The 144,179-nt window shown below is 41.3% G+C and overlaps 1 protein-coding gene and 1 non-coding gene across 3 annotated transcripts; one reads left to right on the top strand and one right to left on the bottom strand.

Annotated features, from left to right (window-relative positions):
- Positions 1 to 57,415: 57,415 nt before the first annotated feature.
- Positions 57,416 to 128,634, bottom strand: SH3BGR (SH3 domain binding glutamate rich protein). 2 transcript variants are annotated; one of them, NM_001243326.1, is made up of 8 exons: positions 128,443 to 128,634; positions 120,647 to 120,832; positions 109,420 to 109,500; positions 86,219 to 86,293; positions 85,250 to 85,342; positions 65,716 to 65,745; positions 60,637 to 60,786; positions 57,418 to 57,846 (listed from the first exon to the last, which is right to left on the bottom strand). In NM_001243326.1, exons 1-7 carry the CDS (start codon positions 128,485 to 128,487, stop codon positions 60,670 to 60,672), a joined length of 627 nt encoding a protein of 208 aa, NP_001230255.1. In that variant the 5' UTR covers positions 128,488 to 128,634; the 3' UTR covers positions 57,418 to 57,846; positions 60,637 to 60,669. The 2 variants fall into 2 exon arrangements, with proteins under 2 accessions (XP_005202028.1, NP_001230255.1); XM_005201971.5 differs by lacking the exon at positions 109,420 to 109,500 and having other exon boundaries at positions 57,416 to 57,846; positions 128,443 to 128,544.
- LOC112448348 (U6 spliceosomal RNA) lies at positions 81,088 to 81,194 on the top strand. Its single transcript, XR_003036718.1, has one exon. It is a non-coding gene; the product is annotated as a U6 spliceosomal RNA (small nuclear RNA).
- Positions 128,635 to 144,179: the final 15,545 nt, after the last annotated feature.

Below are 144,179 nucleotides of genomic sequence, written 5' to 3'. Positions count from 1 at the left end.
GAATCGAAACATTCCAGAGCTTCCCCAAGTTCGCCGAAGGCCACAACCACTGCCCAGAGACAAACCACAGTGAACAATGCTGTAGGTCTCTTCCTAAGGCGTGAGGATTTCTTTGAGACAGGCTTTATTGAATCTGAAGATTCAAATGGAGTTTCATGGCACAAAGATCAGAAGCATCAGACTTGGTCATGCTTGGCAAACAGGATGTTCTAAACCAAACTTGACAGAATCCTTTCTAAGTAAGTCATTCAGCCTTCAGGGCACCCACCCAAGGTGAACTTCTAAAGCAGCCGCTCCTAACATTGCCTTAGAACCCCCGCTCCCTGGAGGACAGAGGCTGGAGCTGAGACCCCAGCCAAATACAGCTACTGAGGGACTTGTGTATTTTACCATTTAAAAGAATGCTCCATTCCTCTTACGTTAGTAAAATGAGACTATATAAATGTTTACATGTATATGTCTGCATATCTATTGCTGTTGTTGTTTAGTCCCTTTCAGTTCAGTTCAGTTCAGTCACTCAGTCGTGTCCGACTCTTTGCAACCCCATGAATTACAGCATGCCAGGCCTCCCTGTCCATCACCAACTCCCGGAGTTCACTCAAACTCACGTCCATCGAGTCAGTGATGCCATCCAGCCATCTCATCCTCTGTCGTCCCCTTCTCCTCCTGCCCCCCAATCCCTCCCAGCATCACAGTCTTTTCCAATGAGTCCACTCTTCGCATCAGGTGGCCAAAGTATTGGAGTTTCAGCTTTAGCATCAGTCCTTCCAAAGAACACCCAGGACTGATCTCCTTTAGAATGGACTGGTTGGATCTCCTTGCAGTCCATGGGACTCTCAAGAGTCTTCTCCAATACCACAGTTCAAAAGCATCAATTTTTCGGCACTCAGCTTTCTTCACTATCCAACTCTCACATCCATACATGACTACTGGAAAAACCATAGCTTTGACTAGATGGACCTTTGTTGGCAAAGTAATGTCTCTGCTTTTCAATATGCTATCTAGGTTGGTCATAACTTTCCTTCCAAGGAGTAAGCATCTTTTAATTTCATGGCTGCAATCACCATCTTCAGTGATTTTGGAGCCCCCAAAATAAAGTCTGACACTGTTTCCACTCTTTCCCCATCGATTAGACTCTGCCCACCAGGCTCCTTTGTCCATGGAATTTCCCAGGCAAGAATACCAGAGTGGGCTGTCATTTCTTTCTCCAGGGGATCTTCCCAAACCAGGGATTGCACTCCTGTCTCCTGCATTGTCAGGTAGATTCTTTACGAGTGTGCCACCTCGGAAGTCCCAAGTCTATATACTTGTATATATTATAGATATGTACGTATACATAAATATGTATATATATATTATACATATAAATGGGCTTCCCAGGTGGCTCTAGTGGTAAAGAACCTGCCTGCTACTGCAGGAGCCACAGGAGATACGGGTTCAGCCCCTGGGTTGGGAAGATCCCCTGGAGGAGGGCATTACAACCCACTCCAGTATTCTTGCATGAAGAATCCATTGAACACAGGAGCACATATACATACATAAATGAAAGTATGAAAGTGTTAGTCAGGCAAGATTACTGCAGTGGGTTGCCATTCCTTTCTCCCACGGATCTTCCTGATGCAGGGATCAAACCCGGGCTTCCTGCATTTCAAGTGAATTTTTTATGTCTGAGCCAAGATACATACGTACACATCCCTATTTCTTGCCATCATACTTGTTTTGACCACAAGGTTTCCTCACTAGTCCTGAATCTGTCAGTCCCCCTATTTCAATGTTCTTGGGCTGCTGTAACAAGGTACCCCAGACTGGGTGGCTTATCCAACAGAAATGTGTTGCCACATTCCTGGAGATGTGTTTGCTGGCAAGGCTGTTTCCCTCTGAGGGCTGTGAGGAAAAGATCTGTTCCAGGGCCTCTCCTTGGCTTGTCCACAGATCTGTTCATGCTTTCATTGTCCTATCCCCATCTGCAAGTCTGTCTCCAAATTTCCCCCTTTTATAAGGACTCCAGTCATATTGGATTTCAGTTCAGTTCAGTTGCTCAGTCGTGTCCAACTCTTTGCGACCCCATGAATCACAGCACACCAGGCCTCCCTGTCCATCACCAACTCCTGGAGTTCACTCAAACTCATGTCCATCGAGTCGGTGATGCCATCCAATCATCTCATCCTCTATCATCCCCTTCTCCTCCTGACCCCAATCCCTCCCAGCATCAGAGTCTTTTCCAATGAGTCAACTCCTCACATGAGGTGGCCAAAGTACTGGAGTTTCAGCTTTAGCATCAGTCCTTCCAAAGAACACCCAGGACTGATCTCCTTTAGAATAGACTGGTTGGATTTCCTTGCAGTCCAAGGGACTCTCAAGAGTCTTCTCCAACACCACAGTTCAAAAGCATCAATTCTTCAGCACTCAGATTTCTTCACAGTCTAACTCTCACAGCCATACATGACCACAGGAAAAACCATAGCCTTGACTAGACGGACCTTTGTTGACAAAGTAATGTCTCTGCTTTTGAATATGCTATCTAGGTTGGTCATAACTTTTCTTCCAAGGAGTAAGCATCTTTTAATTTCATGGATGCAATCACCATCTGCAGTGATTTTAGGGGCCACCATAATAACCTCATTTTAACTTGGTAAAAACTCATCTCCAAAAACAGCCTCTCTGAGGGATTAGGGATCAGGATATTACCATATGACTTGGGGGGTTACATAATTCACCCCATAATGCACCCCCACCTCCAGCCTCTGCCCCATAAGTCACTTTATTCTGAAAGAAGCAGCTCTTTAGCATCAAACAACAAAATCAGCTAAGAAACAAGGCTCCAACGTCTATGTACAGTTCTTGTAGAAATCTGTGTTCCAGCTGGTTGAGTATCAGTGGAAAAACAGCCTTTCCCAGGAGAGTAGGAAACACAGGAAGGGACTTCCCTGGTGGTCCAGTATTTCATAATCTGCCTTGCAATGCAGGGGACAATTCCTGGTCTGGGAATTAAGATCCCACAATCCACAACTACTGAGCCCCATGTACCACAACTAGAGAGTCCCTGCACCACAATGAAAGATCCCACATGATGCAAGGAGGATTCCCCCATATGCCACAACTAAGATTCAATGCAGCCAAATAAATAAATATTTAAAAAGAAAGAAACAAACACAGGAGTTATAAGAAGGAAAAAATAAAAAGAAAGGAAAAGCACAGCAAAGTCCCCTAAGCCAGGTGAAGGTTGCAGAGGGAGCTGTTGAGTGTCTGTTTGTTTAGCCCATCCACACAGTTCCACTCTGGAAAACAAAGTCTGTCATGCCCATGTTTGGAAGCCCAGGGCCCTGACAGCAGACAAGAGGAAGCCTGCACGTGGGCCAGTCAGATTTGTCCAGGCACCCAGGATGTTTAGGTTCCATGTTTCACACCTGCAAGGTCACCAATGTAACTTAACTACTAGATGGTTGTGTAGGTCATTCACTGTCACTGAGATCGCTTCTATACTATAGATGTGGGTGAGGGTGTCCCAGGATATAGGAATGAGGCTACATGGAACCCAAGGTTTTCCCACTGTGTGCCACTATATATTTATTGAGCTCCTACTCTGGGAGGGCACTGTGCTAAATATTGTACTTCAATGTAGCTGAGACTCTAAGTGGAGATTGAGTGCATATGGGGTGTAGGACTGTGGTTCCTTCCATTCTACTCAGGCATCCATTTTCATAAGCTTATAGGGGTGAGTGGGGAGTAGCATTGGAGTTAAAGGGGGAAACAGGAGATGGTGCTTGGGGACTGAGGAAGAGGTTTGGAGGGAACCAAGGAAATTTGTAAGAGGATATAGGGGACCCAGTCCCTCCCCAGAGTCTCCTTTGGTTGTAAGGCAAAGGCAAATGGAATGTTTTGATTAAGACTTTCTGACTTTGGGCTCAGGTACAAGTTTTTTCTGATTCCTGTGTGGACCTTGTAGCCTCATCCAGTGGCAGTTTTAGAAGGTCAGCAGATCAGCCCTGCTCTTCCCTTCAGTTCAGTTCATTTCAGCCACTCAGCCATGTCTGACTCTTTGTGACTCCATGAATCGCAGTACACCAGGCGTCCCTGTCTATCACCAACTCCTGGAGTTTACCCAAACTCATGTCCATCGAGTCGGTGATGCCATCCAGCCATCTCATCCTCTGTCGTCCCCTTCTCCTCCTGACCCCAATCCCTCCCAGCATCAGAGTCTTTTCCAATGAGTCAACTCTTCGCATGAGGTGGCCAGAGTACTGGAGTTTCAGTTTCAGCATCAGTGCTTCCAATGAACACCCAGGACTGATCTCCTTTAGGATGGACTGGTTGGATCTCCTTGCAGTCCAAGGGACTCACAAGAGTCTTCTCCAACACCACAGTTCAAAAGCATCGATTCTTCAGTGCTCAGCTTTCTTCACAGTCCAACTCTCACATCCATACGTAACCACTGGAAAAACCATAGCCTTGACTAGACAGACCTTTGTTGGCAAAGTAATGTCTCTTCTTTTGAATATGTTATCTAGGTTAGTCATAACTTTTCTTCCAAGGAGTAAGTGTCTTTTAATTTCATGGCTGCAGTCACCATCTGCAGTGATTTTGGAGCCCAAAAAAATAAAGTCTGACACTGTTTCCACTGTTTCCCCGTCTATTTCCCATAAAGTGATGGGACCAGATGCCATGATCTTAGTTTTCTGAATGTTGAGCTTTAAGCCAACTTTTTCACTGTCCTCTTTCACTATCATCAAGAGGCTTTTTAGTTCCTCCTCACTTTCTGCCATAAGGGTGGTGTCATCTGCATATCGCTCTTCCCTTAGGATCTTATAAAATCACAAATGCTCCCACACTTGGGTCAGTGATTTATTTTGCAGTATTTTCTGAACTAGTTTTTCTTTTCTATCCCCAAAGTATTTTGTTTCTGAGAACAGAGTTCTGAGACTTGTAAATAACTGCACATGTTTTGATTTAACAACCCGTGAATTATTGAATCACATCGGTCCTAAGTTACTGAGGTAGCCATTAACAGAAGAAGCATCTCCATGCTGAGTCAGGCCACTGGGAGAGTTTTTCAGTGACTCCAGTCGAAAGTGTATAACCGCATCTCCTTAGAAAGAAACCGCTAAATTATAAAAGAAAGCATATTAAATGCTGTTTGGTATTAATATTCACAATAATGTTTTAGAGTTTGCCTCACCACATTTTAAAAATCCATTTCCATCCCACTTAAATAGTCATGATCGACTCTGAGCTTGCAACCTGCAAGGGTATTTCAGAATTAAAAACACCCTATTGTCTTCTGTGCATTTTTCCAATAGGTTACTAATTGTTTAATTTTACTTTTTTCTCCAAGAAAAAGGCTATTTCACAAAGTATAATTTCTCAAACAGTAGTTTATGGTTCTCTTTATTCTGCCAGCATATAAAAGCTTCTGTTATGATTTGTATAAACTTGCCAAGTGAATTAAATCAATATACAAAATGCATATGTTACCATGCAAATGTAGAAACCTGTCTGAGTGTGAGGGAAACCCACCCACCCTCATGCCAACAAGAGCCAGGGAGCTGCCCAAATATAGAGAAGTTTGGCTCAGGGCACAAAACAGTCATTTTATAATTCATTTACTGGGTTCCAGAACTCTTCATAATTCAATTTCCTGTAGTTTCAACTCAGGGCTTTCTTTGTTAGTGGACTGATGCTCTGTGCAGATGGACCAGCCACTCAACCAAGGACTATTTCTATGTGCTTCAGCTAAGAACCCTGGAGAGTTCTTCTGACCTTCCATCCAGAAATTAAAGTAAACATGGCCATCAATTGGTTTTAAAACCTGTGTAGGAGGATCTCCCTGGTGGTCCAGTGGTTTAAGAATCCACCTGTCAATGCAGGGGACGTTGGTTCAACCTCTAGTCCAGAAGATTCCACATGCTGTGGGGTAACTAAGCCCACAGACCATAACTACTGAAGCCCAGATGCCCTAGAGCCCATGCTCCACAATATGAGAACCCCACACCACAAATAGAGAGTAACCCCACTGCTCATTGCAACTAGGGAAAGCCCACTCACAGTTAAAAAGATCCAGCAGAGTCAAAAATAAATAAATGTGTGTCATTGTTGTTCAGTTGCCAAGGCATGTCTGACCCTTTGCAACTCCATGGACTGCAGCACACCAGGCTTTCCTGTCCTTCACTATCTCCAGGAATTTGCTCAAACTCATGTCCATTGAGTCAGTGATGCCATCCAACCATCTTATCCTTTGCCACCTCTTTCTCCTCTTGCCCTCAATCTTTCCCAGCATCACAGTCTTTTCCTTTTTTATCCCTGATAGCTCAGTTGGTAAAGAATGCACCTGCAATGAAGGAGACCCCTGTTTGATTCCTGGGTCAGGAAGATCCACTGGAAAAGGGATAGGCTACCCTCTCCAGTATTCTTGGACTTCCCTTGTGGCTCAGCTGGTAAAGAATCCGCCTGCAATGTGGTGAGACCTGAGTTTGATCCCTGGGTTGGGAAGATCCCCTGGAGAAGGGAAAGGCTAGTATGCTGAAGGGAAAAGACAGTATTCTGGCCTGGATAATTCCAAGGACTGTATAGTCCATGGGGTTGCAAAGAGCCGGATGCAACTTTCACTCACTTTCACTCACTCACTCACAACTATATGAATAGTTTTTTAAGCCTGTACATATTTTTAGGGTATATTTAGAAACAATAAATATAAGCCATACTTCAAACATTTGTAAATTTAGCCAAAGTCACCATTCCTTTATTTTTCACAATATTAAGTTTCTTCTCCCCATCTGCTTCTCTCTCACTCCACCCTGCACCTCTCCATTGTCTCCACCTGGCCTGCAGCATTTCCAGGATAGAAATAGAGAGCAAAGAAGTGGTGCTGGGAGGAGAGGTAAGTTATCTGCTTTAGCTCCTCTCCCTACAGAGTGTGCACCTATGGTACCCAGCTTTGGAGGGACTCTGAAAGAATGAAATTGCTTGAAAGGAAATTGGAGCAATGCACTCAAAGAGCATTTTCCCCACTTATCTTCGTCTTTTGTCAAATTCCGAGTGCACTGTTTTTCTCTGAATCCCTAATTAGAGCTGTGAGAAGTTCTTTGTAAGGAGAATGCATTTATTTTTTCTATGTCTTCCTTAGCATTTTTTTTTCTCTTCCAGCTTTATGGAGATAACTTACATACAGCACTGTATAAATTTAAGATGTGTAACATAATGATTTGACTTGCATATATCATGAAATGATGATCACAGTAAGTTTAGTGAAGACTTATCCTCTCATATGGGTGCAAAATTAAAGAAACAGAATTTTTTTCCTTGTGTGAGAACTCTTGGGATTTACTCTCTAAACCACTTTTGTTTGTACGTGCAGCAGTGTTGGTCATATTTGTCATGTTGGACATTACACCCCTAGAACTCACCTATAGCTCTAGGTTTCTACCTTTTGAGCACCTTCAACCAATTCTCCCCACTCCAACCCATCCCTGCCTCTAACTGCTACAATCTGATCTCTTTTTCTATGCATTTGTTTGTTTTTAAAGTATAATTAAACTACAACACTATTTTAGTTCCTGTTATGCAACACAGTGATTTGATATTTCTATGCACATCTGGGGCTTCCCAGGTGGTAAAGAACCCACCCGTCAATGCACAAGACTTAAGAGATGCAGGTTTGATCCCTGGGTCAGGAAGATCACCTGGAGAAGGAAATGGCAACCCACTCCAGTTTTCTTTCCTGGAGAATTCCATGGACAGAGGAGGTTGGTGAGCTATGGCCCATAGGGTCACAAAAAATCAAACACAACTGATGTGACTTCATACACTTGCACACATACACATTTAAAAATGATTACCATAATAAGTCTAGTTATGATATATCACCATACAAAGATATTACACAGTGATTGACTGCATTCTCCACACTGTACATTTCATGCTTGTGACTCATTTATTTATTTAGTACCTCTTAATCTCCAGCACCTATTTCTCTTCTCACCTCACCCCTAGCTCTGGCAAGCACCTGTTTGTTCCCTGTATCTATAACTCTGTTTTATTACATTTGTTCACTTGTTTTGCTTGTTATGTTCATGTGTTATGTTTGTTCTTTTGTTTCTAGATTCCCAGTACAAGTGAAATCACACAGTATTTGTCCATCTCTGACTTATCTCACTTAGCATAATACACTCTAAATACATCCATGTTGTTCAAAATGTCAAGAGTTCATTTTTATGGCATATATATATATATATATATATATATATATCATATATCACATATCACATCTTTATCCATTCACTTACTGATGGGCATTTAGTTTGCTTCCATATCTTGCCAGTGTAAATTATATTGGCAATGAACATAGTGGTACATATATCTTTTTGAATGAGTGTTTTCATTTATTTTTTTGGATAAATACCCAAGAGTGGAATTGCTGGATCATATGAGAGTTTTATTTTTAATTTTTTGAAGAATTGATATACTGTTTTCCATAGTGGCTTCACCAATTTACATTACCATCAAAGTGCACAAGGATTCCCTTTTCTTTCCTTTTTTTTAAAAGATTTTTTGATGTGGACCATTTTTAAAGTCTTTCTTAAATGTGTTACAATAGCACTTCTGCTTTATGTTTTGGTTTCTCAGCCCTGAGGCATGTGGGATCTTAGTTCCCTGACCAGGGGTTGAACCCACACTCCCTGCATTGGAAGGCAAAGTCCTAACCACTGGACCACCAGGGAAGTCCCAACCAATCCCTTTTCTACACATCCTTGCTAACAATTGTTGTTGATAACATTGTTATTGATTTGTCTTCTTGATAATGGCCATTCTGGTCTTGATTTGCATTTCCCTGATAATTAGTGACATGGAGCATATTTTAATGTACCTATTATCAAAATCTGCAAATTATTTAGTTCCAAGGAGCAAAATCATATATACCGCTGTTGTAAAACGTGGGAGTGCTTAGGAAATTGAGTACTTAGGAAACTGAAACAGATTTAAGCAATGAAGGTCCATACAGCAAGAGGAATGAACTATCTACAACAACATGCAGAAATGTAGATGAAACCTCACAAACATAATGTTGAGAAAAGCCAGACAGCAAAGATGACCTACAGTAAGTTCTAATGACACAAAATTCAAAAACAGGCAATATTAATCTCCAGTGTTAGAGGTCAGGAGAGTGGTCATTCTGGCAGCATGGGAGTGAATGGAAGGGGTCTTAGGGGAATACCTGGGGTTCTGGTTATGTTCTGAATCTTAATCTGAGTTCTCATGCATAGGTGTGCTCTATGAAAATTTGTTGAGCTGGGTACACAGAAAAGTCTCTTTTCTGAAATACGTTCAGTTCAGTTCAGTCACTCAGTCGTGTCCAAATCTTTGTAACCCCGTGGACTGCAGCATGCCAGGCCTCCCTGTCCATCACCAACTTCCGAGTTTACTCAAACTCATGTCCACTGAGTTGGTGATGCCATCCAACCATCTCATCCTATATCGTCACCTTCTACTCCCACCTTCAATCTTTCCCACCATCAGGGTCTTTTCAAATGAGTCAGCTTTTTGCATAGGGTGGCCAGAGTACTGGAGTTTCAGCTTCAACATCAGTCCTTCCAATGAATATTCAGGACTGGTTTCCTTTAGGATGGATTGGTTGGATTTCCTTGTAATCCAAGGGACTCTCAAGAGTCTTCTCCAACACCACAATTCAAAAGCATCAATTCTTTGGTGTTCAGCTTTCTTTATAGTCCAACTCTCACATCTGTACATGACCACTGGAAAAACCAAAGCTTTGACTAGATGGACCTTTGCTGGCAAAGTAATGTTTTTTAATATGCTGTCTAGGTTGGCCGTAGCTTTTCTTCCAAGAAGCAAGCATCTTTTAATTTCATGGCTGCAGTCACCAACTGCAGTGATTTGGGAGCCTCCAAAAATAAAGTCTCTCACTGTTTCCATTGTTCCCCCATCTATTTCCCATGAAGTGATGGGACCAGATGCCATGATCTCAGTTTTTTGAATGTTGAGTTTTAAGCCAACTTTTCCACTCTCCTCTTTCACTTTCATCGAGAGGCTCTTTAGTTCCTCTTCACTTTCTGCCATAAGGGTGGTGTCTGATTTTATTGATATTTCTCCTGGCAATCTTGATTCCAGCTTGTGCTTCATCCAGCCCAGCATTTCTCATGATGTACTCTGCATATAAGTTAAATAAGCAGGGTGGTAATAATACAGCCTTGATGTACTCCTTTTTCTATTTGGAACCAATCTGTTGTTCCATGTCCAGTTCTAACTGTTGCTTCTTGACCTGCATACAGATTTCTCGGGAGGGAGATAAGGTGGTTTGAGATTCCCATCTCTTGAAGAATTTTCCACAGTTTGTTGTGATCCACACAGTCAAAGGCTTTGGCATAGTCAATAAAGCAGAAATCAATGCTTTTTTGGAACTCTCTTGCTTTTTCCATGATCCAACAGATGTTGGCAGTTTGATCTCTGGTTCCTCTGCCTTTTCTAAATCCAGCTTGAACATCTGAAAGTTCTTGATTCACGTACTGTTGAAGCCTGGCTTGTAGAATTTTGAGCATTACTTTGCTAGCGTGTGAGATGAGTGAAATTATGCAGTAGTTTGAGCATTCTTTGGCATTGCCTTTCTTTGGGGTTGGAATGAAAACCAACCTATATATGTCAATAAGTTTTTTAAATGTGTGCCTTGTTGGTACATTTCCTACTTTGGCCCTCACTACCACTTTTTCCCCTCACATTTGAACTACAGCACAGCACAGTATTCTTGCCTAGAGAATCCCATGGACAGAGGAGCTTTGTGGGCTGCAGTCCATAGGGTGGCACAGAATTGGACACACACACACATACACAGTTTTAGAGATAGAATCCTTGTATTCAGACAAGACCCACTCTACCATGAATATAGTTCAGTATTTGTGCAACTTCATTGACTGACTACTAAGTTGTATAGATGGAGAGGTGAGCCCTAGGAAGCTGGGCTTTAAAACAAAACCAAAAAAAAATTTTTTTTAAGGAAGGTATATTCAATAACAGCTGGATACCACAGGGCACGGGGACCAGGAGTTGATTTGCAGAGTTAGCCCAAATAAGTCATAAACAAAGAAACAAGGAAAAAAGACCAATAAAAACATTTAGGGAGAAAATCAGAATTCAGAGTTGATACAATATACAATCTCAGAAGTCAAGTTTTCAACACAAAATTACAAAAAGTAAATAAAACTGTGACCCATACTCCAGAAGAAAAATATTTAATAAAAGCTGTCACTGGGGATGGTGCTAGTCACTCAGTAGTGTCCAGCTCTTTGTGACCCAATGGACTGTAGCCCATCAGGCTCCTCTTTCCTTGGAATTCTCCAGGCAAGAATACTGGAGTGGGTAGCCATTCCCTTCTCCAGGGAATCTTCCTGACCCAGGGATAAAACCCAGGTCTCTGCATTGCAGGCAGATTCTTTACCATCTGAGCCACCAGGGATGCCCAAAGAATTAAATGTTCTATTACTCTTTTGTTTTTTGATTTCAAGGGACTTGATCTGTTGTCTTTTTTTGTCTTTTATAGCTACTCGTTAGTGGTGGTGGTGGCTGTGTTTAGCTGACAAAGACTCAAAAGTAGCCATTATAAATAAATCAAGGAACTAAAGAAAACCAGGTGTAAAATTTTAAAGGAAATTATGACAATGAATCAACAAATGGATATTTTCAATAAGAAGTAGAAATTATAAATAAAAAACAACAAAAAATTCTGGAGGTGAAAAATCCAATAACTGAAATGAAACTTTTGCCAAGAGGACTCAATAACAGATTTTAGAGGGAAGAAAAAGTTTCTGTGGACTTGAAGATAGAGGAATAGAAATTTCCAATCTGAAGAATAGAGAGAAAAAAGATTAAGTAAAAATTAACAGATCCTCAGAGACTTGTGAGTAACCATCAAGCATAACATCTACACTCAAGGAGAATCGCAAGAAAGGGTTTAAAAAAAAAAAGAGGAAAAAGAAGTAGAAAAAAATTGAAAGTAGAAAAAAATTGAAAGAACAATGACCAAAATTTCCCAGAATTTATGAGAAAAGCATTAATCTACCATCTTAATTCGGTGTGCTGAAGCAATTACTATGAACTGGGCAACTTATTATCATGAATTTATTTTTCACAGTTCTGGAACATGGCATCCAAATCAGGGTGCCAGCACCACTGGGTTCTGATGAGATAAAACTTTCTGTTGTATCCTCAGGTGGCAGAAAAAGGGAAAGCTAGTGCTCTGGCCTCTTCTAATGAAGGCACCAATCACCTAATTACCTCCCAAAAGCCCCACCTCCAAATACCATCACATAGGAAATTAGATTTCAATATATGAATTCAGTCAATATTCAACAAATATTCGATCAATAACATCTACATATCCAAGAAGTCTGATGAATACTAAGTAGGATAAATTCAAATACTGCATAGTTGAATTGTAGAAAGGCAACAAGAAAATCTTGGAAGTATCAAGAGAGGACATCTATGGTAGATGTATGATAGAAATCCACCTGCCAATGCAGGGGACACAGATTCGATCCCAGTTCTGGGAAGAATCTACATGCCACGGAGCAATTAAGTCCGTGTGCCACAACCACTGAGCCTGTATGCCACAACTACTGAAGCCCATGCACCCTAGAGCCACACAGCAAAACTACTGAGTTCCTAGGCTGCAATTTCTGAAGCCAGAGCACCTAGAAACTGTGCTCAGTAACAAGAGAAGCCCATGCACCACAACGAAGAGTAACTCCCACATGCTGCGACTAGAGAAAGCCCCAGCACAGCAAGGAAGACCCAGTGCAAGAATAATTTTTTTTTTTTTAAGAAAATAATTTAAAAAAGAGAAAAATAATTCATGAACAGAAGAGCATCAACATGATTGATGGGCATCTTCATCTAACAAGAGAAAGCCAGAAAGCTGGAGAATGACATATTCAATGTGCTTAAAATCAAAAAAAAAAAAACCTATCAATCAAGAATTCTAACTATTGCAGTAACCATTTTGCAATATATACACACATCAAATCAGCATGCACAACTAAAACTAATACAACTGTTAGATGTGAACTGTATCTCAGTAAAACTGGTGGGGGGTGGGGCAGAGAATTCTATATCCAACAAATCTCTTCTTCGAAAATGAAAGTAAAATAAAGATATTTCCAGATGAACAAAGAATAAAAGAATCCATTGCTAGCAGACTACATTACAGGAAATACTAAAGGAAGTTCTTCAGGCTGAAAGAAAATGGCACCAGCTGGTAAACAATCCAGGGAAAGAAATTAATAGCTCACAAAATGGTAAATACGGAGCTTAAAGTCTATAAACATATTTTTTCTCATTTAGCCTCTTAACTTCTTCAATAGACACAGATTCTACAAAACCATCACTCTAACATTGTATTGTTGGATTTCTATCATCTATAAATTTAATATATAAGACAACAACAGTACAATTGGAAGTGAAAGTAAAGTCACTCAGTCGTGTCTGACTCTTTGTGACCCCAGGGACTGTAGCCCACCTGGCTCCTCTGTTCATGGAAATTCCCAGGCAGAAATACTGGAGTGGGTTGCCATTTCCTTCTCCAGGGAATCTTCCCAACCCAGGGATCAAACCCAGGTCTCCTGAATTGCAGGCAGACGCTTTAGCATCTGAGACAATTGGAAGAAGGATTGAAAAAAAGAAGGCAGGGACACACATGGGGCCTGGGTTCAGCCTCTGGTCAGGAAACTAGACCCTGCATGAAGGACCTAAAGATTCCTGTGTGTGTGTGTTTGTGTGTGTGTGTGTCTGTGTGTGTGTGTGCGTGCTCAGTCATGTCCAACTCTTTGCGACCCCATGGACCATAGCCCTCCAGGCTCCTCTGTGCATGGGATTTCCCAGGCAAGAATACTGGAGTGGGTTGCCATTTTCTTCTTCAGGGTATCTTCCCAACCAAGGAATTAAGCCCACATCTCCTGTAGCTCCTGCATTGGCAGGCAGATTCTTTACCACTGAGCCACCTAGGAAGCCTCTACGAAGATCAAAGTCCCGCTTGCTACAACTAAGGCCCAGTGCAGACAAAAAAAAAATCTTTTTAAGGAGAAGGGGACAAATTTCTACATTTTACCAGAATTAAGTTAATATTAGTTTGAAGTGGCTTATGACAAATTAAGTCATATTATGATCCCTAACTCAACCAAAGAAAAAACTCAAAAGTGATACATCTTTTTAAATCAGCAGGAATGTATGTTTAAAAATACTTACCATAAAAGAAGTCAGCTTTTAAAAGGAATAGAACATTTACATTCATTATATGATTCTAAGCATTATAAACAGCATTTACTATTTTCAGAGTTGGTTTTTTTTTTTTTTTTTTTTTTTGCTTGTATCGGGCAGGACCAGTTTGGTTGGAAGGAACATCAAATCCAGTGAAAAAATGGATTAGGAATGTGACTGGGCGTCCCCGGAGATAAGGAGTTGTCAGGAGCCACTCCCTTTCTGTGGCCCCAGGGATTGTGGCCTGTGCTCCTTTCCTCACTTTGCTCCCCAGCCTCAGTGTTGGCTTACCACCACACACTGAGCTCCCAACAGTTACCAGCCCCGGGGCTACTCAACCTTACAGATATGGCCTCACCTCTGTCTGACCAAGTACGTTCTTTTTCTTCAGTCTCAAGAGAGGCTCTCATTGGTAGCCTGACAGTCACCTGTCATCTCTCCTGATCACCTTTCCCTTTTGGTATTGGGAGAGGCTGAGCAGAAGAACCTCAGCAAGGGCTGGGAGAGGCAAGCAAAGTGACTCAGGTGACTGCACTACTTTCTTTACTGGAAAAAGAACATCACTTTGCTTTTTTCCCTATACACTGGCATGTCTGGTGGACACATTTAGTACTGTACATTCATTTTTAGTCAGAAATCTTGACAAGTGCCCTGAATCTAAAGAGAATTTTTTTGGTCTCAGCAGTGGTCAGGGACCAGAACAGGGGCCTTCTCTGGGAGCAGTGGTTGAGCTAAGTGGGGCAGGCCCCCCAGGAACTGGGAAGAGGGGATACTCTGGCCTGAGATGCACAGCAGAAGCACCACGGGAGATGTTAGTACCAGGAGATGCTGGGGCTGCTGTCAAGAAGGACTGACTGGAAATCTCTGGGGTGGGGGTGGGGGTGGGGGGTCCCAGGGGACAGAAGTGTGGTCCTGACACTGAGAATCACTTACATAAAGGAAAATCTTGGCAAAATAGTGACATTCAGAAATTTTAAATAATCTCAGAAAAACTCAGGTGTTATGGGGAGGAGTGTGTGAAAATAGAGCCAAGGAAATAAACTCCAAAAGATTGTGTGTCAGGACTTCCCTAGTGGTCCAGTGGTTGAGAGTGTACCTTGCAATACAGCGGACAGACATGGGTTCAACCCTCAGTTAGAGAACGAAGATCTCACTTGCCAGAGTGCATCTAAGCCCAAGCACCACAACTATTGAGCCCAAGCACCTCAACAAGAGAGTCTATGAGCTGCAATGAAAGATCCTGCATGACGCGAGGACCCTGCTTGCCACAACTAAGATCTGATGCAGCCAAATAAATAAATATTCAAAACAAACAAAGGGCTGTGTACGATATCCTGGACATTGTTAGCCTTGTGTTTTGGAGACTGAGTCCTCTGATGGATGTGGATGGCTGTCTGTGGAGTAGGTAATTCATGTCTTTGGACACAGACTGCACTCTGTCTCCAGCAGGTGCTGATTTCCTCAGCTGATGTCCTTTCCCTTAGCTGGGCTCTATCCCTCTCTGCCTGGTTCAGGTATCAGGCAGGATGGTGAAGCTTCTGCTGAGAACTGGGGAAGCCCTCCCTCTGGTCCCTTCCTTCCTAAGATCACCCATCACTCTCCAGTGCCTGTGGTTTCACCTGCCTCTGTTCTCTGACCATTCAGGACAGAAAGAATCAAGGTTTTTACAGGAGTTTTGTCTTTTCCGTGGGTCTTGGCATGCTGCCAGGCTCAAGGCCATGAAAACAGTTAACTCTTTCCAGGCTATTCTCATTTTTCAAGGGTCATCACTGAATCACCTGCTTTTCCTCATTCTCCTGTGTTGTTTGTATGTTTTGGGTCCAGAGTTTTACTTGTCTTCTGTAGGGTGCTCAGAATGAGAGAGACAGGAATGACTTGGGGTTCCAAGGCACCTGGCGGTGACTGACATCAATGAGCTGAGAGACACATGGAGATGAATCTCAGGGAACACAAGCAGGTATGTGCTGAGGCTGAGGGTGTTGGAGGTGAAAGGTGAAAGAGGAACAGGATCCAAGTCCCCTCCACTTGAAACCAAGCAGGGTCCTGTGGGGCTCCCAGGCACGTAGGTCTCTTTTTTGTTCCCCATTTCCTTTGGCAAGACTCCAGCCTCCATGACCTTCCCTGAGTTCCAAAGGGCAGATTTAAACAGTTGAGGCTCCAATACTTTGGCTACCTGATGTGAAGAGCTGACTCACTGGAAAACACCCTGAGGCTGGGAAAGATTAAGGGCAGGAGGAGAAGAGGGCAACAGAAGATGAGATGGTTGGATAGCGTCACTGACTCACTGGACATAAATGTGTGCAAACTCCAGGAGGTAGTGAAGGACAGGGGAGCATGGCTTGCCATAGTCCATGGAGTTTCAGAGTCGGACATGACATAGTGACTGAACAGCAACAACAATCAAGGGAGGAGAAGCCAAGAAACCATCTGAGATGAGATTAAAGGAACCATAGAACTCATCAAGATTAGGAGACCAACCACCTGAGACCCTGTTCAAATCTTAGCGACCCCACATTTGAATCTTTGTTATAAAACCCTTCATCAGATAATCCCAGGTTGGGACACACAGTTTTTTGAGGCAGAAGCCCACTGTTTCCCTCTTGGTATGCCAAAGTAATCAGTTCAGTTCAGTTCAGTTGCTCAGTCGTGTCCAAGCATTAGGGTCTTTTCTAATGAGTCATCTTTTCATATCAGATGGCCAAAGTATTGGAGCTTCAGTTTCAGCATCAGTCCTTCCAATGAATATTCAGGACTGACCTCCTTTAGGACTGATTGAGTGCAAGGCACTCTCAAGAGTCTTCTCCAATACCACAGTTCAAAAGCATTAATTCATTGGCACTCAGTTTTCTTTATGATTCAGCTCTCACATCTACACACGACCACTGGAAAAACCGTAGCTTTGACTCAGTTCAGTTCAGTTCAGTCACTCAGTTGTGTCCAACTTTTTGCGGCCCCATGAATCGCAGCACGCCAGGCCTCCATGTCCATCACCAACTCCCGGAATTCACTCAGACTCATGTCCATCAAGTCAGTGATGCCATCCAACCATCTCATCCTCTGTCATCCCCTTCTCCTCCTGACCCCAATCCCTCCCAGCATCAGAGTCTTTTCGAATGAGTCAACTCTTCGCATGAGGTAGCCAAAGTACTGGAGTTTCAGCTTTAGCATCATTCCTTCCAAAGAAATCCCAGGGCTGATCTCCTTCAGAATGGACTGGTTGGATCTCCTTGCAGTCCAAGGGACTCTCAAGAGTCTTCCCCAACACCACAGTTCAAAAGCATCAATTCTTTGGTGCTCAGCTTTCTTCACAGTCCAACTCTCACAGCCATACATACTGGAAAAACCATAGCCTTGACTAGATGGACCTGTGATGGCAAAGTAATGTCTCTGCTTTTCAATATGCTATCTAGGTTGGTCATAACTTTCCTTCCAAGGAGTAAGTGTTTTTTAATTTCATGGCTGCAATCACCATCTGCAGTATTTTGCAGCCCCCCCAAAAAAAATAAAGTCTGGCACTGTTTCCACTGTTTCCGCATCTATTTCCCATGCAGTGATGGGACCAGATGCCATGATCTTTGTTTTCTGAATGTGGAGCTTTAAGCCAACTTTTTCACTCTCCTCTTTCACCTCCATCAAGAGGCTTTTTAGTTCCTCCTCACTTTCTGCCATAAGGGTGGTGTCATCTGCATATCTGAGGTTATTGATATTTCTCCCAGCAATCTTGATTGCAGCTTGTGCTTCTTCCAGCCCAGCATTTCTCATGATGTACTCTGCATATAAGTTAAATAAGCAGGGTGACAATATACAGTCTTGACGTACTCCTTTTCCTATTTGGAGCCAGTCTGTTGTTCCATGTCCAGTTCTAACTGTTATTTCCTGACCTGCATACAGATTTCTCAAGAGGCAGATCAGGTGGTCTGGTATTCCTATCTCTTTCAGAATTTTCCAGTTTATTGTGATCCACACAGCCAAAGGCTTTGGCATTGTCAATAAAGCAGAAATAGATGTTTTTCTGGAACTCTCTTGCTTTTTTGGTGATCCAGAGGATGTTGGCAATTTGATCTCTGGTTCCTCTGCCTTTTCTAAAACCAGCTTGAACATCAGGAAGTTCACGGTTCACATATTGCTGAAACCTGGCTTGGAGAATTTTTAGCATTACTTTACTAGCGTGTGAGATGAGTGCAGTTGTGTGGTAGTTTGAGCATTCTTTGGCATTGCCTTTCTTTGGGATTGGAATGAAAACTGACCTTTTCCAGTCCTGTGATCACTGCTGAGTTTTCCAAATTTGCTGGCATATTGAGGGCAGCACTTTCACAGCATCATCTTTCAGGATTTGAAATAGCTCAACTGGAATTCCATCACCTCCACTAGCTTTGTTCGTAGTGATGCTTTCTAAGGCCCACTTGACTTCACATTCCAGGATGTCTGGCTCTAGGTGAGTGATCACACCATCGTGATTATCTGGGTCGTGAAGATCTTTTTTGTACGGTTCTTCTGTGTATTCTTGCCACCTCTTCTTAATATCTTCTGCTTCTGTTAGGTCCATACCATTTCTGTCCTTTATCGAGCCCATCTTTGCATGAAATGTTCCCTTGGTATCTCTAATTTTCTTGAAGAGATCTCTACTCTTTCCCATTCTGTTGTTTTCCTCTATTTCTTTGCATCGATCACTAGACAGACCTTGGTCGGCACAGTAATGTCTCTTTTTTAAAATGCTGTCTAGATTCTCCTTTTCTACTACACCCAAAAGTCTGTCTCCAAGAATTTGATTCAACACTGATATACAGAGAAGCCGAGCTTTCTGTAACATACCTCCAACCCCCACCTCCCTCAGATGGAGACAGGGATCCTGGGAGAAAACAGCATCCAAATTTCCCTTTGGGGCCTCTGGAAACCCATTCTGATGGATTATTCAGACCAAGAGAGCCATGCCCCCTTCTGGGGCAGGAATGCCCTCAGGCTTCACTCTCTACTTTATCACTGGGTGTGAAGGGGTCAAGAAGCCATGAAAGATAACTCAGATAGGAAAACACTAGAGGGGGAAAGAAGTGTCTTTCTCCTTGCCTTAACCTGTAAATGCATGCAAAGTGAATGAAAACTCCAGCCAGGTGGAATCTCAACAACCATTTGAAGATTTATATGGAGGAATAAAGGTTTGTAAATGCTAAGTCAACTATGAAAAAGTCAGTAAAATAGTGGGCTTGGCCAAGTAGATACAAAGACATACCTCAAAGTTAGAGCAATAAAAAAGTGTGCCATAGGCACCCAAGATGGACGGGTCATGGTGGAGTGTTCTGACAAAATGTGGTCGGCCCACTGGAGAAGGGAATGGCAAATCACTTCAGTATTCTTGCCATTCCCTTGGGTTCTTGAGAACCCCATGAACAGTATGAAAACGCAAAAAGATAGGACACTGAAAGATGAACTCCTCTGGTCAGTAGGTGCCCAATAAGCTACTGGAGATCAGTGGAGAAATAACTCCAGAAAGAATGAAGAGGTGGAGCCAAAGCAAAAACAACACCCAGTTGTGGATATGACTGGTGATAGAAGTAAAGTCCAATGCTGTAAAGAACAATATTGCATATCAACCTGGAATGTTAGCTCCATGAATCAAGGTAAATTGGAAATGGTCAAACAGGAGAGGGCAAGAGTGAAATACACATTCTAGGAATCAGTGAACTAAAATGGAATGAAATGGGTGGATTTAACTCAGATGACCATTATATCCACTACTGTGGGCAAGAATCCTTTAGAAGAAATGGAGTAGCCATCATAGTCAATGAAAGAGTCTGAAATTCAGTACTTGGGTGCAGTCTCAAAAATGACAGAATGATCTCTGTTTGTTTCCAAGGCAAGCCATTCAATATCACAGTAATCCAAGTGTATGCCCCAACCACAAATGCCAAAGAAACTGAAGTTGAATGGTTCTATGACGACCTACAAGACCTTCTAGAACTAACACCATCATAGGGGACCAGAATGCAAAAGCAGGAAGTCAAGAGATACCTGGAGTAACAGGTAGGTTTGGTCTCAGAGTACAAAATAGTTTTACCAAGAGAACACACTGGTCATAGCAAACACCCTCTCCCAACAACACAAGAGACAACTCTATGCATGGACATCACCAGATGGGCAATACCAAAAGCAGATTGATTACATTCTTTGCAGCCAAAGATGGAGAAGATCCATACAGTCAGCAAAAACAAATCCAGAAGCTGACTGTGGCTCAGATAATGAACTCCTTATTGCCAAATTCAGACTTAAATTGAAGAAATTAGGGAAAACCACTATACCATTCAGGTATGACCTAAATCAAATCCCTTACATCATAAAGAGGAAGTGACAAATAGATTCAAAGGATTAGATCTGATAGAGTGCCTGAAGAACTATGGCCCAAGGTTCATCACATTGAGGTGCAGGAGGCAGTGATCCCCAAGAAAAAGCAATGCAAAAATGCAAAATGGTTGTCTGAGGAGGCCTTACAAACAGCTGAGAAAAGGAGAGAAGCGAAAGGCAAAAGAGAAAAGGAAAGATATACCTATCTGAATGCAGAGTGCCAAAGAATAGCAAGGAGAGATTTCATGCAAAGATAGGCACAATAATAGACAGAAACAGTATGGACCTAACAGAAGCAGAAGATATTAAGAAGAGGTGACAAGAATACACAGAAGAACTATACAAAAAAGATCTTAATGACCCAGATAATCACAATGGTGTGATCACTCACCTAGAGCCAGACATCCTAGAATGGGAAGTCAAGTGGGTCTTAGAAAGCATGACTAAGAACAAAGCTAGTGGAGGTGATGGAATTCCAGTTGAGATCTTTTTAAATCTTAAAAGATGATGCTTTGAAAGTGCTGCACCCAATATGCTAGCAAATTTGGAAAACTCAGTAGTGGCCACAGGACTGGAAAAGGTCAGTTTTCATTCCAATTCCAAAGAAAGACAATGCCAAAGAATGTTCAGACCACTACAAATTGCACTCATCTCACACACTAGCAAACTAATGCTCAAAATTCTCCAAGTAAGGCTTCAACAGTACCTGAACCAAGAACTTCCAGATGTTCAAGCTGGAAAGGCAGAGGAACCAGAGATCAAATAGCCAACATCTTCTGGATCATAGAAAAAGCAAGAGAGTTCCAGAAAAACATCGACTTCTGCTTTATTGACCATGCCAAAGCTGTTTGGATCACAACAAACTGTGGAAAATTCTTCCAGAGATGGGAATACCAAACACCTGACCTGCCTCCTGAGAAATCTGTATGCAGGTCAAGAAGCAACAGTTAGAACTGGACATGGAACAACAGACTGGTTCCAAATTGGGAAGGGAGTATGTCAAAGCTGTATATTGTCACCCTGCTTATTTAACTCATATGCAGAGTACATCATGAGAAATGCTGGGCTGGATGAAGCCCAAGCTGGAATCAAGATTGCCGGGAAAAATACCAATAACCTCAGATATGCAGATGACACCATCCTTATGGCAGAAAGTGAAGAGGAACTAAAGAGCCTCTCAAAGTGAAAAAGGAGAGTGGAAGACGTGGCTTAAAACTCAACATTCAAAAAACTGAGATAATAGCATCTGGTCCCATCACTTCATGGCAAATAAATGGGGAAACAATGGAAACAGTGACAGACTTTATTTTCCTGGTCTCCAAAAACACTGCAGATGGTGACTGCAGCCATGAAGTTAAAGGACACTTGTCTCTTTAAAAAAGCTATGACCAAAAAGCAAAGATATCACTTTGCTGATGTCAAAAGTAATGTTTTTCCAGTAGTCATGTATGGATGTGAGTGTTGGACCCTAAAGAAAGTTGAATGCCAAAGAACTGATGCTTTTGAACTATGGTGCTGGAGAAGACTCTTCAGAGTCCCTTGGATTGCAAGGAGATCAAATCAGTCAATCCTAAAGGAAATCAGTCCTGAATATTCATTGGAAGAACTGATGCTGAAGCTGAAGCTCCAATACTTTGGCCACCTGATGTGAAGAGCTGACATTCTTTTCTAGAAAAGACTGAGGGCAGGAGGAGAAGGGAAGAGCAGAGGATGGGATGGTTGGATGGCATCACCAACTTGATGGACATGAGTTTAAACAAGCTCCAGGAGTTGGTGATGGACAGGGAAGCATGCTACAGTCCATGGGGTTGCAAAGAGTCGGACACAACTGAGTGACTGAACTGAACTGAACTGAAGCACAAAAACAGAAAATGAATCAAGGGAGAAAAATCAAAACAATAAAATTAGAAATGAAAATGGAGAGATCACAACAGACAACACAGAAATACAAAGGATCATAAGAGACTACTATCAACAATTATATGCCAATAAAATGGACAACGTGGAAGAAATGGACAAATTCTTAGAAAACTACAACTTTCCAAAACTGGACCAGGAAGAAATAGAAAATCTTAACAGACCCATCACAAGCATGGAAATTGAAACTAATCAAAAATCTTCCAGCAAACAAAAGCCCAGGTCCAGATGGCTTCACAGCTGAATTCTACCAAAAATTTAGAGAAGAGCTAACACCCATCCTACTCAAACTCTTCCAGAAAATTGCAGAGGAAGGTAAACTTCCAAACTCATTCTATGAAGCCACCATCACCCTAATACCAAAACCTGACAAAGATCCCACAAAAAAAGAAAACTACAGGCCAATATCACTGATGAACATAGATGCAAAAATCCTTAACAAAATTCTAGCAATCAGAATCCAACAACACATTAAAAAGATCATACACCATGACCAGGTGGGCTTTATCTCAGGGATGCAAGGATTCTTCAATATCCACAAATCAATCAATGTAATACACCACATTAACAAATTGAAAAATAAAAACCATATGATTATCTCAATAGATGCAGAGAAAGCCTTTGACAAAATTCAACATCTATTTATGATAAAAACTCTCCAGAAAGCAGGAATAGAAGGAACATACCTCAACATAATAAAAGCTATATATGACAAACCCACAGCAAACATTATCCTCAATGGTGAAAAATTGAAAGCATTTCCCCTAAAGTCAGGAACAAGACAAGGGTGCCCACTCTCACCATTACTATTCAACATAGTTTGGAAGTTTTGGCCACAGCAATCAGAGCAGAAAAAGAAATAAAAGGAATCCAAATTGGAAAAGAAGAAGTAAAACTCTCACTATTTGCAGATGACATGATCCTCTACATAGAAAACCCTAAAGACTCCACCAGAAAATTACTAGAACTAATCAATGATTATAGTAAATTTGCAAGATATAAAATCAACGCACAGAAATCCCTTGCATTCCTATACACTAATAATGAGAAGACAGAAAGAGAAATTAAGGAAACAATTCCATTCACCATTGCAACGGAAAGAATAAAATACTTAGGAATATATCTACCTAAAGAAACTAAAGACCTATACATAGAAAACTATAAAACACTGGTGAAAGAAATCAAAGAGGACACTAATAGATGGAGAAATATACCATGTTCATGGATTGGAAGAATCAATATAGTGAAAATGAGTATATTACCCAAAGCAATTTATAGATTCAACGCAATCCCTATCAAGCTACCAACGGTATTCTTCACAGAGCTAGAACAAATAATTTCACAATTTGTATGGAAATACAAAAAACCTCGAATAGCCAAAGCTATCTTGAGAAAGAAGAATGGAACTGGAGGAATCAACCTACCTGACTTCAGGCTCTATTACAAAGCCACAGTTATCAAGACAGTACGGTACTGGCACAAAGACAGAAATATAGATCAATGGAACAAAACAGAAAGCCCAGAGATAAATCCACACACATATGGATACCTTGTCTTTGACAAAGGAGGCAAGAATATACAATGGATTAAAGACAATCTCTTTAACAAGTGGTGCTGGGAAATCTGGTCAACCACTTGTAAAAGAATGAAACTAGAACTCTTTCTAACACCATACACCAAAATAAACTCAAAATGGATTAAAGATCTAAATGTAAGACCAGAAACTATAAAACTGCTAGAGAAGAACATAGGCAAAACACTCTCTGACATACATCACAGCAGGACCCTCTATGACCCACCTCCCAGAATATTGGAAATAAAAGCAAAAATAAACAAATGGGACCTAATTAAACTTAAAAGCTTCTGCATATCAAAGGAAACTATTAGCAAGGTGAAAAGGCAGCCTTCAGAATGGGAGAAAATAATAGCAAATGAAGTAACTGACAAACAACTAATCTCAAAAATATACAAGCAACTTGTACAGCTCAACTCCAGAAAAATAAATGACCCAATCAAAAAATGGGCCAAAGAACTAAATAGATATTTCTCCAAAGAAGACATACAGATGGCTAACAAACACATGAAAAGATGCTCAACATCACTCATTATCAGAGAAATGCAAATCAAAACCACAATGAGGTACCATTTCACACCAGTCAGAATGGCTGCGATCCAAAAGTCTACAAGCAATAAATGCTGGAGAGGGTGTGGAGAAAAGGGAACCCTCTTACACTGCTGGTGGGAATGCAAACTAGTACAGCCACTATGGAGAACAGTGTGGAGATTCCTTCAAAAACTGGAAATAGAACTGCCTTATGATCCAGCAATCCCACTGCTGGGCATACACACTGAGGAAACCAGAAGGGAAAGAGACACGTATACCCCAATGTTCATCGCAGCATTGTTTATAATAGCCAGGACATGGAAGCAACCTAGATGCCCATCAGCAGATGAATGGATAAGAAAGCTGGGGTACATATACACAATGGAGTATTACTCAGCCATTAAAAAGAATACATTTGAATCAGTTCTAATGAGGTGGATGAAACTGGAGCCTATTATACAGAGTGAAGTAAGGCAGAAAGAAAAACACCAATACAGTATACTAATGCATATATATGGAATTTAGAAAGATGGTAACAATAACCCTGTGTACGAGACAGCAAAAGAGACACTGATGTATAGAACAGTCTTATGGACTCTGTTGGAGAGGGAGAGGATGGGAAGATTTGGGAGAATGGCATCGAAACATGTATAATATCATGTATGAAACGAGTTGCCAGTCCAGGTTCGATGCACGATACTGGATGCTTGGGGCTGGTGCACTGGGACAACCCAGAGGGATGGTATGGGGAGGGAGGAGGGAGGAGGGTTCAGGATGGGGAACAAATGTATACCTGTGGTGGATTCATTTTGATATTTGGCAAAACTAATACAATATTGTAAAGTTTAAAAATAAAATAAAATTAAAAAAAAAACCAGAAAACTAAAAAACAAACAAACAAAAAAAAAAAAAAGAAAGAAAGAAAGAAAATGAATCAAAAGGGACAGAATAGAGAGCCCTAAGTAAAACCTGGGTCTATATGGGAATTCTTTTTTTTTTTTTTTTCCTTTCGCTGTGTGTGCTCAGTCCCATTGTTAGAGAAAACCAATTAGGAAAGAGCAGATTGTTTAGTTGATAGTACTGTGGAAATTGTAAGTGTATCAAGCAAAATAAAATCAAATTTCTATCTAATGTACAAATAATGTGAGCTCTAGATTGATTCAACACTGACATGAGAAAGGTAAAACTATGACGTTAGTAGAGAAAGATAAGAGAGTCCTTAATGATTGGCCCATAAGGTAGGACTTCTTAAGCAGAACTTCAAGTGCACAGAAAAGCTGGTAAGTTTGATGACATGAAAATGAAGGACTTTGGGGACTTCCCTGTTGGCCCAGTGGTTAGGACTTTGCATTTCCACTGCAGGGGGCATGAATTTGATCCCTGGTCAGGGAGTTAAGATCCCATAAGCCAAATATCACGGCCAAAAACAAAGAAAGAAAATGAAGGACTTTTGGTCAAGAAAGATCATCATAGACTAAGATAATAGGTAACAAAGTGAGAGAAGATTTTGAAAGAAATAAATCAACAAGGTATTAAAAATGTGGAACAAGAAATGTCTGCAAGCAAAAGAAAAATCTTAACAACCCTGACAGAAAAGGGGTTAAAAACAACTTACAGGCAGGAAGCTGTGGAAGTCCCCTGCACTTGAAGGGGTGCTCAAAATCCTTAGTAGACAGAGAAATGCAAATTAATACCACTGAAAATCACTTTACACCTCTCAACCTGAAAATTAACTCAAAAGCTGACTGATACCAAGAACTGGCAAGGGTGTGGGGCTCACTGGACCTTGTGCTGGCTCTGCTGGTGGGAGTAATGGCAGGGGCACTTTCTGGGGCACAGGCTGTTCCTGGTTTAGGCAAATTAAGCCAAATCACTCCATTGTTGTTGTTTAGCTCCTAAATTGTGTCGGACTCTTTGCCACCCCATGGACTAGTCGGCCAGTCTCCCCTTTCTGTGGGATTCTCCAGGCAAGAATACTGGAGTAGGTTGCCATTTCTTCCTCCAGAGGATCTTCCTGACCCAGGGATTGAACCCAAGTCTCCTGTGTCTTATGCATTGCAGGTGAATTCTCGAATCACCCCAATGAGCCAGCGATTCTGACCCCAGGTGTGGGAATTCTTACCCAGTCCATGGTGGAGAGGTGTTTTAAAATGTTTACTGCAATAAGCAGCTCACAAAAGGATAAATACTGCTTGACCCCAGTTCTATATGGTACCTGCTGCTGCTGCTGCTGCTAAGTCACTTCAGTCATGTCTGACTCTGTGCAACCCCATGTACTGTAGCCCACCAGATTCCTCCATCCATGGGATTTTCCAGGCAAGAGTACCGGAGTGGGGTGCCAGTGCCTTCTCCGATATGGTACCTACAGCAGTCAAATTCATCTAGACAGGAAGTAGAAGGACAGTTGCCAGGGCCTGGGGTAGGGGAAAAGGAAAGTTAGTATTTAATGGGGACAGAGTTTCACCTGGGAAAGTTCTGGAGACAGATGATGGTGAACAAGTGGGTATGGGTGTGTGCACCTGAGCAGGTATTCTTGTGATGGGGGGTTGTCACTTGAATATCCAGGCTCAAGGAGAAAGTCTGTGTTGGTCCAGAGTGGGAGATAAATCAGGGGCACAGGTTGGGACTAGATTGAGAGCTTGAACTTGATCTCTGAAGCCAGGTCAGTAAGGTTTTAGAACAATACAGTGCAGGGTTGGTAGAAGTGTGCAGAGGGGGATGGAAGGAGCAAGATGTCATCAAGGTAGATGGCCCCTAACACTGTGGACCAGATTAAGGAAGCAGGTGAACACCAGGCTCACAACCTGCGCCCCTTCCCCTCTCCTTGTAGTTCCACCTGTTTTCAGCCCCCAGGTTCTAGCATTGCAGGTGAATTTGAGGTTCTTCTTCATTGAGAAAGAATTCGGAGATGAAGCAAAGAGGTTGAGAAAGTAAAGTGAAAGCTTATTTGAGCAAAGATACACTCTCAGGGCTTCTTTAGGTGGCTCAGTGGTAAAGAACCCACCTGCCAATGCAGGAGACTCAGGAGACACAGGTTCGATCCCTGGGTTGGGAAGGTCCCCTGGAGAAGGGAATGGGAACCCACTCCAGTATTCTTGCCTGGAGAATTCCATGGACGGAGAAGCCTGGCGGGCTACAGTCCATGGTGCTGCAAAGAATCAGACATGACTTAGAGACTGAGCATACAAATCTTACTATAATGAGATCACAGTGAGCAAAAGGTTACATTTAGACACAGAAGATTCCTGCCCTTCCCCTGCTTTTGCTACTTGGACCCTTATCACCCAAAATATGCAGCTTGCAGTCAGTCTGAAGGTTCCTGCTTTCCTCTCTCTGCCCATGGACCCTCACTGTTTACAAATTGTGTGATTTCCTTCTGCCTGGCCCCAGTCCCCTTTTCTCTGGCTCAGACCTAGCTACCTGCCTGCTGTAACACCAGCAGCCTTCCAGCCCCCTAGGGTCTAAGGTGGACACACTGGAGGTGCAGTCTACCTTCAAAAGGATGGACCCATGGAACTGCCCTGGTGGTCCAGTGGTTGAGACTCCACACTTCCACTTTAGGGGGCATGGGTTCAATCCCTGGTCAGGGAACCAAGATTTGGTGTGTCCCATGGTCCAATCCCCCCACCCCTAAAAAAAGAAAGCACTGGGAAAAGAATCTAGAAAGGAGTGTGTGTGTGTGTTTTAGTCGCTCAGTCATGCCCAACTCTTTGCTACCCATGGACTGTAGCCCACCAGGCTCCTCTGTCCATGGGATTCTCAGGCAAGAATATTGGAGTGGGTTGCAATTCCCTTCTCCAGGGGATCTTCCTGACCTGGGGATTGAACCTGGGTCTCCTGTATTGCAGGAAGATTCTTTAGCATCTGAGTCACCCAGGAAGCCCTAGAAAGCGGTGGATATATCTATATGTGTAACTGATTCACTTTTCTGTGCAGCAGAAGCTAACACAACATTGTAAATCATCTGTACTCTAATAAAAATATTTTTAAAAAGAGGATGGATCAAGGAAGAGCTCACACTGAAACTAGAAGTGGCCTGGATCACTTCCAGGGGTTGAGGAGTGCTCAATGGTGACACCCCAAACTTCACAACTCAAGATGTTGAACTTGAATCACTCACCAGCCACCAGCTACCCTGCTTCTCAGAGAGTTCCTGCTGAGCCACCACACCTTCTGAAACACTTGAATAAAGAAATGGGTGGGAATATTGGCACTAAACTTACACAGAAAAGAATCAAGTTGTATTAAATCCAAGCCCAGATCAATCCATCTCTTTGATCTTCCCTTCGCTCAGTCGTGTCCGACTCTTTGCGACCCCATGGACAGTAGCCTACCAGGCTCCACCGTCCATGGGATTTTCCAGGCAAGAATACTGGAGTGGGCTGCCATTTCCTTCTCCAGGGGATCTTCTCAACCCAGGGCTCGAACCCGGGTCTCTTGCATTGCAGACAGACGCTTTACCATCTGAGCCACCAGGGAAGCCAGGTTAATAGGGGCTGAGCAGGGGCTGGAATGCAGGAAGCTGAGATGAACCAGTACTGCCCAGTTACCACCTAGTGAAACAGATACTTCTCAAGGAGCCAGGAACTAATTCATGAGGTCACATCCCCAGCAACAGACGATTGTGATTATTCACATGGCAGTAAACCCAGAGTCGTATCTTTCTGGATGACCCAGGAGGAGGAGCTCCAATACTTTGGCCACCTGATGTAAAGAGCTGACTCACTGGGAAAGACCTTGATGCTGGGAAATATTGAAGGTAGGGGGAGAAGAAGGCAACAGGATGAGATGGTTGGATGGCATCACCAACTCAATGAACATGAGTTTGAGCAAACTCCAGGAGATGGTGAAGGACAGAAAAACCTGGAGTGCTACAGTCCAGGGGGTCACAAAGAGTAGGATCCGACTGAGCAACTGAACAACAACAGAAATACTTCATAAGCAAACAATCTGAATGAATCATACAAAATAATACAAGATTGGAAAACTTTGGAGATTATGGTTTGTTAGCCCATCATTTCATAACTGGCAAGAGAGAGTCTGAGTCACTAATTGGAACAATGTTTCTGGATTTGTCTCCATTGGCATCCTTTGGGTTGTCCCCAGAGCTTACAGGGGGAAAGGAAGACATTTTCAGTGTCACACCCTCTACATGTATTCTTTGTGATTTTCACCCAAGCAGCTATCTCAGCAGAAAACTCAGAAGCTGGGTCAAGCAGAGCTTGCCCTATTAATTGGGACCAAAAGCCCACATCCCATGACATTCAGTAAGTCAAGCAGAGCAAGATGTCATTCCCAAAAGAGATACCTACATGGGTGTGCTCCTGCAGTGAGCTGATAACCACAGACCCAGAAGCATTTCTCAGCGGGGTGGGGGGGGGGGGGGGGATGGTGGAGATATTTTGGTTAGACTTCCTAAAATTTCCCCAGAGTGATAAGGTAAGGGAAGAAGTCATTCTTCTATAATAACTCAGCTGCTTTTCCAACCACAAGACTTTGTACACCCACCACCAAAGCACAAGGTCAACCTCAAGAAAGGGTCCTCCCTGGCTGAGCCCAGCAGCCATAAAACATGCTGGTAACTTAACTCTGTGACCCTTTCCAACTTCTGTGTGAGGAAAAAAAAAAATCCTAACTAAAGTCAGATGATAAATGGCAAATGATTAAGTTATTCTCCATATGCATGCTGTATGTACCATTCTAATGGCAGGAAATGAAGAGGAACTAAAGAGCCTCTTGATGAGGGTGAAAGAGGACAGTGAAAAGGCTGGCTTAAAACTCAACATTCAAACAACTAAGATCATGGCATCCAGTCCCATCACTTCACGGCAAATAGATGGGGACAAAGTAAAAACAGTGGCAGATTTTGTTTTCCTGGGCTCCAAAATCATTGTGGATGGTGACTGCAGCCATGAAATTAAAAGACACTTGCTCCTTGGAAGAAAAGCTATGGCACACCTAGACACGATATTAAAAAGCAAAGATATCACTTTGCTGATGTCAAAGCTATGATTTTCCAGTAGTCATGTATGGATGTGGGACCATAAAGAAGGCTGAGCACCAAAGAATTGATGGTTTCCAATTGTGATGCTGGAGAAGACTTTTGAGAGTTCCTTGGGCAGAAAGATCAAACTATTCAATCTTAAAGAAAATCTACCCTGAATATTCATTGGAAGGATGGATGCTGAAGATGAAGCTCAAATACTTTGGCCACCTGATGGGAAGAGCCAACTCATTGGAAAAGACTCTGATGCTGAGAAAGATTGACGGCCAAAGGAGAAAGGGGCAGCAGAGGATGAGATGGTTGGATGGCATCACCAACTCAATGGACATGAGTTTGAGCAAACTCTGGGATATGGTGAAGAACAGGGAAGCCTGGCGTGCTACAGTTCATGGGGTCACAAAGGCAGACATGACTTGGCGACTGAACAACAATGTACACAAGAGCTTATTCTTCACTATGAAAAAAGCTCTTAAAAATCAGTAAGGAGCCACCCAATAGTTGGGGGGAAAAAACAGGATTTAAATAGGTAGTTGACATGAAAACATAGGAAAATAGTCCCAAGCTGGCTCATAATTACAGAAACTAAGATAAAAATAATTAAAATGCTTTCTTTTCAATGTTGGCAAAAATTTAAAGTTTAGGTATGAGAAACAAGCATTCTCATACAGCGTGGGCTGCAGTGTAAGTACAATATCTGTGGGGAAATTTGGCAACATATATTTAAAATGTACAAACTAGCACAGTTTAAATTCTTAAAATATTCCTTAAGAATTTATTCTATGCAAAGAAGACATACAGATGGCCAATGGGCACATAAAAAGATGCTCAACATTACTAATCATCAGGGAATGCAAATCAAAACTGCAATGAGGTACCGTCTCACACCAGTCAGAATGGCCACCACCAAAAAGTCTACAAATAGATTGCTGGAGAGGATGTGGAGAAAAGGGAACCCTCCTACACTGTTGGTGGGAATGTAAGCAGGTACAGTCACTGTGAAAAGCAGTATGGAGGTTCCTTAAAAGGCTAAAAATAGAGGATTTCCTGGTAGTCCAGTGATTAAGACTCCTTGCTTCCAATTCAGGGAGCGCAGGTTTGATCCCTAGTTGGGAAACTAAGATCTCACACCCCAGGCAGTGCAGCCAAAAATTAAAAAAACAAAAAAGTTAAAAGTAAAGTTACCATGTGATCCAGCAGCCCCACTCCTGGGCATATATATGGAGAAAAACATGCTACATGAACTCTGATGTTCATTTCAGCACTATTTACAATAGCCAGGACATGGAAGCAATCTAAATGTCCATTGACAGATAAATGGATAAAGTATATGTGGTACATACATACAAAAGAATATTATTCAACCATAAAAGAATAAAATGATGCCATTTGCAGCAACCATGGATGGACCTAGAGACCATCACCAGTGAAGTAAGTCAGACAGAGAAAGATAAGTATCATATCACTTACATGTGGAATCTAAAAAAAAACAACAACCAAAAAAACCAGTATAAATGAACTTATTTACAAAACAGAAATAAAGTCACAGATGTGGAAAATAAGTGTATGATTACCAGGGGGAAAGAGAAGGAAAGGAGGGATAAATTGGGAAATGGGGATTGACATATACACAGTACTACATATAAAATAGACAACTAATAAAGACCTACTGTATAGTAGGGAACTCTACTCAATATTCTCCAATGATCTACATGGAAAAATAATATTTAAACAAAAAAGAGTGGATATATGAATACATATGGACTTCTCTGGTGGCTCAGTGGTAAAGAATCTGCCTGACAATGTAGGAGACACAGGTTTGATCTCTAGGTCTGAAAGATCCTTTGGAGAAGGAAATGATAACCCACTCCAGTATTCTTGCTTGGGAAATCCTATGGACAGAGGAGCCTGGTGGGCTACAATCCATGGTGTCCCAAAAGAGTGGGACATGACTTAGTGTCTAAACAACAACAATGTGTGTGTATATATATATATATATATATATATATATATATATATATAACTGATTCACTTTGCTGTACACCTGAAATTAACACAACATTGTAAACCAAATACCTTCCAATCAAAATTAAAACAATATGATATAAAATACATAAACAATAAGGTCCTTCTGTATAGCACAGGGAACTATATTCAATATCCCATAATAAACCATAATAGAAAAGAATATGTGTGTATATATATATATAACTGAATCATGGTGCTGTTCACTAGAAACTGGCAGAACATTGTAAATCAACTATACATTAATCAAAATTTTTTAATTAAATTTTTTTTAATTTAGCATATAGATATTTGCATAAATATATAAAATGACTGCTCAAAAATGTTTATAGTAGCACTATTTGCTATAGAAAATAAGTAGGAACTGCCCCCAAGGTCTACAGTATAAACCTGGTTAAGTCAACATAGTAATGATACTATGCTGTTTTTTCCCCAAAAAATCCAAAAGATTTATATGTGCTGATGTGGAAACATTGCCTGGATATTTTAAGTAGAAAGAAAAGAAGAGTAGAAAATAAAGTCCACATTATACTATATTTACTGCACTATACATAGTCTTCTTAAACATTTTACAATTTGATTTTTCATTTATATACTATATATATATGAATTCCAGAAGAATATACAAAAACTATTTTAATAGTTTTTTTATTAATTATGAATAAATCACTAATATTAGCCATTATTAAATGATTACTTCTAAAGACGGGGGAAAGAATTGGCAAGAGAAAGTGAATTTTGACTCATCTGTTTCAATCTTTTGTTTTACCATGAACATGTATTATACTGATCATTTCTTTAGAGTGACTCTAATGTTGAAGGGCCCCCAGTGGTGGAGAGCACACGTAATAGCTCAAGGGCACTTGGTGCAAACTTACAGGCTTTGTTCATGTGAGTCCTTGTTTATTAATATTCCAACATAATTTACACCCACTCTTTACGGGGACTTTAACCCTTCAAGAAAGTTCTTGACTTTCCATGGATTGATATTATGCATGTGCACACTTAATTGGGTCTTCTGCAGAGTGGTACAATTTGCCCCTGCCCCCTGGCTTCTATTGCTGCGTTATACTAAGACAGGCAGAAACAGATGGAGACAGAGACAACTAAAGGCATCTCTTTATTCCCAGGTAACATTCGTTGGGAGAAGGCAATGGCACCCCACTCCAGTACTCTTGCCTGGCAAATCCCATGGACAGAGGAGCCTGGTAGGCTGCAGTCCATGGGGTCGCAAAGAGTCGGACACGACTGAGTGACTTCTGTTTCACTTTTCGCTTTCATGCGTTGGAGAAGGAAATGGCAACCTACTCCAGTGTTCTTGCCTGGAGAATCCCAGGGACGGGGGAGCCTGTTGGGCTGCCATCTATGGGGTCACACAGAGTCAGGCATGACTGAAGCGACGCAGCAGCAGCAGCAGCAACATTCGTTGATCATGGAGAAAGCAAAGGAATTCCAGAAAAACATTTACTGCTGTTTCTTTGACTATGCTAAAGCCTTTGACTGGAAAATTCTTAGTGAGATGGAAGTACCAGAGAACCTTACCTATCTGCTAAGAAACCTATGTGCAGGTCAAGAAGCAACAGTTAGAACTGAACATGGAACAATGACTGGTTCAAAATTGGGAAAGGAGTATGACAAGGCTGTATATTGTCACCCTGTTTATCTAACTTATGTGCAGAGTACATCATGAAAAATGCTGGGCTGAAGGAATCACAAGCTGGAATCAAGATCAAAACCTCAGATATGCAGATGATACCACTCTAATGGCAGACACTGAAGAGGAACTAAAGAGCTGCTTGATGACGGTGTAAGAGGAGAGAGAAAAAGCTGCCTTAAAATGCAACATTCAAAATACTAAGATCATGCCATCTGGTCCCATCTCTTCATGACAAATAGATGGGGAAAAGTGGAAGCAGTGACACATTTTATTTTCTTTGGCTCCAAAATCACTGTGGACAGTGACTGCGCTATGAAATTAAAGACACTTGCTCCTTGGAAGGAAAGCTATGACAAACCTAGACAGCATATTCAAAAGCAGAAACATCACTTTACCAACAAAGGTCTACAGAGTCAAAACTGTGGTTGTTCCAGTAGTCATGTACAGATGTGAAAATTGGACTATAAAAAAGGCTGAGCACTGAAGAATTGATGACTTCAAACTACGGAGCTGGAAAAGATTCCTGAGTCCCCTGGACAGCAAGGAGATCAAACCAGTCAGTCCTAAAGGAAATCAACCCTGGATATTCATTGGAAGGACTGATGCTGAAGCTCCAATACTTAGGTCACCTGATGAAAAGAGCTGACTCATTGGAAAAGACCCTGATGCTGGGAAAGATTGAAGGCCAAAGAAGAAGGGAACAGCAGAGGATGAGATGGTTGGAAGGCATCACCAATTCCATGGACATGAATCTGAGCAAATTCCAGGAGATAGTGGAGGACAACAGAGGAGCCACACAACCACAAAGCAGAAGAGCCAGGAGGCCTCCCCTTTCTACCCCAGAGCCAGAGCCATGACCTCACACAGGGGCCCCTCGCAGATCCTTATGACCTTATGACTCAAGGAACCGAAACTCAAGCCATCTCCTGGAAGACAGTCAGACTTCTGTTTTCATGCTTGAATTTAAAAGCCACAGGATACTCTGCTGTCAGGGATTTGTACTTATAACTCAAGACTCCAGAGGTACAGATGGGCCTGGACCCTGGTCTGTGATCCCCTGTCCTTGGAATTCTTCTTCATGTTGCAGGTAAGAGCCAATTCTGACTCCATGATGGAGCTGTTTCTTTGACTTTAACCTTTGTTTTTCATTGCTTTTGTTATTATAATCATAAATAATGGTCTGCCTCAGGGAACCCTGGCCCTCGGTTGCTGTTTAGTCACTAAGTTATGTCCCACTCTTTGTGATGCGATGGACTGCAGCGCACCAGGCTCCCATGTCCTGCAATAGCCCCCAAATTTTGCTTAAATTCATGTCCTTTGAGTCTCTGGTGCTATCCAACTATCTCATCCTCTGTCACCTTCTTCTCCTTTTTCCACCATCAGGGTCTTTTCCAAAGAGTTGACACTATGCATCAGGTGGCCAAAATATTGGAACTTTTAACTTCAGCATCAGTCCTTCCAATGAATATTCAGGGTTTATTTCCTTGAGGATTGACTAGTTTGATCTCCTTGCTGTCCAAGGGACTCGCAAGTGTCCTCCAGCACTACAATTCAAAAGCATCGATTCTTCAGCATTCAGTCTTCTTTATGGTCCAACTCTCATATCAATACATGACTACTGGAAAAACCATAGCTTTGACTATATGGACCTTTGTCAGCAAAATGACGTCTCTGCTTTTTACTATGCTGTCTAGGTTTGTCACAGCTTTTCTTCCAAGGAGCAAGAATCTTTTAATTTCATGGCTGCAGTCCCATGACTGCAGTGATTCTGGAACCCAAGAAAATAAAGTTTGTTACTGTTTCCACTTTCTCCCCTTTTATTTGCCATAAAGTGATGGGATTGGATGCCATGATCTTAGTTTTTTGAATGTTGAGTTTCAAGTCAGCTTTTTCACTCTCCTCTTTCACCTTCATCAAGAGGTTCTTTAGTTCCTCTTCACTTTCTGCCATTAAAGAGGTATCATCTGCATATCTGAGATTGTTGATATTTCTCCTGGCAATCTTGATTCCACCTTGTGAGTCATCAAGCCAGGCATTTCACATGATGTACTTTTCATATAAGTTAAATAATCAGAGTGAAAATATACAGCCTTGTTATACTCCTTTCACAATTTTGAACCAGTCAGTTTTTCCAAGTAAGGTCTTAACTGTTGCTTCTTGACCCTGCCTCTCTACCTGAAGGGATTAACACAATCCCTCCCTTAGGTTGGCCATGCCAGGAGATATTTGTAAGGTAATGATCTTTACCGCCCCATCTCTGTCCTATAAAAGAACCTGTCATCCAGACCCTGCCAAGATGGTTATTTTGAGACATTAGTCTGCCATCTTCTCAGTCAGCTGGCTTTCCAAATAAACTCATATTCCTTGCCTGAACACTTCATTTCTCAGTTAATTGGCCTCTTATTTGGCAAGCAGACCAAGCTTAGACTCAGTAACATTTGTGTCCCCTTTTCCTTGCTCTAGACTCCAGGTAGGCAGTTGCCAAAGGAGCACCATGTGTTACTGATTCTCCTCTGTTGGAAAAAGAGCTTCTTTCCCATTGCCAGGGCAGGATGCTCTGTAAGGAACAGAATGGTTTTCCAATTCCATAGTGAATTCAGTGGTAAGCTGTCAAGTCCAGAAGTTGAAGCTAGCATCTTGAATAACTTCTGACCCAAACCACCATGTGTGCATGCTCAGTCACTCAGTCATGTCCGACTCTTTGCATGCGACCCCATGGACTCTATCCAGCCCCAATTCTCTGTCCATAGAATTTTCCAGGCAAGAATGCTGCAGTGGGTTGCCATTTCCTTTCTCCAGGGGATCTTCCCAACCCACGGATCGAGCCTGCATCTCCAGCTTCTTTTGCATTGGCAGGCAGATTCTTTACCACTGCACCACCTGGGAACACAAGCCAAGAGATAGGCTAACTTTTACTCTACACTTCCACCACCACATTTTCTACTGCATAATAGTTTCAAATAAATGTACATATGATCTGGTGAATGTAGCCACAACTGATCCATTAAGCATGTACCAATTTTATAAAGCAGTATTGAACCCTTACTGTTACAGAGCTAAACACATTACATAGACTATTTAATGTAATTTAAATTTGATCTCATTTAATGCTCACAATATGCTGAAGAGTGGCATCCCCCATTGTTTTTATCCCCATTTTAGAACTCAAGAATCTAAGGTATATAAAGAACTCATACAATTCAAAAACCATAAAACCAAACAACACAATTTAGAAATGGCCAAAGGATCTGAATAGACATTTTTCCAAAGAAGACATACAAATGGTCAATAGGCACATGAAAAGGTACTCAGCACCACTGATGATTAGACAAATGCATATCAAAATCAAAATGTAGTATCACCTCACATCAGTCACAGTAATTATCATCAAAAAGACAACAAATAAAAAGTGTTGGTTGAAGATGTGGATAAAAGGGAACCCTGCACTGTTGCTTGGAATGTAAATTGGTGCAGCCACTATGGAAGCCATTAGGGAGATTACTCAAAAAATTAGGAATTGAACTGTCTGTTCCTCTTCTGGCAGTATACTCAAAGAAAACAAAAACAGTAATTTGAAAAAACATATGCACCCCAATGTTCATTGCAGCATTATTTACGGTAACCAAGATCTGGAAACAATCTAAGGGTTGACTGATGGATGAATGGGTAAAGAAGATGTGATATGTATAGCAAAAAGTTATACAGCCATAAAAAGGAATTAAATCTTGCCATCTGTCACAACATAGATGGACCTTGAGGGTATTACATTAAGTGAAATATGTGAGCTAGAGAAAGACAGATACCATATAATTTTACTCATAAGTACCATCTTAAAAAAAAAAAAATGAGTCGCTAATGAAACCTGTTTAGAGAAGGACATGCACTCCCCTACTCTTGTGAGAGCACCAAAATCACAACTATCTGTTGAACAACCAGAGGACACAGGAATCCACTAAAAAGAAGATACCCCACATCCAAAGACAAAAGAAAAGCAGAAACAAGATGGTAAGAGGAATGCAATCACAATAAAATCAAATCCCATACCTGCTGGTGGGCGACCCACAAACTGGAGAACAGCAATGTCAAAGAAGTTCTCCCCACTGTTGTGAAGGTTCTGAGCCCCATGTCAGGCTCCCAGCCTGGGGCTCCAGCAATGGGACTGGAAATCCCCAGGGAACTTTACTTTGAAGGCCAGCAGGATTTGATTAAGGACTTCCACAGGACCAGGGGAAACAGAGACTCCACTCTTGAAGGGCACGCACAAAATCTTGTGTACACCAAGACCCAAAGGAAAGGAGAAGTGACCCCACAGAAGACAACCTCTTTCTTTAAAATCCAAAATTAAACCTCTTTTCAGGTTTAATACTTCCCATCCCAATCATTTTATTAACTTAGGGTCTACTTTCTCTTGAATTTGATTGATTATCTGTAAGTTGATAATAAACTCCCTAAACAATGGGGCTGAAATAGAAAATTCTGGAAATCACACTTCATGAAAAAGGCAATACTTTTTGTTCCATTACATTTTTGAGTGGGGAACTGGTGGCAACACCACTGAAGCAGCATCTAATGGAAGCATAATATTCTAATAGTGGGGGTTCTTCTAAAACAAACTCTGTAGAGAAAGTGGCTTTTCCAATCCCTTCTAGACACTTAAGATGGCTTTGGCTACTGTGAAATTTGGACATAAAATGAGAAATCCTTAAAGACCATGTCCAGACTCTGTGGACTATCCAATGCACTCATGTAATAACATTTTGAATGAAGCAAAGACACTTTTTAGGAGAGGAGCCCAAATCATATGAGCACCTTCATCAGGTTTGCTGGCATTTTCATTCATCTTTTCATAAAATAGTTAACAGTGAACAATTAAGACTCAGATATTTCACTTCAGGGGTCCTTGGGTTTGTGGCCACTGTTCCAGCCCACAGCTTCCCTGGTTCCACTTGAACACAGAAAAGACTTTGTTGTAGGAATTAGCCTAGCAGCCTGAGGACCATGAGCTCTGAGTGCCAGCTGTTGCCATAGTTACCAGGCCCTCCTAGGGTGCTTTCCAGATTACAGATATTGTTTGAAAACAAACCACCTCCTTGGCTTCCATTCACACTGTTTCCACTGTTTTATTCTTGAGTTAAAAATCAACATGAGCCTCTGATACTGAAGAATACTTCTCAGTTCTGGTATTCAAGAGCCCTGTGAGCATGGCATGGTCTTTTCAACCATATTGCACACCACTTGGCTTGACAAATGGATTTTATACCTTTACATTAATGTCTTTATATTGTGTCTAATTTCAGGTCTGGGTGGGACTTCCTGTCAGGGAATCCTGTGATGAACGGCTTCAATGCTGCTGCTGCTGCTAAGCCACTTCAGTCGTGTCCGACTCTGTTCGACCCCATAGACGGCAGCTCACCAGGCTCCCCCATCCCTGGGATTCCCCAGGCAAGAACACTGGAGTGGGTTGCCATTTCCTTCTCCAATGCATTAAAGTGGAAATTGAAAGTGAAGTCGCTCAGTCGTGTCCGACTCTTAGCAACCTCATGGACTGCAGCCCACCAGGCTCCTCCATCCACGGGATTTTCCAGGCAACAGTACCAGAGTGGGGTGCCATTGCCCTCTCCATAAGCAAAAGTAAAAGAGAAAAACACTCCTCTTGAAATATGTGTTACTGATATAATAAAGTAAATATTGCAGTGACCAACTAAAAACCACAGCTGATGTTGCCAGTGATGAATTCTTTCCCAGTGATCAGAATTACTCAAGGTAAAGCACAGATCAGTCATCAGGGCCCTAGAGGAAATCAAAGATCTCAGGGGGGTTGTCAGCATCACTTCAATAGCCCCAGCTTCAGGAGAGGTCTCTCAGAGAACCTGCCAGAAGGCAGCCCCCCACATCAACCAAGGTGAGGGTAGCACACACTCATGTGGGTACCCAACCCCCACTGTCATTATGAAGTTAAGTCAATGCGAACTACACAAGTATAAAACAACAGCAGGGGTGTCACTACTGACCAAGGAATTTTACAAAACCTACAGGAAGGCCTGAGCACTGTTGAACCCATGCCAAGGGAGAAAGCTATGTGGTTTTTGAGGGAGGTATTTTGCACAATTAAGGTTTACAGATAAGTAGATATCAAGGCTCCATGCTCCATGATAGTTCAGAGAACCAGCTTTGAAATCAGGTCAGTCTGAGGTCAAAGCCCAACCCCTTGCTAGCCCTGAGAACTAGGTGAGCCATGCAATGTTTCTGGGTGTCAATTTCCTCATGGCAGAATGAGAATGATGACGCCAGTTGTACAAAATAACAAGGAAATACTGGAGGTTTTCCCCTGTGGCTCAGACGGTAAAGAATCTGCCTGTAATGCAGGAGCCACAGGAGATGTGGGTCAGGAAGATCCCCTAGAGGAGGGTATGGCAACCCACTCCAATATACTTGCCTGGAAAATCCCATGGACAGAAGAGCCTGGCAGGCTACAGTTCATGGGGCCACAAAGAATCCAACTTGACTGAAGTGACTTAGAATGCATGCACAATGCTTGACACAACACTCAAGACACAGCATAGTCAATATTTGATAAGTGGTGGCTATAATAATAATCATGAGAAGAAAGAGGAGATGTGGAAAGGGAGGGGGAGGGGACAGTGAGGAGGAGCCCTGAGCAGGAAGAAGAGAGAAAGAGGAAGAAGATTCAGAAAAGGAGTATTTACAATGTTTACAAGATGTCGTATATAATGTCAACCCACTCCAATATTCTTGCCTGGAGAATCCCACGGACAGAGGAGCCTGGCGGGCTACAGTTCATAGCGTCCCAAAGAGTTGGACACAACGGAAGCAACTTAGCACCCACGCATGCATGTATAAACTGGGATGGAAATGGTAAGGCATGGCCTTGACATACAGAGAGACCTGGGTTCAAATTTTGACTCTGACATGTCAAAATTATTGGCTTCGGAACTGGGCCTGGGAGGGAAAGAGTAAAGATTACCAAAGAAACAAGCTGCTGTTGCTAAGTCGCTTCAGTCGTGTCCAACTCTGTGCGACCCCATAGACGGAAGCCCACCAGGCTCCCCCGTCCTTGGGATTCTCCAGGCAAGAACACTGGAGTGGGTTGCCATTTCCTTCTCCAATGCATGAAAGTTAAAAGTGAAAGTGAAGTCACTCAGTCGTGTCCCACTCTTCACGACCCCATGGACTACAGCCTACCAGGCTCCTCCATCCATGGGATTTTCCAGGCAAGAGTACTGGAGTGGGGTGCCATTGCCTTCTCCAAAGAAACAAGGCTTAGGGGAAAATTGCTGACCTGATTTTCATCTTTTCCTGTGAAATTCCCCCTGCATATTTCCCCCTAATATTCTCCTGGTTCCAAGAGCAGGGTAGCTGAGCCATTTTAGGAATTTGGAGTAGCGGATACAATTGTCCGTGTGTGCATGCATGCAAAGGTATGTGCAGTGTGTATATAAAACCTAAGCATTTGAAATACAGTTAGCAATTAGAAATTCTTAAAAATCAACTTTCACTTTTCACACACATCAAACACTACTTGATAAAGATACATGGCTGGCCAGAACAATAAAGAACCGTATACATTCTCAACCTCCAGCCTAATGACTTGATCAAGTCTAAAGGTATAAGGAGTAATAATGTCTGGATGTTGGCCAAAATTTGAGTGAAATTCAATTATTTCACAGTGTGCCTGGAACAGATAACATGTAAGCACCAGTGAACATTACAACCAAAGTAGGACACAGGCCCCTGGCACCTTTCAGTATCAGTTCAGCAGCTTCATAGACATAAGGTTCTTACAGGCTTGGCTTATTTCTTCTAGTTGTTACTTCCGGTTTTCAGATCCAGCTCCTCAATGCTTGGCCTTCATAGGTGGCCTCCATGCCCATTCCAGCATATGAGCTAAGTTGCTTTAGTTGTGTCCAACTCTTTGCCACACTATGGACTGTAGCCCGGCAGGCTCGTCTGTCCATGGGATTCTCTAGGCAAGAATACTGGAGTGGGTTGCCATGCCCTCCTCCAGGGGATCGTCCCAACCTAGGGATGGAACCCAGCTCTCTTGCATTGAAAGCAGATTCTTTACTACTAGTGCCACCTGAGAGAAGAGAGTCTTACATCTTACAAAGGCATAAGTCTGTACTGACATTTTCAACCCAAACCTAGTAAGCTAACACAAAAGTGTCTGCATATTCATTCTCTTTTCCTTTTCTGAGCAACTATCTTTTTTTATCTTTTTTTTTTTGAGAGGATATCCTTGTGCCAGCTTCAGTGTATAGACAGTGGACCCTCAAATAACACAGGTTGAAATTGCTGGGTCCACTTATACTTGGGTTTCTTTTTTTTTTTTTGGTTGCACCACACAATTTGTGGGATCTTAGTTCCCCAACCAGGGTTCAAACCCATGCCCTCTGCAGTGGAAGCACAGAGTCCTCACTGCTGGACCACCAGAGAAGGCCCACATGGATTTTTTTCAACAGTAAATACTATAGTACTACTCGATCTGGGGTGGTGAATCTGCAGATATGGAACCCCAGATGTAGAGGACAGCTATAAGTTACAGTCAGATTCTCAACTGCATGAAGGTCATCATCCCAACCTCCACATTGTTCAAGGGTCTACTGTACAGTCACATTTATTCAGTCAATTAGACAACACAGTTTTACTGGGCATGTAGTATGCACTATTTGGGCTCACAGGACATAACAACAATACAGCAAAAAATCTCTAATTACATGGAGCTTATAACCTAGTGAAGTAAGACAGACTGTACACAGAATAAATGGCATATAGTAGGATGGGACTAGGGCTTCCCAGGTGCCTCAGTGGGTAAAGAATCTGTCTGCAAGGCAGGAGACATGAATTTCATTCCTGGGTTGGGAAGATCCCCTGGAGGACGGCATGGTGCAACCCACTTCAGTATTCTTGCCTGGAGAATCCCATGGACAAGAGGAGCCTGGTGAGCTACAGTCCATGGGCTCGCAGAGTCAGACACAATTGAAGCGACTGAGCATGCCCACACGCAGGTTGGAATCAGCAGGAAAATAAAGCAGGAAAGGGAGATAATGAGTACTAGGCAGACAGGGAGTTCACATTATTTTATAACAGTTTTATTGGGATATCAGTTCAGTTCAGTTCAGTCTCTCAGTCATGTCTGACTCTTTGCAACCTCATGGACAGCAGCATATCAGGTTTCCCTGTCCATCAACAAATCCCAGAGCTTGCTCAAACTCGTGTCCATTGAGTCAGTGATGCCATCCAACTGTCTCATCCCCTGTTGTCCCTTTCTACTCCTGCCCTCAATCTTTCCCAGCATCAGGGTCTTTTCCAATGAGTCAGTTCATCTCATCAGGTGACCAAACGATTGGAGTTTCAGCTTCAGCATCAGTCCTTCCAAAGCATATTCAGGACTGATTTCCGCTAGGAGTGACTGGTTTGATCTCCTTGCAGTCCAAGGGACTCTCAAGAGTTTTCTCCAACACCACAGTTCAAAAGCATCAATTCTTTGGCGCTCAGCTTTCTTTATAGTCCAACTCTCACATCCATACATGACTACCAGAAAAACCATAGCTTTGACTAGACGGACCTTTGTTGTCAGAGTAATGCCTCTGCTTTTTAATATGCTGTCTAGGTTGGTCATAACTTTTCTCCAAAGGAGCAAGTGTCTTTTAATTTCAAGGCCGCAGTCACCATGTGCAGTGATTTTGGAGCCCCTAAAAATAAAATCTTTCACGGTTTCCATTGTTTCCTATTCTATTTGTCATGAATTGATGGGACCAGATGCCATGATCTTAGTTTTTTAAATGTTAAGTTTTAAGCCAACTTTTTCACTCTCCTCTTTCACTTTCATCAAGAGGCTTTTTTGTTCTTCTTCACTTTCCAGGAGGCATAGGTGTGAAGATGAATGTGGACCTGTGCTGGTAGTTACACCAGCACGCAGTGGAGAGAGCACACAGATCCCGGTGGGGCCAGCCGGGAAAACCTAGCCAACCAGATGGGAGGCAGCAGATGTCTGCACTTGAGGCAGAAACCCTGCCAGGGTGGACTACCCAACTAACACGTTATTTCACTTGCCTGACCACAGCTGTCAATCCTACTGGAGTGAGGCAAGATTTACCCAGAAGCCCTCTGTCTCCCACTCCTTACTCAGGCACACACACACACAGCTCCCTGTTCCACACACCCCTCACCTGGTTATGACATCTAATAGTTTCCCATTCTCTCCGAACTGTCTGTCTTCATCAAGAGGTTCTTTAGTTCCTCTTCACTTTCTGCTGTAAGGGTGGTGTCATCTGCATATCTGAGGTTGTTGATATTTCTCCCAGCAACCTTGATTCCAGCCTGTGTTTCATCCAGCCTGGCATTTCACATGTTGTACACTGCATATAAGTTAAATAAGCAGGGTGACAATATATAGCCTTGATGTACTCCTTTCCCAATTTGGAACCAGTCCGTTGTTCCATGTCTGGTTCTAACTGTTGCTTTTTGACCTGCATACAGATTTCTCAGGAGGCAAGTTAGGAGGTCTGGTATTTTCATCTCTTGAAGAATTTTCCACAGTTTGTTGTGATCCACACAGTCAAAGGGGTTAGCATAGTCAATGAAACAGAAGTCAATGTTTTTCTCTTGCTTTTTCTATGATCCAACATAGAAATTTGATCTCTGGTTCCTCTGCCTTTCCTAAATCCAGCTTGAACATCTGGAAGTTCTCATTTCACGTACTGTTGAAGCCTAGCTTGTAGAATTTTGAGCTTTACTTTGCTAGCGTGTGAGATGAGTGCAGTTGTGCAATTGTGTAGTTTGAACATTCTTTGGCATTGCCTTTCTTCGGGATTGGAATGAAGACTGACATTTTCTAGTCCTGTGGCCACTGCTGAGTTTTCCAAATTTGCTGGCATATTGAGTGCAGCACAGCATCATCTTTTAGGATTTGAAATAGCTCACTGGAATTCTATCACCTCCACTAGCTTTGTTCCTAGTGATGCTTCCTAAGGCCCACTTGACTTCAGGCCCACAGGACTCCAGGATGTCTGGAGCTAGGTGACAGTCACGCCATCATGGTTATCTGGGTCATTAAGATCTTTGAAAGAGATGGGAATACCAGACCACCTGATCTGCCTCTTGAGAAATTTGTATGCAGGTCAGGAAATAACAGTTAGAACTGGACATGGAACAACAGACTGGTTCCAAATAGGAAAGGAGTTCGTCAAGGCTGTATATTGTCATCCTGTTTATTTAACTTCTATGCAGAGTACATCATGAGAAACGCTGGACTGGAAGAAACACAAGCTGGAATCAAGATTGCTGGGAGAAATATCAATAACCTCAGATATGCAGATGACACCACCCTTACGGCAGAAAGTGAAGAGGAACTAAAAAGCCTCTTGATGAAGGTGAAAGTGGAGAGTGAAAAAGTTGGCTTAAAGCTCAACATTCAGAAAATGAAGATCATGGCATCTGGTCCCATCCCTTCATGGGAAATAGATGGGGAAACATTGGAAACAGTGTCAGACTTTATTTTTCTGGGCTCCAAAATCACTGCAGATGGTGACTGCAGCCATGAAATTAAAAGACACTTACTCCTTGGAAGTAAAGTTCTGACCAACCTAGATAGCATACTCAAAAGCAGAGACATTACTTTGCCAACAAAGGTCTGTCTAGTCAAGGCTATGGTTTTTCCTGTGGTCATGTATGGATGTGAGAGTTGGACTGTGAAGAAGGCTGAGCACCAAAGAATTGATGCTTTTGAACTGTGGTGTTGGAGGAGACTCTTGAGAGTTCCTTGGACTGCAAGGAGATCCAACCAGTCCATTCTAAAGGAGATCAGCCCTGGGATTTCTTTGGAAGGAGTGATGCTAAAGCTGAAACTCCAGTACTTTGGCCACCTCATGCGAAGAGTTGACTCATTGGAAAAGACTCTGATGCTGGGAGGGATTGGGGGCAAGAGGAGAAGGGGATGACAGAGGATGAGATGGCTGGATGGCATCACTGACTCGATGGACGTGAGTCTGAGTGAACTCCGGGAGTTGGTGATGGACAGGGAGGCCTGGCGTGCTGCAATTCATGGGGTTGCAAAGAGTCGGACACAACTGAGCGACTGATCTGATCTGATCTGTGTATTCTTGGCGCCTCTTCTTAATATCTTCTGCTTCTGTTAAGTCCATACTGTTACTGTCCTTTATTGTGCCCATCTTTGCATGAAATGTTCCCTTGGTTATTGGGATACAGGTCACCATTTAAAACTGCCCAGTTCTATGATTTCTAGTGTATTCACAGAGTTATGCAACCAAAGCCACTACCTACTTTCAGGACATTTTCATCACCCAGCACTGACCCCCTGCCAAAAAAAACATACCCAGTAGCAGCCACTCCCCATTGCTTCCTCTCTTCAGCCCATGGCGATCACAGATCTCCTTCCTGTGTACAGACTTGTCTGTTTTGGACAATTCATATAAATGGAGTCCTACAATATGTGGCCTTCTGTGTCTGACTTCTTTCAATCACATAATGTCTTTAAGATTCATCCATGTTGCTGCCTGTGTCAACATTCCATTCCTTGTTGTGGATGAGTAACATTCCACTGTATGGAGAAACCACCATCTGCTTATTTATTCACCAGTTGATTGAACATCTGGGCTGTTCCCACTTTGTGGTTATTGTGGATAATGTTGCTATGAACATTCATGTATATGTTCTTGAGTGGACATATGTTTTCCTGTCTCTTGGGTATAGACCTATGAGTGGAATTGCTGGGTCATACTTTGAATTGCGGTGTTGAAGAAGATTCTTAAGAGTCCCTTTAACAGCAAGGAGATCAAACCAGTCAATTCTAAAGGAAATCAATCCTCAATATTCACTGGAAGGACTGATGCTGAAGCTGAAGTTCCAATACTTTGGCTACCTGATTCAAAGAATTGACTCATTAGAAAAGACCCTGATGCTGGGAAAGACTGAATGCAGGAGGAGAAGGGGATGACAGAAGATGAGATGGTTGGATGGCATCACCAATTCAGTGGACATGAGTTTGAGCAAGTTCCGGGAGATGGTGAAGGACAGGGAATCCTGGTGTGCTGCAGTCCATGGGGTTGAAAAGAGTCAGACACAACTGAGTGACTGAACAACAACAATGGTAACTCTATGTTTAATTTAGGGGGAGAGAGTTTCATTTTAAATGGAGTGGCCACAGGAGGCCTTGTTGATAAGAACACTGAGCAGACAGCTGAAGACATCAAACCTGGTACATTAAAAGAAACCTAAAAAATTAAAAGAAAAATTAGGTTCCCCAAGCTTGTTTTTTTGAATGTTGAGTTTTAAGCCAGCTTTCTCACTCTCATCTTTCACTTTCATCAAGAGACTCTTTAGTTCCTCTTTGCTTTCTGCCATAAGGATGGTGTCATCTGCATACGTGAGGTTATTGATATTTCTCCCGGCAATCTTGATTCCAGCTTGTGCTTCATCCAGCCCAGCATTTCGCATGATGTAGTCTGCATATAAGTTAAATAAGCAGGGTGACAATACACAGCCTTGACATACTCCTTTCCCAATTTGGAACCAGTCTGTTATTCCATGTCCAGTTCTAACTGTTGCTTCTTGACCTGTATACAGATTTCTCAGGAAGCAAGTAAGGTGGTCTGGTATTCCAATCTCTTAAAGAATTTTCCAGTTTGTTGTGATCCACATAGTCAAAGGCTTTATCATAGTCAATGAAGCAGAAGTAGATGTTTATGGGGAAACAATGGAAATAGTGACAGACTGTATTTTCTTGGGCTCCAAAATCACTGCAGAACAATTCTGCACTGAAAAACAATCTAACCTCAATGAGGTTAACTTTTAAAATCTACAACAAGCAAAGAGTCTTCAAACTGTACTCTGAATTGAGTCCCCATGGGGGTCAAAGTCCCTGTAGCTATACTCAGAGCAGCTCTTCATCCATCTGATTTTTAAAAACAACTGGATCCTTTGTAAAATTCCATAATGATCAACTTTATTGTCCCATACAGGTGTGTACATGTGTGCTAAGTAGATTCAGCCATGCCCGATTCTTTGTGACCCTACGGACTATAACCCACCAGGCTCCTCTGTCCATGGGATTCTCCAGGCAAGAATACTAGAGTGGGTTGCCATTCTCTCCTCTAGGGGATCTTCCTGACCCAGGGATTGAATCTGCGTCTCTTATATCTCCTGCATTGGCAGGTAGGTTCTTTACCACTACTGCCACCTGGGAAGCTCCCCTTGAGGGAGAACAAATTGGATGTTTTCCAGGGTCTAAATTCCTCCTGGCCAGCAATTTTTTTTAATTGAAGGATAATTGCTTTACAATATTGTGTTGATTTCTGCCATACAACAACATAAATCAGCCACATGTACATATGTCTCCTCTCTCCTGAACCTGCCTCCCACCCTGTCCCACCCCTGTGAATGGTCACAGAGCACTGGATTGAGCTTCCTGTGTCACGTAGTATGTCTTACACCTAGTTTCACAGCTCAATTATCTGAGGAGCTTCTAAAAATACTTTGGCTCATGAACCCCATAAAGAATTTCATAGTGAGTCAAAGGTGACATCACTGGTCTAAAACTATTCCAGAAATTCAAGCCAGGAGGAGAACCATCAACAGGTGTATTCAGGAACCATGCAAAACTCCCATTCTCTACCTAGATATTTTGCAGTCTCGACATATCAAGCAAATCCCCTGTAGTCACTCTGAAACACCATCAAGGTGCACATTTTTAAGTGAATTTGACCTACCAACATTTCCGTTTAAAATCTATGAACCTAGTCAAAGGCTGGAGAAAGTGATTTATTATTGTTGTTGTTCAGTTGCTAAGTGGTGTTCAGCTCTTTGCAACCTCATGGACTGTAGCCCACCAGGCTCCTCTGTCCATGGAATTCTCCAGGCAAAAATACTGGAGTGCATAGCCATTCCCTTTTCTAGGGGAATCTTCCCGACCTAGGGATCAAACCTGCATCTCTTATGTCTCCTGGAATGGCAGGCAGGTTCTTTACTGTCTGAGCCACCAGGAAAGTCCAAAGTTATTTATAGAGAAATCTGTTAATATCTAGAGAGTGGTCTCTAGAGAAAAGCAAAGCCAGGCTGCATTCCTCTGCTTTTTTTTTGGAGACCCTGAGGGAAAATTAGTCTATGAGTGCAATGTTTTCTTGTGGGAGCTTTATTTGCATGCCTAGATAACTTCTGTTTCTTTCGAGGGATGGACAGAACAAACAAACAAACATTTTATGTAACAAACCACAGAGAAAAGTGACCTGGTACAAAACAAGCAAATTAAAATTCTTGTCCTGGGACTAAGGCATAGTTTACCTCATTAAAGTCATTCTACCAGTGTGTTTTAGAGGTTTCACAACTAATTTTTTTTCCTACTTACCTGAAAGTCTTTCCAAAACAAATGGTCAAAACACCAAGCAGCTCAGGCACCTGGGAAAAGAAGACTTCTTCGAGGATAATGAGTCTATTTCCAAACATTTGGAAACACGTCATACTAGGCTAAAAAGGCTTGAAACAAAGGCAGTCAGCCACTTGGCCCATGGGGGTTCTGTTTATACTTCCACGAGGAGCTATTTACAGGGTAAAAGAAGATTCTGTATCTTGATCAAAATTGTACTAGGCTATCAGTTGTTGACAACTTTAGACTCCTATCAACCGCGTAGACTATACAGTCCATGGAATTCTCCAGGCCAGAATACTGGAGTTGGTAGCCTTTCCCTTCTTCAGGGGATCTTCCCAGCCCAGGGACTGAACCCGTATTGCAGGCGGATTCTGTACCAGCTGAGCCACCACAGAAGCCCAAGAATATTGGAGTGGGTAGCTTATCCCTTCTCCAGCAGATCTTCCTGAAAGGAATCAAACCAGGGTCTCCTGCATTGCACATGAATTCTTTACCAGCTAAGCTACCAGGGAAACCCCCCTGTGTAACCCAGCATTTGAAATTCAGTCAACCACTGGTTTTCATGTCTTTTAAGAATGTACCACATTTTGCCCAAAATTAATTGTCCTGGATAAAAGCATTGTTACAAAATTATAGAAATCCAAGACGGTGGAGTAGAAGGATGTGCACTCATCTTCTACTCCAAAATTACAAATTTCTGCTGAGCAACCATCAATAGGAGAATGTTGGATCCCACCAAAAAAAAATACCCCACATCCAAGGGCAAAGGAGAAGCCCCAGCAAGATGGTAGGAGGGGCAAAATCACATTTAGAATCAAACACCCTACCTGTCAGAGATACTCAGAGAGCTCAAACAAACGTTGTGCACACAAGGACCCAGAGACCCCCACAGAGACTGAGCCAGAACTGTGTTTCAGTGTTTCTTGTGGAGGTACAGGTTAGCAGTGGCCTGCCACAGAGTCAGGGGTTCTGGGTGCAGCAGACCTGGGTATGGCATAAGCCCTCTTGAAGGAGGTCACCATTAACCCCACCATAGAGTTACCAGAACTTACACCACTGCTGCTGCTGCTAAGTCACTTCAGTCGTGTCCAACTCTGTCCGACCCCATAGACGGCAGCCCACCAGGCTTCCCCATCCCTGGGATTCTCCAGGCAAGAACACTGGATGGAGTGGGTTGCCATTTCCTTCTCCAATTTGTGAAAGTGAAAAGTGAAAGTGAAGTCGCTCAGTCGTGTCTGACCCTCAGCGACCCCATGGACTGCAGCCTTCCAGGCTCCTCCATCCATGGGATTTTCCAGGCAAGAGTACTGGAGTGGGGTGCCATTGCCTTCTCCAAGAACTTACACAGGACTGGGGAAACAGACTCTTGGAGGGCACAAATAAAGCCTTGTGCACACCCAGGAGAAAGGAGCAGTGACCCCACAAGAGACTGACCAACTTCCCCGTGAGTGTCCAGGAGTCTCCAGCAGAGGCGTGGGTTGGCAGTGGCCTGCTGCAGCGTCACAGGCACTGAGTGCAGCAGTGCACCACACCTTTTGAAGAGGCAGTGATTATCTTCCTTACCTCCACCATAGTTTGGACTCAGGTCAAACAACAGGGAGGAAACACAGCCCAGCCCATCAACATAAAATTGGGTTAAAGATTTACTGAGCATGACCCCACCTATCAGAACAAGACCCAGTTTTCCCCTCAGTCAGTCTCTCCATCAGGAAGTTTCCATAAGCCTCTAACCCTTATCCATCAGAGGGCAGACAGACTGAAAAACCACAATTGCAGAAAACTAACCACACTAATCACACTGACCACAGCTTTGTCTAACTCAATGAAACTATGAGCCATGACATGTAGGGCCACCCAAGATAGACAGGTCATGGTGGAGAGTTCTGACAAAATGTGGTCCCCTGGAGAAGAGAATGGCAAACCACTTCAGTATTCTTCCCTTGAGAACCCCATGAACAGTATGAAAGGGGAAAAAGATATGACACTGAAAGATGAACTCCCCAGGTCGGTAGGTGCCCAGTAAGCTACTGGAGAAAAGTAAAGAAATAGCTCCAGAAAGAATGAAGAGACAGAGCCAAAGAAAAAACAACACCCAGTTGTGGATGTGACTGGTGATAGAAGTAAAGTCTGATGCTGTAAAGAGCAATATTGCATGGGAACCTAGAATGTTAGGTCCATGAATCAAGGCAAATTGGAAGTGGTCAAACCGGAGATGGCAAGAGTGAACATTGACATTTTAGGAATCAGTGAACTAAAATGGACTGGAATGGGTGGATTTAACTCAGATGACCATTATATCCACTACTGTGGGCAAGAATCCCTTAGAAGAAATGGAGTAGCCCTCATAGTCAACAAAAGATTCTGAAATGCAGTATCTGGATGCAATCTCAAAAATGACAGAATTATCTCTGTTTATTTCCAAGGGGAACTATTCATTATCACAGTATTGCAAGTCTATGCCCGGACTAGTAATGCTGAAGAAACTGAAGTTGAATGGTTCATGAAGACCTACAAAACCTTCTAGAACTAAGACCTAAAAAAGATTTCCTTTTCATATACGGGACTAGAATGCAAAAGTGGAAAGTCAAGAGATACTTTACGTAACAGGCAAATTTGGCCTTGGAGTACAAAACGAAGCAGGTCAAATGCTAAGAGTTTTGCCAAGAGAACGCACTGCTCATAGCAAACACCGTCTTCCAACAACACAAGAGAAGACTCTATGCATGGACATCACCAGATGGTCAACACCAAAAGCAGATTGATTACATTCTTTGCAGCCAAAGATGGAAAAGCTCTATACAGTCAGTAAAACTAAGACTGGGAGATGACTGTAGCACAGATCATGAACTCTTTACTGCCAAATTCAGACTTAAATTGAAGAAAGTGGGGAAAACCACTAGACCATTCAGGCATACCCTAAGTCAAATCCCTTATGATTATACAGTGGAAGTGACAAATAGATTCAAGGGATTAGATCTGATAGACAGAGTGCCTGAATAACTATGGACAGAGATCATGACATTGTACAGGAAGCAGTGATCAATACCATCCCCAAGAAAAAGAAATGCAAAAAGACAAAATGGTTGTCTGAGGAGGCCTCACAAATAGCTGAGAAAAGAGAAGCTAAAGGCAAAGGAGAAAAGGAAAGCTATACTTATTTGAATGCAGAGTTCCAAAGAACAGCAAGGTGAGATAAGAATGCCTTCCTCAGTGATCAATGCAAAGAAATAGAGGAAAACAACAGAATGGGAAAGACTAGAGATCTCTTCAAGAAAATTAGAGATACCAAGGGAACATTTCATGCAAAGATAGACATAATAAAGGCCAGTAATGGTATGAACCTAACAGAAGCAGAAGATATCAAGAACAGGTGGCAAGAATACACAGAAAAACTATACAAAAAAGATCTTAATGACCCAGATAACCATGAGGGTGTGATCACTCACCTAGAGCCAGACATCCTGGAATGCAAAGTCAAGTAGGCCTTGGGAAGCATCACTACGAACAAAGCTAGTGGAGGTGATGGAATTCCAGCTGAGCTATTTCAAATCCTAAAAGGTGATGCTGTGAAAGTGCTGTACTCAATATGCCAGCAACTTTAGAAAACTCAGCAGTGGCCACAAGACTGGAAAAGGTCAGTCTTCATTCCAATCCCAAAGAAAGGCAATGCCATAGAATGTTCAAACTACACAATTGCACTCATGTCATATACTAGCAAAGTAATGCTCAAAATTCTCCAAGCCAGACTTCAGCAATACGTGAACAATGAACCTCCAGATAATTCAAGCTGGATTTAGAAAAGTCAGAAGAACCAGAGATTAAATTGCCAACGTTGGATCATAGAAAAAGCAAAAGAGTTCCACAAAAACATCTACTTCTGCTTTACTGACTACACCAAAGCCTTTGACTGTGTGGATCACAGCAAACTGGAAAATTCTTAAAGAGATGGGAATACCAGACCACCTGACCTGCCTCCTGAGAAATCTGTATGCAGGTCAAGAAGCAACAGTTAGAACTGGACATGGAACAACAGACTGGTTCTAAATTGGGAAAGGAGTATGTCAAGCCTGTGTATTTGTCACCCTGCTTATTTAACTTATATGCAGAGTACATCATGCCATTTGCTGGGCTGGATGAAGCACAAGCTGGAATCAAGATTGCCGGAAGAAATATCAGTGTCATCTCAGATATGCAGATGGCACCCTTATGGCAGAAAGCAAAGAAGAACTAATGAGCGTCTTGATGAAAGTGAAAGAGAACAGTGAAAACGTTGGCTTAAAACTTCACATTCAAAAAACTAAGATCATGGCATCCGGTCCCATCACTTCATGGCAAATAGATGGGGAAACAATGGAAACAGTGAGAGACTTTATTTGGAGGGCTCTAAAATCATTGCAGATGGTGACTGCAGCCATGAAATTAAAAGACGTTTCCTCCTTTGGAGAAAAGCAATGACCAACCTAGACGGCATATTAAAAAGCAGAGACATTACTTTGCCAGCAAAGGTCCATCTGTCAAAGCTTTGGTTTTTCCCAAAGTCATGTACGGATGTGAGAGTTGGACTATAAAGAAAGCTGAGCACCAAAGATTTGATGCTTTTGAACTGTAGTGTTGGAGAAGAATCTTGAGAGCCCGTTGGACTGCAAGGAGATCAAACCAGTCAATCCTAGAGGAAATCAGTCTGAATATTCATTGGAAGGACTGATGCTGAAGCTGAAACTCCATTCATTTGCCCACCTGATGAGACGAACTGACTCATTGGAAAAGACCCTGATGCTGGGAAAGATTGAAGGCGGGAGGAGAAGGGGACAACAGAGGGTGAGATGGTTGGATGGCATCACCAACTCAATGGACATGAGTTTGAGTAAGCTCGGGCGGTTGGTGATGGACAGGGAGGCTGGCGTGCTGAAATCCATGGAGTCGCAGAGAGTCAGACACCACTTAGCGAGTGAACTTAACTGAACTGAAAAGCATTATAAACAATATACTAATTAACTGACAAGTGGATGTGGAAGAGGGTTTGTTTGCTTTTCCTCTGTTTGGTGGACAAATGCTTTATGCTCACCTTCTGATCTCCACAGTACCCGCACACATAGCCAGGGGTCTCCGGGGACAGCGATGCTATTTATCAAGAAGCTTGTGTTTTATCGCCATCTAGTGGCTCTTCTCTATTACTACACTGGCTCTCTCAATGGCCCAGCGGTAACGATTCCACCTGCAATGTAGATGTTGGTTCCATCCTTGGGTAGGGAAGATCCCCCGGAGAAGGAAATGGCAACTCGCTCCAGTATCCTTGCCTGGAGAATCCCAATCCATGGGGTCTCAAAAGAGTCGGACACAACAGCAAAACGGTCACCCTACACTCACTACCTACGCACAGGTTTGACACTGTTTTTTAAAGAAGCATTTCTAAAATCCCTCAAGGAACTTTGTAGGTAATACATTCCATTCCCTTTCTATACCTCTCACATTTAATCTAGAAAACTTGATGACAAAAATAAACCCTCTTTATCTCTTATCTTGGATCCTTGCACCAGAGGAAGATTTCAAACCAAAGAAATGCAAAAAAAAAAAAAAAAAACCCAAAAGTAAAAAGTGGAAGAGGAAGCACTTACTGTTCTGTGGTTAGAAAAATGTGCTTGAATTTTTGTGTACCTGCTTTTCAAGTTAAAAAATAAAAAAGGAGGACTTCCCTGGCAGTCCAGTGGTTAAGGATCTGCCTGCCAACCTGCAGGGGACACAGGTTTGATCCCTGGTCCAGGAAGATTCCGCATGCTGCAGGGTAACTAAGCCCATGCACCACAACTTCTGAGCCTGTGCTCTAGGGCCTGTGCTCCACAAGAGAACCCACTGCAGTGAGAAGCCTGCCCACCACCAGAGAGTAGCCCTGACTCCCCGCAATTCAGAAGAAGACTGCAACAACAAAGACCCAGTGTAGCCTAAAACTCAATTAAAAAAAAAATTAAAAAGGAACAGTTACTCTGAATGTTCAGGCTCTGTGTAAACTAATCCAAACCAACTCTTTGAACCTCTGTTAGTTGAGATCACCATAGAATTATTCCATATCTTTGGTCTTTTCTCTCTCTTTCTTTTTTTTTTTTTTTTTGCAGAAGGATTTTGTTTATTAACCTGGATGTTTCTTTTGAGCTTTTTTTTACATATTCGTAATGCTGTTTATTTTCTAGAAACTTCGTATATGGACAAAGCATGTGGATTTTTAAACCATATTTTGATATCTCATAGTCTACATTTGTCATTGTGCCCCTGGACCCACTAGCCATTGGAGGCCAGACTGATGGGTGAAGCCAAATCTGGATGAGAACTTATACTAGTTACATGGTATTATTGATCAAAATGATTTTTGCATCTTAATAATACCTTGTAAAGAGTGAAATGTGAGTGAATAAATAATATATACTAGAATATTAATTTCTTGACTACAAAAGACAACATAATAAAAAATAATTCAATTAAGTGATTTATTAATTAATTTAAATAAGTGATTTACTCTGCTTATTATTAGCACAAATATTTATTCTCATTCAAAAATACAAAAAAAAATAGGAAAACTGGCATCTAGATGAATAAATCTGTCTCCAGCCTGCTCTACCACAAGAGCTATAAGTCAGCCCCAGAAACAGCAAATGCTTAAGGCGTATTTGGGTGTGGAGCAGCTATAAAATTGTGATGCTTTTTACATAGGACATAATCTAATGAAAGAGAGTACAAGGTAGAAACTAAATTTTAAGCATACGGATTTCCATCCCACTGCAGTCTCTCACCTTATTTTTAACAAGGAGAGAAATTTCCTCAGAGGAGTCTACTTCAACATTTTGGAACAAAATAATGTTAATTCTCTTCAAAATGCCTCTTTTTGTTACCAGGGTAACCAGAAAAGAGCTGTCTGCCAGAGTTCCCGTGAGCCACACGACTTCTGCCACCAGAGACTACATTCCCAGTGACACCAACAGGCTTAGCCGCAAAATCAATAGGCAGACTTAGGAGGAGGAAAAGTTAAGGGCTACTCCAAGTCGACAGCCAGCATTGTCCTTAATTAAGAAAACAGCACAGAGAAGGGCCCTTCTGGTGGCACAGAAGCAATCCTGGCTGCAAGGAAAGCACACAGAGCACCACGCACGCAGAGAGGGGCGAGATGTCAGCAAAACCTTACAAGGAAGGGAAAAAATTGCTATCAGACACTGAGATGGGGCAGGTGAGCAGAAAAATGCTTCAAACCTACCTGGTGAACAAGTCAAGGGGCTGGACCAGCTCTTGGAGAACAGACACTCAGCATCAGGAGGCAAGATTACAGTCACAGGCTTTGCACGTAGCAGTCATGGCTGCGAATCAATCAGTACAGGAGAAGCAGAAGCAGCCACTCCCTCCAGCGTGGCAACGTGCAGAGGGCACTGGGGTGGCAAATTTATTTGTCTGCCTCAAGATCCCTACACACGTGGACAGCAGCGACATTTAAACAAGGCTTGGGAGACAAGGTACACAGTGGTGCAAATAATACAAAATAGGACATAACGAGACAATCAGTGTCATTGGAAAACATGGACCAATGACGTCGATGCAACAAAAGCATCCATCCCAGAGGGCACAGAAAAGTTCTGCCAAGGATCCAGGACCAGCCCCCGCCCCCCACTACAGACAGACTGAGCCAGGCTGTACATGGAGAGGCTAGAGATGAAAAATCCACTCCTTGGGACAAGATATTTGTTATTCAACTTTATTTGTATGGTTGTTCTCTGGAAAGTTCTTCATCTTCAAAGCTAATTCTGAGAAAAGTAGCGTAAGGCACATACAAAGAAGTACTTTTGTCTTATCACAAAGAGAAGTTCTATATTTTGTAATTTTTTTTTCAGGGTATTAGTGAGAAGGACTATTCATGCAAAGCAAAAAAAATTTAAGCAAAGGCCACAAATGTCAGGCCCGTGAAGGTATGTGTGGGCTGTCTTCACATTTGATTTCATGTCGATATGATTAAGTAAATACATGTGTGGAGATCTAATCGCATCATATCATACAATTCCCCGGTGAACCCTGGACATCCTGACAGAGGTGTGCTAGCTTCAGGCCAAAGCGTTTCATTGAATTCAGTTTGTGGGGAGACAGATGAAATGGTGCTTCATGGTTTGGGTTTCCTAAAAGAAAGGGAAGATATTAGGGAGATGAAAATTAAAGAGAGACAGAGAATGTTTACCACAAACTTAATTATTTATCAAGAGAAGTGAAGTGAAAGTCGCTCTGCTGCTGCTGCTGCTGCTGCTGCTGCTAAGTCACTTCAGTCGTGTCCGACTATGCAACCCCATAGATGGCAGCCCACCAGGCTCCCCTGTCCCTGGGATTCTCCAGGCAAGAATACTGGAGTGGGTTGCCATTTCCTTCTCCAATGCATGAAAGTGAAAAGTGAAAGGGGAGTCACTCAGTCATGTCCGACTCTTAGCAGCCCCATGGACTGCAGCCTGCCAGGGTCCTCTCTGTCCATGGAATTCTCCAGGCCAGAATACTGGAATGAGTTGCCATTTCCTTCTCCAATCGAGAGTCGAACTGCCTTTTATTCTAGAAACTACTACTCATCAAGGGCAAAAAAAGGAAACTAAATTTTTCTTGTAGAAAACTAGCCGAGGTTTATATCCTTTCTCCGTACTAACCTATCAAACATCAGAGGGAAGCTGGCATCTTCCATTACAGTTTCCCCATTGCATTTTCATGAAAAATGGAGAGACTGAACTTACAGCTTAGTCCTGGGGGTGGGGGGGAAGCAAGGGAGGAGCAAACAGCTAGACTAGAGACAGCATGAAGCAGCATCCCGTTAGGAGACAGAACTCAGTCTCAGACTATAGACTGTTTCTCCTGGGGCATCAACTTAGCATCAATTTCAAATATAAGAAATGAGAAATCTTTCGTAGTTCCATTCACCGCCGTATTCTCCCTAGGACCATTTCTTCAAGCAAAATGCCTGGCATACGCATGAGCTATGAGATGGTTTGCTTTTAGACACTGAATGGTTTGCCCAGTGAAATGCGCCATGCCATGCATTTCAAGTTGCATTTTCAAGGACATAGGATCTCTCTGGGGGTCAGAGATGCAATTTAGGAAAGCGATTCTTGCCTTCCCTGCCAGGCATTTTGACCTCACGACAAACTTCTATGAACTAAATTCCAAACTAGAAGGCATCGGGTTGTTGTTCAGTCACTAAGTCATGTCCAACTGTTTGCAACTCCATGGACTGCAGCATGCCAGGCTTCCCTGTCCTTCACCAACTCCCAAAGCTTGCTCAAACTCATGTCCATTGAGTCAGTGATGCCATCCAACCATCTCATCATCAGAGAAACAGGTAAAATGGCCTTGCCATAGGTTTTGTTTTTTTTTTAATCAGTCTATAGAGCCATCTGGCTACTGAAGGATTCTCTTTCAGCTGTGTCATTTCATATTCAATATTTTTATAAGTATCACATTAAATTGCATAATTTTAAAAGACTTTACAAGCAGAGTGAATAGAAATGCATTTAACTGTATTTATGAGTCTTTTACTGTTGAGGGGAAGGTTGCTGTAAATATCAGCATATTTTCCTTTTCTATCATTCTTCAGATAGAATTCTAAAAGTTAACTTGCCAGTCTTCATTTTTTTCAAAATTGAGTCCTAATCCATTCCTAAGAAATGGGATTAGGGACACTAATCAGACTGACTTCTCAATTGTAACTTTTTTCTTCTACTTAGAAGAAAATTAAAAATAAAGAAATGAGATCACTTCCAAATTGATCATCATTTGGCCCTAAAGTGGAGGACTGTGTGGTCGCAAAATGAAAGAAAGCACTTGGGAAAGCATCAAATGATGGGCTAGATTTGCTTCCCTGGGGCTCAGACAGTAAAGAATCTGTCTGCAATGCAGGAAACCTGGATTCGATCCCTGGGTCAGGAAGATCCCCTAGAGAAGGGAATGGCAACCCACTCCAGTATTCTTGCCTGGATAATCCCATGGACAGAGGAGCCTGGAGGGCTACAGTCTATGGGGTTTCAAAGAGTTGGACAATACTTTGGCCACCTAATGCGAAGACCTGACTCATTGGAAAAGACCCTGATGCTGGGAAAGATTGAGGGCAGAAGGAGAAGGGATGACAGAGGATGAGATGGTTGGATGGCATCACTGACACGATGGACATGAGTTTGAGCAAGCTCTGGGAGTTGGTGATGGACAGGGAGGCCTGGCATGCTGCAGTCCATGGGGTCGCAAACAGTCGGACATGACTGAGCGACTGAACAACAAAAGGGTGAACTCACCAAACTGTTAAGAACCACATAATTCTTCTTCATTGTCAATAGAAGTTTAAAATTACAAGGTAGTAAGCATATTTGTCAAAGATACCTAAAGTGAGTTCACCTTATTCCAAACTGTTTCTACATGAGTGCTCTGGCTAATATTGAATAAATGGATGTTTTAATATAAATCAATGAATAGTAATATCAAGTACTTATTGAATCTGGCAATTATTTTTTTTCATGGGCAGCTAGCTTTGTGGGTTTTTTAGGTTGTATTGATAATTTATCGCCATTGTTATGAACATCTATTGTAAATTCCCCCACAGATGTGTAAAGGAGTTCATGTGATAGATGCTGAGAACAGAATACTTCCTGTGTTTTCACTTAAATAAAGAGGGAGAAGCAGCAGCAGGTGCAACACAAACGTCCTCACCTGAAAGTCACACTTTTTACTAGAAATTGTATCAACCACAGCCTTCCTTGCCCTGGTGCCCAAGAAACAGGTCCAGGAAAGTTAACCAGCCCGGCAGCTCCAAGAAGGGGCAGCCCAGGGCCTTGGGAAGACAGACAAACAGGTCGAATTGGAATCTACCTCCCTCACTAAGTGAAATGTGGTCTAGACGGCAGACAGTAATAAACAAGCCTTCAACCCCAGAACAATGTGGCTACCTGGACAAGTGGAAAAGTAGAGCATGAAAAGGCCTAAGACTCTTCTTCCTCGTCTCCTTCTTCTTCTTCTTCTCCTGGTTCCTCTTCTTCTTCTTCAGCTTCCTCTCCCTCTGCTTCCCCTTCTGCTCCTTCTGTGGTTACTTCTTTTGTCTTTAACAAAAATTACACCGTTATGGAGAAGTGTAAGGGTCAACAGATACAGTGAGGAAGAATGTAAAATATCAGACTAGAGGTCAGGGCCTCCCACACCCCATCGAACACACACACACAACATACCCATACCACACACACAACACACACACCTGCCACACATACACACCCCACATATATACCCACCACACACACATACAAGCCCAACACATACACACACCACACACATACCCCACAAACACATCACATACATACCCCACACACACCACACACATAATCCCCTACACAATCCCTGCATGTACACCTACCACACACACATACACACCCAACACACACACAGAACACACATACCCCACACATACACACCTCACACACATACTCACCGCACACATACACCCACCACACACACACCCAACATACACAAACCACCACACATTCAACAGACAACACACACATACCCTCCCAACACACCCCACACATGCACCCACCACACCCCACACATACACCCACCACATATACACACATACAGACATCACCTTCCTAAACAGAGACCCTTCACCCTGGGATGGTTCTGCTGGCAATACATTAATTCTAATGAGTTTCATGATTCCTCTTAAGCATATAGTCTTTACTTGTATTAACAGATTGTTCTAATACAATTACCTTTAAAAATTCAGAAAGCAGTTGGAAGAATAAAATACAAAAAGAATCTCAGCAAATAGAATTTTGTCAGAATTTTGATGAAGATTTAAACTTGTAAGCTGGCTATATTTTGTTATACAAAGTAATTTCTTGAATCCAAAGTTATCAGCAACCTACATAAATAATCTGAAACCACTTGCAAATTAATAATCTGTTTGTCTTATTTTTATACATAAAAATGGGATTTTTAAAATGGAAGCTTGCCTAGCAAGAGAGGAATGAAAATTTATTATTGGAAAGATATAACATACAGGTAATGAAAATTCACTGTATAGAATAGGCTAAAAGTAACTTTTAGGTCCAATAATAGGGATGCATTTGATAAAATAATATTAAAATAATGAAACAGACCTATATTTACCATCCCTGTAAAATATATGGCTTAATTACATGAATAAAAGTAGATTACAGAAGAGTATCCATTAAGGTTTGATAAATACATGTGTGTGTGTGTATGAGTGTGTAACTAGTGGGTCTCTCTGTGTAATGGGGTTATAAACTATTTTTAGTTTCTATTTTTCTCTGTATTATCTAAACTTTATATAAATGTCATGAATTATTTGCAATTTTAAAAATCAGCAAAAGTTTTGGGGAGGAGTTTCTTACACAAGTTCCTCATGTAAAATAAATATTGTGTTTGAAATTAAATGGACCTTTTATTACAAGCTGAGCTAAAGAAGGCTGAGCACTGAAAAAGTGATGTTTTAAAATCGTGTTGCTGGAGGAAACTCTTGAAAGTCCCTTGGACTACAAGGAGATGAAACCAATCAACCCTAAAGGAAATAAATCCTGAATATTCATTAGAAGGACTGTTGCTGAAGCTGAAGCTCCAGTACTTTGGCAACCTGATGCAAAGAGCATCAGGAAAGACCCTGATTCTGGGGAAGATTGAAGGCAGGAGGAGAAGGGGATGACAGAGGGTGAGATAGTTGGATGGCATCACCAACTCAATGGACATGAGTTTGAGTAAGCTCCAGAAGTTGGTGATGGACAGGGAGGCCTGGCGTGCTGCAGTCCCTGGGGTCGCAGAGAGTCAGACGCCACTTAGTGACTGAACTTAACTGAACTGAAAAGCATTATAAACAATATACTTTCTATAAATGTCATGAATTATTTGCAATTTTAAAAATCAGCATAAGTTTTGGGGAGGAGTTTCTTATGACACTTGGGACCTCCTTTAATGTGAATGACCTTCCACTGAAATACCTAGACAATACATGTGACTTTTGGTAAATATTCTATCCTTGAGTTTTCAATTTTAATTTAGCTCTCTGATTAGCATTTGTACTTTTTAATTAATTTTTATTGGAATATAGCTGCTATTTCTTTTCCTTTCCCGTTGCCAGTGTTTTCCTTTATGGGTACAGGAAGGACGGCAGAGAAAAAGGCTCTGCCCCAAACAGTTGGAGGCTCTGATCAGCTGTTTTTACCTCTGAGTGATCCCTCTTTCCTTTCAATCCTGAATCCCCACAATGAAGATGCATCATCGACGCAATGGACATGAGTCTGAGCAAACTCTGGGAGATAATGAAGGACAGGAAAGCCTGGCTTGCTATAGTCCCTGGGGTCGAAAACAGCCGGACACAACTAAGTGACTGAACAACAGCAGCAATTACCAGAATCAAAACAGTAGGAGTTCTTGCCCTTGACCTCTACGTGGCAACCCTTGGGTCACTTAGAACCTGTGTTCTCAGCCTTGATAGAGCATCAGAATCACCTGAAGAGCTTCTCAAAACAATCTTCTTGGCTCCAACTCAGGGCTTCTGACCTTATAGATCTGGGGCCAGGCCTGAAAACATGTATTTGTAGAGGTTCCCAGGTGAGGCAGCTGCTTCTGCTCTGGAAACCCACTTTGAGAACCTCCACTGAAGCCTGGACTTCCCTGGTGGCTCAGACGGTAAAGAGTCTGCCTGCAATGCAGGAGCCTGTGTTCTCTCTTTTAAATCACACTGGTTGATGACGGCATGGTGAGTGCTTACAAGTAGTAGGTTTGGTATCACCACCCACCAAAGTCTTCATTTACCAGGGTGGGTTATGTTTGTTCCCATGCTGGTATATCCAAGTCAGTCTTATTGTAATTACACAACTTAAATAAATATCACAGGGACTTCCCTGGTGCAGTGGTTAAGATTTTGCCTTCCAATTCTGGGGGTACAGGTTCAATTCCTAGTCAAAAAGCTAAGATTACCGTGCCTTGAGGCCAAAAAACCAAAACATAAGACAAAAGCAATATTGTAACAAATTCAATAAAGACTTCAAAAATGGTACACATCAAAAAATCTTTTAAAAAAATAAGCACCATGGAATCCAATGATATATGAACATGAAAATAACTTTTTTCCCATGTAAAGTTAATGGAATACTTTGAAAAGACCAACATATGTCTGTCATCAAATGAAGTGTCGAAAAGCTTGGGTGCTAAGGAGGACTCCTGAAACCCAAAAGGAAAGAAACCAAAACTGGAATTTCTAGACAGACTACTGATTATGTTAGGAAGACAGAAGGTAGTTCTAGTCATTGGACTATTTTTTAAAGAAGCTATTTTTGTCCTGTATCCAAAAACTTGGCAGTAAATACACATCTGTATATTTCAAGTTAAAATAAATGTTTAAGGTCTCTACATTTCTGTGATTTAACATTTTAATTAAATTCTTCATTTGTTCAAATAACTCCCAGCTCCAAATATGAGACATGAGGTCTCCCTAGGAATGTTGGTTATTATTTGAGCATAGATCCTGTAAATAAACATGTTGGCCAGCCCAATAATAGTTTAAATTATATGTTACAGAGGATATATTTCATTCCTTTAAATTTTATCCTTAATATCACTAATATTGTTTTATAACTTTTCTTTCATTGTTTTAAATGTACTTGTATCCTCAGTACTCACTTATGTAATACTTCTTACTTTGTGCAACTCTTTTTTTATCATTATTATTATTATTTTATTTGCCTGCTCTGGGTCTTAGTTGTGGTGCACCGGCTCAGTAATGATTGCATAGCACAGGGAATTCTACTCAATATTTTATAATAACGTGTAAGGGAAAAGAATCCCACATGAATCACTTTGTTACACATCTGAAACTAACATAACACCGTAAATCAACTATGTTCCAAAAAAAAAAAAAAAAAACCACACACACACAAATGGTAATGCTCCCCCTGGATAGATCCACACTAGAAATCCTGGAACCATGTGGTTACTTACCTATGTCACATGTCTTCCAGACACTAAATGATGAGCTGCATGTTTAAACCTCCTGGTGTCTAAGGTACACACCATGGTGCAAGACTACAATTAAGACTCAGTATTATCCGCTGCCTTAACACTGGTAAAATTGGGAAAACTTACAATGGCCTGACCACTGGCTCCCCTCCTGCTCTGATCCCACAAATTAGGTCTCTCACCCAAGCAGCCCTCGGTATCAAGGGACCAGATACTGTGCCTGCTTTCACCCCAGAATTACTCAATCAGGCCAACCATGTCCCCCGTGTGGACTCGGGGACACCCCACCCTCTTGATTCTACACAACCTGCCTCCCGCAGCCCTGGTTGTTCACACTGTTCCCAAGGGACCCTACCCCGTGTGGCCCTGCCCTGTGTAGATGACCTTATCCCCCGGGAGCACATGTGAATAGTAAACCCTGTCCATACCTGTGGCTAATTCATGTCAATGTATGGCAAACACCACCACAATATTGTAAAGTCATTATCCTCCAGTTAAAATTAATTAATTAATTAAGAAAATAAAATAAGCCCTGTCCATCTCACTTGTCCAGTGAGTGGTCCAGTTGTGTGTCTGCCATTCCCATAACCAGAGGGAGGGAATTCCTCACTCACCAACAAGGTAAAGAGGAGGCCATCAAGTAACACCCATGAGAACCACACAAGCAGCATAAACGGTGCGCTATTCAATGGGGTGGGAAGGAAAAAGGGAGAAGGCATCACCACTGAAGGATTTGGTCCGGCCTGGCCTGACTTCACTGATAACACCTTCACCACAAGAGGTGAAGGCTTCAGAGCCCCTGTTTCTCCATTCACCTCCAAATGTATCTCCAACTTATTTTATTTCTCTTCTTGGCAGGCTAAAGGAGGACTTTCTGGGAATGTGGGTTGAGTCAGCTTCTCTGTATCATGAACATGGAGAAATGTTGGAAAAGCTGCAATTCTCTCACCTAAAAGATGCTTCTGTTAAGCACAACACAACTGTGAAATATGCTACTGTACCTCTTCCGCTGCTGTCTCTTCCTCTTCTTCCTTAAATCCACAAACAGAAATTAAATAAAAACATAAATTCACATAAGTTTTAAGTTGAATCTAAAAATTAAGCAAACTATATAGCCAGTACTTGGTAATAACTGTAAATGGAAAGCAACTTTTAAAATGGCATAAAAATTTAAAACTATAAAAAATTTTAGTTAAAAAAATAAATAGAAATTAAGCAAGCTATAATAAATGCATGTTTACCAAAACTAAGAATATCAATTTATTGAGAAAACATCAATAGCAAAGATATGATAACTGAGCAATGCCTACTTATTTCATGCATTTTATTTCAAGTCCTTGGAATATTATAAAATCAAAGACATATTTTCATCACTCTTACTCCTAAGAAAATACAACTAATTAGTAATACTGCTTAATTATATGTTTAATACTGTTCTATACCCAAAGCATATTGCAGACCTATAGAGCTATCAAGGAAAATTCAGACTATATATGTAAGCAACTAGAAAATTTGAACTAAATTATGTCTTTTCTGCTTTTATGACCTTATAAGTATGCCTTACTTCAGTTCTGAACCAACTAATAAAAGTAGATTAAAAACTTTTCCTCCATCAGAACAAATAACATTCTAAACCATTTAAACACTGAGTCCTGGTTAAAGAAAGAAACTTAAAGTTAAGAAATGATAAAGCCATTTCCAGGCTCAAACAGGTCTCCACTCTGCCAATGCACAGAAGTTTCTATTTCCCTGGGATCAAAGTAGGAAAACCAGGCAATACCTCCTAAAATTGCAAAGAAATAAGAACCTTCACATCCTTTCCCAGAATGGCCCTCTCATGAGCCTTTCTGGGGCCAGAGTATTACAACGGCTTTAATTGGGCAGGAAGATCTGGTTCTAAAAAGTAGTCCCTAAACATTCCTAATGCCTTTCAAAGCAGGCAGTGAGCTCATGGAATTCTGGACCAAAGGAGTTGAAAGCAACCTCATAATTACCTATATCCTCTTACTCAGTCTTTTCTTTGGACAAATGAGGACACAAAGACCACAGGGTTAAGTAATTAGACAAAAATCAGAAGCCAAGTAACACAATCAGGACTTACTCTGAGACTCTCTGTTGTTGTTGTTTAGTTGCTAAGCGTGTCCAACTCTTTGTGACCCATGGACTACAGCATGCCAGGCTTCCCTGTCCTTCACTGTCTCCCAGAGTTTGCTCAAACTCATGCCTACTCAGTCAGTGATGCCTTCCAACCATCTCATCCTTTGTCGCCCCCTTATCCTGTTTCCTAACTTAGTGTTCTTCCTACTACACCACACTACCTCTCAAGATTATCACAGAAGGCAAGTCATGGAGGGCCTGCCATATAGCCACCTTCTCTGGCCCAGCCTCAAGTTCTTGGCCAGCTCCAGAACAATACTCTCAGATTTCTGATGCTGGCAAAGAAAATACAGAAAGCCTGATCCAGCCAGCTTAACCTGAGTCAACCCAAGAGGTGTCCCAGTACGGGGAATCTCTAAACTGAAGCTGGCAACACAGCAAGTCTTATAAAGTTCAGGAAAAGATAGTCCTGCACTTGTTGCAGAATCCGAGTGTTGGTTTTTCAGCAACGTGTTGAATATTAAATGTCTTTGATATTGTCTACCTCTGCCAATGCCTTGTCTTTCCTTCACCATGACTGCCATCTTCTCTCACCAAGATTACATCACCTCTAGGCTTCCTTATCTCCAAGTAACTCTCCACACTATAGCCAGAGATATCATTCTAAAAGACATCCCAGGGACTTCCCTGGTGGTCCAATGGTTGGGAATCTGCCTGCTAAAGCAGGGGACCCAGGTTCCATCCCTGGTTCAGGCATCTCCCACATGCTTCAGGGCAACTAAACCTGTGCACCACAACTACTGAGCCTGAGCTCTAGAGCCTGTGCTGAGCAACAAGAGAAGTCCCTACAATGAGAACCCCATGCACCCCAATTAGACAGTAGCCCCTGCTAACTAAAACTAGAGAGCCCACACACAGCAAGAAGATCTAGTGCAGTCAAAAAATTATTAGTTAACTTAGAAAAGACAATCCACCTCATGTCTAAAACCTTCCATCTTTTCATGATAAATCCATAATCTTTAGGATGGTTGAGAGGCCGTCATGATTTGTCTCCTGCTCACCTTTCTAGTCACATCATGTTTTACTTCAGCTAATGATCACATGTAATTTTCTCACATCAGCCACACCTTCCAGGACACTGCATACAATGATATTTTCAAGGAAGACTTTCCTGACCCCCAGGGGCTTCCCTGGTGGCTCAGTAGTGAAGAATTTGCCTGCCAATGTGGCAGAATCAAGTTTGATCCCTAGGTGGGGAAGATCCCCTGGAGAAGGAAATGGCAGCTCATTCCAGTTTTCTTGCCTGGGAAATCCCAAGGACAGAGGAGCCTGGCAGGTTACAGTTCATGGGGCAGCAGAGTCAAACCCAGCTTAGCGACTAACCAATAACAACAAGGGCTGAGTTAAAGAATCCCCTTATTTGCTCCCACAATCATCATTTATTGGCCTCCCTAACTGTCTGTGTGCTCTTGCGGGCACAACATGTGTCCTTGTTCATTTTGGGGTTTCCAGGACCCAGCTACTGTCTGGAATAAATACAATAAATGTATTAAGTGACTAAATAAATGAACCTGTAACTCTTTTAGATCTATTAACTCTTTAGATCTCAAAGAACATGCATTTTCTTCTTATCCACATACAATCAAATTAGAATTCACACTACACAATACAGAACTATCAGCTATGTAGAGTTTTACACTTTCTAAATCCAATTATTTTTATTAATTGTGTACAGTTGAAACAACTGAGTTAACAAAAACACACTATTAAAAATGGGGTTATCCTTAGAGCTAGGCTGGAGGCCACTAAGAGTTCTTATAGGAATAAGTGGTCATCTCAACTTCTAGAGGTTAGCTAGCAGCAATTACCACGGAACCTAGGGCTTTTATCAATACCTGAATTGACCTTGATTTCTTGAAAGAGGCATTAAATAGAAAAAGTAATTGCTCAGAGAATTTCTAGAGATACTTAGCCTCAAAAGGTCAAGTAAAGAAAAACAAATATTGTATATTAACACATATATGTGGGATGTAGGGAGAAGGCAATGGCACCCCACTCCAGTACTCTTGCCTGGAAAATCCCATGGACAGAGGAGCCTGGCAGGCTGCAGTCCATGGGGTCATGAAGAGTCGGACACAACTGAGTGACTTTCCTTTCACTTTTTACTTTCATGCATTGGAGAAGGAAATGGCAACACACTCCAGTGTTCTTGCCTGGAGAATCCCAGGGACAGGGGAGCCTGGTGGGCTGCCATCTATGGGGTCGCACAGAGTCAGACATGACTTAAGTGACTTAGCAGCAGCAGGAGTGGGATGTAGACAAATGGTACAGGTGAATCTATTTGCAAATCAGAAGTAGAGACATTGACATAGAGAACAAATGTATGGACACCAAGAGAGGAAGGAAGGGTGGGATGAATTGGGAGAAAGGAATTGACGTATATACACTCTGTGTATAAAATAGGTAACTAATAAAAACCTATTGTATAGTACAGGGAACTCTACTCAGTGCTCTGTGGTGACCTGAATGGGAAGGAAGTCCAGAACGGAGGGGATATATGTATACATATAGCTGATTTACTTTGCTGTAACGTAGAAACTAACACATATTGTAAAGTAACTATACTCAAATTAAAAAAAAAGTTTTAAAGGTCATGTAAACTTTGAAGAAACTTGGCTAAGACCATCATCAGCTCTACCAGAACAGAAGCTAATTTTCACGGCACCATCCCCGATCCCTGGACTGCATGGCATGAGGCAGCATTCAATCTGTCAATAAAATGTTGAATTAAGGTATTTATGTATGCCATTCCTGCCTCAAATCTTTCTTAGGAGGAGATGGGATATTAATTAAATAAAAACTTCAGTGCCCATCCTACAGTTCAGTTGCTCATTCATGTCCGACTCTTTGCAACCCCAAGGACTGCAGCATGCCAGGCTTCCCTGTTCATCACCAACTCCCAGAGCTTGCTCAAATTCATGTCCATTGTGTCAGTGATGCCATCCAACCATTTCATCCTCTGTCATCCCTTCTCCTCTCGCCTTCAATCTTTTCCAGCATCAGGGTCTTTTCCAATGAGTCAGTTCTTTGCATCAGGTGGCCAAAGGATTGGAGTTTCAGCTTCAGCATTAGTCCTTTCAATGAGTATTCAGGACTGATTTCCTTTAGGTTTGACTGGGTTGATCTCCTTGCAGTCCAAGGAACTCTCAGGAGTCTTCTCCAACACCACAGTTCAAAAGCATCAATTCTTCGACACTCAGCTTTCTTTATGATCCAACTCTCACATCCATATATGACTACTGGAAAAACCATAGCTTTGATTAGATGGACCTTTGCTGGAAGAGTAATGTCTCTGTTTTTTAATATGCTGTCTAGGTTGGTCACAGCTTTTCTTCCAAGGAGCAAGCGTCTTTTCATTTCATGGCTGCAGCCACCATCTGCAGTGATTCTGGAGCCCCCCAAAATAAAGTCTGTCACTGTTTCCACTGTTTTCCCATCTATTTGCCTTGAAGTGATGGGACCGGATGTCATGATATTTGTTTTTCTGAATGTTAACCTTTAAGCCAACTTTTTCACTCTTCTCTTTCTCTTTCATCAAGAGGCTCTTCAGTTCCTCTTCACTTTCTGCCATAAGGATGGTGTCATCTGCATATCTGAGATGATATTGATATTTCTCCCAGCCATCTTGATTCCAGCTTGTGTTTCATCCAGCCTGGCATTTCACATGATGTACTCTGTATTTAAGTTATATAAGCAGGGTGACAGTATATAGCCTTGACATACTCCTTTTTCTATTTGGAACCAGTCTGTTGTTCCATGTCCAATTCTAACTGTTGCTTCCTGACCTGCATACAGATTTCTCAGGAGGCAGGTCAGGTGGTCTGGTATTCTCATCTCTTTAAGAATTTTCCACAGTTTATTGTGATCCACACAGTTGAAGGCTTTGGTGTAGTCAATAAAGCAGAAGCCGATGTTTTTGTGGAACTCTCTTGCTTTTTCTAGATGTTGGCCATTTGATCTGTGCTTCCTCTGCCTTTTCTAAATCCAGCTTGAACATCTGGAAATTCTTGCTTCATATACTTTTGAAGCCTCACTTGGAGAATTTTGAGCATTACTTTGTTAGCATGTGAGATTAGTGCAATTGTACAGCAGTTTGAACATTCTTTGGCATTGTCCTTCTTTGGGATTGGAATGAAAACTGACCTTTTCCAGTCCTGTGGCCACTGCTGAGTTTTCCAAACTTGCTGGCATATTGAGTGCAGCACTTTCACAGCACCATCTTTTAGGACTTGAAATAGCTCAGTTGAATTCCATTACCTCCACTAGCTTTGCTCATAGTGATGCTTCCTAAGGCCCACTTGACCTCTCATTCCAGGATGTCTGGCTCTAGATCAGTAATCACACCATTGTGGTTATCTGGGTCATGAAGATCTTTTTCGTATAGTTCTTCTGTGTATTCTCGCCACCTCTTCTGAATATCTTCTGATTCTGTTAAGTCCATACCATTTCTGTCCTTTATTGTGCCCATCTTTGCATGAAATGTTCCCTTGGTATCTCTAATTTTCTTGAAGAGATCTCTAGTCTTTCCCATTCCATTGTTTTCCTCTATTTCTTTGCATCAATCACTGAAAAAGGCTTTCTAATCTCACCTTGCTATTCTTTGGAACTCTGCATTCAGATGAGTATATCTTTCCTTTTCTCCTTTGCCTTTTGCTTCTCTTCTTTTCTCAGCTATTTGTAAAGCCTCCTCAGACAACCATCTTACCTTTGTGCATTTCTTTTTCTTGGGGATGGTCTTGATCACTGCCTCCTACACAATGTCATGAACCTCCATCCATAGTTCTTCAGGCACTCTGTCTATTAGATCTAATCCCTTGAGTCTATTTGTCACTTCTACTGTATAATTGTAAGGGATTTGATTTAGGTCATACCTGAATGGTTTAGTGGTTTTCTCTACTTTCTTCAATTTAAGTCTGAATTTTGTAATAAGGAGTTCATTATCTGAGCCACAGTCAGCGCCTGGTCTTGTTTTTGCTGACTGTATAGAGCTTCTCCATTTTCGACTGTGAAGAATATAATCAAACTGATTTCGGTATTGACCATCTGGTGATGTCCACCTGTAGAGTTTTCTCTTGTGTTGTTGGAAGAGGGTGTTTGCTATGACCAGTGTGTTCTCTTGGAAAAACTCTTTTAGCCTTTGCCCCGCTTCATTTTGTACTCCAAGGCCAAACTTGCCTGTTACTCCAGGTATCTCTTGATTTCCTACTTTTGCATTGTAGTCCCCTATAAGGAAAAGGAAATCTTTTTTGGGTCTTAGTTCTAAAAAGCCTTGTAGGTCTTCACAGAACTATTCAACTTCAGCTTCTTCAGCATTACTTGTCGGGGCATAGAGTTGGATTATTGTGATATTGAGTGTTTTGCCTTGGAAACGAACAGAGATCATTCTGTGATTTTTGAGATTGCATCCAGGTATTGCATTTTGGACTCTCTTGTTGACTATGAGGGCTACTCCATTTCTTCTAAGGGATTCTTGCCCACAGTATTAGATATAATGGTCACTTAGCTCATGAAATTTTAAAGCATCAGAATTACACAGATCCTTAAATGTCCTCTGGAGGCTCAGATGGTAAAGAATCTGCCTGCAATGCAGGAAACACGGGTTCAATCCCTGAGTCGGGAATATCCGCAGGAGGAGGAAATGGCTACCACTCCAGTATTCTTGCCTGGGAAATCCCATGGATAGAAGAGCCTGGTGGGCTACAGTCCATGGTGTCACAAAGAGTCAGACATGACTGAGCGACTAAACAACAACAACAGAATAGGTTTGAATCATGCACTGGACAAAGCTACAACTTAAAATTATTTTACCTTGTTGTTCTTCTAAGAAAGCTAGTCCATCAGTGGAGACACAGACATAGAGAACACACTTAAGAAAAGACGGGTGGAAAAGAAGGAGAGGGTGGAATGCATGAAGAAGGTAACATAGAAACATACACTACCATATGTAAAATAGATAGCCAGTAGGAATTTGCTGTGTGACTCAGGGTACTCAAACCAGGGCTCTGTAACAACCTAGAGGGGTGGGATGGGGAAGGAGATAGGATATGGCTGATTCATGTTGATGTTTAGCAGAAACCAACAAAATATTGTAGAGCAATTATCCTTCAATTAAAAATAAATAAATAAACTTTTTTAAAAAAAGAAACCTAGTTAAAGGAAGTCTCCAAAGTGAGAAGCCTTAGAATTTCATAGCAGCTGTTTCTCTTGGGAAGTTGGCCAGGGAGGCAGGCTGCTGACATGGCATGTGACCAGGACTAAGGACAGGTGTCAGCCGTGGTGAGTGTCAGGCAGTGGCTGGTTAAGACAAGTGGCCAGTGTGGAAGGAAGGCAGGGACCAGCCCAGAGGGATCTGAAGAGGGTGACCAGGCTGGAGGTCAGGAATAAGAGCAGGGTTCTTGTTGGGAGCCACATAGGGCATTACTGACAAAATGGAGGCATGGTCCCCAGCCCCCTCTCCTCATTCCGCAGGCATGGATCCTGGGATGAAGGAGTTAGGCCTTGTAATTCTGACTTGTCTTTTCCTCTCCTCTGCTGAGTTGACTGAAAAGGAATATTAGGGTGCTTATTGTTCTTGAGAGGAGCATGAAAAGGCACAAAGCCTTCTTCAGTTGTGCTCAGAAAATAATTCATAAAGTTAATCACTGACATTTGTTCAAGGACTTTTACAAAAGAGTGTTCCAGGATGAGCACATAGGCCGTAGCTTGAGGCCATGGGAGGGATTGATATCTGAAGCCTATTTGTGGGGAGAATATTTATGGCAAAGGAATTTACTGAATTTAGGGCTTATAAATAATTAAAATAGTTAGAAGTTAAAGATTTAAGAATGTTGTAAAGTTAGCATATTTTACTATAGCTTATAGAAGTTAGGAATTTTTAGACACTATAGCTAGAAACGGAATGAAGCAGGGCAAAGACCAATAGAGTTTTGCCAAGAAAATGCACTGGTCATAACAAACACCCTCTTCAAACAACACAAGAGAAGACTCTATACATGGACATCACCAGATGGTCAACACTGAAATCAGATTGATTATATTCTTTGCAGCCAAAGATGGAGAAGCTCTATACAGTCAGCAAAAACAAGACCAGGAGCTGACTGTGGCTCAGACCATGAACTCCTTATTGCCAAATTCAGACTTAAATTGAAGAGTAGGGAAAACCACTAGACCATTCAGGTATGACCTAAATCAAATCCCTTATGATTATACAGTGGAAGTGAGAAATAGATTTAAGGGCCTAGATCTGATAGATAGAGTGCCTGATGAACTATGGAATGAGGTTCGTGACATTGTTCAGGAGACAGGGATCAAGACCATCCCCATGGGAAAAAAATGCAAAAAAGCAAAATGGCTGTCTGGGGAGGCCTTACAAATAGCTGTGAAAAGAAGAGAAGTGAAAAGCAAAGTAGCAAAGGAAAGATATGAGCATCTGAATGCAGAGTTCCAAAGAATAGCAAGAAGAGATAAGAAAGCCTTCTTCAGCGATCAATGCAAAGAAATAGACGAAAACAACAGAATGGGAAAGACTAGAGATCTCTTCAAGAAAATCAGAGATACCAAAGGAACATTTCATGCAAAGATGGGCTCGATAAAGGACAGAAATGGTATGGACCTAACAGAAGCAGAAGATATTAAGAAGAGATGGCTAGAATACATAGAACTGTACAAAAAAGATCTTCACAACCCAGATAATCATGATGGTGTGATCACTGACCTAGAGCCAGACATCCTGGAATGTGAAGTCAAGTGGGCCTTAGAAAGCATCACTACGAACAAAGTTAGTGGAGGTGATAGAATTCCAGTTGAGCTATTCCAAATCCTGAAAGATGATGCTGTGAAAGTGCTGCACTCAATATGTCAGCAAATTTGGAAAACTCAACAGTGGCCACAGGACTGGAAAAGGCCAGTTTTCATTCCAATCCCAAAGAAAGGCAATGCCAAAGAATGCTCAAACTACCACACAATTGCACTCATCTCACATGCTAGTAAAGTAATGCTCAAAATTCTCCAAGCCAGGCTTCAGCAATATGTGAACCGTGAACTTCCTGATGTTCAAGCTGGTTTTAGAAAAGGCAGAGGAACCAGAGATCAAATTGCCAACATCCCCTGGATCATGGAAAAAGCAAGAGAGTTCCAGAAAAACATCTATTTCTGCTTTATTGACTATGCCAAAGCCTTTGGCTGTGTGGATCACAATAAACTGCGGGAAATTCTGAAAGAGATGAAAATACCAGACCACCTGATCTGCCTCTTGAGAAATTTGTATGCAGGTCAGGAAGCAACAGCTAGAACTGGACATGGAACAACAAACTGGTTCCAAATAGGAAAAGGAGTTCGTCAAGGCTGTATATTGTCACCCTGCTTATTTAACTTATATGTAGAGTACATCATGAGAAATGCTGGACTAGAAGAAACATAAGCTGGAATCAAGATTGCTGGGAGAAATATCAATCACCTCAGATATGCAGATGACACCACCCTTATGGCAGAAAGTGAAGAGGAACTCAAAAGCCTCTTGATGAAAGTGAAAGTGGAGAGTGAAAAAGTTGACTTAAAGCTCAACATTCAGAAAATGAAGATTATGGCATCCGGTCCCATCACTTCATGGGAAATAGATGGGGAAACAGTGGAAACAATGTCAGACTTTATTTTTCTGGGCTCCAGAATCACTGCAGATGGTGACTGCAGCCATAAAATTAAAAGACGCTTACTCCTTGGAAGGAAAGTTCTGACCAACCTGGATAGCATATTCAAAAGCAGAGACATTACTTTGCCAACAAAGGTCCGTCTAGTCAAGGCTATGGTTTTTCCTGTGGTCATGTATGGATGTGAGAGTTGGACTGTGAAGAAGGCTGAGCGCCGAAGAATTGATGCTTTTGAACTGTGGTGTTGGAGAAGACTCTTGAGAGTCCCTTGGACTGCAAGGAGATCCAACCAGTCCATTGTGAAGGAGATCAGCCCTGGGATTTCTTTGGAAGGAATGATGCTAAAGCTGAAACTCCAGTACTTTGGCCACCTGATACAAAGAGTTGACTCATTGGAAAAGACTCTGATGCTGGGAGGGATTGGGGGCAAGAGGAGAAGGGGATGACAGAGGATGAGATGGCTGGATGGCATCACTGACTCGATGGACGTGAGTCTGAGTGAACTCTGGGAGTTGGTGATGGACAGGGAGGCCTGGCATGCTGTGATTCATGGGGTCACAAAGAGTTGGACATGACTGAGTGACTGATCTGATCTGATCTGATAGCTAGAAACCTTTTTTAAGAGATAGTGAGCTCAGGATGTTAGGGGCAAACAGGATTTAGGAAGATAAGTAGTAAACTGAGGAATGTAGCATGAGCTACAATATAATCACAAGTTAACTATAGGACATTAGAGGAGGTAGACAATAGATGATAAGGCTGATTCCAAGAGAATCACTGAAACAAGAACTCCGTTTGAAGAGCAACAGTGATTTATGGATATAATAAATCTGGGAGAGGGGGAACTGAAAATGTCAAACCTCTGGCCTAATGTTTTTGTAAAAGTATAAAAGAGAATCTTAAACTTGGAATAAACAGGCAGTCCATAGAAAACTGAGAGGCTGTCTCCTTGGCCGGCACCATCCATCTCTTCAGGTTGAATCCCTGGTTGCTGGAGTTGGACTCCAGCAGGTTCTCTCCATTGTCAGACAGTATGGGAGCTCAGCCTTAGACTCACAAGTTCATGGTGGACATAAACCAACACCTGCCCCTTGATGTAGAAACTACCCTCAAGATTGATTTTGGAGGAAGCAGTGTGGGGAATATGTATAGACCATAATCATGTAGTCAGTCAAGCCAAGGCGTCAGAAGGTTTTGGAGAGGATCACTGAATTGGCAAAGAACACAATGTAAAATATTTTGGCCTCAATGAAAACCAAACACAAAGATGAACAAATTGCATCTTTTACTTCCAGGGTTTCATAAAGTTCTCATGACACCCCCAGTCTGCAGTCCCCTTCTCAGAGTTCCCAGAAGCTGAGGTGACCTGCTTGCCTTCTTTCCTCCTCTGGTAGTATTCACAAACCTCCCCTCTCCTCCTTAGCCCCTCATCCCTCCCTGGTCATCAGGGAAGGGAACCATGAAGTCCCCTCTCTGTAGATCTGAAGCTATAGGTGATTACATCTTACACAGGAATGAAAGCCCTTTTCATGGTGCACCATTTTGCCTCCCAAACACTGCCCCGACCTGTCAGCAAGTAGGTAACATACACTTCGGCTTCGTATGTGTAAGAACCCCCGAGGTTTGGGTTGGTGGTCAGGAAAAGTCCACATCATTAAAGGAAATAATTATGATTTTTTTAATTTAAATTTATTTATTTTGATTGGAGGCTAATTACTTTACAATATTGTATTGGTTTTGCCATACATCAACATGAATCCACCATGGGTGTACACGTGCTCCCCATCCTGAACCCCCCTCCCACCTCCCTCCCCGTATCATCCCTCTGGGTCATCCCAGTGCACCAGCCCCAAGCATCCTGTATCCTGCATCAAACCTGGACTGGCGATTCATTTCTTATATGATATTATACATGTTTCAATGCCATTCTCCCAAATCATCCCCCCCTCCCTCTCCCACAGAGTCCAAAAGACTGTTCTATACATCTGTGTCTCTTTTGCTGTCTCACATACAGGGTTATCATTACCATCTTTCTAAATTCCATATATATGCGTTAGTATACTGTATTGGTGTTTTTCTTTCTGGCTTACTTCACTCTGTATAATAGGATCCAGTTTCATCCACCTCATTAGAACTGATTCAAATGTACTCTTTTTAATGGCTGAGTAATACTCCATTGTGTATATGTACCCCAGCTTTCTTATCCATTCATCTGCTGATGGACATCTAGGTTGCTTCCATGTCGTGGCTATCATAAATAGTGCTGCGATGAACATTGGGGTACATGTGTCTCTTTCAATTCTGGTTTCCTTGGTGTGTATGCCCAGCAGTGGGATTGCTGGGTCATAAGGCAGTTCTATTTCCAGTTTTGTAAGGAATCTCCACACTGTTCTCCATAGTGGCTGTACTAATTTACATTCCCACCAACAGTGTAAGAGGGTTCCCTTTTCTCCACACCCTTTCCAGCATTTATTGCTTGTAGACTTTTAGATTGCAGCCAATCTGACTGGCGTGAAATGGTACCTCATAGTGGTTTTGGTTTGCATTTCTCTGATAATGAGTGATGTTGAGCATCTTTTCACGTGTTTGTTAGCCATCTGTATGTCTTCTTTGGAGAAATGTCTATTTAGTTCTTTGGCCCATTTTTTGATTGGGTCATTTATTTTTCTGGAATTGAGCTGCAGGAGTTGCTTGTATATTTTTGAGATTAGTTGTTTGTCAGTTGCTTCATTTGCTATTATTTTCTCCCATTCTGAAGGTTGTCTTTTCACCTTGCTTATAGTTTCCTTTGTTGTGCAGAAGCTTTTAATTTTAATTAGGTCCCATTTGTTTATCTTTGCTTTTACTTCCAATATTCTGGGAGGTGGGTCATAGAGGATCCTGCTGTGATGTGTGTCAGAGAGTGTTTTGCCTATGTTCTCCTCTAGCAGTTTTATAGTTTCTGGTCTTACGTTTAGATCTTTAATCCATTTTGAGTTTATTTTGGTGTATGGTGTTAGAAAGTGTTCTAGTTTCATTCTTTTTTTTTTTTTTTTTTTACAAGTGATTGACCAGTTTTCCCAGCACCAGTTGTTAAAGAGATTGTCTTTTCTCCATTGTATATGCTTGCCTCCTTTGTCAAAGATAAGGTGTCCATAGGTGCGTGGGTTTATCTCTGGGCTTTCTATTTTGTTCCACTGATCTATATTTCTGTCTTTGTGGCAGTACCATACTGTCTTGATGACTGTGGCTTTGTAGTAGAGCCTGAAGTCAAGCAGGTTGATTCCTCCAGTTCCATTCTTCTTTCTCAAGATTGCTTTGGCTATTCGAGGTTTTTTGTATTTCCATACAAATTGTGAAATTATTTGTTCTAGCTCTGTGAAAAATACCACTGGTAGCTTGATAGGGATTGCATTGAATCTATAGATTGTTTTGGGTAGTATACTCATTTTCACTATATTCAGTCTTCCGATCCATGAACATGGTGTATTTCTCCATCTATTAGTGTCCTCTTTGATTTCTTTCACCAGTGTTTTATCGTTTTTAAATCAATGTGATATTCTTTGATAAATATCTTCCCCATGAAACTAGCATCATCTGAGCACTTAGAAGTGTGTACTGAATAAGCATGTGCAGTAGTTGAAATCAGGTGAGCTTAGACACTCAGCTGGTCTATCACTGGTTTTAATGCTCCCAGCCACTGGAGGGAGCTATTACCACTGCCCACTTGAAAATGGTTCTGAACACACAGTTCAGTTCAGTTGCTCAGTCATGTCTGACTCTTTGTGACCCCATGGACTGCAGCACGCCAGGCCTCCCTGTCCTTCACCATCTCCTGGAGTTTGCTCAAACTCATGTCCATTGAATCAGTGATACCATCCAACCATCTCATCCCCTGTTGTCCCCTTCTCCTCCTGCCTTCAGTCTTTCCCAGCATCAGGGTTTTTTCCAATGAGTCAGTTCTTCAAATCAGGTGGGCAAAGTATTGGAGTTTCAGCTTCAACATCAGCCCTTTCAATGAATATTCAGGACTGATTTCATTTAGTCCTGAATGGACTGGTTGGATATCCTTGCAGTCCAAGGGACTCTCAAGAGTCTTCTCCAACACCACAGTTCAAGAGCATCAATTTTTCTGCACTCAACTTTCTTTATAGTCCAACTCTCACATCCATACATGACTACTGGACACACAGGAATGGTGTTTAACACACAAATGAAAGGTTTGGGGAAAATGGTCAACCCTGAATATGGTCTATAAGTCTACTTATCAGAGATGCACCAGGGTCATACTCTTGGTTTCTACCTCCTACTGTAGCCAGCTGAGATGTAACCACTAGGGGAAGCCAGGAGAAGAGCACACAGGACTCAGTACTAGATCCCTGTGAGTCTGTAATTCTTTCAGAATAAAAGGTTAAAATATGTTTGTATTCCTTGTCATGAACAGTGTGGCTGTATACATGTGCTCAGTCACTCAGTCATGTCCAACTCTTTCTAACACCATGGACTGTAGCCCACTGGAGTGGGTTGCCATTTCCTTATCCAGGGATCTTCCCCACCCCAAGCTCAATCCTCGTCTCCTGAATTACAGGTGGATTCTTTACCACTGCGCTACCTGGGAAGCAATGGTTTATACCAGGATACAAATTCTCATTTTGTTCTCCCTGCTACCCAAAATAAGAGTTACTGTCTTCCCCACACACAAACTCCAAGGAGACAGATACATACTTGTTCTTGTTCCCCACCTGCTGGGAAGAAGTTACCAACTGTGCTTTTCAAAACCCTGGGCTGAGAGAGGTGAGGAGGCTAGATGATCCCTGCAAAAAAAGTCCTTGGAGTTTAGGGCTTGGAGCTAAGAAGATGGAAGCAGCCAGATTCAAGAGAGAAGGAGGTGGATGTTACAGGTGGTGCCAGGACTTACCTGATGCAAAAGCTGAGTCAGGGACCCTTGGGGCATCAGGGCAGCACCTGGACATGATGCTCGGGGAAGCATCAACTGTGGTCAGAGGGCTGGTCACTGTGAGAGGCATGGCCACGTCCTGCCAGGGCAGAGGGCCTAACCCATGCTGAGGGACCAGCATTAACAGTTTCCAATGGGCTTCAGGAAACCCACATCACAGCAGGACCACCATAAAGAACCAGGGCCCTCTGGCCTCCAGTCACCCCTGAAGACCCCAGGATGACTCTTAAGTCCCTGGAGAGGGGTGGGTCTCTGAAATGCTTCACCTAGATTGAATTTCCTGCCTGCCAGAAGTGGAGGCATGAAGCAGATAATATGATGTCTAGAGAAATCAATGAAGCTGACGGTCCACGACCACAAGTTTTAAAAACTAAACCTAGATTTAGCAGCAGCAGCAGCAACAACCCACAAATCCAATGTTATTTAAATTCCTCATGGAGTGTTGGTTAGAAAAGGAAGTGCAGGGACCCGCTGTTTAGTTACAACAGACTTAGCAAAAGCTAAGAATCCATGAGATCTCCCTAGATGGTTTCAACAAAGCCAGGGTTTGCACCTAAAAGCCTTGGATTTATCTGAATTGTGATATCTAGAAGAACCTACTACATGTGACTGGTACTTTAAAAATCCATGTTACAGTGCTCGCTTCGGCAGCACATATACTAAAATTGGAACGATACAGAGAAGATTAGCATGGCCCCTGCACAAGGATGACATGCAAATTCGTGAAGCATTCCATATTTTTTGAGGAAACCAGAAGAGAAAGAGACACGTGTACCCCAATGTTCATCGCAGCACTGTTTATAATAGCCAGGACATGGAAGCAACCTAGATGTCCATCAGCAGATGAATGGATAAGAAAGCTATGGTACATATACACAATGGAGTATTACTCAGCCATTAAAAAGAATACATTTGAATCAGTTCTAATGAGGTGGATGAAACTGGATCCTATTATACAGAGTGAAGTAAGCCAGAAAGAAAAACACCAATACAGTATACTAATGCATATATATGGAATTTAGAAAGATGGTAACAATAACCCTGTGTACGAGACAGCAAAAGAGACACTGATGTATAGAGCAGTCTTATGGACTCTGTGGGAGAAGAAGAGGGTGGGAAGATTTGGGAGAATGGCATTGAAACATGTAAAATATCATGTATGAAACGAGTTGCCAGTCCAGGTTCAATGCACAATGCTGGATGCTTGGGGCTGGTGCACTGGGACGACCCAGAGGGATGGTATGGGGAGGGAGGAGGGAGGAGGGTTCAAGATGGGGAACACATGTATACCTGCAGCAGATTCATTTTGATATTTGGCAAAACTAATACAATTTTGTAAAGATTAAAAATAAAATAAAATTGTAGTTGGAAAAAAAAAATCCATGTTACAAAGGTAGAACACAGTGATCTAATTGGCCTTTCTGCTCATCACAGATAAGCCTGTGTAAGCCTGGGTGCACAGCTGGGAAAGACATGATGACAAAGAGCTGAGACAGCCATCTCAACCTTGAAAAACAACCCCAACCAGAAAAGCAGACAGAAGGTTCTTGAAGCACAAAATGCAATCATTCTAAATATCAGATCACTTTTGTCTCTGTTTAAAATTTTAATCAAGTTTTCTATGTATTCAATCCCAAAGCTAATCATGTTATTATGTCATTTTAATGTTCTCTGACAGATCATGGTTTTCTCCCTTATTTAACTGAATTACAGTAAGTCATAGGGCATGCATCGCTTGTTAAATGAGAAAAAGTCAAAATCTTTCTTTATGTAGAATGAAAAAATTTTAGTCACTCAATCTTGTCCAACTCTTCCTGACCCCATGGACTGCAGCCCACCAGGCTCCTCCATCCATGGGATTTTCCAGGCAAAAGTACTGGAGTGGGGTGCCATTGCCTTCTCCAATCTAAGCCACTAGACTAGAATAAATATTATTAAAGAATTGATAGTTAACATTGATGTTAATTAATTATTAACATTAATTCATCTAAAATAAAAATATCTTCTAAACTTAGTCATTCCTTCACCACAGCCCACGCAAAAATACCAAAACAATGTTTTTAATTCCTATGGGGATCCACAAGATTGTAATTTATTTTGCAAAGTGCTCACAATTTTAGAAAATATTAACAAGAAAATCCCCAGGCTGAATGGCTTATCACTTCACTGAACTAACCGGCCCAGCAACTGAGAAGCTGAGAAGCTGAAGCCAGCAGGCTCTGGCCTCAAGATGCTGTCTTCCTCTTAGGTCTCATGAGAGAAAGGGTGTGGGGTGTAACGTTTCTTTCCTTTGTTTCTCTGCCTTAAAAAGAGAAAACTGAATTTCAATGTATAAATCAATAATTCTGTACCAGTTTTAGGCAATCCATGCAAAGTCAGATTATAAAATGCTTTTAAAGATTTTTATAATCTCCAAGATAATTAAATGGTCACTCCATTTCATGTTAAATTGATTATTTCTGAATTATACAGGGAGCCATGAAACCCTACCTAACTTCTAAGCAAAGACTGAAGAAGATCTGGTCTTTCTTCAAAACAGAAATGTCAAAGGGTCTTAAATTATCAACACTGAAATAGCAGTGTTGAAACACAAGGGAATTTACTGCCCTGGTTCCTCCCAAATTAAATTCCTTGAGATAAAGATAAACTGATGCCATCTCACATTTTCCATAGCAAGGCATCAGTCTTGGCCCCTTTCCCAGTCACAGTCTCTCTGCTGGGAACAAGGGTCCAACGATCAACAGCTGTTCACACCTCTCCTGGAATCAATAAATAGGGACAAAAGCAAACCACTAGGCTTTGGTAAATAATCTTTTCTACAATTGGCCCAAAGCAGAAACCCACTGAAATCCTCCTGATTTCTACCCTGCCCATTCAGGCTCCCTTGGCACCAGGGTCTCTCCTTTGCCTGGCTTCCCAGCCACATTTTCAGAATTTCTTGAATAAGTAGCCCATCTGACCCCTCATTATCTTAGCTTGGTGCTTCCAGAACCACAATCTCCACTTGGCCCTTTACTCTGCAGCCCCTGCATTGGAACCTTTTAGAAGAAGCCTTGCATCAGCTGGGTCCTGCAGTTCCTCTGATTGGCCTCAAATTGGAGGCCTCAAATCCCTCCCCCCAGCCCCTCTATCCTCAGCTCCTGTTGGCTTCCCACAAATCCTCTTGGTGGAGTATGTCAACTACAAATCATATGTCATCTACCTCTACAAGGATTAACCATGAGCCACTGCAGCTGCTGACCTTCAACACTCCCAGAAAGGAGTTCAGGGTGGAGATTAGGAACAAAGCCCTCTGTGCCCTGGGAGGAACTGGCAGAACAAGTCCTCGGATAGATATTTCCAGGACTAGATTTTATGAGCCCAATTCTTGCACCTCCTCATATCTAGAAAAGCACCAAAACCCTTCATGGTGATGACTGCTCCTCAAGACTACCAGAAACCTTCTGCAAAATATATAAGCTTGATTGCATGTACTCCTCCTTCACAAAGACAATATATACTGACCTTCCCCTTACCTCTTTGAAGCGGTTTCTCAGAGCTAACTGAAATGATGTCTCCCAAGCTATAGTCCTCATTTTGCCCAAATAAAGCTTAATTCAAAACTCTCAAAATGTGCATTGTTTTTTTTTTTTGTCCATATATTTTATTCATTTTATATTTAATGATACATTCCTTAGTTAAAATTATAAAACATTGCACACTTGCTTGTTAGAGTAACAATGTGTTATTAAAAGATTAGTAGCATTTAGATAAATTGGAGAAGGAAATGGCAACCCACTCCAGTGTTCTTGCCTGGAGAATCCCAAGGACGGGGGAGCCTGGTGGGCTGCCATCTATGGGGTTGCACAGCGTTGGACATGACTGAAGTGACTTAGCAGCAGCAGCAGCAGATAAATTGAGGTTGATAAACTTGTGGCCTTAGGAAACATCACTACAAACAAAGCTAGTGGAGGTGATGGATTTCCAGTTGAGCTATTTCAAATCCTAAAAGATGATGCTGTGAAAGTTATGCACTCAATATGCCAGCAAATTTGGAAATCTCAGCAGTGGCCACAGGACTGGAAAAGGCCAGTTTTCATTCCAATCCCAAAGAAAGGCAATGCTGAAGAATGCACAAACTACCACACAATTGCACTCATCTCACATTCTAGTAAAGTAATGCTCAAAATTCTCCGAGCCAGGCTTCAGCAATACGTGAACTGTGAACTTCCAGATGTTCAAGATGGTTTTAGAAAAGGCAGAGGAACCAGAGATCAAATTGCCAAAATTGCTGGATCACCAAAAAAGCAAGAGAGTTCCAGGAAAACATCTATTTCTGCTTTGTTGACTATGCCAAAGCCTTTGACTGTGTGGACCACAATAAAGTGTGGAAAATTCTGAAAGAGATGGAAATACCAGACCACCTGACCTGCCTCTTTTTTTTTTTTTTTTTCCAACAAGTATATGATAGGAGTTCATCAATACTTGTGAACAAGGCATAAGGTCCCTTGTTTCTGAAAGAACATGAACCCAACCTAACCCTAACAACACAATGACAAGCCTTGTGTAGCCTGCCACTCCAGGACTGAGTTCAGGCCCTTCCTCTGGCTTCCCTTCAGCCCTCACCTACCTGACACACAGCAGTTAACACATTAAGTGAAAATTACCTGCTGCCTTCTGGCTAATCCCTCAGTTCCTCACTTTTGAGCTCACTATTGTGTGCCTAGAAAGATTCCTAGCATCTGGTCAGAGCTCAGTAAATGGTTATTGAATAGAACTGAATCCAGTGAAACTACAGTGAGAAAAGCAAACACTCACATCCTTCTCTTGGGATCCAGCGAGGTCGCCCGCATCTTCATCACCCTCTTTCTGTGCCTCCTGTTCTCCACTTTCTTCAGCCTTCTCTGTTCCCTGGTCACAAAGGAAACCCATGGTATCAACAACCTTGGATAAGCTTCCAAGACAACCCCAGGCCATAACTGCCACGGTTTCCTTATTTAGATACAGTATATACCTGAAGCAAAGGTAGACCTCTATTTACTAGTCACTTAACTCCTAGAGTATAGGATCACCAACCCTCAACATTGCTAATTGGATCTATCAGTGTCAGTGAACAGACCCAACTCACATGCATGGTAGAGTCATAAAGACCCTGAAGTGAAGTGAAGTGAAGTCGTTCAGTCATGTCCAACTCTGTGACCCCATGGACAGTAGCCTACCAGGCTCCGCTGTCCATGGGATTTTCCAGGCAAGAATACTGGAGTGGGCTGCCATTTCCTTCTCCGGGGGAATCTTCCCAACCCAGGGATCGAACCCAGGTCTCCTGCATTGCAGACAGATGCTTTACCCTCTGAGCCACAAGGGAAGCCCCATAAAGACTCTAATAGGAGTTAATTCATCCACTTATGGCTTGTGAAGAGAACTTCAAAGGATTCCATATTTAGGGAGTATTTGTTTTCTATTGCTTATGTGGAGAGAGGCATTATAATTTTAGAGATTAAAAAAGATAGATGATAGAGATGAATGATGGATGATTGATAGATACATAGAGAAATGATAGATGTGATGGATAGATGGATAGATAGTTGGATGGGTAGCTAAATAAGTGTGATGGATGGATGGATAAATAGACAGATAGATGTGATAGATGGATGGATGGATGGATGGATAGATGAATGGATGGATGGAGGAGGTAGACAGACAAACAGATACGGAAAAACTAGAATCCAGTAGACATTCTATATAAAATAGGTTTCCCAGAAGATGGTTCAAGACCCCAACTCTTACCTCTGTGGTGCTCTGAGCCTCTCCTGCCACTTCACCATCAGGAAGGGAAGATGCTTCCTCAGGCGACTTTGTCACCTGCATCACAGAAATTGAGAATGTTTGAGAGTTTTCTTGAGGATAATGGCTTGCATTTCAACACCTTTTATGTCTCCAAACTATGTTTGTCTTCACCCCTCATTTTATCTTCACTATGATGTTGTAACCTAAGTCAGTAGATAGTCACCACCACTCACACCTAAGAAACAAGAAAATAAGGCAAAAATTGTCACACTGCAAGTTAGGGGCAGGGCTAGGATACACCTTCTACTTTATGGTTTCCTGATCTATCCAGCGGTTTCCAGCCTTTTAAAGTACTAGTTTATTTTCCTCATCAGAAGTAAATTGTAACTATGTGAGGTAACATGTTAAATAAACTTACTGTGGTGATTATTTCACATATCTACATATATCAAATCATTGTGTTGCACTCCTTAAATTCATACAATGTTGTATTTCAATTATATCTTAGTAAAGTGGGGTGAGGGTAGAATTCAGTGATTTTTTAAACTTTTTATTTTATATTGAAGTATAGCCAATTAACAATGTTGTGATAGTTTCTGGTGCACAGCAGAGTGACTCAGCCATGCATATACATGTATCCATTCTCTCCCAAACTCCCCTCCCATCCAGGCTGCCACACAACATTGAGCAGAGTTCCCTGTGCTATACAGTAGGTTCTCATTGTGCACATCTGTGAGTCTGTGTTAGTCACTCAGTCATGTCCAACTCTTTATGCTCCCATTGTAGCCTGCTGCCAGGATTCTCTGTCCATGGAACTCTCCAGGCGAGAATACTGGAGTAGGTAGCCATTCCCTTCTCCAGGGTATCTTCCCAACCTAGAGACTGAACCCAGGTCTCCTGTTTTGCAGGCAGATTCTTTACCATCTGAGCCCCCAGTGAAGCCCAGGTTCTCATTAGCTATCTATTTTACACATAGCCTGCGTGTGTATGTGTCAATTCCAATCTCCCAATTCATTCCACTCCCCTTCCTCCTTTGGTGTCCATGTGTTTGTTCTCTACATCTGTCTCTAGTTCTGCTTTGCAAATAGGTTTATCTATACCATTTTCCTAGATTCCACACCCACATGCAAGATGTGGATGGACCTAGAGACCGACATACAGAGTAACATAAGTCAGAAAGAGAGAAACAAATATATAATAATGCATAAAGATTTGGTGATTTTTATTCCAAAGGCACTTCAAGTTCATGGGAACAAATTGGACCATAAACACACCCTCCAATCCCACACTCCTACAATACTCAATATTAAAATCTTTATATGTATTCAACTCTATGTTAACATATACACAGGCTATTTTTGTTTCATTTTTGTGTTTTTTAAAAATAATAAATAGGTACATACTACACACAACTTGATTCTTTTGCTTAGTATATCATGGGCATTTGTCCAGATTAATTCATATGGTTGTAACTCATTCCTATTAACATTTGCTTAATGTTAAAAATATAATAACTTATTCATATATTTCCCAACTGATGGCTATTCAGAAAGCTCACGTTTGTGTGTCTACAAACAACAGTATACTAAACTGAATAAATGCATGATAAATCACTTTTTAAAAAAAGAAATTTTTTGTTTTGTAGCCTTTTATATACACAAATTTATCTAACTTTTGGGCTTCCTGGGTGGCACTAGTGGTAAAGAGAGAGAGAAAGTGAAGTCACTCAGTCATGTCCAATTCTTTGCAATCCCGTGGACTGTAGCCTACTAGGCTCCTCCATCCATGGAATTTTCCAAGCAAGAGTACGGGAGTGGATTGCCATTTCCTTCTCCAGGGGAGTGGTAAAGAACCTGCCTGCAAATACAGCAGACCTAAGAGATGGGATTTGATCCCTGGGTCAGGAAGATCCCCTGGAGGAGGGCATGGCAACTAACTCCAGTATTCTTGCCTGGAGAATCCCATGGACAGAGGAGCCTGGCAAGCTATAGACCATGGGGTTGCGAAGAGTCAGACATGACTGAAGCAACTTAACATGCACACATCTAACTTTTATTTTCTGACATGTAGTTATTTTATATTAATTGTTAACATCTAGTGATTTAATCAGCGTGAAATCTAATTTTGTGTATAATATAAAGTAGGGCTCTGTTTTCTTCCAGATAGATGACAAAGTATGCCTGTAACATTTATAAACCACCATTGTCCTGACCTGTATGCAGGTCAGGAAGCAACAGTTAGAACTGGACATGGAACAACAGACTGGTTCCAAATAGGAAAAGGAGTTCGTCAAGGCTGTATATTGTCACCCTGCTTATTTAACTTATATGCAGAGTACATCATGAGAAACTCTGGACTGGAAGAAACACAAGCTGGAATCAAGATTGCCGGGAGAAATATCAATCACCTCAGATATGCAGATGACACCACCCTTATGGCAGAAAGTGAAGAGGAACTAAAAAGCCTCTTGATGAAAGTGAAAGTGGAGAGTGAAAAAGTTGGCTTAAAGTTCAACATTCAGAAAATGAAGATCATGGCATCCGGTCCCACCACTTCATGGGAAATAGATGGGGAAACACTGGAAAGTGTCAGACTTTATTTTTCTGGGCTCCAAAATCACTACAGATGGTGACTGCAGCCATAAAATTAAAAGACGCTTACTCCTTGGAAGTAAAGTTCTGACCAACCTAGATAGCATATTCAAAAGCAGAGACATTACTTTGCCAACAAAGGTCCATCTAGTCAAGGCTATGGTTTTTCCTGTGGTCATGCATGGATGTGAGAGTTGGACTGTGAAGAAGGCTGAGAACTGAAGAATTGATGCTTTTGAACTGTGGTGTTGGAGAAGACTCTTGAGAGTCCCTTGGACTGCAAGGAGATCCAACCAGTCCATTCTGAAGGAGATCAGCCCTGGGATTTCTTTGGAAGGAATGATGCTAAAGCTGAAACTCCAGTACTTTGGCCACCTCATGTGAAGAGTTGACTCATTGGAAAAGACTCTGATGCTGGGAGGAATTGGGGGCAGGAGGAGAAGGGGATGACAGAGGATGAGATGGCTGGATGGCATCACTGACTCGATGGATGTGAGTCTGAATGAACTCTGGGAGTTGGTGATGGACAGGGAGGCCTGGCGTGCTGTGATTCATGGGGTCGCAAAGAGTCAGACACGACTGAGCGACTGATCTGATCTGATCTGATTATCCTTTCAATTAAGATGTTATTTTTTTCATTTATAAAATTGTAAATATACATTTGGATCTGTTAACACACTAGTCTATGTATAAATATATCCATGGATGCATTTATTTTTTCCCTTGGATGTATTTATATGTTCCCAAGCCAATATATAGCTTTTATCACTGTAGTTTTAACATGAATTTTAATATTCAGAAAGGCAAGCTGCTATAAAGTCTCCTTTTTCAAAGTTTTTTGGCTCTTCTCAGACCTGTATTAATCCAGTACATTTTAAGATCATTTTTCCCAGTGTTAACAATTCTTAAATAGGTTTTTCTTTGAAATACCACTAAGTGTATTTATTAGTTTAGAAAATTTCACTTCTTATTGTTAAGTCATCTCACCTAGAGCATCATACTCTCCCCATAACTTTAGTACTTGTTGGTGTCCTTCAGATAAATTTACTCCATTGTGAATGAGACTTGTTTTTTACATTTTAACTTTTCATCCATTATAGTTGATACAAGTAAAAGCTACTAATTTTTCCATTCTTTAACCCAAAAATTCTATGTTATTAATTCTAATGAATTTTACTGGAGTCTGTTGAAATTTCTAAGTATACATTTACATCATACACAAATGAAGATAGTTTTTATATATCATACATTACATATATATGAGATGTTTCATTTTCTTACTTTATTGTAATAACTACAGCTTCTAAAACAATGTTTAATATTATGTCCATGGCGCCTCTGTCCATGGGATTCTCCAGGCAAGAATATTAGAGTGGGTATCTGTTCCCTTCTCCAGGGGATCTTCCCAATCAAGGGATCAAACCCAGGTCTCCCACAGTGCAGGCGGAATCTTTAGCATCTGAGCCACCAGTGAAACCCAAGAATACTGGAGTGAGTAGCTTATCCTTTCTCCAGGGGATCTTACCAACTCAGGAATTAAAACCAGGGTCTCCTGCATTGCAAGAAGACTCTTCGCCATCTGAGCTACCAGGGAAGCCCAATAGCCACAGTTTCTAAAACAATGTTTAATAATATGGTGATGATGGGCATGCCTATTGTCTCTTGATTTTAATAGAAATTCTTCAGTATTTCATGGTTCATTATGATAGTCTCCTCTTGACAACTGGTTTTTATCACATTTAATCAGTTTCCTTCTGCTTATATTTTAATCCACGTTTATTTTTAACCAGGAATATCTGATTAATTATATCAAATATCTTCTTGGTACTTATAGACAGAATCTTAACAGTTTTTCTCTATTAATAAGTTCATGTAATGAACTACATCAATAGAAAAAGTTCTGCTTTAATTAGTTACCTGTAACCCACTGCTAGATACAATTTGCTAATCATTATTTAGACTTTTCCTATCCAAATTCATAACATAAATTGATCTAGGTATAACTGAACGTTTTCTAAGTAATGCCTCAACTGATTAGGGATTTTATCTATTTTATTTGTCTGTTCAAATTATACACAGCCAAATTACATATAAACAGGAGACCTTCCTGGTGGTCCAATGGTTAAGAATCTGCCTTGCAATGCTAGGAATGCAAGTTCGATCCCTGGTCGAAGAACTAAGATCCCACATGCTGTGGAGCAACTAAGCCTGGGTGCACTGCAACTACTGAGCCCACATACCACAGAGCCCATGCTCCACAACTAGAGAGTCCACGCACCACAACAAAAGATCCTGTATGATGAAACTAAGACCCCCATGCAGCCAAGTAAATAATAATAAAACAAATAAATATTTTTAATTCATATAAATGTATTCAAGTTCAGTCACTCAGTTGTGTCCGACTCTTTGAGACACCATGGACTGCAGCATGCCAGGCTTCCCTATGCATCACCAACTCCCCAGATCTTGCTCAAACTCTTGTCCATGCAGTTGGTGATAACATCCAACCATTGCATCCTCTGTCCTCCCTTTCTCCTCCTGACTTCAATCTTTCCCAGCATCAGGGTCTTTTCCAGATTCTCAGTTCTTCACATGAGGTGGCCAAAGGATTGGAGCTTCAGCTTCAGCATCAGTCCTTCCAATGAATATTCAGGACTAATTTCCTTTAGGATTGACTGGTTTGATTTCCTTGCAGTCCAAGGGACTCTCAAGAGTCTTCTCCAACACCACACTTCAAAAGCATCAATTCTTTGACACTCAACTTTCTTTATGGTCCAACTCTCACATCCATACATGACTACTGGAAAAACCATAGCTTTGACTTGACAGACCTTTGTCGGCAAAGTAATGTCTTTGCTTTTTAATATGCTGTCTAGGTTGGTCTTAGCTTTTCTCTGAAGGAGCAAGCATCTTTTAATTTCATGGCTGCAGTCACCATCTGCAGTGATTTGGGAGCCCAAGAAAATAAAGTCTCTCACTGTTTCCATTGTTTCCCCATCGATTTGTATTCAAATGATATATAAATTGAATATATATATATATATACACACACATAAACATACACAGATACACACTTTCTATTTTGTATTAATCTTGGTTTTTCCTTTTATTCATTTACTGCATATAAATTATTGTTTTTCTATTTTCCTAATTTTAAAAGTTGAGTATTCATTTTACTAGGTTTTTATTTTTCTGTTATTTTTTGTTGTTTAGTAGCTAAATTGTGTCTGGCTCTTTGCAACCTCTGGACTCGTAGCCCACAAGGCTCTTCTGTCCATGAGATTTCCCAGGGAAAGATGCTGGAGTGGGTTGCCATTTCCTTTTCCAGGGGATCTCCTGGACCAGGGATCAAACCCACATCTCCTGCATTGGTACATGGATTCCCTACCACTGAGCCATGAGGGAAGCCCCAAAATATTTAAAGCTAACAATTTTCCTCTGTATAGACATTTGGCTATATATTGTGATTTGTATATGCAATAATATCTTTTGCTTATTATTTTATGATTTGTAATATCAGTTTTGTTTTCCTTTGGATATGGAGTTATTTGAAATATATTTATTTCTTAATTTTGTATGTTATTTCCCTTTCATATGGTAATTCTACACTTGGAATTAAAATGTATCCTATAAAATCATCCCTTTTTGAAGTTTGTGAAGGTTTCCTTTGTGACCAAGACTATAATAGATTTAGAAATTGTGTAATAAGTATACAAGAAAAATACATTCTATTTCTATCCAATATATTCTTATTCTTGTATTTGCACACATAAGTCTACACATTTCTATTAAACTGTTTGCTGTCACAGAAGACCCCAAGGTACCAAAATAATCTTAAGAAAGATAAAACTGGAGGTATTATGTTCCCTGATTTCAAATTATGGTACAAAGCTACAAAGGGAAAACAGTATGGTATTGGCACAAAAACAGACATACAGATTGATGGAACAGACTAGGGAGCCCGGAAATAAACCCACACATTTATGGTCATTTAATTTATGACAAAGTGGGCAAGAATATACAATAAGGAGAAGACAATCTCTTCAGTAAATGGAGTTGAGAAAACTGGACAGCTACATTCTAAAGAATCAAACTGGACTACTTTCTCATACCACATACAAAAATGAACTTAAAATAGATTAAACATTTAAATGTAAGACCTGAAACCATAAAACTTCTAGAAGAAAGCCATAAGCAGTACACTCTAACATCAGTCTTAGCAATGTATTTTTGGATGTCTCCACAGAGAAGAGAAACAAAAGCAAAAATAAATAAACTAAACTACATCAAACTAAAAGGCTTTTGCACAGTGAAAGAAAATATCAAAAAACAAGAAGACTGCCTACTGAATAGAAGAAGATATTTGTATACAATACATTTCAGGAAGGGTTAATATCCAAAATACACAAAGAACTCATTTAACTTATCACACACAAAAATGTTAACGGTCAGAGGACCTAAATAGACACTTTGCCAAAGAAGATACACAGATGGCCAACAGGCACATGAAAGATGCTCAACCTCACTAATCATCAGGGAAATGAAATCAAAACACAATGAGATATCACCTCATACCTGTCAGAATGGCCATTATCAAAAAGACAGCACAGAGGGCTGTCCTAAAATGGCAAGGAATAGGATGGGGAGACCACTTTCTCCCCCACAAATTCATCAAAAGATCATTTGAACGCTGAACAAATTCCACAAAACAACTTCTGAACACTGGCAGAGGACACCAGGCACCCAGAAAGACAGCCCATTCTCTTCAAAGGAGATAGAACAAAACATAAAAGATAAAAAGAGAGACCAAAGAGTTAGGGACAGAGACCCATCCAGGAGGGAGCCGGGAGGGAGAAGAAGTTTCCAAACACCAGGAAACCCTCTCGCTAGCAGGTCTGTGGGGAGTTTTGGAATCTCACAGGGCAACATAACTCGAAGGAAAAAAAAAACACAGATTATGCACATAACCGCAACTCCCAGCGGAGTAGCAGCCCAGATGCTCCCATCTGCCGGCAGCGAATGGGGGCTGAACAGGGAGGCCCAGGCTGCATGCTTAGGGCAAGGACCGGGTCTGAATGCCCTGAGGTCAATCTGAGAGAGTTAACGTAAGATAGCAACCCAAACTGTGGGATAGTCAGGGAGAGAGAAAAAAGAGAGAGAGAGAACTTCCCCTCGAAAAGCTCTAAGACACAACCTGGCCCACTCACAGAACAAAGGATTGAGCGAATACCAGAGGAGAACTAGCTGGCTGTGGACCGGCCCCTCCACCCACTGGAAGCAGAGAGGCAGGCGGGCAACAGCCAGAGCCAGAAGGTGAGAGGCAATCTCAACCCCAGAGATGGCAACCTCCACCAAACTATGAGCAGGCTCCCAGTTGCTAACCAAGACTTCCTGGGATCCTGGACAGTTGACATCCACCAGGAGGGTCACAGTAAGAGATCAGCTCACCAAAAGAGACACACAGCACACCTGAGATAGCGCTGTTGTGATGCACCCAGAAAACTGAGCGGCTGGGACTGAGGAGGTGATATGATGCACCACCCACCTGGGGAGAGTGTGCTTGCCAAACACCTGGTCACCTGAGCTGCTTGGACCTGGGAAGGGCACAAAACACAGGCCCAGCTGAGTCTGTGCCTTTGTGGAGTACCTGAGAACCTGAACCCAAGCAGCTTAGACCTGGGAAGTGCACCCAACCCAGGGCTGGCTTTAGACAGTTCCCCTGCAGAGAAACCTGGAGCCTGAGCAGTATAGACTGGAAAAGCACACACGCCATGAACGGGGGCAAACCCAGTGTAGCCCAGACACTGCGAGCACTCCCCACATATGCCAGTGATATTTGTTTGCAGTGTTCCTCCTTCCTCACAGCACAATTGAACAAGTGAGCCTAAATAAATGATCACCTTTGCCCCCTTGTGTCAGAGTGGAAATTAGACACTGAAGAAACTTGCAAACAGAGGAAGTCAAAATAAACAAAGAAGAGGGAACTGCTTTGGAAGTGACAGGTGCAATAGATTAAAACCCTGTAGTTAGCATTGGCTACATTGGAAGGGGCTTATAGACCTTGAGAAGAAGTATAAGCTGGAACAACGAACTATCTGAAACTGAACTGACCCCACACTGCCCTCAACAGCTCCGAAGAAATTTCTAGATATATTTTACTATTATCATTTTTTAATATTTTTTATTTTTAAGTTCTTTATTACTCCTTTAATTTTCATTTTAAAAACATACTATTACCTTGCAAAGAAAATACCCTATTTATAAAGCAAATTTCATATATTTTTTTATAGTTTTTGTGATTTTTTTTAATATTGTATTTTTAAGAGTGTAACCTCTACTCTAGATTTTTAACCTGTGCTTTTTGGTATTTGTTATCAATTTTGTACCTTTAAGAATCCAATCTTCAGTACCCACTCTTACTTAGGAGTGTGATTACTGGCTTGATTTCTCTCTCCCCTTTTGACTCTCCTTTTTCTCCCCCAGGTCACCTCTATCTCCTCCCTCCCTGTTCTCTTCTCTACTTAACTCTGTGAATCTCTTTGGGGGTTCTGGGCTGTGGAAAACACTTAGGGAACTGATTACTGGCTAGACTAGTCTCTCTCCTTTTGACTGCCCCTTCTCTCCTCCTGGTCACCTCTATCTCCCCCCTCCCTCTTTTCTTCTCCATGTAACTGTGTGAACCTCTCTGGGTGTCCCTCACTGTGGAGAATCTTTTCACCATTAACCTAGATGTTTTATCATCAGTGCTGTATGGATGGAGAAGTCTTGAGGCTACGGTAAGAATAAGATTGAAAGCCAGAGGCAGAAGACTTAAACCCAAAACTTGAGAACACCAGCAAACTCCAAAAAGGAGAGCTCATCCAAAAACCCCCATACCTCCACTTAAACCAAGCTCCACCCAAGAGCCAACAAGTTTCAGAGCAAGATATACCAAGCTAATTCTCCAACAATGCAGGAACACACCCTGAGCATTAAAATACAGGAGGCCAAAAGTCAAACCAAACTCATAGACACCTCAAAACTCTACTGGACACTTCACTGCACTCCAGGAAGAAGAAATCCAGCTCCACCCACCAGAACACCGACACAAGCTTCCCTAACCAGGAAACCTTGACAAGCCACTCGTCCAACCCCACCCACAGTGAGGAACCTCCACAATAAAGAGGAACCACAAACTTCCAGCATACAGAAAGTCCACCCCAAACACAGCAATCTAAGCAAGATGAAAAGGCAGAGAAATATTCAGCAGGTAAAGGAACATGATAAATGCCCACCAAACCAAACAAAAGAGGAATAGATAGGGAGTCTACCTGAAAAAGAATTCAGAATAATGATAGTAAAAATGATCCAAAATCTTGAAAACAACCTGGAGTTACAGATAAATAGTCTGGAGACAAGGATTGAGAAGATGCAAGAAAAGTTTAACAAGGACCTAGAAGAAATAAAAAAGAGTTCATCAATAATGAACAATGCAATAAATGAGATCAAAAGCACTCTGGAGGGAACCAACAGTAGAATAACTGAGGCAGAAGATAGTATAAGTGAGGTGGAAGATAGAATGGTGGAAATAAATGAAGCAGAGAAGGAAAAAAAAGAATTAAAAGAAATGAGGACAAAACCTCAGAGAACCTCTGGGACAATGTTAAATGCCCCAACATTCAAATCATAGGAGTCCCAGAAGAAGAAGACAAAAAGAAAGGCCATGAGAAAGTATTTGAGGAGATAACAGTTGAAAACTTCCCTAAAATGGGGAAGGAGATAGCCACTCAAGTCCGAGAAACCCAGAGAGTCCCAAACAGGATAAAGTGAAAGTGAAGTTGATCAGTCGTGTCTGACTCTTTGCAACCCCCTGGACTGTAGCCTACCAGGCTTCTCCATCCATGAGATTTTTCCAGGCAAGAGTACCAGACTGGGTTGCCATTTCCTTCTCCAGGGGATCTTCCCAACCCAGGGACTGAACCTGTTTCTCCTGCATTGCAGGCAGACACTTTACCCTCTGAGCCACCAGGGAAGCATTCAAGCAGGATAAACCCAAGGCAAAACACCCCAAGACACATATTAATCAAATTAATGAAGATCAAACACAAAGAACAAATATTAAAAGTAGCAAGGGAAAAAAAAAAACAAATAACACACAAGGGGATTCCCATAAGGATAACAGCTGATCTTTCAATAGAAACTCTTCAGGCCAGAAGGGAATGGCAGGACATACTTAAAGTGATGAAAGAGAAAAACCTACAACCCAGATTACTGTACCCAGCAAGGATCTCATTCAAATATGAAGGAGAAAGCAAAAGCTTTACAGACAAGCAAAAGCTGAGAGAATTCTGCACCACCAAATCAGCTCTTCAACAAATGCTAAAGAATCTCCTCTAGACAGGAAACACAGAAAAGGTTTATAAACTCGAACCCAAAACAACAAAGTAAATGGCAAAGGGATCATACTTATCAATAATTACTTTAAATGTAAATAGGTTGAATGCCCCAACCAAAAGACAAAGACTGGCTGAATGGACACAAAAACAAGACCCTTATACATGCTGTCTACAAGAGACCCATCTCAAAACAAGGGACACATATAGACTGAAAATGAAGGGCTGGAAAACAGTATTTCACCCAAATGGAGACCAAAAGAAAGCAGGAGTAGCAACTCTCATATCAGATAAAATAGACTTTGAAATAAAGGCCATGAAAAGAGACAAAGAAGGACACTACATAATGATCAAAGGATCAATCCAAGAAGAAGATATAACAATTATAAATATATATGCACCTAACATATGCAATATGTAAGGCAAATGCTAACAAGTATGAAAGGGGAAATTAACAGTAACACAATAATAGTGGGAGACTTTAATACCCGCCCCCCTCACACCTATGGATAGATCAACTAAACAGAAAACTAGCAATGAAACACTAAATGATACAATGGATCAGTTAAACCTAATTGATATCTATAGGATATTTCACCCCAAAACAATGAATTTCACCTTTTTCTCAAATGCACACAGAACCTTCTCCAGGATAGATCATAGCCTGGGCCATAAATCTAGCCTTGGTAAATTTTTAAAATTTGAAATCATCTCAAGTGTCTTTTCTGATCACAATGTGGTAAGATTAGATGTCAAATACCAGAAGGAAAAAAAAAACTATTACAAATACAAACATATGGAGGCTAAAAAACACGTTTCTGAATAACCAACAAATCACAGAAGAAATCAAAATATGTGTAGAAATGAATGAAAATGAAAATACAACAACCCAAAACCTATGGGATTCAGTAAAAGCAGTGCTAAGGGGAAGGTTCATAGCAATACAAGCTTACCTCAGGAAACAGGAGAAAAATCAAATAAATAACCTAACTCTACACCTAAAGCAACTAGAAAAAGAAGAAATGAAGAACCCCAAGGTTAGTAGAAGGAAAGAAATCATAAAAATTGGGGCAGAAACAAATGAAAAAGAAACAAAGGAGACCATAGCAAAAATCAACAAAGCTAAAAGCTAGTTCTTTGAGAAGATAAATAGAAAAACCATTAGCTAGATTTATCAAGAAAAAAAGGGAGAAAAACCAAATCAACAAAATTAGAAGTGAAAGTGTAGAAATCACAACAGACAACACAGAAATACAAAGGATCATAAGAAACTACTATCAGCAACTATATGCCAATAAAATGGACAACTTGGACAAAATGGACAAATTCTTAGAAAAGTATAACTTTCCAAAGCTGAACCAGGAAAAAGTAGAAAATTTTAACAGACCCATCACAAGCACAGAAATTGAAACTGTAATCAGAAATCTTCCAACAAACAAAAACCCAGGACCAGATGGCTTCACAGCTGAATTCTACCAAAAATTTAGAGAAGAGCTAACACCTATCCTACTCAAACTCTTCCAGAAAACTGCAGAGGAAGGTAAACTTCCAAATTCATTCTATGAGGCCACCATCACCCTAATACCAAAACCAGACAAAGATGCCACACACACACAAAAAAGAAAAGTACAGGCTATTATCACTGATGAACATAGATGCAAAAATCCTTAACAAAATTCTAGCAAACAGAATCCAACAACATATTTAAAAAATCATACATTATGACCAGGTGGGCTTTATCCCAGGGATGCATGGATTCTTCAATATTCGCAAATCAATCAATGTGATACACCCCAGTAACAAATTGAAAAATAAAAACCATATGATTATCTCAATAGATGCAGAGAAAGCCTTTGACAAAATTCACATCCAATTATGATTTTAAAAAACCCTCCAGAAAGCAGACATAGAAGGAACATACCTCAACATAATAAAAGCAATTTATGATAAACCCACAGCAAACATTATCCTCAGTGGTGAAAAAAATGGTGAAAAATTGAAAGCATTTCCCCTAAAGTCAGGAACAAGACAAAGGTGCCCACTCTTACCACAACTATTCAACATAGTTTTGGAAGTTTTAGCCACAGCAATCAGAGAAGAAAAAGAATAAAAGGAATCCAGATTGAAAAGAAGTAAAACTCTCATTGTTTGCAGATGACATGATCCTCTACATAGAAAACCCTAAAGACTCCAGCAGAAAATTACTAGAGCTAATCAATGAATATAGTAAAGTTGCAGGATATAAAATTAATACACAGAAATCCCTTGCATTCTTTATACACTAACAATGAGTAAACAGAAAGAGAAATTAAGGAAACAATTCCATTCACCATTGCAATGAAAAAAATAAAATACTTAGGAATAAATCTACCTAAAGAAACAAAAGACCTATATATAGAAAAATATAAAACACTGATGAAAGAAATCAAAGAGGACACAAATAGATGGAGAAATACACCATGTTCATGGATTGGAAGAATCAATGTAGTGAAAATGAGTATACTATCCAAAGCAATCTACAGATTCAATGCAATCCTTATCAAGCTACCAGTGGTATTTTTCACAGAACTAGAACAAATAATTTCACAATTTGTATGGAAATACAAAAAACCTCGAATAGCCAAAGCAATCTTGAGAAAGAAGAATGGAACTGGAGGAATCAACCTGCCTGACTTCAGACTATATTACAAAGCTACAGTCATCAGGACAGTATGGTACTGGCACAAAGACAGAAATATAGATCAATGGAACAAAATAGAAAGCCCAGAAATAAATCCATGCACCTATGGACACCTTATCTTTGACAAAGGAGGCAAGCATATACAACGGAGAAAAGACAATCTCTTTAACAAGTGGTGCTGGGAAATCTGGTCAACCACTTGTAAAAGAATGAAACTAGAACACTTTCTAACACCATACACCAAAATAAACTCAAAATGGATTAAAGATCTAAATGTAAGACCAGAAACTATAAAACTCTTAGAGGAAAACAGGCAAAACACTCTGACATAAATCATAGCAGGATCCTCTATGACCCACCTCCCAGAATATTGGAAATAAAAGCAAAAATAAGCAAATAAGACCTAATTAAGCTTAAAAGTTTTTGCACAATGAAGGAAACTATAAGCAAGGTGAAAAGACAACCTTCAGAATGGGAGAAAATAACAGTAAATGAAGCAATTGACAAAGAATTAATCTCAAAAACATACAAGCAGTTCCTGCAGCTCAATGCCAGAAAAATAAACGACCCAATCAAAAACTGGGCCAAAGAACTAAACAGACATTTTTCCAAAGAAGACATACAGATGGCTAAAAAACACATGAAAAGATGCTCAACATCACTCATTATCAGAGAAATGCAAATCAAAACCACAATGAGGTACCATCTCACACTGATCAGGATGGCTGCTATCAAAAAGTCTACAAACAATAAATGCTGGAGAGAGTGCAGAGCAAAAGGAACCCTCTAACACTGTTGTGGGAATGCAAACTAGTACAGCCACTATGGAGAACAGTGTGGAGATTCCTTCAAAAACTGGAAATAGAACTACCATATGACCCAGCAATCCCACTGCTGGGCATACACATCGAGGAAACCAGAATTGAAAGAGACACGTGTACCCCAATGTTCATCGCAGCACTGTTTACAATAGCTAGGACATGGAAGCAACCTAGATGTCCATCAGCAGACGAATGGATAAGAAAGCTTATACATACACATATACTTATACATATACACAATAGAATATTACTCAGCTATTAAAAAGAATGCATTTGAATCAGTTCTAATGAGGTGGATGAAACTGGAGCCTATTATACAGATTGAAGTAAGTCAGAAAGAAAAACATCAATACAGTATATTAACACATATAGACGGAGAAGGCAATGGCACCCCACTCCAGTACTCTTGCCTGGAAAATCCCATGGATGGAGGAGCCTGGGAGGCTGCAACCCATGGGGTCTCGAAGAGTTGAACACGACTGAGTGACTTCACTTTCACTTTTCACTTTCATGCATTGGAGAAGGAAATGGCAACCCACTCCAGTGTTCTTGCCTGGAGAATCCCAGGGACGGGGGAGCCTGGTGGGCTGCCGTCTATGGGGTTGCACAGAATCGGACACGACTGGAGTGACTTAGCAGCAACACATATAGATGGAATTTAGAAAGATGGTAACGATGACCATATATATGAGACAGCAAAAGAGACACAGATTTAAAGAACACTTTTGGACTCTGTGGGAGAAGATGAGAGTGGGATGATTTGAGAGAATAGCATTGAAACATGTATATTATCATACATGCAATAGGTACCAGTCCAGGTTTGATGCATGAAACAGAGTGCTTAGGGCTGATGCACTGAGATAACCCTGAGGAATGGGATGGGGAAGGAGGTCGGAGGGAGGTTCAGGATTGGGAACACATGTACACCCATGGCTGATTCACGTGAATGTATGGCAAAAAAAAACACCACAATATTCTAAAGTTTAAAAAATAAAAAAGACAACATATAACAAGTATTGGTGAAAATATGGAGAAAAGAGAACCCTCATGCACCATTGACAAAAATGCAAATTGTTACAGCTACTAGGGAAGGAAGTATGGTGAGTCCTCAAAAAATTCAAGATAGAACTGCCATACTATCCATCAGTGGTACTCCTGAGTATTTATCTGAAGAACATGAAAACACTAATCTGAAAAAATATATGCACTTCAATGTTCATTGCAGCATTATTTACAATAGCCAAAATATCAAAGCAACCTAAGTGTTCTTAAATAGGTGAGTAAATAAAGAAGATATTATGTATATATATATATATATATATATATATATATATTCCATATATATGTGGAATATTATACCATCATATAAAAATAATTAGGACTTCCCTGTAGCCCATATGGTAAAGAATTTGTCTTCTATGCAGGAGACCAGGCTTGATCCCTGGGTGGGGAAGATCCTCTGGAGAAGGGAATGGTGATCCACTCCTATGTATACTTGCCTGGAGAATCCCATGGACACAGAAGCCCAGTGGGCTACAGTCCATGGGGTCCCAAAGAGCTGGACATGACTGAGCAACTAACACACAACACACACATATAAAAGAATGGAATTTGCAAGTGCATGGATGGACCTAGAGGGTATTACGCTAACTGAAATAAGTCAGACAGAAAAAGACAAGTACTGTATGATACCATTCATATGTGGAATCTAAAAAGCAAAACAAATGAACAAACATAACCAAACAGAAGCAGAGTCATAAGTATGTAGTGGTTGCCAGAGTGGAGAAGGATGGAGGGAGGAAATAAACAACTGAGGGAGATTAAGACATACACACTTTAAGTCACAAAATTGATGAATCACTGTTATGAAATATACAATATAGGGAATACAGTCAATAATTATGTAATATCTTTGTATGGTAACTAGATTTATTATGGTGATCATTTTGAAACGTCCTGAAATAATGAATCACTATGTTGTACAATGGGAACTAATGTAGTGTTGTTGGTTAATTATATTTCAAAAACAAATAAACAAACTCATAGGGGAAAAAAATGTGTTTACCAGAGGCAGGGGGTGGGGAGAAGTGAACCGGATGATGATGGACAAAACGTACAAATTTCCAATGACAAGATAAATAAGAACTATAGATGTATTATACAACATGATAATATAATTAACATAGCTGTGTGTTATATATGAAAAATGTTAAAAGAGTAAATCCTAAGAATTCTCACACAAGGAAAACAATTTCTTTTCTAGTTCTTCAATTTGGTATCTATACAAAATAATGGATGTTCACTAAACTTACTGTGGTTCATTTCATGATGCATGTAAATGATTATGCTGTATACATTAAATTCTAGCACTATATGTCAATTATATCCCAATAAAACTGGAAGAATTTTTTTTAATTTTAAGATTTTTAAAAAATTAATTTTGCTAATTACATTTGTTTGTATGCTTAAAAGAGTACCTAATATGTAAGAAATGCAATGTATGTATTGAAAGGTATGTTTTTAACAAGTTTTCTCTAGGGGTTTCTGGTTTATGTATTTGACCGCCATGTACTATGATCCACAAAGATCCATGACTACTATATTTTCTTCATATATTTTTACCATTTTTCTTTATATAATACCTCTTTTACTTCATTATCACTTTTGGTCTTTAATTCATCTGAGAGCCAATATTCCCGCTTTCTTTTCGTTTATGCCCTTCATTTCAAGTTTTCTTTGAGTTATTGTTTTATTGTTATAAATAACATATCTCAATCTTCACTAAAATCTAATTTCACTGACGACTGTAATTCTGTTATAGGAAAGTAATCTTCTACAGACACTCAAACAGACAATGATTATAAACTCTAGGTGAAATTTAAAGAACAAATTTTCTATATGACATAAGTTAAAGGAAAAATAAAAAGCTAGATGATTCAAGAGGAAGTTGACACTTGAAAGATGAGAATGATTTGTACCCTTATGCTCACAGCCACATTATTAACAAAGGCTAAGAACTGGAGACAATCCAAATACCATCAGTGGGTGAATGGAATATATAATGGAATGTTATTCAGCCTTAAAAAAAAAAAGAAAATCCTGACACAAGCCTGTCACAAAAAGACAACTACCATTTGATTTCACTCATATGAGGAGTCTAAAATGGAAAAATTCACAGAAACAAAAAGAAAAATGGTGGTTACTAGGGACTGAGAATAAGGAAAAATGGGGAGTATTATGAATATAAGACTTTCAGTCTTACAAAATGAAAAGTCCCGGAGGTCTTTTGCACTGCAATGTAAATATAGTTAACACTACTGAGCAGTAATTTTTTTTTTAATATTTTTTAAGAAAGTAGGAATAGCACCGAGTAAGTTGCCATTCTCAAGGCTTGAACCTGAAAGTAAGCAAATCTTGTGAGAAACATAAAACCACAACAGCAAATTCACAGGTTTTTTTTTTTCTTGTCTGAAAAATCAAAAAACCTGAATTTGGGGCAACCACAGCCCCTGGAAAATCAAGACAGAATCTTGGACAGGAGAGAGGCAAATGGAGAGGGCCCCAAATTCTGTTTATAAACTCTGCCAAAATCCTCAACTGAGCCCAGAATAATGTGTGCATATGACTGGTTTCAGCTAAAGAAAAAGTAATTCAGATTTAAGCTGCTACTAGAAACATAGTGTTTGCAATCTGAGTACAACAAAGTAAATGCCCTACTGAAGCCAAAAAAAATCAACATTTTTCAGAGGAATATAACAAAATACAGTCTGCACAACACAATATTCACTATGTCCAAGTATCCAAAACCCTTGAAGTATAAAGAACAAGGAAAATGTGACCCATCCCCAAAAAGAAAAAAGAATAGAGACTGAATCCAGAAAGAAGCCAGATGTCGGAATTAGCAGACAAGGAATTTTAAAAGCAGCTAATAAGACTATGGGCTTCCCTGGTGGCTCAGAGGTTAAAGCATCTGCCTACAATGCGGGAGACCTGGGTTTGATCCCTGGGTCAGGAAGATCCCCTGGAGAAGGAAACGGCAACCCACTCCAGTATTCATGCCTGGAGAATCCCATGGACGGAGGAGCCTGGTGGGCTACAGTCCACGGGGTCGCAAAGAGTTGGACATGACTGAGCGAGCAACTTAACTTAATAAGACTATACTCAAAGATGTAAAGGAAAATATTCCTACAGTGATGAAACAATTGGAAATATCAGCAGAGAAATAAAAACTGTAAACAGCAAACAAATGGGACATTCTAGAATGTAAAAAAAAGTACAATATCTGAAATTTAAGCGTCACTAGACTAAATGCAAAATAAAGATGACAGAGGAAAAAGTAAGTAAACTTAAAGATAGACAAACAGAAATTATACAATTTGAAGACTGGAGAAAAACAAGGGTTAAAAAGAAGCTTCAGGGAAATAAAGGAAATATAGGATAATGACAAAAGACTTAAAATATATGGAGTTAGACTGTCAGAAGGGGAGATGAGAAAAAATGGGGCAGAAATAATATTTGAAACTATAATGGCTAAAATCTTCCTAAATTTGGTCAAAAAATTTATAGATTCCACATTAATTCTTCCAATCCATGAACACAGAATATCTTTCCATTTATTTATTTATTCCATTTATTATTTATTCGATTTCTTCCAACAATGTCTTACTGTTCTCAGTGCATAGGTAATGCACCCCTTTGCTCAAATGTATTCTTAGGTATTTTACTTTTTGCTGCAATTGCAATGGAATTGTTTTCTTAATTTCTTTTTCTGCTGGCTCTTTGTTAGCATATATAACAAAATTTCCTACCAGGTGCACTATTTTTATCATAATTCTCATCAAGTCTTTCAAATTTGAAAATGAACAGTAATGAATTAACCACAGTCATTTTAAGTTTTTTAAGTCTTTTGTCACACACAGATATTTTTCTTAGCTTCCCTGAAAGCCTTTGTAATCAGCTACAAACCATCGTGCTTAATCTACTATGTAGAATGACTACTCAGAGTGCCACAGAAAAGGATTTTACGTCGAGTGCTGTGGAGTAGAGGCTTCTGATAGCATCAGTTAGAGACCATATGACTGGACTGAGTCAGAATTTCCAAAATTCTAGTTGAGATGTAGATGGATTCCTGAGGCTTCTAAACTCGGATCCAGTGGAATTAAGAGCTAATTACATAGAACAGAATGAATCAATGAGGTATGACTGTAGTTTTTGCTTGGAATATTGTTGATTTTTTTTAATGTTTTATTTTCTGGATGTGTAAGGAAGCCCTGTTTTTTCTCTTAAGTATTTTATAAATTTTGACATTGTAGTAGATGCTACTTTTGTACATTGAAATCAAACATTTGTAAATAACATTCTCTCTGATTCCTCCAGAATTCAAAAATTCTAATTGAATCTTTTTACTTTTTACAATATAGTTATTTGCCTAGGTTCAGTAAGAATGTATATTCCTTGTTACGAAGGCATAATTGGAAACTGGTTATGCAACCAAAGCCTTGCTTCTGTGTTATTAAGGATGAGGCTCACTGAGCATAGGCAAAACATTCTCTGACATAAATCATATAAATGTCTTGGGTTGGCCTCCCAAGGCAATAGAAATAAAAACAAAAATAAACAAATGGAACCTAACCAAACTTATAAGCTTTTTCTCAGGAAAGGAAATTAAAAAAAAAAAGACAACCTATAAAATAGGAGAAAATATTTGCAAATGATACAGTTGACAAGGGCTTAATCTCCAAAATATATGGACAACTTAATTGAAAAATGGGTATAAGACCTTAATAGACACTCTCAAAAGAAAATGTACAGATGACCAGTAGGCACATGAAAAAATTACTAATTATTTAGCTCAACATTACTAATTATCAGAGAGATGCAAATCAAAACTGCAAGGTACCACCTCACAGGGGTCAGAATGGCCACCACTGAAAAGTCTACAAATTACAAATGCTGGAGATAGTCTGGAGAAAAGGGAACTCTCCTACACTGTTGGTGGGAATGCAAGTTAGTGTGGCCACTACAGAAAACAGTATGGAGGTTCCTCAAAAAACAGTATGGAGATTCCTCAGAAAACTAAAAATAGAATTATCATATGATCCCACTTCTGGGCATATACCCAGACAAAACTATAATTCAAAAAGATACATGCACCCCTATGTTTATAACAGCACTATTCACAATAGTCAAGACATGGAAACAACCTAAACCTATCAAATGTCCGTTGATAGATGAATGGATAATGATGTGGTGCATATATACAGTAGAATACTACTCGGCCATAAAAAAGAATGAACCTACCTACAAAACAAGAATAGACTCACAGACCTAGAGATCAGGGTTGTGGTTGCCAAGGCAGAGAGAGAGGGGGGAAAGGGATGGACTGGGAGTTTGGGGCTGGTTGATGCAAACTATTACATTGAGAATGGAGAAACAACAAGGTCCTACTGTATAGCACAGGAAACTATATCCAATCTCTGGGGATAAACCGTAATGGAAAGGAACATTTTAAAAGAATGCAGATATGTATATACCTAGGTCACTTTGCAGCAGAGATTGGCACAACATTGTAAATCGACTATACTTCAATTAAAAATAAAATAGAAGAATGATGCTCATTGAATCAGATATGTGAAGAACTAAGGTTGACTTTACAGGGACAGTGCTTACTCACAAAGCTCTCTTAGGAAAACCAGCCCTGTACTTGGCCTGGAACAGCCTGCTTAAGACAAAAAACCAGTTCTGCAAGCAATAATGCTGCTTATAATGCTGAATATCATTTTATAAGTATACATTTTCTCCACAATAGTCAAGAATGTCTATTTTTAGCTTGAGCAAGATTGATTTCTTTGCTGACACTTCTCCACGATGTTGTTTACTACAAAATGATACTGTGACAAATAATATCATTTCCATAAATCATCAAGTGTCTGTCTTCCCAAAGGAGACTTGAAGGACTTTGCCAGGGTGCACACACATAACCACTGAGCAATAGTGACAGCAACGAAGGTTCTAGCTCAAACTGCGCTGCAAATAGTGGGGTCCCTTTGTGGTGGCTCAAATGGTAAAGAATCTGCCTGCAATACATCTCTTTGCTGTCCAACATGCTCATTGCTGATTCAGTCCATCAGCAATTCTTACCAGCATTCTTCCTTCAGAACAGGCACTAAAGTCATCCACTTCTGTACCATTCTATCCCCACCACCCTAATCCAAGCCACCAGGACATCTGTAGTCATTCATCCCACTTCAATCCATTCATCCTGTTGTAGTCAAAAGAGTTCTAAGAAGGAAATAAGATCACTTTATTCCTCTGCTTGAAAACCCTTATGTCTTCACACACCTAAGATAGACTCCAGAGCACCCCAGTAAGCCACAGGCTGCTCACTTGCCACCCCTGCATCCCATGTATCTGTTCCCCTCACTCCAGGGACTCAGGCCTCATGGCCATCAAGCAGGTCTTCTCCAAGCTCTATGCTGCCTCAGGGCCTTTGCACTTGCTCTTACCTTTCCCTGAAACACTCTTCCCTCCACCCTTCCTCTCCTTTTCAAGATCCCAGGGACCTGAGTGTCCCCACCAAGAAATATATCCTAACACTAAGGCACCATCTCTTAAACATACTAGCTAAACTAATGTGACTCCGTTAACAAACTCTTTCATCAAATAAAAAAGATTGAATTGTGTGTAATAACTTTTAGCACTTTTTTTAAGCTGTTAATAAAATGTATGAAATATGTTGCATTTAAGTTGACCAAAGCCAGAAAGGTGTTTCATTATCTTAACAGGAGGCTTTATCCTCCTATAGAACCATTAGCCATCTGGGAAATCTACATTAGCATTTGGAGACAGAATCTGTTAAACTTCATAAAAGAGACCTCAGGCATTATTACCTGAAGAATGCAGACACATGGAAGACAGCACACCCACATGCCTCTGAGACACACCCATCTCTGTAAGGTAATCCTTTCAGGGGAGCTCAGAATTTACTTGTGCAAGAATTAACTTTCACAAAAATCTCTTTTGAAATGAAGCAGGGCACAAACAAATTAACTAAGAAATAAATGAATTAGATAAATGTGTGCTTGTCTTGTATCTATGTCATGTATGAGATGCTTGGTAGAGGTAAGGGTTTCAATGAAAGTAAAGAATAAAGCCAGATGATCTCCATCAAACATTCAAATTCATGGTACTTGTTTTATTAGCATAATTCTTTATTTCAATGATATTAATACATAATTAAAGATGAAACAACACCAGAGGGGGGGGGGGAAACCTTATGAAATTTATTTACAAGTCTAGATCATACTTTTTCCCTCCTTACCAGATACAAAAAGGCAAAATTCAATTTATTTTAAACAGAAATAATAGAAGAGTATATATCACTATAAAATTAACTAACATAAGCTGTTGTGAAAAATTCACAACAAAATAATTTCATAGATATAACCTGAGAATTTATATTTTTACATATTCAATTAACACCCTTAAAATTATTGAATGCAATATTTCTTAACTTAGGTATTGTAAAACTTATTATAACTAGGTATAAACCTCAAAAATAATAAAAGTATAGTTCTGAAATATGTTTCAGTAGAACCCATGCATATCTCTGCATAAGAAAAAGAAGTATATTGCAATCATGTTAATTTAAAGATCATTATTTATTTAACAGTCTCGGGTGCTGATCTTATCCTCACTTATGACCTATATCGAACCCCATGGGGGTGCTCAAGCTTACCTTTGAGCCTGGAGGGGGAGCCAAGCCAAGGAAGGAATAAATAATATTCTCTTCTTTTGCAGAAAAGAAAGAGTCAAAATCCTTGAAGCAAAGAAAAAGAATGATTAAACCCAATACACACTTGTGAGTCAGTACATTGACCTAAGTTAATCTTTCTTATTTATTAGTCATAAAGTGAGGAGCTAACACAAAAGCTTATTCGCTTTGCCAAAGATGATAAATCCCCAAATTTGGGAAATTGAACCATGAAGTTTACATTTGTTTTTACACGCCTTCATTGTGCCTGTTATAGTATAGTGAGAACACACACACACGGAGTATCCCGGCTCAGGAATTACTGACAAGACTCAAACATACATTGGCAGTCTTGCTACTGCCTACCCTCTCCTGACATGTGTTAAGAGTTTAAAACCAAAGACAGTCCACCTATGTTAAGAAGAAAATTTTATGTAATTCCTGTGTGTTCATCTTATCCAAAGCTTTGCTTTTTTCCTACCTGTCACCCTGATTCTCTGTGATTATTTTCTTCTTTTGTACTGAATGTATTTTTGTAAGCTGCCTCATATCTTAAGGGAAATATCACATACTCTGAGTGAGTCTTTGGTATTAAAAATACTCATTGATTCCCAGAACACACACTTACTAGTTGTTGCTAAAGATTACATGATAGGATGCATTAGTAGTAGTAGTACTAGTAAGTTGTCATTGTTCAGTCACTAAGTCATGTCTGCCTGTTTGTGACCCCATGGACTGCAGCACACAGGCTCCTCTGTTCTACACTATTTCCTGGAATTTGCTCAAATTCATGTCCATTGAGTCAGTGATGTTACTCAACCATCTCATCCTCTGCCAACCCCCTTCTCCTTCTGCCTTCAATCTTTCCCAATGTCAGGGTCTTTTCCAATCAGTCAGCTCTTCACATCAGGAGGCCAAAAGTATTGGAGCTTCAGCTTCAGCATTGGTCCTACCAATGAATATCAAGGACTGATTTCCTTTAGGATGGACTGGTTTGATCTCCTTGCAGTCCAAGGGACTTTCCAAAATCTTCTCCAACACCACAGTTCAAAAACATGAATTCTTCAGCACTCAGCTTTCTTTATGGTCCAGCTCTCACACCTGTACATGACTACTGGAAAAACCATAGCTTTGACTAGATGGAACTTTGTTGCAAAGTAATGTCTCTGCTTTTTAATATGCTGTCTAGGTTTGTCATACCTTTTCTTCCAAGGAGCAAGCGTCTTTTAATTTCATGGCTGCAGTCACCATCCACAGTGATTTTGGAGCCCAAGAAAATAAAGTCTCTCACTAACATGCAAATTTTCCCAGATATCTCTTGCTAAATTTTGGATGGATTTCACAATTTTTTGCTCTTAACAACATATATATATATGTGTGTGTGTGTGCTTATACATATATATATATATATATATATATAAGCCTGTACATAGGTGTGTGTATATATGTGTGTGTATATATATATATATAACATGTATATATATAACTGCTAAGTCGCTTCAGTCGTGTCTGACACTGTGTGACCCCATAGACGGAAGCCCACCAGGCTCCCCCATCCCTGGGATTCTCCAGGCAAGAACACTGGAGTGGGTTGCCATTTCCTTCTCCAGTGCATGAAAGTGAAAAGTGAAAGGGAAGTCGCTCAGTCATGTCCGACTCCTAGGGACCCCATGGACTACAGCCTACCAGGCTCCTCCATCCATGGGATTTTCCAGGCAAGAGTACTGGAGTGGGGTGCCATTGCCTTCTCCGATATATATAACTAATATATACTTATATATATTAAACTAATGTATAATACTTTATCGAGCCCATCTTTGCATGAAATGTTCCCTTGGTATCTTTAATTTTCTTGAAGAGATCTCTAGTCTTTCCCATTCTGTTGTTTTCCTCTATTTCTTTGCATTGATTGCTGAGGAAGGCTTTCTTATCTCTTCTTGCTATTCTTTGGAACTCTGCATTCAGATGCTTATATCTTTCATTTTCTCCTTTGCTTTTTGCTTCTCTTCTTTTCACAGCTATTTGTAAGGCCTCCGCAGACAGCCATTTTGCTTTTTTGCATTTCTTTTCCATGGGGATGGTCTTGATCCCTGTCTCCTGTACAATATCACGAACCTCATTTCATAGTTCATCAGGCACTCTATCAGATCTAGGCCCTTAAATCTATTTCTCACTTTCAGTGTATAATCATAAGGGATTTGATTTACGTCATACCTGAATGGTCTAGTGGTTTTCCCTACTTTCTTCAATTTAAGTCTGAATTTGGTAATAAGGAGTTCATGATCTGAGCCACAGTCAGCTCCTGGTCTTGTTTTTGTTGATTGTATAGAGCTTCTCCATCTTTGGCTGCAAAGAATATAATCAATCTGATTTCCGTGTTGATCATGTGGAAAATTCTTCAAGAGATGGGAATACCAGACCATTTGACCTGCCTCTTGAGAAATCTGTATGCAGGTCAGGAAGCAACAGTTAGAACTGGACATGGAACAACAGACTGGTTCCAAATAGGAAAAGGAGTACGTCAAGGCTGTATATTGTCACCCTGCTTATTTAACTTCTATGCAGAGTACATCATGAGAAACACTGGGCTGGAAGAAACACAAGCTGGAATCAAGATTGCCAGGAGAAATATCAATAACCTCAGATATGCAGATGACACCACCCTTAGGGCAGAAAGTGAAGAGGAACTAAAAAGCCTCTTGATGAAAGTGAAAGTGGAGAGTGAAAAAGTTGGCTTAAAGTTCAACATTCAGAAAACGAAGATCTTGGCATCTGGTCCCATCACTTCATGGGAAATAGATGGGGAAACAGGGGAAACAGTGTCAGACTTTATTTTTTTGGGCTACAAAATCACTGCAGATGGCAACTGCAGCCATGAAATTAAAAGATGCTTACTCCTTGGAAGGAAAGTTATGACCAACCTAGATAGCATATTGAAAAGCAGAGACATTACTTTGCCAACAAAGGTCCGTCTAGTCAAGGCTATGGTTTTTCCTGTGGTCATGTATGGATGTGAGAGTTGGATTGTGAAGAAGGCTGAGCACCGAAGAATTGATGCTTTTGAACTGTGGTGTTGGAGGAGACTCTTGAGAGTCCCTTGGACTGCAAGGAGATCCAACCAGTCCATTCTGAAGGAGATCAGCCCTGGGATTTCTTTGGAAGGAATGATGCTAAGGCTGAAACTCCAGTACTTTGGCCACCTCATGCAAAGAGTTGACTCACTGGAAAAGACTGATGCTGGGAGAGATTGGGGGCAGGAGGAGAAGGGGACGACAGAGGATGAGATGGCTGGATGGCATCACTGACTCGATGGATGTGAGTTTGAGTGAACTCCAGGAGTTGGTGATGGACAGGGAGGCCTGGCGTGCTGTGATTCATGGAGTCGCAAAGAGTCGGACACGACTGAGTGACTGAACTGAACTGAATTACTAACAAGTAGTCAAGTAGTAGTTATAGTACAGGGAACTACATTCAATATCCTGTGATAAACCATAATGGAAAGGAATATGAAAACAAATATATGTATAAATGAATCACTTTGTTATATACCAGACACTAACACAACATTGTAACTCAACTACACTTCTATAAAATTAAAAAAATAAATAAATAAAGAAGGACTTCCCTGGTTGTCCAGTATTTGAAAATCTGCCTGCCAATCAGGGAACACCAGTTGGATCCCTGTTCCTAGTTGGGAAGATCCCACATGCCGCAGAGCCCTAAGCCCATGTGCCACCAACTACTGAAGCCCACATGCCTAGAGTCTGTGCTCGGAAACAAGAGAAGCTACCTCAGTGAGAAGCCTGTGAACCACAACTGGACGGTAGCCCCTGCTTGCCGCAACTAGAGAAAGCCCATGCACAGCAAAGAAGACCAAGCTTGGCCAAAAATAGACAAATTAATTAATTTAAAAAGCAAACAAAACTTGACCATAATGACAAAACAAAAGATAATTTTTATTAACATGTTGATATGTACACTATCAAAGTTATATGTAAGATATAATAAAATTGCCATCATACAAAAATATTAAAAAATAAAACAGCGTGTTCAGTAACATCAGTGTGTTGAAAACACCCTCCCCCTGCCCTAATCAGGCAGGCATCCTGTCCCCTCTTGCAGCCCTGGGTCCCCAGACATATTTGCCTCTCTGCTGCATGGTCGAAGACCCTTTTAGTTGCGCTCAGGACCAGGCAGGCACTCCAACCCTCACATTGGTGAAAATGCACAGACTCCAACTTGGCATCAGCAGACAAGTCTGCCACTTCCTGTTAGTATTTTTCTGCCAGGCGGGTGACCTGGCCTCCACTGGGCCTGGCTTCCTGGCGGTGTCCCCTTTCTGTAGCTAGAGGTTGTCTGCCATGCCCTCGAGATAACATCTTCATCTGTTCTGCCCAGAGCAGCAGGAATTCAGGCTGGCAGGGACACGATGGTACACAGAACCACCCATGACACCAGCCCTTGCACTGACCTGGTGCAGAGAAAGCCACTGCTTGTCCTTGAGGTCCCCTCCAGCTGCTGCCATCATCATTTGAGAATTCACAGAGGCCATTGAGTCAACTTAAGTGATAGTCTTATTCTGATGCTCAACATTTCTATCATGTGGAAAGATATGCTAACCATTCAGATTTATGCCATTTTATTTTTTTAAAGCAGGTTTGTTACTTTATTTTTTTAATTTTTGTTTTATATTGGAGTATAGTTGGTTCACAATGCTTTGTTAGTTTTACGTGCATAGCAAAGGGATTCAATTATACATAGACATATATCCATTCTTTTTCAGATTCTTTTCTCATATAGACTATTACAAAATATTGAGTAGATTTATGCTGGCATCCTTGACACAATGGACATGAGTTTGAGCAAATTCCAGGAGATAGTGAAGGACAGGGAAGCTTGGCGTGCTGCAGTCCATGGGGTTGTATGCAAAGAGTCGGAGACAACTTAGCAACTGAACAACTATGCCATTTCAAACCTGACACGTCCTTCAGAACTTTGAGTCTTTTTAAAATTGGAATCTACAATACAAATAGTCATTTTACCTACTTTCTGCAGACAAAGTCCTCTGCCTCATTAATGCCCTTTTGTTGGGAATATCCACAGATTGCAGAAAAGCAAGTTTAGCAAAGCTGCTAGTAAGAAAAACTACTAATACCTCTCTGAATGCAGAAAGAATTCAAAACAGCTAAACATAAAATCATTTGTATGCTTATCTCATTAGAGCCGTATTTATAATAGGAAAACACATCTTAAAAATACAAGTCTTTTTTCTTAGTTGGGAAATCTTTTCTTCTTCCACAGTTAATACAGAAAGCATTGCTAGATGACAGTAAAATGAAATAAGAAATGCCTTTGAAGTTCTATTTCTATAGCAGAAAATAACTACAGAATTTTTATTCTGGGATAAACATAGGTTGAAAGAAAAGACTTAAGTATTGTCCCCACTGTAACTAGTCTTAATTGAAAAGGACAGTGAAAATAAGAAAAAGTAAGAGATTTAAAATTCTACTTTCACTAGAAAAGTACTAGAAGAAAACGAGATGATTCCTTTAATGATATTAGAGTGCTGAATGATTTTCTAAATAAGATATAGAGTGCAGAGACTATAAAACATATTAATAAACTGTCTACAGAAAATAAATGTTAAGCCCTGCATTCCAGAAAAAAAAAAAAAAAACTTCAAAAAGTCAAAAGACAAATAAGAAACATAGGGAAATATTTGCAACATCTATGGTAGTGAAAGGGCTACTTTCCATCATAAGCAAACATTCTCACAAGCCAATAAACATTACCTGGAACCAAACAGAAAAAGTAGAAAGTCATAGGAAAAAAACACAGAAAGCTTATAAACAGAGGAAAAGATGTTCAGCCTCTGCAATAAAGACAGAAATCCAAGTCAAAGCAGTGAGAACACATTTTTCATCTAACAAATTGATTAAGTTTGCATATAGAGTATTATCAAAGTCACAGGAAACCAGCCACACCCAAATATAAAATGGTGCAACTACAGTCCAGATTTAATATCTATTGAAATATGAGATGCATATATGCTGTAACTCAGCACATCTTCTAGGAATTTATCCTATATATACACCCAGACTGAACACAAAGTTCTGTACGTGTAAAGAGACTTCTGCAGCATCGTCTGTAGCTGAGAAGAGACGTGAAGTCGCTCAGTCGTGTCTGACTCTTTGCAACCCTAGGAACTGTAGCCTGCCAGGTTCCTCTGTCCATAGGATTTTCCAGGCAAGAATAGTGGAGTGGGTTACCATTTCCTTCTCCAGGGGATCTTCCCAACCCAGGGGTCGAATGCAGGTCTCCTGCATTGCAGGCTGAGCCAGAGGGAAACTGAAAACAACCTGAATGTTTCCCGTTAGAGAACTGTGGCAATTAATTATGGCATATCTAATGGAATGTTTTGCAACCATTGAAATAAAGAATATGTGACCCACCAATCCCACTCCTGAGCTTCCATGGTGGCTCAGTGGTTAAAAAAAAAAAAATCTGCCTGCAAAGCGGGAGACATGGGTTCGATTCCTGGGTCAGGCAGATGCCCTGGAGAAGGAAATGGCAACCCGCTCCAGTATTCTGCCTGGAGAATCCCATGGACAGAGGAGCCTGGGTGGCTACAGGCCATGAGGTCTCAAAGAGTCAGGCACAACTGAGCATACTACATACGCCAATATAAAATTTTAAAAAGCTTTTTAAAAAGAATATGAGCAGCTCTGCAATAACCTCTGAGATACAGTTATTAAGTGAAAAGAACAAGTGTATAGAGTTTATTCCCATTTTTTTAAATGATTAACAATGGTTAATATACGTACAAAATTCATGGAAGGCCAAACAAGAAATTACCAACATTGATGGGTCAAAGCAGGACGGCTACATAATTTGCAGGGCCCAGTGCAAATAAAGTGATAAAAACAAGGCAACCCGTTTTCAAAAATCATTATGAATTTCAAGACAGCAACAGTAGAGTGTTAAAATAAGCAGAGTGCTCTCTTGAGTGGAGCCAGGTGTAACTTCCCAGGTGGTGGGCTCATAAATCTGGCCCACCTCAGAAAAAGGAACTGCTACTGCTACTGCTAAGTCGCTTCAGTCGTGTCCGACTCTGTGCAACCCCATAGACGGCAGCCCACCAGGCTCCCCCGTCCCCCGGATTCTCCAGACAAGAACACTGGAGTGGGTTGCCATTTCCTTCTCCAATGCATGAAAGTGAAAAGTGAAAGGGAAGTCGCTCAGTCGTGTCCCACTCCTAGCGACCCCATGGACTGCAGCCCACCAGGCCCCTCCGTCCATGGGATTTTCCAGGCAAGAGTACTGGAGTGGGGTGCCATTGCCTTCTCTGCAGAAAAAGGAACTAGAGGGGTCTAAAATGGGAGGAAGAATCATCTCCACTGTGGACAACTCTGGAACCATTTTTTCTGTGTGTACACAGACTCATTTTTCAATTATTAAAAAAAATATTTATATGGAATTTTCTGGTGGCCCAGTAGTTAAGAATCCACCTTGCAATGCAGGAACTGTGGGTTGGACCCCTGGTTGGGGAATTAAGATCCCACATGCCACGAGGCAACTGAGCCCTCACACCACAACTAGAGAGCCCGTGCACCACAACAAAAGATCCCTCATGACTCAACAAAGATCCCCCATGAGGCAACTAAGACCAAGTGCAGACAAATAAATAAATAAATTTTTAATTTCTAAAAAATAAAAATTGACCAACACCATTGGCCCCCACCCCAAGAAGCCTTTTTCTCCCTTTCCTTATCTAATAAGAGCCACAATTCTTAGAAATTCAGGTCAGGTTGGAGAGATGTCCGGAAGCCAAGCAGTCTGGAGGGTGTGGGGAGAGGAGTGTGGTGTACAGGGGAGGGACCCTCCCTTACCAAGGAAATACTTTCCTCACTCTGGGAAGCCCCAGCTTCAATCACAAGAGAGTTGGACTGGACCATTGTTCCTTGTTTAGTCACCAAATAGTGTCCAGCTCCTTGTGACCACATGAACTGCAGCACACCAGGCTCCTCTGTCTTCCACTATCTCCTGGAGTTTGCTCAAATTCATGCTCACAGAGTTAGTGATGCGATCTAAACTCTCATCCTCTGCCATCCCCTACTCCTATTGCCTTCAGTCTCTCCCAGCATCAGGGTCTTTTCCAATGAGTCAGCTCTTTGCATCAGTTGGCCAAAGTATTGGAGCTTCAGCTTCAGCATCAGTCTTTCCAATGAATATTTAGGGTTAATTTCCTTTAGGATTGACTGGTTTGATCTCCTTGCAGTCCAAGGGACTGGCCATAAGTTCCACTAAATAATTACTCAACACCTTAAACCTGTTTGAAAACACTCTCACATCCACAGGACTTTAAGTTAAGCCTCTGAAGAAGCCTAACACAGCCATGTAAATTCACACAGCCTGTACTTCCCCCTCAAAAGCCATGTCCACCCAGAATCTCAGAAAATGACCTAATTTGGAAATTGGGATATTGGCTTCCCTGGTGGCTCAGATGGTAAAGAACCCACCTGCAATGCAGGAGACCTGGGTTCAATCCCTGAGTCAGGAAAATCCTATGGAGAAAGGAATTATTACCCACTCCGTATTCTTGCCTGGAAAATCCCATGGACAGAGGAGCCTGGTGGGCTATAATCCCTGGGGTCAAAAAGAGTCAGACATGACTGAGCACCTAACACTTTCTCTTTTTACTTTCACAGATGTAGTTACTTATGATGAGGCCATGCTGGACTAGGGTGGACGCTATTCCAATGACTTCTGTCCTTATACAAAAGCCATGTGAAGACACAGAGAGACCCCAAGAAGAAGGCCATGTAAAGATGGAGGCAGAGAAGGACCTGATGTGTCAACAAGTGGAGGAATGTCAGAGATGGCTGGCGGCCACCAGAAGCCGGGAGAGACTCATCAAACAGATTTTCGCTTAGAGCCTGCTGCACAAGCCAACCCTACTGATGCCTTGATTTAAAACTTCTGGCCTCCAGAACTGTGAAAGAATAAATTTCTGTTGTTTTAAAGCACTGTAACCATCAGCTGGGGATGCCATAACAGAATACCATACGCTGGGTGGCTGACTAACAGAAATATGTTCTGGGTGTAGCATCATTAAGTGCTGCTCTCTGCCTGGCTCATAGACAGTTGCCTCTGGCTGTGTGATCACAGGGTGAAGAGAAAGGGGTCTCTTTCTCTTCCTCCTCCCATAAGGGAACTAATCCCACCATGAAGGCCCCACCCACAGGACTTCATCTGATCCTAATCACCTCCCAAAGATCCCTTTTTCAAATACCATCACCTTGGGCCTTAGAACTTCAACATACAAATTTAGGGGGACACAAACATACAGTCCATAAGAATCACCAGGTTTGTGGTATTTTGTTATATCAGCCCTAAGAAAGTTATATAAACCCCCAACAGCAGAACAATTCATGCTTCAAATGAGAGGTCTAAAAGCTTTTCTGTAAATGTCATGTCATCTAGTCACTCAGTCACGTCTGACTCTAAGACCACATGGACTGCAGCCCACCAGGCTCCTCTGTCAATGGGATTCTCCAGGCAAGAATACTGTAGTGGGTTGCCAGTTCCTTCTCAGGGGACCTTCCTGACTCAGGGATCAAACCTGGATCTCCTACTTTGCAGGCGGTTTGTTTACTATCTGAACCACCAGAAAAGATAGTAAATCTCAATGTTTTTCGCTTTGTGGGTCAGATGGTCTCTGTTGCAACTGCTCAGTTCTGCCATCATGCAAAATTAGCCATAGGCACTAGGTGGTAAATTAGTGCAGGCGTGTCCAATAAAATTTCACCAAAACAGATAGCTGCAGGCCTTGGCACTCGGGCTGTAGTTTGATGACACTTGCTTTAGGTGAGAAATATAATAACAAAGAGAAGCTGAGCTAAAGGACCAGCAGTTTTGTATAGCAAGGAGAAAGGTGGTGACTTCCCTGGCAGTCTAATGGTTAAGACTCCATGCTTCCAAGGCAAAGGGCAAAGGTTTGATTCCTGGTCGAGGAATTACGATCCCACATGCCATGTGGTGAAGCAAAACAAAATAATAATTGCCTACAATTTTTTAATAAATAATTAATTTTTTATAAAAGAGAAGAAGTGAGTGAAAAAATCCTATACCAGGCTCCGACCTCCAGAACCAGCACAGCTCTGGGTAATTAGTTCCCTCTGCCTTCCAGAAGCATGATGGCCAAAGTCTGAAAAATGACCTGGAAGACTTAGATGACCCCCCAAAGCTAACTCCAGTTCTCATGCTCCAAAGTCCTTTGAGCTTTTAAACGTTTCTTTTCAACAATTTGATTTACCAAGCAGAATCTGTAAACCCTGAGGAAAAAATGATTTTGTGGTAAAATGAATGACTAAATGTATAAAATAAAATTGCTATTATAATTAAATGCCCAGAAGAGTTTTTGTTGGTTTTGTTTTGTTGTTGGTGGTTGACGAACAACAGACATTTATTTCTCACAGATCTGGAGGCTGGAAGTCCAAGATGAAGGTGTCAGCAGATTCAGTGTCTGTTGAATACCCCCTCTCTGGTTCATAAACGGTCATCTTCTTGTGTCCTCACAAGGAGGAAGGGTGTCCAGAACAGTTTTTTAGCAATTTAGATGCATTTACACAAAACTTTCTGCCTGCAATTCAGGAGACCCGGGTTCGATCTTAGGTTGGGAAGACACCCTGGAGAAGGAAATGGAAAGCTACGCCAGTATTCTTGCCTGGAGAATTCCATGGACAAAGGAGCCTGGCAGGCTACAGGCCATAAGACCACAAAGAGTTGAACATGACTGAGGGACTAACGCTTTCACTTTCACACAAAACTTTACTTCTGCAAATCATTCTTTACAAAGGTGAAAGTGTACCCAGTGGATGCAGGTATGTGTACCCTACCAGGGTGAACAGAATGTCATTTCAACTAAACACTTATTTTGCCTGAACAGGTGGCCTCCTCTCTTCAAAATAAAATAAAAAACCTAAAGGAATCCCAAGAACTTATGAATCATCATTTTATTGTTTCTATCATTTTTAAAATCTTAACTATTTATTCTCCACCATGGATCTAACCATCCAGGTATCAAATAGTAGAAATAGATCACAAGCTGAAAAATGTCAACAAATGTAAATGCTACCTCGAAGCTTATCTGCTTTAAACAATTTCTGATAAACACACACGCAGAAGAATTTTCAGAGAAACTAAATCTCACCCCACAATACTGCTCCTCGTTAAAGATCTGAGGAGGCAGCGGAATCCCATTCTGAGGTTTCTTCTCTCCGGGAACATTTTCTCTCATCCACTTCCTGTTGTCTTCATCTCCAGCAATATCGAACTCCTTAAAATCGATTTTATTAGCTTCCAAAAAGCCCACAACTTCTTGCTGTTTCTTCCTAATCTAGTCATGAGAAGAAAAGGATTACCGTTAGACTGTTTTGTAAAAACCCATTCTCCAACTATACCATACAATACCAATAACTTTGCTAAGTATTTAAACAAGAAAAATCATAAAATCACACTTCTTCATTTAATAGGATCAACAGAGCAATCATTTAAATTCTGAAAATTTAATCTCATCAATGTTTAAATCATGATATAGTCAACCGAATAGGAATAAAGATACTATCATCATAGCTTTTATTTGAGGTCTTCAAAATACTTTTAATTCTCTGCTAAGCTTTAAAGCCAAAAAATAAATAGAGATTGGTTACAAAGAACAAGATGATAGAAAGAAGGAAAAAAACACAATTTACTATGAAACTCAAATACCAAGTATACCCACACTAAAAGGCACTATTCACAGTTATGAAAATGGGAACATGAGTCACGCTGAACAAACGTAGCTTTAGAAATAACACGGGAAACCAAAAAGTCCGCATGGAGGTTATCGGAAAAGGAAGAGCAGGGAAAAAACTAGAAAAGCTGGTGGATATTTCTCCTGGCACATGAAAGAGTAAAGCAGTAAAATAACTGTTCTCTATTCACAACCAACTCTTTAAGCAAAATCAAAGTGCAGCCGCACCTAAGAGAAAACCCAGGTGCCCTTTTCTCCACACGTGGGTCACCAGTAAGGACTGTATTCTACCAATGTCATTTCTTTGTGAATGTGGCCATCTTGAAATCTTAGCCCTCCTTCCCCAATTTTCTCTCTTCAGTCAGAATTTTTCTCTCTTCAGTCAAGGAATTTACTCCCAGAATGCACGATGCCTTTTTTTTTTTTTTTTTTTTTGACTGAGGGCATATGGGATCTTAGTTCCCTGACCAGGGATCAAACCTGCACCTGCTGCATTGGAAGCATGGAGTCTTACCCACTGGACCACCAGGCTCTTTTGTAGACAATTTACAGCAGAGTGCAGACCACATTGTAAGAACTCTGGGAGAAACTTCAGAATGATCAATAGCATAAACCAATCAATACTCATTTATTGATTCCTTACCCTGCACAAGACATGGTGCCAAGCTCTTCACATGAATAGATTCATAAGATGTTATTTGGGTAAAAAAAAAAAATGTACTCATTTGCACAGATGATAAAGAGGCACAATATGGTCCTTTCTTAAAACTGAAAGTTTACATTAGTATCTTCTTTGATATAAAAATATCCAATATCTTAATTTTAAGTCCTCTGAATGGAATATTGCCTCACAATGAAAATAGTCATTAAGAATGTTTTCTAGGATATGAGCCTCCTTGTCATTTTCATGTAACTTGTTTATCAGCAGAAGGACTAGATTCTGAGGATTCCAAACACTGAAAAGGTACATGCCCATCCTAAACCCAACATCTAGATTCAAACCCTCTTTTGTTTAAACCCAATTCATTCAATATAAATCTTTATCGATTTATAAAAGTCACTGAAAGTCACTCAGTCATGTCCAACTTTTTGAGAGCCCATGGACTATACAGTCCATGGAATTCTCCAGGCAAGAATACTGGAATAGATAGCCTTTCCCTTCTCCAGGGGATCTTCCCAACCCAGGGATCAAACCCAGGTCTCCTACATTGCAGGTGGATTCTTTACCAGCTGAGCCACCAGGGAAGCCCAAGAATACTGGAATGGGTAGCATATCCCTTCTCCAGAGGATCTTCCCGATCCAGGAATTGAACCAGGGTCTCCTGCACTGCAGGTGGATTCTTTACCAACTGAGCTTTCAGAGATTTATACACCTCCCCAAAACTCTTATTTTATTCATTTTTGCCAAAATGATTGGTTGTATCAATGACTTTTGTGTAGAGGTTCCTTCCTAAGGTAAGGTAAAGAAAGATACATATGGATGCTTATGCCCTAGAATCAAATCACCACCAAAAACGAACCCTATGTAATTTGGTTTGGGTGGTGACTTGATTATATATAGATATAGCATATTAATTATAAGCATAATGTTACTGTTTAATAATTTAATTAATATAAATTACTGTTTTATAATTTTAATTAATGTACAGTGAATATAAATTATGGGCTTCCCTAGTGGCTTAGATGGTAAAGAATCTGTCTGCAATGCAGGAGACCTGGTTACATCCCTGGGTCAGGAAGGTCCCCTGGAGAAGGGAATGGCAACCCACTCTAGTATTCTTGCCTGGAGAATCCCAAGGGCAGAGGAGCCTAATGGGCTACACTCCATGGAGTAACAAAGAGCTGGACACGACTGAGTATCTAATACTTACCTAAATATAAATTATATATAAATTTTTGTATATAAATTACATATACCCATACATAAATGGTAATCATACATTTTCTTAATTAATATTTGTACCATCAACATAATAAAGATAAAACAACTAAAAGCATTAGGTCAATAAATTAAAGGCTGCTCTTAGCTACAATACAACATTTAATCCATAAGACTCAGGCCAAGGGATCTATTTCAGTTTGGGGCAAGCGTAGACAAAAAATAAAAACATAAGTCATACAGAAAGGAATAGAACGATGGAAGGTCCCTTAAGAATCTGGCATAAGCACTTAGGCACATTCCTGAGTGTCACATCTCTCAGAACCAATGGACAGACTGCTCACCTCCCCACCAGGGTGAGCTTCCCCAAGGCTATGCTAGGGGAACCCCAGACCTCCTGGTCCTTCTAGTGGAAACTGGACTCCATATTCCCGGGCCTCACGGCGGAGTTTCTGAATATCAGAAAATCCCACCAGACACGACGACCGGTTGTTGGACTAAATTATTACTTTAATCATGTTTTCTCTACATACTCTCCAACCTGTTCATAATTACTATGTCACTTTATAAACCACTTACTCCTTTAGTTATTTTCAGAGATAACCTTGCTGTTGTTTCAAAGAGTAGAGACATCCTCACTTCAGGTAGATTTCCTTTTAGTTAAATACTCAGAAGGCAACATTCTGTATTCTGTTCAAACCCTTCTCTTCCTTGCTCCTCAAATACCTTCAGCCTGGCTGAAGTCCACTTCCCCACGGACGGCATTCCCATCTCTATTAATCAGGCCTCAGGACTTAACTGAATCACTATACAACACACTTGAAACTAACACAACATTGTAAATTAACTACATGTCAATTATAAAAGAAAAGAACTTAAAAAAATCATGCCTTAGGATTTGAGGTGGGATGGAAAAGGATTTAATTTTATTCCACAGTTTCTAAATAGATGGAGAACATTTTCCCAAGTCCTGACTTATTTTTTTCTCTTCTGGAAAGTCAAAGAAAAATGGAGAAAAAAGGAGGGGATGATCTGTTGATTATTATCCCTCTCAAGACAAGCAATTACATCTACAGAAAGTTGACTGACTGTTGGGAGCATGATATTGCATTAAAGTTTATCTCTCAGCACCTCATTCAAAAAAAAGAGAAGAAAAATAAAATCTGCCATCCTGGACTTCCCAAACACCAGTCACTTAAAATAGGTCAAAAGCATTGCTCTCCTAGCTGTCTGGAGCACTTGACTTCTGCTGGGGGCTGGAGAAGGGTCTTAGGATGAGCCCAGAGGGAGGGGTGAGCACGTGACTCAACCTGGCTGGCACGTGGCCTTTGCCCACACTCTGATACCCATTTGAGTGTGGGTGCACTCTCCTACAACACCCCCTCGGTGGACCCTTGCTCAAGGAACCCCGCTACACACTCCCCACTCCTTGCAGTCGATGTACAGCTTTTCTCCACATGGCCTCCCAAGCTGACCCCAGGGACACAACATCAGCCCCCAGAGGGGAGCTCCCCTTCAAGGCTTCAAGGGGAGGGGTGGTGCAGAGCCCCCCAGCAGTCCTCACCACAGACCCACTTCTCCTTGCATGCTTCACCCCTTCTCCCCTCTCCAGGGTGCCATGGCCAAGGCTGCCTCATCCTTCTGAGCAGCCCCTCCGGAGGGTCTGGGGTCCTCAGGGTCTTTGTCACTTGGAGCCTTCGGGACCTCAGTGGAAGCTCAGAAAGCTCTGTTTTCTTATCCTGTTACATTGACTCATAAGAAAGTGTCATTCTCAAGGAGAACAGTTTTGTGGTTGCCAAAGCAGAGGAGGGTGTGGAAGAGATGGAGTGGGAATTTGGGATTAGCAGATGCAAACGATTGTATATAGAATGGATAAACAAGGCCCGACTATATAGCACAGAGAACCATAGTTAATATCCTGTGATAAATCATAATAGAAACGAATCTGAGAAAGAATGTATATGAATATATAACTGAATCACTTTGTTATACAGCAAAAATTAACACAACATGGTAAATCAACTATACTGCAATAAAATGAATCAAAAAATAAAAAGAAAGTGTCATTCGGGGTCCTGAAGTCACCGGCCACTGTTGGTGACTGTGATGCATCAGAGGGATCTTCGGGTCACTCGCTTGGCCCCTCCCACTTACTGTCTTGTACAGCTAGAAACCTCTCCAAAAGAGGTGACTGCACTGTAACATAAAGCACGCTACATCTAAGTGACAGGTGACCTGCGAGTCCATCCTGGCCAGGAAGGTTGCTATCTGAGCAGAAGCACTGCTTGTCCATCACCTCATCTGCAAAATGGATAGAACACTGCCTTTCTCCCAGGGCTGGTGAGAACTAAGGAATGCATGGAAAAGCATTTTGCACCACAATTCGAGTAGCTGCACAATCAGGCACCCAGTACACTGTTACCTCATTGTCTCGTCCTGACTGCCACACCAGGCAAGAATTCTGATCAGCATCTTAAGATAACAAAACTGAGGTGCAGTGAATTAAAGAATTTCCCAAGGGTCACACCCAGAGTCATCAGTTCAAGAGCTATGTTTTTCCCTCTATGAAGTGATAAGGTTAGTCACTCAACTGTGTCTGACTCTTTTGTGACCCCATGGACTGTAGCCCACTGGGCTCCTCTGTCCATGAAATTCTCCATGCAAGAATACTGGAATGGATAGCCATTCCCTTCTCCAGGGGATCTTCCAACCCAGGGAGAGAATCTGGGTCTCCTGCATTGTGGGCAGATTCTTTACTATCTGAGCCACCAGGAAAGCCCAAGACTGGAAAAAGGACTAAGAAATCCAGGAGCCAGCATTAGTCTGTCCTTAATGATGGTGGCTCAGGGGCTGTGCATCTTGAAAACAGGGAGGACTGATCTCTCTCCCTTTGTCTTCAGCCCCTTGCAACAATGGCCTTCAAGATGAGGGGATGGTTAGACACGAAGACACAACCTTTTCCTGCTCCCAGGGTCTCTTCACCCACATCTATCTCTAAAGTAGTAAAACATGGAACCACAGTTTGGCATCAACTGTTAAAACAGAGATGTAATACACAACTGCATGTGTAATCTTCATCAAGAGATTACAATCAGTATTTTCCTTTTTCATTTATTTCATTCATCCAACAGAAGTCATAATGCTCTCTCTGATGATGTCACAGGCAAGAACCTATTTTTAAAGCATATAGACTGAAGAAATAAGGAGTAAAAGTTTTGTAGACCAACCACCATCCACACAGCATAAGTGCTGACAGCTGCTCTAGGTTGTCCTGCAAAGAAACTTCCGGGTGAAATTCCCTCAACCAGGAAAAGTCTTTAGCACAGACACCGTAGGAATAATCTGTTCTTATTCATTATGATAAGACAGAAATTCTTCAGTTTATGTGGCTTGAGATAATTATTATGAACATCATCACAAATGAAGACCTTCTAATATTAACTAATAATTATAACAATGACAATAATATTAACAATTACTAATAATATTATTAACATTTAACATTAACTAATAATTATAATATCCAATAGCTATAACAATATTAATAGCTGATAATTATAGCATTAACTAATAATGATAATATTTATTAAGCACTTGAGACCATGCTGGGCACTCTTGGTTTACTGACCCTTACTTACTGACCCTTGCTTACTGACCCTTACTGACTCTAACTCTTAACTTACTTCCTAAGTAAGTTGAGTTGAGTTCTATTCTTATCTTCATTTTACAGACAAGGAAATTGAGGCTTAGCAAGGTGAAATAACTTTCTCAAAGTCACATCGTCCCACGTGGCACCAAAACATTTGCTTACAGCAGCAAAATGAACTTGGATTTTTCAAGATCCTGGAATAAACAGTACCCCTCCAGGTCCTCCCAGGCTAATTAAAGCATGTTCCTAAATTTCAAGAACGTAGGAAATCAGAAAATCCGAAGAAAGGACCTGTTTGTTCATTGTCTTTGTTAAGGATGTCTAGGGTCACTCAGACCTGATCTATGGAATATGTACAAGATTGACAGGTTAGCAGTAAAAGTTTCCAGCAATGAGTGTGTCAACAGCTTATGTGAAGCCCACGATGAAAGCCATTTTCCATGATGAAAGCCATTTTCTCTAAAAAAAAAAAAAAAAATTTTTTTTTTAATCTAAGCAATCCAAAAATGTGCTTTTTGTAGATCAAATTTCTGAGGTCATCAACAGCCGTAAAAGACTTCACCGTTTTACATTTGGAATTTTTTCATAAAATTGGAACATCATGAAAGATGCTCGGCAGATCATTAAACAGTTGTGTCAGAAGGAAGGACCAGGCTCTTTTCTCAGGTTTTCCTCTTGTCCTCTCTCGAAACGGTGTGAACTTTCAGGGCTGGAGGTGGGTGGTAGGGGAGAGGGGAAGCCATTCAGTAGCTGCTGTTAGGATTGTTCCCTGGGCCAGTCACTCGCCTAGGGTGTCATCCTGGCTGAGGGACCTCTGAAATCCAAGCTGCAACCCGAGAAGTTCCAGGAATCAGATATAAAAGGAAACAGCCCTTGTGCTGGTCTTCACCTCTCAGGACTAATAAAACTGTTTTCTCTCCACAGCCTTGCAGATGCTAAAATGCTGGTCCAAATATCAGTCCCAGACAGACACTGCAGGTTCAAGCCTAATACCAAAGCCTGAAGCATTTCCAAGGATAAAAGGAGTCCCTCCCTTACCCCTATTTCTTAAGGCACAAAACGAAGGCTGGACTTAGAGAGATGGCACCTATTTTTGGTCTGTTTGGATTCCTAGAGCATTTAAATCTGTAACCTCAGAGATATTTGGTTTTTTTCACTGTGACATCATTACCCTCAAATAATAGTATTACACATGCTAACTTTACACTTTCCTTAGGATTACACCACATACACAAGTCATTATAGCCAGGGGTCATTTTAGTAATCTGGCCCATCATAAGCTAAAAATGTTGTTACATAAAGTGTCATTTACTTGCAATATTAGATTTGTCTAAGTCTCACAGGATGAATGGCAGAAACATTCCACCAAAAAAAAAAAAAAAAGCCTCTGATTCTACCAAAGATGCGACACAATAGACACAAATCACACATTAAGTCTTAGCATCCAACACACCCCCCCTTCCTCGAATCCCCTTCCACACGCAGCTGCCCCAGATCACACGTTTTACACACTTCTACACCATTCAGATCAAGGCAGAGAGCAAAGGGCTCACAGGCTTACTTACACACGCCTCAAAAAGAAATGTAAGCCCAGCGCTGGGCCATACCCGCTGCTTCTACTTCCAAGTCTGAGTTTTTCAGAAAAGAGGACGAGAAGAAAGCCCCCGAATTCCATCAGACACCTACCGCTATGGACCCAGATGATGTGGCAACAAACACTTTGATAACCATTTTGAGAGTCGGAATGAGGACTCCCCCCAACACACCCCTGCGAGGGAACGCGGAGCTAGACAGATTCTGACAGCGACACAGACAAGAGCCAGATGGGGGCTGGCGGGGCCCCAAGGCTGTCTGAGCGCCTGCCTCTCGGCTCAACTTAAGCCCGGCCTCTCCCGGGCATCCTGGGCTCTCCCCTCCATTGGCCCGGGAATATTTGGGGATCTGGCAAGAAAACAGTTGATTGGTTGATAAAAGCAGCCACTGCACCCTTTCCCCTACCACTTTAAAAGCCCGACAACTGTCCCTAAAAGGCAAGGCTGCGCTCTGCACCAATCAGAGGCCTGCGCGGAGATGCCCGGGGCGGAGAAAGGCGGGGCCCGGGGCGGAGGGAGGCGGGGCCCGGGGCGGAGGGTGGCGGAGAGAAGGGAAGGAGCTGGAGAAGCCCAGATAATCACCTCTGTCCCTGAGGAGGCTTTGTTTACAGGGCTTTTGGCAAACGCACAAGGAAGGGTCAGAACAGCCATAGAAGCCTTTAAATAAATAAAGACGGGCTTCCTTAATTTAGAATTTTATGACAAATTAAAAAATTAAATGACCTTCAACTGGAGTCCGCTTTAATGAATCTCCACTTTAATTCTGCATTACATAGGTCTTGCTTTATTATATTGCATCAGATAAATTTCGCTGAGTGAAAAAAAATAAAGGAACAAGTGATGAAAGTTTACTCAAGAAAGTACGTTTGTCATTAATAAGAAAGAGTATCCCTTCTGGATCAGCAGTAGCGGTTGGTTATTAAATGTTTTTAAAGAGTGCGTGATTTTTATTATTAAGCCATTCAGTAGTGGCACCTAGTGTACAAAGTATGTTTGGTTTTTTTTTAATCTTTTGACCACACAGCATGGCACGTGTGATCTTGGTTCCCCAACCTGGGCTGGAACCAGTGCTCCCAGCGTTAGCAGAGAGGTATTTCAACCACTGTAGTGGAGAAGGCAGTGGCACCCCACTCCAGTACTCTTGCCTGGAGGGTCCCATGGATGGAGGAGCCTGGTGGGCTGCAGTCCATGGGGTCTCTGGGAGTCGGACACGACTGAGCGACTTCACTTTCACTTTTCACTTTCATGCATTGGAGGAAATGGCAACCCACTCCAGTGTTCTTGCCTGGAGAACCCCAGGGATAGGGGAGCCTGGCGGGTTGCCATCTATGGGGTCGCACAGAGTTGGACACGACTGAAGCGACTTAGCAGCAGCAGCAGTGCCAGAGAAGTCCCTAAAACATTAACACTTAGTCGTTGTTCATTATCATTTATGAATACTCATCTTTTCAAGTCTACTCTGAGGAATACCTTAATGAAACCTTCCAATACAATTCCAATGGATACAGTTAAAAAGTAAAACTAATGATGGTTTTTTCCATTGAGAAAAAAAAAAAATGCAATGAGCTGCCACACAATAGATTCCTTTAGGAGTGGCCTGTCTCCAGTTTTCTCCCTTTACCACCTGTTTCTCCTAAAGAACAGAAGCTGACAAGCCGAGGACCGTGTCAGGTTTCACTGACACCCTAAAGCAGGCAGGGAGGTGGCGGCCTGCTTGTCAGCACCAGTGACATCAACAAGCAAATTGTCTCCACTATTTTGGAGCCGTTGGGGGAAGGGGGATCTGTTTGTAACAGGCTCTCTCTCTGTGTCTTATTTGTATAGATAATTTGAATTCTGTTAAACATTAGCATTAAAATTCTAGTAAGAAGCCCAGATAGAAGCCACCCAACTCTCCTGATGGGTTTCAAAGTCAAGATCAAGGGCGTTTGGGGCAAAGATGGAAGACTATATTTAGTTTTCTTAATAGTCTTAGGACTTCCCTGGTGGTTCAGTGGTTAAGGCTCTGCGTTCACTCCCACTGCAGGGAATGAGGGTTAGATCCCACATGCCCTATAGCATGGCCAAAATATGAAAATATAGTGATGGAGCATTTATGTAAACAAAGTTCTCCTCTTTCTTAAAAAAAATGAGAGAAATAAGCAAGTCACTCTCTGATTTTCAGTCCCTTGCTACTTATGGGGGACATGGCTGTGGGATCCCAGAGAGGGAGGAACCTCTCAGGTTTTTGCATCCAACCCCTTCACCAGAGCCAGGAGGTCCAGAGGCCTCCTCCTCTCCCCCTCACGTAAGTTCCTTGCAAGAGAAGGCTACCCTGAGCCCAGAATATAGCTCAGTTCATTTACATCAGAATGAATGGTCAAGATGAACCCACCATAATTTAACTTACAGCCTCAACATACAAAGTTTACTCCCCAAATTAAGTGAAGATGATTAATGCTTCCCCAAATTTAAGTCACAAGCTTTTTGTTTTAAACCCCACCAACTCATTGTACCTGGTGGTTCAGATGGTAAAGAGTCTGCCTGCAATGCAGGAAACCAGGGTTTGATCCCTGGATCAGGAAGATCCCCTGGAGAAGGGAATGGCAACCCACTCCAGTATTCTTGCTTAGAGAATTCCATGGACAGAGAAGCCTGGCAGGCTACAGTCCATGGTGTTGCAAAGAGTCAGATATGACTGAGCAACTAACACTAACTGAAGATTATAAGTCGTTTTGTCTTTTCTTCTTTTCTGTATTTTCAAAATTCCTACATGGAATTCCCTGGTCATTTGAGTTGGAGTTAAGCCAACCCAAGCCACACAACCAAAATAAATAAATAGATTTAAAAAATTCTACAGTCAGATCAGATCAGATCAGTTGCTCAGTCGTGTCTGACTCTTTGCGACCCCATGAATCACAGCACGCCAGGCCTCCCTGTCCATCACCAACTCCCAGAGTTCACTCAGACTCACGTCCATCGAGTCAGTGATGCCATCCAGCCATCTCATCCCCTGTCGTCCCCTTCTCCTCTTGCCCCTAATCCCTCCCAGCATCAGAGTCTTTTCCAATGAGTCAACTCTTTGCATGAGGTGGCCAAAGTACTTGAGTTTCAGCTTTAGCATCATTCCTTCCAAAGAAATCCCAGGGCTGATCTCCTTCAGAATGGACTGGTTGAATCTCCTTGCAGTCCAAGGGACTCTCAAGAGTCTTCTCCAACACCACAGTTCAAAAGCATCAAATCTTCGGCGCTCAGCCTTCTTCACAGTCCAACTCTCACATCCATACATGACCACAGGAAAAACCATAGCCTTAACTAGACGAAACTTTGTTGGCAAAGTAATGTCTCTGCTTTTGAATATGCTATCTAGGTTGGTCATAACTTTCCTTCCAAGGAGTAAGCGTCTTTTAATTTCATGGCTGCAGTCACCATCTGTGGTGATTTTGTAGCCCAGAAAAATGTCTGACACTGTTTCCACTGTTTCCCCATCTATTTCCCATGAAGTGGTGGGACCGGATGCCATGATCTTCGTTTTCTGAATGTTGAGCTTTAAGCCAACTTTTTCACTCTCCACTTTCACTTTCATCAAGAGGCTTTTGAGTTCCTCTTCACTTTCTGCCATAAGGGTGGTGTCATCTGCATATCTGAGGTGATTGATATTTCTCCCAGCAATCTTGATTCCAGCTTGTGTTTCTTCCAGTCCAGCGTTTCTCATGATGTACTCTGCATATAAGTTAAATAAACAGGGTGACAATATACAGCCTTGACAAACACCTTTTCCTATTTGGAACCAATCTGTTGTTCCATGTCCAGTTCTAGCTGTTGCTTCCTGACCTGCATACAAATTTCTCAAGAGGCAGATCAGGTGGTCTGGTATTCTCATCTCTTTCAGAATTTTCCACAGTTTATTGTGATCCACACAGTCAAAGGCTTTGGCATAGTCAATAAAGCAGAAATAGATGTTTTTCTGGAACTCTCTTGCTTTTTCCATGATCCAGCGGGTGCTGCAACGGGCGCGCCAAAGCGCAGGTGAGAGGAGCCACCCCACGTCCGAGGTCAGGGGCAGCGGCCGAGAGTACCAGACTGTGAGGGCGCAGGAACGGCCGAGAGGAGCTACCCCACATCCGAGGTCAGGGGGGCCAGCCGAGAGGAAATTCTACAGTGAGTATATACTATTTTGTCATACAAAACATTTTTTCAATGTTAGGACTTAGTCCTAAGTCCACCACATAAGCATATTATTTTGCTCCAAATATTAAGAATAATAAGCTCTGAATATTTCTTAATGTCTTTGTAAATCTTAATATACACTATGGCTCATGTGCCTAGAAAATATACATTTACTGGTCATGTATATATACTGATTCTGCATAGCGACAGCTTCGGTTCAGTTCAGTTCAGTTCAGTCGCTCAGTCGTGTCCGACTCTTTGCGACCCTATGAATCGCAGCACACCAGGCCTCCCTGTCCATCACCAACTCCCGGAGTTCACTCAAACTCATGTCCATCAAGTCGGTGATGCCATCCAGCCATCTCATCCTCTGTCGTCCCCTTCTCCTGTCCCCAATCCCTCCCAGCATCAGACTCTTTTCAATGAGTCAACTCTTTGCGTGAGGTGGACAAAGTACTGGAGTTTCAGCTTTAGCATCATTCCTTCCAAAGAACACCCAGGACTGATCTTTGGAATGGACTGGTTGGATCTCCTTGCAGTCCAAAGGACTCTCAAGAGTCTTCTCCAACACCACAGTTCAAAAGCATCAATTCTTCGGCACTCAGCCTTCTTCACAGTCCAACTCTCACATCCATACATGACTACTGGAAAAACCATAGCCACAGCTTATTAAATTATAAAAGTCTGGAAAGAAACTTCAGACATAAAATTGGGTCAAATTCTAGAAAGGTTAAATATGACTCTATTTTTCATTATGTATAGGACCTAAGTCTATGGGGTCCCCTATGGGGGCTTCCTGGGACAAACCCCTCCCTCCATATCCTCTGCTTGCCTCTCCTTTGTAGAAAAGCTATAGTCTCCCAGGCCTTCCCTGAGTCACAAAAGCCTGGCTCAAGAATTACTGATTGGGCTTCCCTGGTGGCTCAGTGGTAAGAATCTGCCTGCCAATGCAGGAGACATGGGTTCAGTCCCTGGCCTGGGAAAATCCCATATGCCACAAAGCAACTAAGCCTGTATGCCACAACTATTGAGCCTGTGCTCTAGGGCCTGAGAGCCAAAACTACTGAGCCCATATGCCACAACTACTGAAGCCCTCTCGCCCCAGAGCCTGTGCTCTCCTTCATGCTCTCCAAACATGAGAAACCACCACAGTGAGAAGCCCATGCACTGCAGTTGCCCCTGCTCACTGCAACTAGAAAAAACCTTAGGAGGCAACACAGCCAAAAATAAAAAATTATTGATTAAGAGTATGTGAACATGTAGTGAGAAAAGTAGCAGTTGAGCCAAGAGAACTGGTAACAATTTAAACAGTAAATCAGCCATATGGCAGTCACAGAATCTTTAGTTCCTCCCTGAAGTACATGGATAACGTATCTCATGCACATTCCTGAGTTGTTTTACAGATACTAAAGCCCCCACCAGTGGAAGAGGCTAACTGCATGATGTCCATGAGCACATAGCCCTCAGACTGACTGGAGCCTGATGATGTTAACTCCTGTGACACCACCCTGATAACTGGTATCCTCACCATCAACCAATCAAATACTGTGCACAAGCTGATCACCCACCCTACAGCCTCCCTGTCCCTCACTTTACCCATAAAAACACTTCCCTAAAGCCCATCAGGAAGCTCAGGGTTTGTTTTTTTTTTTACCATCAGCTGCCCACACTCCTTGTTTTGGTACCTACAACAAACCCTGTGCTTTCCTTCACAACTCCGTGTCAGTAGATTGACATTATTGTACACAAAGCCAGAGAACCCAAGTTTGGTTTGGTAACAGTAGGGTAAAACTGACTTCAGTCTTGACATCCCCTTGAGCTGCTTGCCACAGGGATAAACAAATTTCCTATTTAAAATAATAGTTAACAATTTTGAGCAGTTTGCCATGCCAGAACTCATCTAAGGGCTTTGCACAAACCACTCCCGTGGTCCGAACAACTCTAAAACCAGGTTCTATTACTATCCATCCTCAGGGATGAGGACTTAGAATGGGAGATGGGGGAATTCCCTGGCTATCCAGTGGTTAGGACTCAATATTTTCACTGTCAAGGGCCCAGGATAGATTCTTAATTAGGGAATTAAGATCCCAGAAACCTTGAGGCATGGCAAAAAAAAAAAAAAGAAATAAATAAAAAAAGAAAGAATGGGAGATGATGGGAAAGGTAAACAGTGTGTCCAGGAATTGAACTCAACCCCATTTACATCCATACCACACTAGGAAAACTCCTAATTTCCTACCTTCAAATTTCTAGTGCTCCTTTATTTCACTATGAATTATCCTTCAAAGCTTATCCTTTTAATAATGACCATGCAAAGGAACAAATTAGAAATTTGAAAACTCTAACTGAAAGATCTTTTGTTACAATGACACTCATGAGCTTCAAGATAATTAATACAAATATCAAACATTCCAAATGAGTCTTAAAAGAAAGCTCAATGAATCTCTGACTTTGAAGTTTCACTTCAGAAATAAGTTGCATGATCGAGTGAAGATGAAAGAGCCTAATTATTTCAGATCTGTAATTCTTGATGTTAAAGTTAAATAACAATAGTTTTAGATCTGACCTAATTTTTAACAGAATTTTCTTTTTTCAAGCTTTATCGAGTTACAGTTCACAAATAAAATTGTAAGATATCTAAAGTGTAAATCATGATGATTGATAGATGTATACACTGTGAAAAGACAATTTCATATAGTTTTAATTATAGAAGTATGATATATTGGCTCCAAGCTTAGCAGAGCTTCTCAGATGATCTTACAATAAATGATACCAGATGCTATGCTTAGTTTAATTATATAACTTTACAGGTAAAATAAAATGAAAAGTAAAGGCTGATTTTTATTATGCAGAATAAAAGTGGTGACTATCATGGTAACAGTTTAGTTCAGTTCAGTTCAGTCGCTCAGTCATGTCCAACTCTTTGCGACCCCATGGACTGCAAAACACCAGGTTTCCCTGTCCTTCACCAACTCCCAGAGCTTACTCAAACTCATTGTCCATCAAGTTGGTGATGCCATCCAACCATCTCATCCTCTGTCATCCCCTTCTCCTCCTGCCTTCATTCTTTCCCAGCATCAGGGTGTTTTCCAATGAGTCAGTTCTTCACATCAGGTGGCCAAACGATTGGAGTTTCAGCTTCAGCATCAGTTCTTCCAATGAATAGTCAGGACTGATCTCCTTTAGGATGGACTGGTTGGATCTGCTTACAGTCCAAGGGACTCTCAAGAGTCTTTTCCAACACCACTGTTCAAAAGCATCAATTCTTTGGCACTCGGCTTTCTTTATAGTCCAACTCTTACATCCATACATGATTACTGGAAAAACCATAGCTTTGACTAGAAGGACCTTTGTTGGCAAATAATGTCTCTGCTTTTTAATATGCTGTCTAGGTTGGTAATAGCAAAAGTAGTGGGTGGAATATTGTCCCCCTCCCCTGCAAAAAAAAAATTAGTGTTCCCCCAAAACCTCAGAATATGACCTTATTTGGAATCAGAGTCTTTGCAGATGAAGTTGGTTAAGGACCTTTTTTTTTTTAATAAAAGCTTTATTTATTTACAGCTGTGCTGAGTCTTTATGCTTTTCTCTAGTTGCAGCAATTGGGGGCTACTCTCTAGCTGTGGTGCACAGGCTTCTCATTGTGGTGACTTCTCTTGTTGCAGAGCACAAGCTCTAGGGCATGTGGGCTCCAGTATTTGTGGCTCCCAGGCTTTAAAGCACAGGCTCAGTAGTCATGGTGCACAGGCTCAGTTGCCGCACGGCATGTGGGATCTTCCCAGACCAGGAATGGAACCTGTGTCTGCTTCATTGACAGGTGGATTATTTTCTGCTGAGCCACCAGGGAAGCCCAGTTAAGGATCTTGAGATGAAATCATCCAGGATTTCAGGTGGGCCCTAAATCCAATAACTGATGTCCTTATAAGAAGAGGAGAAAACATAGTGAGACACAAAGACAGAGGCAGAGATTGGGGTGATGTGGCCATAGCCAAAGAACACCATGAGCCACCAGGAGGTGGAAAAGCCTGGAAGGATTCTCCCCAGACTTCAGAGGGGGCATGGCCCTGCTGACACCTTGATTTTGTATTTTTGACCTCCAAACCCATTAGAGTATAAATCTCTGCTGTTTTAAGCTACCAGCTCTGTAGTAATTTGTTACAGCAACCTTTAGAGCAATGAAGGCCTAGGTTAATAATGATGGAGGTGATCACCATAATTACTCAGGGCTTATTCCACTTCCATAACACACAAACAGAAAAGGAGCACCTCTTTCCAAGGCAGAAGCAAAGACTATAGACTGCAAAGAGCTGGCAAAAAAAGAGAGATAAAGACCATTCAGATGGGAAAGGACATTCTGAGGATCCTCCATCTTTCAGGGTCCTCCAATCCTGAGAACCAAGTAATTGGAATGTCCCCTAAATAATATGCAGTCACTTTTGTTGCTGTCTTGGGAGTGCCACCAGCCATGAACCAGCCATCTTTCCATGAATAAGTCTAGGGCAATACTTGTCTAATGTATGTCTGTCTGGAGATGGTGCCCAGCTGGCCCATAACAAAAACCACCACCCACTCTATATGAATAACTCATCATCCAAGATTGTAGAAACACATAGCGACTTACTGTATAGCACAGGGAACTATATTTAATCAGTTTAGGTCAGTTGCTCAGTCATGTCTGACTCTTTGCAACCCCATGGACTGCAGCACACCAGGCTTCCCTGTCCATTTTCAACTCCCAGAGCTTGTTCAAACTCATGTCCATTGAGTGGGTAATGCCATCCAACCATCAACTATATTTCAATAAAATTACTGAAGCTGAAACTCCAGCACCTGATGTGAAGGGCTGACTCATTAGAAAAGACCCTGATGCTGGGAAAGACTGAGGGCAGGAGAAGAAAGGGGCAACAGAGGACAAAATGATTGGATGGTATCACTGACTCAATGGACATGAGTTTGATCAAGCTCCAGGACATAGTGAAGGACAGAGAATCCTGGCTCTACTGCAGTCCATGATGTCACAAAGAGTCAGACACAACTTAGCAACTGAACAATAACAACAAGAATAAAATTAAAAAAAAAAAGAGTCTGCTTGGAAATGCCCACTGCCCCTATCATATAAAACCAAACACACACACACACAAAAAGAAGGGAAATGGATAGCTTTAAAGTACACAATATCAATAACCTCAGATGAAAAAAAATCAATGTGTCATATATCAACTGAACAGAAAATAACTGAATAGAACACAAATATCAACAGAACTGAACTAAACTACACAAACACAAAATACACTGTAAACAAAATTAAAAGGTAATTGACAAACTAAAGGAGATATTTGCAACATATACTATACTCAAAAGTTCTAACAAATCAATTTTTACAAAGAAAGCACAAATAGTCACTAAAAATACAGCAAAAAAATGCCTATCCTTCCTAGTAACCAAGTTGTGAATAAAATCATAGTAAAATGTCACTTTAATATATATATATATATATATGTAGTTATCATTTATTTTTATTTATTTGACTGTTCTGAGTATTGCTTGCTCTGTGGATCTAGTTCCCAGTTCAGTCTCTCAGTCATGTCTGACTTTCGCGACCCCATGGACTGCAGCATGGCAGGCCTCCCTGTCCATCACCAACTCCCGGAGCTTACTCAAACTCATGTCCATTGAGTCAATGATGCCATCCAACCATCTCATACTCTGTCGACCCCTTTTCCTCCTGTATTCAATCCTTTCCAGCATAGGGTCTATTCCAATGAGTCAGTTCTTCATATCAGGTGGTCAAAGGATTGGAGTTTGAGCTTCAACATCAGTCCTTCCAGTGAATATTCCAGACTGATTTCCTTTAGGATTGACTGGTTTGATCTCCTTGCTGTCCAAGGGACTCTCAAGAGTCTTCTCCAACACCACCGTTCAAAAGCATCAATTCTTCAGTGCTCAGTTTTCTTTATCGTCCAACTCTCACAGCCATGCATGACTACTAGAAAAACCATAGCCTTGACTAGATGGACCTTTGTTGGCAAAGTAAGGTCTCTGCTTTCTAATATGCTGTCTAGGTTGGTCATAGCTTTTCTTCCAAGGAGCAAGTGTCTTTTCATTTCACGGCTGCCATCACCAGCTACAGTAATTCTGGAGTCCAAAAAAAAAAAAAAAGTCTTTCACTGTTTCCATTGTTTCCCCATCTATTTGTCATGAAGTGATGGGACCAGATGCCATGATCTTAGTTTTCTGAATATTGAGATTTAAGCCAACTTTACACTGCCCTCTTTCACTTTCATCAAGAGGCTCTTTAGTTCCTTATCTGCATATCTGAGGTTATTGATATTTCTCCCGGAAATCTTGATTCCAGCCTGTGCTTCATTCAGCCTGGCATTTCACGTGATGTACTCTGTATATAAGTTAAATAAGCACGATGAAAATATTCAGCCTTGATGGACTCCTTTCCCAATTTGGAACCAATCTGTTGTTCCATGTCCAGTTCTAACTTGCTTCTTGACCCATATACAGATTTCTCAGGAGGCAGGTCAGATAGTCTGGTATTTGCATCTCTTTAAGAATTTTCCAGTTTGTTGTGATCCATACAGTCAAAGGCTTTGACAGTCAATAAAGCAGTAGTAGATGTTTTTGTGGAACTCTCTTGCTTTTTCAATGATCCAATAGATGTTGGCAATTTGATCTCTGGTTCCTCTGCTTTTTCTAAATCCAGCTTGAACATCTGAAAGTGCATTGTTCACCTACCATTGAAGCCTGGCTTGGAGAATTTTGAGCATTACTTTGCCAGCATGTAAATGAGTGCAATTGTGCGGTAGTTTGAACATTCCTTGGCATTGCCTTTCTTTGGCATTGGAATGAAAACTGACCTTTACCAGTCCTGTGGCCACTGCTGAGTTTTCCAAATTTGCTGGCATTTTAAGTGCAGCAATTTCACAGTATCATCTTTTAGGATTTGAGATAGTTCAACTGGAATCCCATCACCTCCACTAGCTTTCTTCATAGTGATGCTTCCTAAGGCCCACTTGACTTCGCATTCCAGAATGTCTGGCTCTAGGTGAGTGATCACACCATTGTGGTTATCTGGGTCATGAAGATCTTTTTTGTATAGTTCTTCTGTATATTCTTGCCACCTCTTCTTAATATCTTCTGATTCTGTTATGTCTGTACCATTTCTGTGCTTTTTGTGCCCATCTTTGCATGAAATGTTCCTTTGGTATCTCTATAGTTTTTCTGTGTATTCTTGCCACCTGTTCTGAATATCTTCTGCTTCTGTTAGGTCCATACCATTACTCTCCTTTATTGTCTCTATCTTTGCTTGAAATGTTCCCTTGATATCTCCAATTTTCTTGAAGAGATCTAGTCTTTCCCATTCTATTGTTTTCCTCTATTTCTTTGCATTGATCACTGAGGAAGGCTTTCTCATGTCTCGTTATTCTTTGAAACTTTGCATTCAGATGGGTATATCTTCTCTTTTCTCCTTTGCCTTTCGCTTCTCTTCCTTTCTCAGCTATTTGTAAGGCCTCCTAAGACAACCGTTTTGCCTTTTTGCATTTCTTTTTCTTGGGGAAGGTCTTGATCACTGCCTCCACAATATCATGAACCTCCATCCATAGTTCTTCAGGCACTCTATCACATCTAAACCCTTGAATCTGTTTGTCACTTCCACTGTATAATTGTAAGAGATTTGATTTAGGTCATACTTGAATGGTCTAGTGATTTTCCCTACTTTCTTCAATTTAAGTCTAAATTTTGCAATAAGGAGTTCAGGATCTGTGCCACAGTCAGCTCCCAGTCTCATTTTTGCTTATTGTATAGGCTGTATATTGTCACCCTGCTTATTTAACTTATATGCAGAGTACATCATGAGAAATGCTGGGTTGGATGAAGCACAAGCTGGAATCAAGATTTCCAGGAGAAACATCAATAACCTCAGATATGCAGATGACACCACCCTTATGGCAGAAAGCAAAGAAGAACTAAAGAGCCTCTTGATGAAAGTGAAAGAGGAGAGTGACAAAGTTTGGCTTAAAGCGCAACATTCAGAAAACTAAGATTGTAGCATCCGGTCCCTTCACTTCATGGCAAATAGATGGGGAGACAGTGGAAACAGTGGCAGATTTATTTTGGGGGGGGGGGGTCCAAAATCCCTGCAGATGTTGATTGCAGGAATGAAATGAAAAGACACTTACTCCTTGAAAGAAAAGCTATGACCAACCTAGACAGCATATTAAAAAGCAGAGCCATTACTTTGCCAACAAAGGTCCATCTAGTCAAGTCTATGGTTTTTCCAGTAGTCATGTACAGATGTGAGAGTTGGACTATAAAGAAAGCTGAGCGCCAAAGAATTGATGCTTTTGAATAATGGTGTTAGAGAAGACTCTCGAGAGTCCCTTGGACTGCAAGGAGATCCAACCAGTCCATCCTAAAGGAAATCAGTCTGGAATATTCATTGGAAGGACTGATGTTGAAGCTGAAACTCTAATACTTTGGCCACCTGATGTGAAGAACTGACTCACTGGAAAAGACCCTGATACTGGGAAAGACAAGGCAGGAAGAGAAGGGGAGGACAGAGGATGAGATGGTTGGATGTCATCACCTACTCAATGATCACTGAGGAAGCCTTCTTTATCTCACCTTGCTATTCTTTGGAACTCTGCATTCAAATGGGTGTATCTTTCTTTTTCTCCTTTACCTTTCACTTCTCTTCTTTTCTCGGCTATTTGTAAGGCCTCCTCAGACAAACATTTTGCATATTTGCATTTATTTTTCTTGGGGATGGTCTTGATCACTGCCTCCTCAACAAATGTCACAAACCTCCATCCATAGTTCTTCACGCACTCTGCCCATCAGACCTAATCCCTTGAATCTATTTGTCACTCCCACTGTATAATCATAAGGGATTTGATTTAGAGCACACCCGAATACTCCAGTGGTTTTCCCTAATTTCTTCAATTTAAGTCTGAATTGGCAATAAGGAGTTCATGATCTGAGCCTCAGTCTTGCTTTTGCCAACTGGAAAAACAGCCCTAATATTTTTTGATTTATAAGGATCAGATCAGATCAGATCAGTCACTCAGTCGTGTCCAACTCTTTGCGACCCCATGAATCGCAGCACGCCAGGCCTCCCTGTCCATCACCAACTCCCGGAGTTCACTCAGACTCACGTCCATCGAGTCAGTGATGCCATCCAGCTATCTCATGCCATCCAGCCATCTCATCCTCTGTCGTCCCCTTCTCCTCCTGCCCCCAATCCCTCCCAGCATCAGAGTCTTTGCCAATGAGTCAGCTCTTCACATGAGGTGGCCAAAGTACTGGAGTTTCAGCTTTAGCATCATTCCTTCCAAAGAAATCCCAGGACTGATCTCCTTCAGAATGGACTGGTTGGATCTCCTTGCAGTCCAAGGGACTCTCAAGAGTCTTCTCCAACACCACAGTTCAAAAGCATCAATTCTTTGGCGCTCAGCCTTCTTCACAGTCCAACTCTCACATCCATACATGACCACAGGAAAAACCATAGCCTTGACTAGACGAACCTTTGTTGGCAAAGTAATGTCTCTGCTTTTGAATATGCTATCTAGGTTGGTCATAACTTTCCTTCCAAGGAGTAAGTGTCTTTTAATTTCATGGCTGCAGTCACCATCTGTAGTGATTTTGGAGCCCAGAAAAATAAAGTCTGACACTGTTTCCACTGTTTCCCCATCTATTTCCCATGATTTATAAGGATATCAACCCTAAATATTGGAAGGACTGATGCTGAAGCTGAATTTCCAGTACTTTGGCCCAATAGTCCAGTGGTTTTCCCTAGTTTATTCAATTTTAGTCTGAATTTGGCAATAAGGATCCTGTTCATGATCTGAGCCACAGTCAGCTCCCAGTCTTGTTTTTGCTGACTGTATAGAGCTTCTCCATCTTTGGCTGCAAAGAATGTAATCAATCTGCTTTTGGTATTGACTATCTGGTGATGTCCATGCATAGAATCTTGTCTTGTGTTGTTGGAAGAGGGTGTTTGCTATGACCAGTGCATTCTCTTGGCAAAACTCTGTTAGCCTTTGCCCTGCTTCATTTTGTACTCCAAGGGAAAATTTGCCTGTTACTCCAAGTATCTCTTGACTTCCCGCTTTTACATTCCAGTCCCCTATAATGAAAAGGACATGTTTTGGGGGTGTTAGTTCTAGAAGGTCTCAAAGGTCTTCATAGAACCGTTCAGCTTCAGCTTCTTCAGCATTACTGGTTGGGGCATAGACTTGGAATACTGTGATATTGATTGTGTTTGCCTTGGAAACAAACAGAGATCATTCTGTCATTTTGAGATTGCATCCAAGTACTGCATTTTGGACTCTTTTGTTGCCTAGGAGGGCTATTCCATTTCTTCTAAGGGATTCTTGCCCACAGTAGTAGATATAATGGTCATCTGAGTTAAATTCGCCCATTCCAGTCCATTTTAATTCACTGATTCCTAAAATGTGGTTATTCACTCTTGCCATCTCCTATTTGACCATTTTCAATTTACCTTGATTCATGGACCTAGAACGTTAGGTTCCTATGCAATATTGTTCTTAACAGCATCGGACTTTACTTCCATCACCAGTTACAACCACAACTGGGTGTTGTTTTTGCTTTGGCGCCATCTCTTCATTCTTTCTGGAGTTATTTCTCCACTGTTCTCCAGTAGCATGTTGGGCACCTATCGGCCTGGGGAGTTCATCTTTCAGTGTCCTATCTTTTTGCCTCTTCATACTGTTCATGGGGTTCTCAAGGCAAGAATACTGAAGCGGTTTGACATTCCCTTCTCCAGCAGACCATGTTTTGTCAGAATGCTCTACCATGACCATCAGTCTTGGGTGGCCCTGCACGGTATGGCTCATAGTTTCACTGAGTTAGACAAGGCTGTGGTTCATGTGATCAGTTTGGTTCAGTTCAGTTCAGTCACTCAGTCGCATGCGACTCTTTGCGACCCCATGAACCACAGTATGCCAGGCCTCCCTGTCCATCACCAACTCCTGGAGTTTACTCAAACTCATGCCCATTGAGTCGGTGATGCCATCCAACCATCTCATCCTCTGTTGTTCCCTTCCTGCCCTCAAACTTTCCCAGCATTAGGGTCTTTTCAAATGAGTCAGCTCTTCGCATCAGGTGGCCAAAGTATTGGAGTTTCAGCTTCAACATCAGTCCTTCCAATGAACACCCAGGACTGGTCTCCTTTAGGACGGACTGGTTGGATCTCCTTGCAGTCCAAGGGACTCTCAAGAGTCTTCTCCAACACCACAGTTCAAAAGCATCAATTCTTCCGCACTCAGCTTTCTTCACAGTCCAACTCTCACATCCATACATGAATACTGGAAAAGCCATAGCCTTGACTAGACGGACCTTTGTTGACAAAATAACGTCTCTGCTTTTTAATATGCTGTCTAGGTTGGTCATAACTTTCCTTCCAAGGAGTAAGCATCTTTTAATTTCATGGTTGCAATCACCATCTGCAGTGAATTTGGAGCCCAAAAAAAAAAAAAAAAAATAGCAACTGTTTCCACTGTTTCCTCATCTATTTGCGATGAAGTGATGGGACCAGATGCCATGATCTTAGTTTTCTGAATGTTGAGCTTTAAGCCAACTTTTTCACTTTCCTCTTTCACTTTCATTAAGTGGCTCTTTAGTTCTTCTTCACTTTCTTTCAGTTTGATTAGTTTT

Source organism: Bos taurus, chromosome 1 (assembly GCF_002263795.3).
Source record: "Bos taurus isolate L1 Dominette 01449 registration number 42190680 breed Hereford chromosome 1, ARS-UCD2.0, whole genome shotgun sequence".
Taxonomy (NCBI): domain Eukaryota; kingdom Metazoa; phylum Chordata; class Mammalia; order Artiodactyla; family Bovidae; genus Bos; species Bos taurus.
Note: the sequence above shows the minus strand (reverse complement) of the source record. Positions and strands in the feature narration are given on the sequence as shown.

Coding starts and splice junctions, on each gene's coding strand:
- SH3BGR (NM_001243326.1), bottom strand. CDS start 128,487: ATGGTTATCAAAGTGTTTGTTGCCACATCATCTGGGTCCATAGCG. Junction 120,833..128,442: donor CATCATCTGGGTCCATAGCG/GTAGGTGTCTGA, acceptor TCTCATGACTAG/ATTAGGAAGAAACAGCAAGA. Junction 109,501..120,646: donor ACGAGGAGCAGTATTGTGGG/GTGAGATTTAGT, acceptor CTTTGCTTCAAG/GATTTTGACTCTTTCTTTTC.